The sequence below is a fragment of the Amphiprion ocellaris genome, chromosome 20 (assembly GCF_022539595.1).
Source record: "Amphiprion ocellaris isolate individual 3 ecotype Okinawa chromosome 20, ASM2253959v1, whole genome shotgun sequence".
In the NCBI taxonomy this organism is placed as follows: Eukaryota; Metazoa; Chordata; class Actinopteri; family Pomacentridae; genus Amphiprion; species Amphiprion ocellaris.
In genome coordinates, this window is record NC_072785.1 from 15,750,419 (window position 1) to 15,892,877 (window position 142,459).

General features: G+C 41.9%; 6 protein-coding genes and 2 long non-coding RNA genes across 18 annotated transcripts; 6 read left to right on the top strand and 2 right to left on the bottom strand.

The window, feature by feature from the left end:
- The first annotated feature begins 6,828 nt into the window (after positions 1 to 6,828).
- Positions 6,829 to 11,947, top strand: LOC129347694 (uncharacterized). The gene is made up of 3 exons (XR_008599911.1): positions 6,829 to 7,034; positions 8,062 to 8,161; positions 10,622 to 11,947. It is a non-coding gene; the product is annotated as an uncharacterized LOC129347694 (long non-coding RNA).
- vcpkmt (valosin containing protein lysine (K) methyltransferase) lies at positions 7,881 to 10,873 on the bottom strand. Its single transcript, XM_023293714.3, has 5 exons — positions 10,617 to 10,873; positions 9,123 to 9,236; positions 8,494 to 8,566; positions 8,236 to 8,355; positions 7,881 to 8,142 (listed from the first exon to the last, which is right to left on the bottom strand). The coding sequence occupies exons 1-5, from the start codon at positions 10,871 to 10,873 to the stop codon at positions 8,035 to 8,037; spliced, it is 672 nt and encodes a 223-aa protein (XP_023149482.1). The 3' UTR covers positions 7,881 to 8,034.
- An 833-nt stretch (positions 11,948 to 12,780) lies between the features above and the next one.
- On the top strand, positions 12,781 to 20,597 carry msh4 (mutS homolog 4). Its single transcript, XM_035940727.2, has 20 exons — positions 12,781 to 13,144; positions 14,292 to 14,426; positions 14,536 to 14,699; positions 14,804 to 14,914; positions 15,121 to 15,236; positions 15,323 to 15,496; positions 15,612 to 15,784; positions 15,886 to 15,953; positions 16,129 to 16,203; positions 16,356 to 16,420; positions 16,515 to 16,684; positions 16,776 to 16,912; positions 17,083 to 17,186; positions 17,681 to 17,805; positions 18,452 to 18,652; positions 18,757 to 18,875; positions 18,962 to 19,090; positions 19,313 to 19,487; positions 19,570 to 19,658; positions 19,935 to 20,597. The coding sequence occupies exons 1-20, from the start codon at positions 12,910 to 12,912 to the stop codon at positions 20,130 to 20,132; spliced, it is 2,763 nt and encodes a 920-aa protein (XP_035796620.2). The 5' UTR covers positions 12,781 to 12,909; the 3' UTR covers positions 20,133 to 20,597.
- Positions 20,598 to 21,630: 1,033 nt separating this feature from the next.
- ktn1 (kinectin 1) lies at positions 21,631 to 41,549 on the top strand. 7 transcript variants are annotated; one of them, XM_023293694.3, is made up of 36 exons: positions 21,631 to 21,791; positions 26,832 to 27,532; positions 27,785 to 27,946; positions 28,061 to 28,177; positions 28,259 to 28,389; positions 28,530 to 28,634; positions 28,771 to 28,911; positions 29,051 to 29,157; positions 29,395 to 29,539; positions 30,218 to 30,314; positions 30,442 to 30,626; positions 30,923 to 31,012; positions 31,105 to 31,142; positions 31,245 to 31,335; positions 31,640 to 31,708; positions 31,815 to 31,852; positions 31,964 to 32,054; positions 32,245 to 32,313; positions 32,403 to 32,440; positions 32,861 to 32,951; positions 33,071 to 33,183; positions 33,268 to 33,364; positions 33,639 to 33,679; positions 33,792 to 33,882; positions 35,681 to 35,767; positions 37,310 to 37,399; positions 37,530 to 37,616; positions 37,704 to 37,793; positions 37,878 to 37,970; positions 38,075 to 38,143; positions 38,242 to 38,325; positions 38,778 to 38,861; positions 39,937 to 40,020; positions 40,116 to 40,211; positions 40,299 to 40,409; positions 40,530 to 41,549. In XM_023293694.3, exons 2-36 carry the CDS (start codon positions 26,833 to 26,835, stop codon positions 40,557 to 40,559), a joined length of 3,852 nt encoding a protein of 1,283 aa, XP_023149462.1. In that variant the 5' UTR covers positions 21,631 to 21,791; position 26,832; the 3' UTR covers positions 40,560 to 41,549. The 7 variants fall into 7 exon arrangements, with proteins under 7 accessions (XP_023149462.1, XP_023149465.1, XP_023149464.1 ...); XM_023293697.3 differs by having other exon boundaries at positions 33,642 to 33,679; XM_023293696.3 differs by having other exon boundaries at positions 28,064 to 28,177.
- Positions 41,550 to 44,861: 3,312 nt separating this feature from the next.
- Positions 44,862 to 57,758, top strand: peli2 (pellino E3 ubiquitin protein ligase family member 2). The gene is made up of 6 exons (XM_023293710.3): positions 44,862 to 45,166; positions 50,557 to 50,686; positions 52,944 to 53,045; positions 54,044 to 54,241; positions 54,461 to 54,649; positions 54,793 to 57,758. Exons 1-6 carry the CDS (start codon positions 45,090 to 45,092, stop codon positions 55,369 to 55,371), a joined length of 1,275 nt encoding a protein of 424 aa, XP_023149478.1. The 5' UTR covers positions 44,862 to 45,089; the 3' UTR covers positions 55,372 to 57,758.
- An 8,351-nt stretch (positions 57,759 to 66,109) lies between these two features.
- Positions 66,110 to 94,819, top strand: tmem260 (transmembrane protein 260). Of its 5 annotated transcripts, none has more exons than XM_055006232.1 (16): positions 66,110 to 66,243; positions 72,195 to 72,226; positions 73,780 to 73,931; positions 82,363 to 82,540; positions 82,656 to 82,769; positions 83,218 to 83,397; positions 83,533 to 83,573; positions 85,096 to 85,182; positions 86,269 to 86,377; positions 88,429 to 88,601; positions 89,811 to 89,982; positions 90,598 to 90,737; positions 91,340 to 91,516; positions 92,495 to 92,548; positions 92,818 to 92,902; positions 93,046 to 94,819. In XM_055006232.1, the coding sequence occupies exons 3-16, from the start codon at positions 73,831 to 73,833 to the stop codon at positions 93,304 to 93,306; spliced, it is 1,872 nt and encodes a 623-aa protein (XP_054862207.1). In that variant the 5' UTR covers positions 66,110 to 66,243; positions 72,195 to 72,226; positions 73,780 to 73,830; the 3' UTR covers positions 93,307 to 94,819. The 5 variants fall into 5 exon arrangements, with proteins under 5 accessions (XP_054862207.1, XP_035796618.2, XP_023149470.2 ...); XM_023293702.3 differs by lacking the exon at positions 66,110 to 66,243 and adding an exon at positions 67,717 to 68,151; XM_023293703.3 differs by lacking the exon at positions 66,110 to 66,243 and adding an exon at positions 67,718 to 67,912.
- Positions 94,820 to 114,424: 19,605 nt separating this feature from the next.
- On the bottom strand, positions 114,425 to 120,139 carry otx2b (orthodenticle homeobox 2b). The gene is made up of 4 exons (XM_023293708.3): positions 119,797 to 120,139; positions 117,361 to 117,568; positions 116,646 to 116,797; positions 114,425 to 115,992 (listed from the first exon to the last, which is right to left on the bottom strand). Exons 2-4 carry the CDS (start codon positions 117,455 to 117,457, stop codon positions 115,369 to 115,371), a joined length of 873 nt encoding a protein of 290 aa, XP_023149476.1. The 5' UTR covers positions 117,458 to 117,568; positions 119,797 to 120,139; the 3' UTR covers positions 114,425 to 115,368.
- A 137-nt stretch (positions 120,140 to 120,276) lies between these two features.
- LOC111584539 (uncharacterized) lies at positions 120,277 to 124,612 on the top strand. Its single transcript, XR_002747717.3, has 3 exons — positions 120,277 to 121,231; positions 121,956 to 122,014; positions 124,263 to 124,612. It is a non-coding gene; the product is annotated as an uncharacterized LOC111584539 (long non-coding RNA).
- Positions 124,613 to 142,459: the final 17,847 nt, after the last annotated feature.

Genomic DNA, 142,459 nt, shown 5'->3' on the forward strand with positions numbered 1-142,459 from the left:
ACAGTGTTAAAATTCTCCTGGGGTTTGAGTGCTATTGGCCAGTTTCTTTATGAAGGGTTATATGTCCACCCTCAGTTGCTGGCCTCAGTTCCCTTGCCAGTAAATGGGAAAATGTACAAAACAGGAAGTCCAACTGCTGGTCTTTCTGGAACAACAGCAGAGCCACATGATAGTTTGCATGAGAGTCGGAGGGGCAGCGGAGATATACAGCTGAATTGTGAATTCTTTTTGAATGTTGCATGTTGGTTGTGAGCCATAGTTGAGTAGATGCTGAGCTGTCAGCTGTGACTTCCTGAGTTTGCTTTTGCTTGGGACTAGCATGAAAATGTGAGCCTCAGTTGCTTTTATTCAGTGAGACAGTAAAGTCTGTGTAATCAGTGGAAGGCTGTTTTTGAGAAGTAGAAAATGTTGTACAACACTTATGATGTTCTGTGATCAAGTTAAACTATAGTTTGCCTGTAGGAAGCAGAGATTACCTGAGAAGAGAACACTTTTCTGACCTTTTCTCTCATGACTGTTAACATAATTGCTGTATCCTTTTAAAATAATGTCTAAAACAAATTTACTATAACAACCAGTGTGAACTAAATGTAGTCTTTCAAAAGTGAATGTGATCTCAGTCCAAAACACTAAAATGTCAGCACCTCAAGCAGAGAAGACACATCATTTAATTTGAGTATTAGTCCCCTTTATTAATCTGCTAAAATAATGACCTCATTCATTTCTGGCTGCAGTTGAACAGTCATTTCTTCCTAGTTTGGTGTCACACAAGGACATTTTAGTAATGTGCTCGTTTAGAAATTCAACTAAATTTGTCAGTTAAACTTTGAGGCACTGGAGGAATGTTTTAATTTCAATTAAAGCTGATTACCAAGAGGGGTTTTACTCCTGACAAAGACAGGATTGATGGTCACAAATGGTCTGACTAATGTGTTTAAGGCTACTAAAGATTAGACAGTATTATACCTCAGATTTCCTTGATTTTTTCCACAGAGCATTAATGAAGGACACTGAGTTTTTTTCCACTTGGTTCACACATCCATGTAAACACTGGTACAGGCGTTTCATCGTGGTGGCATCGGTTCTGTGGAAAATCTGGTGCTTTAGCAAGTTGCTGAAGAGGCCTCAGGATGTTTGCTTTAGCACCACAGAGGTTTCCGTCAAACAGGTCAGGTGACAGAGACAGATATGACTGCTGCTGGAGAAGATGTTTCACACAACCCACATACATAATGTAGCAGTGATTTAAATGCTCCATTAAAAGAGGCATTCATTTATCTGCTGCAAACACTGCAAATCAAGAAAGCACAAAAGCTTCGGAGGGTATTTGTAAATACTTGCTCTCAGTAAGAGCTTGATCAAGGGCCTCCATTAGACACCGACGGCAGCTTAATTGGGCTATAATGGCCACTTTGGTTCCCACCACTTCATTACAACCATATGATCCTCACAGCTTTATTGGCAACACTGGTTCCCCTGGGGCAAGGACAGAGACTGCAAGCAAGTTTTAATGACCTGTCCTCTGTAAAGATGAGACCTCCTGGACCTTGTGTCAACTCCCTCTGCGCTCAGCTGGAATTCCTTACACTTCCTGAGAGGAAAGGTTAGAATTGGGTTTCAGGTCATAGAAGGAAGCCCAGTAATAGGTGTTATGTGTAATGAACCTCATTCTTCTTGTTTATTAAGTGTTGGGCTGGTCAGATTTTTCAAAGTTTGACCAAATATGATTGTGTTCTGTCAGCATCTCGCCAATGAAAAACGAGGATATTGCGCACTTGTTTCGCATAGCTCACTGGTGTCATAATTCGCAAAATAAGACGGGCTTAAACTCTTCCACTGGTTTGCACAAGAATGCGTATGACAGATTTGTCTTAGGCGGCCAGAATGCCTGTTTGTTGAGGCCGTTTCTATGACAGCGGCCTGATGAGAGCTCTGCCAGTGAGGACTGGTGTTTTTGGTATCACATAGGTGGCTGAGTGTGCTGCTAGTTTCCAGTCAGTTCCTCTAGTCTACATGGAAAGAGGAAGAGTGGGGAGAAATTGAAAGAGACCCCACTCTCTGTTCTGCAATACTGGAACGCGTATTTGTCACGTTGTCGCCGTGACGGCCAGCCCTTCCTCAGTCACAAAAATTTAAAACAGCTCAGGAATAGCTGTTGTGGGTGGTATTATAGCTGTACTCCTCCCATGCCTACAAACCTACCCCCAATTATGTTTGCGGTTTTCAGGGGTGTGGTTTGTCTTCCTCACGTCTCCACTTCCTCTTAACTCCAGCTGCAGAGTAACGTTTGTGCAGGTAGCACTAATATAATGCTCATTTCTGACTGTGGGCCTTGAATTGCTGGCTTAAAGTTGGCCAACAGTTCTTCAGCCACACCCAGCGAGATAATCTCAGTAGGATTTGCAATGCATACAGACACAGATATACTTGAGCACCGTTACTAAAGCAGTTTATTTATCTGCCAAATGGTAGGAGGGAACACCTACTTTAAGCCACAATTCACACAGCCCGCTCAGTGGCTGCTTCTCCTCAAGGACAGTAAAAAAGCCTCTTTGGTTACGAAACCTCTCTCTCTCTCTGTGTCCCCTAGTAAATACTTGTGTCTTCTGTACTAAAGAGTGCTGTTAATAATGAACTTGCAGAGAGCTCAGCTTAAAAACAGGTCCGGAAGTGGCTGAAAGTTGTTGTAGGTTTCCTGCTGCGGTTAACATTGAATACCACGGTAGATGTTACCGTTACATTGCTGCTCTCTCTTCTTCCAGTACCGAAGGGTGTAACCTGAGTTTGTTGTGACTGCAGGTGTTTAAGAGCAAGTTTTTAGCCATAAACAATCTTTTTAAAAAATGTTTAACAGGGGCTATGCTGTGGTATAGTCCAGCTAAATGAGGTTGAAAATATGAGGCTGTGAAGTCCAAGGTGCACTCTGGGCTTTGGTCCAAAACACATTCCATTCATATCTGCAACTGAAGGTTACTTGCTGTGGTGAAATTGCAAATTCAGAGAAGCAGAAAATTATGATTAAGTGTTGGAAGTCCACCTGACATAACCCATTTGTTTGTTAATAGATTGTCAAAGTGCTCATACAAGCATTAACTACCTAATTTAAGCCACAAAGCGTACAGTTTCACTGGCCTATAATAATCATGTTTGCTTTTCCACCATCCAATCTAATTCCCATTACATTTGTAAGCCTCAGGGCTCATATGTATATTCCATTATGTGAAAATCTGAAATGTGTCCGCACAGTCTGCTCAAGAATTGACAGATGTTAAACGCAGCTGTGTGAGAGTGGGAGCTGACATTGTGTTCTGCAGCTTGAATTCGGGTGTGAGCAGTGTTACAGTATGAGAAAAGGAGGGTAGGCATTATAAATGGTGCTGCAGCTTGAGGTCTCCTGAGTCTTTTGGCTGCAAGAAACAGTAATCCAAGCGCATGTGTTTCTGAGGCAAAATAAAATCAATTGGATGTTTTTGAGATAACGTCTTTGCTCAGTGTATTTGCTCAAGGCCTGTTCATACAGTACACAGAACACTGACCTTTGTCATTTGTTATTTAACTTTACACAACCTCCACAACCCTCACAGAAACACTAAAGGATGACTTTAACCTCACAGTGTACAGTAATGTAGACAGGAGTCATTCACCCAGCGGCCCACAAGACTCATTCACAGCCTCTACTCGCTGACTGACAGGAGGATGAAGATCCATGCAAAGCAACCTCAAAGGCTTCCTTCAGTTGCTTTCCACCACGCTGTCACACTTTATGACTGACTACATCTGTGTATCTGACAAGATCGCTGTAATTACAGCAGAGTCAGTGTTTCGAGTGACAGTGCATCTGGATTAAACAACAGTTTGGGCTTGGAGGGAACTCTCAGATCTGCTGCTGCTGCTGCTGCTGCTGCTGCTCACTCACACACACAGTCCAGATTCAGACTACTGAGAGGTAATGACTCAGGGAAACATTACATACACAATCACACACTGCTCCCCTCCCCTCTACAACTCTCCCCTGTGTGCTGGGCCGCCACACATCCTAATAACGACAAATACATCATTGCACTAGAATGCTGTGAGGACAGGAGTCACAGGAACGGAAGTCTTCTCAAAACCTTTGGTATTTCAAGCAAGGGGTCAACAAACTCTTACATTATAATGATGCAACATAGGAGTCAGTCCCTTATTGAGCAACACTGTGGCTTCGCTACATCATTAATATTCCCCACAAAGACTCACAAGAGTAGATCATGTTTGTGTTTTTGTGACTGTCAAATGTCATTACTCAAAGCAGTTACAAGAAAAATGCTGATATTGCTGCACTAAAGGGAATGGACGGAGAGGAAAGCCTGCACAATATTCTCACAGAGCCGGATTTGTGTCCCCTCTCAACTGCAGCACAGCTGTCTTAACAGCACCCCCACCCTCCTCCTGTTCCCCTGCAGGGGTGGGGTAGGGGGGAGTCAGCATTGTGTTTCTATAAGCTAGTTGTCCCGTCGGGCTTTGCTTTGTTGGCACGGTACCACCTCTTGCCCTCAAATGCACTGAACGAGAAGTGCCGCAAATTATTAGCATTGTTGTGTCTCATCATTCCAGATGGGGACAGAGAGAGAGAGGAAAGATAACACGAGTCACATGCTCTGTTTTGGAAGGGAGGCCTGGCCTGTTGTGTCTTTGTGGAGCATAAAGTTCAGTGGGCTCACTTTACCAGAGAGAAGGGAGGCTCTGTGTGAGTGGGTGCAGAGTGAGTTGGGGTGGGGTGGGGTGGGCTTTGCAGAATCAGAGGAGTCACACATTCTTTTGCAGCCTTTCTTCTATTTATAATCAGCCCAGTTTAATGTCTATTCTTGAGCCACTCCCTAATAGTTAGTGAGAAAATGAGTCTTCCTTTCTGGAGCAGTGTCTCTTGGCCCCAGGCAGCGTGATGATGGTGACACAAAGGATCCTCTGTGTCACTTGGCTGTGATGCAGCAGAGTGGAGCGCACCACCACAGGCCGCTGGAGTCAGACTCTCCTCCACCCATCTGGTTTGGAGGGGCGCTGCACTGCTAACTCACGTTACCTTCTTTTAAAAGAACCTTGGGGCTGCGTGTGGAGTCCATACAGATGTTGACTGGACTGGGGCTGAATTACACGTGATCTTATACAGAGCAATAAACACATAAAAGAGACAGAGTCTAATAAATAGACTGTGGCAGCAGTGCATCTTAGACTTACATTCAGTTAACCCTGAGGAATTTAACTGTGTTAATGCAGGTTTTCCACTCAGATAAGAGTTCCTACTTACAGCACCATCTGTTGGCAGAAAATGCCCCCATTCTGTCTTGCAGCATCCACTACACAAGCACATGTTGATGGTTACTATAATCAACTGTAATGTGTATATGATAACAGATTACAGAGACACCGCTGCTTCACTGTGGGCTGTCCTCATTTGCTGTGAGCCTCCCTGTATTCCCCTGTAGTGCTAGCCTAATTAGGCAGCCACAAGACGACTACACCGTTTTAATGATTTTTGGTTAACATTTAAGGAGAAGAGCGCACCAGAGAGACAGGAAAATATATTCTAAGTTAGTTTACTGGGAGAGCTATGGGTGGGCTGGGGGAGGAATTGTTGACACAGAACAGTGGAGCTCCCTTCTACTCCTCTAATCTCCCCTGTAAACCCTCTGGGTGCTGTCCCAGCCACACTGGGGGACACGGACTTAATACCAGCTGTGAGCCAAATTAATTAGCTGAACATGTCCTGGTCACAGCCAAAGAGGACCTCAGCGGTGGGCTAATTCTGACTCTAACAGTCCAGCTGCTCAAGGCACAAGCGAGAGGGCAGAGGAGGGCCACAGGGAGTGATTATCTTAAATGATCCGATATTATTTATAGTAACTGTAACAAAAAAAGGGCAATTAATCTCACTGTGTTCCATTTGTTACAATAATTGTCACTGACCAAGATGTACTGTACAACTGCAAGGCTAGAGATTGCTAAACTCTGATTCAACCCAACCACACCTATGTCTTTCTCCATTATATTTAAACATTTCACAATCACAGCTGGGATATTGGTTAATAATCAGTCTGTCAACTGTGATAGGATAGACTGTATTTGTACATGTATGTGTTTCCAGATTGCTTGATTTAGTGCTAATGCTATGAGCAAAGCTGAAGCCTCTGCTAAAATTTGAATTATGATGAAATACCTAAACAAAAGCTAATCATTAAATTCAGGAACATTAAAGATCCCAGATTGTTTTGCAGTTGATATAAACTTAGCGATGTAACAAAAAAAAGCTGTTAAGATTTAAAGATGTTTACTTTTGCCATTTCTTAAAGCCCCCACAACTAGATTGCAATCTAGCTTTGCAAACCAGTAAGAATTTGACCAAAGTGCCATGTAACACCTCACTGATCAACAGTTAGCAGCTTAAACTGTTACAGTCAACCACAGATACAGACAGCATGTTTGTTCTGAACGGGGCGGCAACAGCAGCAGCTTACTGGTGTTCAGAGCAAAACAACCTGTTTAAAACATCCCTAAAACCAGGGGCTGTACAGTCATAGCGGCATAATATGGGAACTTTAATATACTGAGAAATTGTGACTTCCTGACACATTTAAAATGCAACAGATTACAGGTTAACTTTACGCCCTGGACCCCAACAGAGCATTACTGGTATGATAACGAGAATCACTTCAGTAATCCATAATCAATCTTACTTCCTATTCTTCTATAAAGCGATTTGAGTTGTGACCTTCAGCGTAAACCCCACCCTGTCAACTTCAGCGTTAATATTTTCATTTGGTCAACGTGTTGGAGGCCACCCTGCTCATTACACTACAGCTCTACTGTGTAAACACAGAGCAGCATGAAAGGCCTTGAGGGGCCCCTGCATGCCTGTGGGAGTATGGGGCGTACTTCATGGCTTTATGCTTGAAAAAGAGCCATAATCTTCCACCTAATCTGGGGCTTTGAGTGGAATTCCCCTCACATGGACAGCAAGAGCGGGCATACACCGTGTTGGCTCTGGTTTTAAAAACAGGGTAAGTTAACATATGTATTGAAAACTTTAGTCATGATTTATTTTCTCACCTCACTTGATGTAGGAAGTTAACAACATTGTCTACACAACTTAAGTCACCATTTAGTCGTGGAATAAGTGGCTCGGCCCTCAAACAACATTCTAATTGCAGTTCTATTGCACAGACTAAATGTTTACACACTTAAAATACTTTTTGGGTTTTTGGAGTTTAAGAAAGTGTTGCCCCCTAGTGCTCCGAATGGGTAATGTCTGAATTTACATCACATTAAGAAGAAAAGTTACAGAGGAAACCACTTTGAAAACTACTTAGCGCTGTCAGCAGGTGCTCATTTCTGCAGGAGGACCTTTCGGGATGACAAAGAAATAATTTAAAAAACGTTTAAAAACAATTCATTTGTATGCATTGGCATAATGCAGTAAAAAGCCATTAAACACTGCATGTTCAATAATGCACAGCAGGAAAAATGGCAGTGTTCAAGAGCAGAGATGTAGTTAGTTTCATGTCTGCAGCTTCTTGTGGATCACTGAGGTATAACTCTGGACTTTCACATCTGCCTAACTGTAACTTTGCATAAACGTTAGAAAACACTTTCAATACTAATTCTCAACTTCAACATCTAAATGAAAACCAAGAGACTACACGTAAGCCCTTTCTGTGTTACTGTTTCTGACCCCTTAAGCTTAAACAACTTTCAAATTTCATTAAAGACAAGCCAGTCATGTCTGTGCTTGCACACGTCTGCCATCTAGCTTCACAGCTTTACAACTACACAGACTACTGAAACAGCTCAGAGTATGAAAAATAATTTTCACAAAAACTTTTAAAAACATGCTTACTCTGATAAAATATCAGTGATATATTTATTTCCACATTAGAAAATACTTCCCTTTAAAAATACAAATGACAATGAATACTTTACACAGGCTTTCAACTTTCTATTTCACAATCCGATTTTCATGTGGTACTGGGATGTACACTGAAAAGAAATTTTCACCACAAACTATAATGCTTTTCTTTTGATGTGCAGAATGTGGATGTCTGGACTGCTAAACTCCGAGTCCTGTTTGTCTGAAGGGATCCTCTCACAGTTGAAGTTTTGTTGCAGCAACTAAAAAGATAAAGCAAAAGTGAGTCAGATCATTCCAGTGACAAATATCTTAATTTCATAATGACAAAGAGAACAAAGTGATTGAATTCTAACCTCAAAAAAACGCCTTTCCACTTCTGGGTTGACACCCTCAGTGCGCTGCTCATAGCAGCAGATAATGCAGGTTTCTGGTCCACAAAGCAGCTTCAAGCTCTCCACCAGTGGAACAATTGACTGTGTGGAAATAAGAGGTGACTCACAGTGAGAAACACTGCTCAACAGTCAGTGTTTGTTCTGTTTTAGAATGACAGTTATATTGCAATCTTGCAAAGGGTTACATTGGATTGAAAAGAGAGAAGTAAAGCAAAATACCTGCTCATAATAGATGCAATCTGCCATGAGGACATAACGTGGGGGAGGCAAGAACTCAGACACATCCTCACCCCTTTAGCAAGAGTGGAAATCACACAGTTAGCATGTGGTTAAGATGCTGCTAGGGTATAATTTTGAATTACAATTCAGCAATTAGATCCATGTGTACCTGTGTTAGACATTGTATCAAGTGCAATAGGAAAATTGTTTGATGGTTTCATATACATGCATTGGATCCAAACAACCATTGAAGTATCCAAAAAGACACAATGTAATTGCATGAACAAATCTAAAGCATTCTCCCTCCAGGGCTTATAAAGAGCCTATTACATCCTTTTCCTTATTTAATGTGTATCAAGGTGAGATAATTCCTTTATTCCTAGTTAGCTAGTTTTATTTATGTGTGTACATTTATTTATTGCTATGTGTTTTTCATTGCTCTGTTGACATTAAAATATTCACTGTAAACCTTAATAGACATAGACTGAAGTAGTTAAATCAAAAATAAGATAATTTTTTTCTCCTGGCTGATAAGTCCTTAGAAAATATCAATAATTACTACCTGACAGTAAATAATATGCCATCCAGCCATATCAGCAATAAATAAAATAGGAAATGTAAGTACAAACCATTTCAGTACCTTGGCAGTTATGGATCCACGGCCGATAAGTGCCTGGTTATCTTGGATGTTCACCCTCAGAAGGGTCTGCAAGTCTTCCAGGTCTGTCACTGTAACTTGTGCTCTGTAGGAATTGATTTTAAAAAAGTATATATTTATATGTTTTGATGACTCAAACTAGTGTTGTGTCACAAAGTGCAAGTTAAAGCTGTATTACCCAGTTTATATACAATTGTCAGCTCCTTTTATCTGGATCAAAAGTCATAACGGAGAAAACCGAATAACTTTATGTCCATGGTAACAGCAAAGTTACGTATTTATTTTCTGATTACTAGGGCTGCAACCAAGGATTATTTTTGTTGCTAGAATGGTAATCTGACAATTATTACCTGGAGCCATCGATTAGTTATTTATTTATTTATTTTTTTGTAAGTTATTTAAGGTTATTGTAGTTTTATGAAACTGTTATTTCTGTTAATTTAAAGTATTTCTGGCAATCCTACTGCAAAAACTGATGGTGCGTTTTATATTAAAGCAGTTTACATACATCTACAGCGGCTTTAATGTGCATTGAACAGTCATAACATGCAAACTAATACAAAACTTTATGTCTGTGGTGAGAGAAAGTGTATGTGAATATTCAGATCAAAGAAATGTTTGCAGTTTACAATGTAATCAGGCATGACACTGAGGATGATTACAGCCAATACTACAATATTGTTTGTTATGCTTAGGCAGGTCCCTGGTTTGCGTCCTGGACCCGGGATCTTTCTGCATGGAGTTTGCCTGTTCTCCCTGTGCATGCATGGATTTCTCTGGGTACTCCAGCTTCCTTCCACAGTCCAAAAACATGCTGAGGTTAATTGATAATTCTAAATTGTCCGTAGGTGTGAATGTGAGTGTGATTGTTTGTCTCTATAAGCAGCCCTGTGACAGACTGGTGACCTGTCCAGAGTGTCCCCTGCCTTTAGTCTAAGTCAGCTGGAATAGACTCCAGCCCCCCAGCGACCCTAATGAGGATTAAGCAGTGTTTAGATAATGGATGGATGAATGGACGTTTAGGCAGTATGTCCTTGGTATTTCTAAAATTCTGTAATTAACATGACTTATGGATGGGTTTTATACATATAAAAAAAATAAATGATCTCTTGTGCAATTTTTCTATGAGCTATAATGTTTAAAATGTGACCTTCATGAATGAAGTTGAGTCTTTCAAAGTCATTATAATCACTTGACCCTTTAAAGCTATTTTAACCACTGTAAACAACAGGGTTGGTTATAATGTAGGTCACAGAGAATGTAAAATGATGCAGAGAAATATGACCTAAAGATAAAACGCAGAAGAGAGTATTTCTTTATGACTTTTTGATCCAGATGAAAGCAGTTGTATACAGACGAGGTAATATAGTCAATATGGCGCCCAAACACAGAAACAACAGTGCTGTGTGAGCAAAATACAAGAATATTAATAGTAAAAAGTAAGAATAACATAATGTCATCTCACCCTAGTGTTGCAGCCATCAGACCCACTGCTCCTGTCCCAGCTCCCAACTCCAGCACTGTGCTGCCCGACCAGACGTTCACTCCTGAGGACGGCTCATAAAACTGTCTCGTCTCTAAATATTTCGCCAGAACTATAGCTGCATCCCAAACCACACAGCCAACATCTCCCAAGTAGCACTGCTTCACTTTCAAGGCACAACCGTCGTTTCTCTCAATTTCTCTCACAAAATATTGACTCTCGTCTGCATCAGCCGCCATGTTGGACTCAGCCGGAACCACAAGAGGACTTTGGGTTTTCAGAATAAAAGCATCACCGCCTTTTACTGACTGAACATCACAACAGCAAATTCCTCTACAATTATCTATGTGATGTTTTCCTTCTTGTTATACTTAACTTTATTTTATTGAAAATAATATTAAAAACCAGTGGTATTGTTGGGACCTTAACAAGAAAGCTATATTTTAACCTGACGGAAGTTATTTCAGAACAAAAAAAATCTGTAAATTTATGGAATGTTCTCATTGTGTTTTACTTTTTTATTTTCTTTTTTTTTACACAAAAATATCAATAAAAAGTCCAAAATAGACAGTGAGTTTGCACGTCTAATGTAAAAATTACAAAAATGTGGAACTTTTAAATAATCATAAAATGTGAGATACTGTGTGTTGGATGTGGAAGGTCATCCCACATTAATATAACATATAGCAAAGATCAACGCAATATAATTTGAAATTTACAATAAAAATAAAATCAGAACGATCACAAAGAAGACTACAAAAAAACTTCACATAAAAGCTTTGAGGAGAGACTTTTAATACTGACACCAAAAAGTGGCATCTGTGGTGTGCTGAGCTGAATCAAGTCAACAATCTCAACAATGGCTTTGACAGAGAATGTTTTACGGGCCTCCACTTTCACAAGTACTAGACACCTACCCAGGCACTGTTCGAATAAAATCATGAATTAGAGTTTAAAATCTGCTACAGACTAAAAATATGATATTCTGAGAATAAAAGTATCATTCCTCAAAATAGCACTTAAATCAATAGACACTGTAAAAGCATGCTTTCATGACCGCTGCTTCCTTTTTTGTTTCAGGTTTGTGGTTCCTATTTACTGTTGTTGGTTCCTCTTCTGTTCTAAACAGCCCTTTGGGTTAAATGACATTTTCCTTGATGAATAAAAGTGAAGCTCAGAAACCAGTAATGAACCAAGTTGTACATTGCTTATATTCCCTTGAATAGCTGTTGAATTTTTAAAATAGTCATTTGCAACTAATGTATTTTTGTATTATTATACTAGCATGACATAAATAAAGTTCATTTACTGAATCTTTAGTGCATCCTTATTTATGGTGAGGCTCACTATAAATGGAAAATACACTTTATTTACTCTGTATATCAGCAGTTATTTTTCTTTTGATGTCTGCATTATGTTTGCTGTCTTTATTTCCTAATAAGTAGTATGTTTGATTTCCAAGTTGTTGAAAATGCGTGTGTTATTATTGCATTGACCAATAACGTGCACTATACATTCCTTTGTGAAGGTTAACTTAAGGATAAATGTAAGATACACTGTTAAAAGAAGAGAAAATCTGTGGTTTTACTTTTTCATTGTATTTTACAGATTTTTTTTCAGTGTTTTTTTTTTTTTAACAAAATTGCACAGTGTATTTGCATGGCTAAAGTAAAATGACACTGATAATCCTGAATGTTTAAATAATCAATGTTTTTATTTTTTTGAGAAAGCTGTTTTCTACAGCCCATGATCTGTAAAACATAATTTCCAGGAATGGCATCAAGTCAATTTGATTTATTAGAAATTGTCACAACATAGGGGCCTCAATCACTCTCTGGCAGATGGAAAACTGCATTATATGAGTTTAATTAGTCTTTTTAAGCTATTCAAACTAGTTTGAACAAAAGTGTTGGATAATGCAGAGACATGAGGATAATTCACTTTTAACTATTTCTTTTACCGTTTTCTTTTCACAGTGTACTCTCACCACAGACACAGGTAGTATTGGAGGCCTACACAGTCAAGAAATAGATTAGTAAATCAACAAACTGCTTTATTTTCCTGCTTTGAGCTAAAGTTATTTCAATGATTATTTATCAGACATGCGCAGATGTTCGATGCTAACGAGGGAGTACATGACCTCGCGCGGTTGTTCAGTAGAAGTTATTGCTAGCTACCCGTGTAGCTTAATTTGTATTTCACAAAGGCTCTTCTTTGCTGTTTATAGAACTAAAGGAACTTAATTTTACAGTTGTAGAAATTATTTTGCCACTTTATGCCCATTATCCTGCCTTTGCGAGGTTTTAAAATGTTTAGCAGCAGCACGGAGGAGGTGTCCGGCGGGGAGGCCTCAGAATGCGGACAGACGTGGGGTTTGACCTCGGCGGACAGAAACGGACTGAACGAAACTACCTCATATGGTCCCGCATCAGTTTCATCCTCTCAGCAAAGTTTAAATGGAGACAGTTCGAGGTCCAGTCACGGTCCATCTCTACCGAGAATAGCCTCAGGTGATGTTTGGGTAGCCGGGACAGTTTAAGCTAACACTAGCAACTTTGGTTTGTGGAAAATGATGTGAGGGTCTTGGCACATTGATGGCCCAGCTGCTCAGTTTTCAGATTTAAACCTGATCATTGCCGTAATTTCAAGTTATTTTAAAGCAAAATACATAGAAAATGTAAGACACTGTTCTAGGCAAAGTTAGGTCATCCCACACTGTGCTTTCTCTGCTCAATGTAAAAGAAAAAGAAAAAAAAGTGGGTGGAGATATTTCAAGTGATTTTTATCCAATATGTGTTTCTTCATTAAATCATATTCAGATGTAGTGCCTCTACTGTGGATTAACTTTGGTAAATAGTACAGTTTTATGCCTACTTAAGACTTAAAATGCTGATTAACGTCTTGATTGAGAGATTCAAATGAAGCATCAGTAGTATTGGGATAATGAAACAGCCACATTAGTGTTTACACAGCATTTATCCAGTTACACATGTATATCCCAGGGAGTGTAGGCTAATTAGAATAGTGGTTATCACTATTTGGCTTGGAATTAGTCTTATCTATGATGATTTGCAGAGCTCTAATCATATGTAAAGATGGCCATTGAAAATACTTGTTGTTTTGGTGACTGACCATTTAAATCATCTAGGAGAAGAGATGCAGAAGCGAGGAGATACAAAGTTCACCCATAAAATCCTCTTTTACAAAACCCCAAAATAAATAACTACCAATCAGCTGTCTGTGTTGCAGACAAAGCCCACTGAAAATGTTGTCTATATCAACTTACAATGAAACAAGAAAATGTGCTGACATTGCTTTTTGGGTGCCTGCATACTTTTTATAGTTGCTTTAATGAGTAGAGAGGCCATGCTCTATATGTAGTTATAGGGGAAGCATCCTTACACATAATAATAACACAGCTGCAAGTATCCCGCCGTGAGACTGTAAAATGGAAAAATCTCCTGACCACATCGCTGGTAAAGACCACAAAACTGAGGCTCCTAGCAGTGTATTTCCCGAGAATCTTAAATCTCTGAATTTGTTTTGATAGTGGATCATAGAACAGCAGCAAAGCCCCAAGAATACATTTAGTCCCTCTGCGGGATATTAATATTGTAATATATGACACCTCTCGTTATATTTTGTCTTGACATACAGTAGGTCAGTTTCACAACAGCTTCTGGATAGGGAGGACAACTTCATCGCTCGTCTCGACTTCAGACAGCTCCTCTTTCCGCAATCGTGGAGGAACACCTGGACTCCGACGGACCCCAGGATCTGCTGGGGCAACAGGTTCACACCCTGCACATAGTTAACACTGTCTGGCCGCACTGGTATTTTAACCCTCCATATATAATCCTTTAAGTAAGATGTTCTTCTTTCAAACTGATCTATTTTTCAGGCACAAGTTGCTCATCTGGATCCACAACCACTAGTGCCTCTGTGATTGTGGCAGTGGTTGAAGGCCGTGGTTTGGCCAGGGGAGAGATAGGCATGGCCAGTGTGAACCTGAAATGTCCAGAGCTTGTACTCTCTCAGTTTGCAGACACAGGGACGTATGCCAAGGTAACCCATCCATGACCTACTGGCCAACAATAATTACTCAGCAATCAGAAGAGACTGTGAAATACAGGAAGTTTGTGTATCAGCCAAATATTATTCTCTTAAAGGTCATAACCAAGATTCACATCTTGGTCCCAGTGGAAATACTGATGCCAGACACAGCCAGTGAGAAGGGAAAAGGGACAAAACTGTTCAAACTTATCAGTGAGAATTTCCCGGTACGAATGCAGAATAGGTGATAAAAGCAAAACACCTAATATTTTCAAATAAATAACCCTTTAAAGGCAGAGAGCAGCTTACTCATGCCCATTCACTCACTCACTCACTTGTGGTTAGCACCACTGTAAACTGTGCTGTTATGTCCCACCTATAAACATGTGTTAGAATGAGGTAATAATTGCATTTTATCATGCTTTTTTGTCAGTGTGTAGCTTTCACTGCAATCCAACGCAAGTATTTTAATGAGAGAAAAGGACTGGAGTACATTCAGCAGCTGTGTGCCCCAGAATTTGGCACCGTCCTCATGGAAGTGCAGGCTAAGTACGCCACTGAGTACAGCAATATATAGATACAGATACACTGGAGTACTGTACTTTTTTCATTATCTGATGTCATAATTTGTGTAGGTATTATTGCCTAGCAGCTGCAGCTGCTTTGCTGAAATACTTGGAGTTCCTCCAGAACTCTGTCTACGCTGCCAAATCTCTTAAAGTGAGCTTTAAAGGGAGTGAACAGACAGCCATGATTGACTCAACATCTGCCACTAACTTAGAGTTGGTGGTCAATAATAGAGACCACAGGTAAGAGGGAAAGCAGTGCCAGAAACATTGTGTTTTTAAACATTGTGTTTAAGTAGTGCTTGTGGTGTTATAGATTAATTCAGTCTTTGATTTATTCTTGTTTTTCTTCATATAGAAGTGAGCATACCCTTTTAGGAGTACTCAACCACACAAAAACACCTGGTGGTGCTAGAAGGTTGCGCTCCAATATTCTGGAGCCTCTGGTTGATGTGGACACCATCAACATACGCTTGGACTCCATACAAGAGCTGCTGCAGGATGAGGAGCTCTTCTATGGCCTGAAGAATGGTTAGGAACAAGCACAAAACAGTTTTTAATAACAGTTTTGCATACTGGAGATGAGAGCATGACACAGCACTATTGACTATTTGCTCTTTTGGCCTCATCAGCTATAGGTCATTTCCTTGACATAGACCAGCTGCTGTCTGTCCTTGTCCAAATCCCAAAGCAGGAAACAGTGCGTACCGTACTTTCAGTACTCATGCCTTTATAAGATGAATTCATTGTGATGGAATGTCTTGATATTAATTGGAATCATGTGTGTGTTTTAAAATGCTATTTTAAAATACAGTTGGGGGACATTGTTCTGCCTTTTTTGTGCACATTTCAGTAATGTTATTTTATTTCTAAAGATTCAAGTTGCTGAAGCAAAGATTACACATGTCATTCAGCTGAAGCACACTCTGGACCTTGTGCCACGTTTAAGGGTCTGTATGTTGGTATACTGAAATAAATTCAAAATAATCCAACAGCCATGGATAAAAATAATTACACCTTTGTTAAAAAGTATTACAATAATTGCTACTTAGATGTAAAATAAATACTATATCCTTGGTAAAGCATTGCACTTTTTCGACAGATGGCACTGAAGAACTGCAACACAGCTCTTCTCAAGGCATACAGTACCGCACTGGAAGATAACAGGTACTGACTCTTGTGACGATGTCAACTGAAGCAAATTTACTGCTGTGTGCTGTCTACAAACTTAATCCACTGTACACATTTGTGTCCACCTCAGGTTTGACATGATCCTAGAGCAGATCAAGACGGTGATAAATTATGACACCACGTACCTGAAAGGGAGCCTAAACATGCGCACCCAGAAGTGTTACGCTGTGCGCCCTAACATCAATGAGTTTCTTGACATTGCCCGGAGAGCTTACACTGAGATAGTGGATGACATTGCAGGTGTTTGTTCTAGATATTTAGGAAATATCTTGCAGTGTTTGCACAGTGTGTTCATATCTGAAGGTGTATTGTGTGTCATTGTGCTACACAGGGCTTGTTAACCAGTTGGGGGAGAAATACGTTTTGCCATTGCGTACTAGCTTCAGCACGACCCGAGGTTTCTTTATCCAGATGAAGCTAGAAGGAATAGTCTTACCTGAAGGGAAACTCCCCCCAGAATTCATCAAGGTAAGGGCCACTAAAGACAAATGAAACACTGAACAAACAGACTAATTAGAGATAGAAAAAAGATAACTCAGCATCACCTGTTAATGATGGAATCATAATTACCCTCAATGGAACACAAAAGGTGACAGTAAATGAACAAAAAACCGGTGTTTCAACATCTACTGCCTCAGGTAACCAAGCAAAAGAACAACTATGGCTTCACCACTGCAGACCTGATGAAGATGAATGGCCGCTGTGATGAGGCCCTGAGGGAGATCTTCCACATGTCCTATGTGTGAGGAGCCCATGATCTTGTGACTAACTAGATACACACAGTTATGTATTTGTTTACTAATGAAAGGGTTCCTTGATAGATGAATTAGGGGATTTGATGTGTTTTCTTGTAATTAATTATGTATATGTTGTCATTCTCCCTCCACAGATAAATGTGATCATGCAGAAGTCTTAAAATCTGAAGCATGTTAATTTTTAAAGCAGATATTTGAACTTGTTTTGTTGATAGAGAGAAGGATATTTCCCCATAGTGACTGACTGTTACTCTCACACACAAAAAAATTAAGTTGACAAAGACCTTAACTACCAATTATTCAACTCATTCATCAAAAATGGGTTTGTACATTTCTCCATCTAGGCAAATTTTCATCTTACTGACAGCTGATTTAGATAAATTGACTTGGGCCACCTTGTCTCCACTAGAGGGCACTGTTTGCTAGATATAACTTCTACTCTGTGCTTTGCTTCTGCATCATTTTACCTGTCTCTATGCAGGGTGATATGTCAACTGCTTAGCACCATCCATGAGCATATTCACTGCCTGTATAAGCTCTCTGATGCTGTATCCATGTTGGACATGTTGCTGTCACTGGCCAATGCATGCACCATCTCAGACTATGGTGAGTATGAATCACTTGATTACTGATCTCAAGTCTGTCAGACTTTCAAATTAACCTTGGAGAAATGTGATGTGTTGTCTGAGGGAGTGCTGTGTGCACACAAGGCAGCTCCCAGGCACTGTCACACATGACATAGAGAAACTGATCCACTGAGCTGGCAGCTCTGCTGGCCTCAGTTCTTTTTTCTGTAGGTCGTGGGCAGCACCAGCCTCATCAGCCACGTGGTGGGTGGTGAGCGCTGGCCCTCAGCTGTCTGAAACTGTCTCTCCGTAGACACGTGCTGACTGCCTGCCCCCTTCTATCCCAGCCAGCTTGTACTCAGATTACCCTTCTTACATAAGTGTGCACTGGTGTGCTGTATTTACCGAGAGAAATCTCCCCAGCAGAGGAGCTAACTGCCTTTAACCACTGCACACCTTTCTCAGAAATCCGTCTTTATGATATAGTGACACACTTCTCAACCAACCTGCAGTTTTGTGTATATGCATTAAATAATGTAAAAGACATCATATGCTGAATTAATTATAGAAATTTTACACAGCAATTATAATCAATGAGCCACAGTTATTTAGCGTTACACTACAAATGTATTTTAATGCTTTAGCACAAACCAGCTTATTATGTTTTTGTCTGCTTTGTTTGCCAGTGCGCCCAGAGTTTACAGACACACTGGCCATCAAGCAGGGTCGTCACCCCATTCTGGAGCGAATAGCTGGACAGCAGCCTGTATCAAACAATAGCTACATCTCTGAGGGCAGCAACTTTGTCATCATAACAGGACCCAACATGAGCGGCAAATCCACTTACCTCAAACAGGTGGCGCTGTGTCAGATCATGGCTCAGATAGGTCAGCAGTAAATCTTCTCATGTGAATGTTAAATGCAAAGCCACATAATGCCATACATTTATTCCCTTTGATTTTTGAGTGAAACCCCGACCTTATCATTCCAGGCTCTTTTGTCCCTGCTGAGTACGCTTCTATTCGTGTGGCCGATCAGATTTTCACCAGAATTGGAGTAGATGATGATTTTGAAACTAACTCTTCCACCTACATGTTGGAAATGAAGGAGGTATGTCATCTTTTTACTTGGGGGGAATGCTCACATTCCTAAAATAACTATTGATCTGTAATTGACTGTTTATTTCTTCCTCAAAGATTTCATACATAATCCACAACGCAAGTGACAGGTCCCTGATCATCATTGACGAGTTGGGACGTGGTACCAGTGCTGAGGAGGGCATCGGCATTTGTCACTCAGTTAGTGAGTTCCTCCTTAGCCGAAAGGTAGAACATGCACTACAATAGTTCTGTACTGCCACGCCTCTCTCTAAATTAAAAACCAGACAAATTAGATTGCTATGTCCGATATTTATCCTTTAACTATTAGTAGTCTGGTGCAATACACCTGTTAGGTCAACAGCGAAGCAGGAAAATAAATACGGGAATCGTGCATACTCAGTAGTGCATTAATCTTGAAGGTGTGTCCTGTTTCTTTGCTGTTTGCAGGCGTTCACTCTCTTTGCTACGCACTATCTTGAACTGTGCCAGCTTGAGTCTCTTTATCCCAACGTGGAGAACCAGCACATGGAGGTTCAGCATACACGCATCGGTGACGCTGGTGCTGAAAGAGTGGTGTACACATATTTGCTAAACCGAGGATGCTCTGAAGAAAGGCACTATGGTACAGAATTAGTGGATTCCAACTGCAGTTCTGTTGACATTTGTCAGGAAAATGGCTACAGAGTTTGTGTTTGCTTTTCTAGGTTTGAGAGCAGCAGAACTGACTACCCTTCCCTCAAGTTTAATCCAAGAGGCCAAGACACTTGCCTGTAAAGTTAGCCAGCAGCTATTGGTACGATTCTTAGGTATCAGATTGTGACTTTTTGTCCTCCTGTCGTGCCTCAACCTTTTTTTTGACAATATATTTTAGCTGTTGCTTTTCCAGCATTCCCACTTGCCGTGCAACAAAAAACTAATTCTAATTCCCACAAAGCCAATATAGACCCAGAGAGAGTCAAATATCATGCCACGGCCAACAAGGACAGATAGCACAACTGATAACCATGGTTTACATGAGAGAAATGCTGCATACAGACATGAAGGCCTAGAATGTATTTTATTTGTCCAGGCCAAACATCACAGAGATCCAGAAACTCAGAGGCAGAGAGCTGTGTACCACCTGGCCACCCGCCTCCTGCAGACTACCAGAAACTCCAGACTGGACCCTGACAGCCTGCGTATGTATCTGAAGGGACTGAAGAAGCAGTATGAGGCTGAGCTGCAGGCTGCAGGGCCGTCAGTATCCATTGATGCAGAGGAGGAATGACTGACTCAGTCTTACAGCCTGGAGGAACTCTGATACACTATGAAAAATGAAAAATTGTTGTCTAATAATCAATACAGGCCACACCTAATTCAAAAATTGGCCTATTTGATATGAAATTGATTTATAAGAATTCTAATGGTAATGTTATTTGGCTGTCTTTACAATATAACACCATAATAGTTAATTGCTGTAATCTGTGCAGGTGCTGGAGAAATATAGTTCTGACATCTAAAATAATTAAAAATGATTGATGATTAAGAGTTGCTGTCCGCTACAATGCATAGGCTACAGGAAGTTCTATAGTTTCTATATTAAAGTGCTTTTTGGCAGGGCTCATGCGGTTACTCAGCATAATTGACGAAGTTGATGCATTTTAATTGATGCCTGTATTTATGTATTTATTTTTTATTTCAGTTCATCATAAATGTTTTCCTTCATTATCACTCTGCAGTTATTACATCCTGATGTTTTTGGCTTCAGTCACTGGTCAATGCTACAGTGAACTGTGTTAAATGTAAACATTTCCAAAGGCCCATGACCAAAAAAAATGCAGGGTTACTTCAAAATATTGCACAGCATAAAGGTAGTTTGTACATTGTGTGCAGATTGGATGACTTACCACAGCAGCACAATGCAATGCTCAAGCAGCTGAAGGCAAACACTATTTTATGTGGAGGCAGTTTCCATCTGTTTGCCTCTCTCCTACTCTCTGTGCTCACATATCCTATATTTTATTACAGCTGAATTCCCAATACAACTGTTCACATTCCCATATTTTTCTTGCTCTGTTGTCAGGTAATGAAACAAGTAAAAAATAGTGATGGAAATGTGGTTTATTTAGGCTACACGTTAACCAAACGGCTACACTGCACCTCTAAAAAACAGATTTTATAACTGCTGTTTTCTGATGACAACTGCCGAGCTGTGAATGCAAAGGTATTTTCATAAAAGTCAAAGCCCAAGCCAGAAAACAATCACACAAAAAAGCTAAAAGGAGTTGCTCGATGCCTCTGAAATATCTGCAGTGTCCTCGCTGCACTTTTTTTTTTTAATATGCCAGTCAAACGTTTACTGTTGACTCAAGAAATAAGCCCTTGCTTTTATTTATTTCATTTATGTTGGGATTTGTATTTTAAATCTGCATTTTCGGTTATTGCGTATTTACACAGTGATATAGTCAAAATTAAACGAACTTTAATTACATTTTGCATGTTTTGAAAGAAAAAAACACATAATTTAGGTTAACGGATTATTCGGTAAAATACTCGATGTAAAGTCAGTCGGTGTTAGCAGCCCCTACTTCTACATACACATGTGCCTCTGGACTTTGGGGAAGTGTATTGACCACTCCCCTCATTTCTTTAGACTATCGTAAGATTTGTGATCCCACTATGTGTGGGGAAGGCGGGTCTTCGTGTCGTTATGTGATGCGTGTTGACCGGAGCGCTCGGTGTGGCACGAGTCTCAAAACGAGCGCTCCTCAGCAGGCCGACTATGACCCGCCCCCGCGAACCAGAAACACCCGACAGTCTGCCTGTGACGGATAGCGCAGGAGAAAGCCAGGCTGGAGCTGCTCTGGGAAGTCAGGAATCTGCAGGAGTCAACGCAGAACAACGCCATTTCACCACCAGCTGAGGGAACAGCACACTGAAGCTACAGGTACTCCGTGAGCAGCTGTTTCCGCACATTTCGTGTTTATTTCTCGTCAGAAAGCGGCTCAGGCCGGTCTTAGCACAGCTTAGCTCCTCACGCAGGCCTGGGAACGGCCCTCAGGACTTTAACGGCAGAATGGAGCAGCAGACCGGGTCAGAGATTTCAGGAGAGAGGGAGGCTGGGGCAACAGCAAGACGAGGCCCGTGAGGGTAGATGTCCACGCCTCCAGAGAGTCTGAGTGTTTGTGAGGGGCAGAAAAGTGTTCCTGCTAACATTCTCGCTGGTCAGTTTTTTTTTTTATCGCTGAAGACCTTCTCTGTACTAATTGGATTGGCCGGCTAACGTTAGTGCCTGGCTCACGTTAGTTAGCTGGTTAGCGTGTGTTATGTTAGCTAGCTCATTTATAGTGCTGAGCTGTAGCCACTCGCACACTAACTTACGAAGTGGTGACGAGCCTTTTTCCTCTATGGACTTAAGGACCAATATAACAACTACTTGTAGCCAGGTCACTTTGGAGCCTCCACAGTTAAACACTGTTGGCCAGTCATTTTGAGGAAGTTATCTTGTCGACATGTGTGCCTCTTCTTTCGCTTTCTTGCCTCACTTGATTATATCGTGTGACATATGACCTAGCTGGGCTAACTTAGCAAGGAGATTAGATAACTCGTGCTTATTCAGTGATTACAGGCTGTATTCATAGACAGCATTTGTCTTGGTGTAAGAACAGCTGCCATTACGTATCTGGTTCAGTAGACTGCACAAGGCCGACGATTTACGTTAGGCATGACCTAGCATGCTGGGACATTTAGTACTCCACATATGAACTGGCCTCGGTGAATGGTGAGGTGGCTGGATGGACCTCACCCTGTCTCGAAGACAAGTTAGGATGTTGTGACTTATTTTTGGTACCTCAAATGAGCTACAGTTACGGTGGAAAGCCACCTACATCTGTAATAAAGACATGATGGTGTCTACATGTCAAAGTGCTTCCTGATGACCTCAACATCTATCAAGTTTATTTTGTTAATCTGGCTTTAATGCAAAGTGAATTAAACACGTTACTGGAGGTCCATGGAAATCTAAAGACCCCACTGGTGTCAGTTTAATAAACTTTGAGAGGCCAGAAGGAGACCCACAAGACATAGATAGATAGATAGATAGATAGATAGATAGATAGATAGATAGATAGATAGATAGATAGATAGATTAAACCTTTATTGATCCCACAGCGGGGAAATTTACAATGTAACAGCAGCAAATGGAACAGAATAAAAAGGAGAGCAGCACACAATGCATACAGTGCACAGATATAAATATTTTCTCCTAGAAAAAAAATACAATATTTACAGCAACATTCCTATGAAATTGCACAGCATCATTATGTACATTTTTATTGCACAGTTTGTAGGAGGACATGGGCTCAGCTTTGTCTTGTTGCCAATTTCTTTGAGGTCTATTTGTAGATAAGCTCTTATCTAGGATGTTGTATTTGATTTCATTTGTACTGTGCTTTTAAATTTCCTTGTTACTGCCTGTCATGGGGCAGCAGACCATTTCAGAGGGCTATTACCTATTTGTTAATGTTTTCCAATTTAAACAGATACAGTTATTGTGTACTTAGATACTCTCTGTTTAGTTTATTACTGGAATGCTGATAGTGGAGAATCAGTTTGGTATCCTTACAGCTTTACTATTTTGACATTTCCAGTTCCTCTGTCAATTATTTGAAACTAAATTGCGTTTAATTAGCTGCGATCACTAAACTCTCTGGATTAAATGTACTGCTTTTGAATAGTAAAAGTTATTTTATAATCGATATAAGCAAATCTCTCTTTTTCGCAAATATTACCATTAAAAATGACAGTAAGATTTTCATGTGCACAGCTTTAGCGCAGGGGAAACCCTGGTTGTGTGAGACTTTCATACTGTACACAACTGTTCAAAGTTTGGGGTCACCCAGGTAATGCAATGTTTTCCATGAAAACTCGTGTTTTTATTCATGTGCTAACATAACTGCATGAGAGTTTTCTAATCATCAATTAGCCTTTCAACACAATTAGCTAACGCAGTGTAGCATTAGAACACAGGAGTGATGGTTGCTGGAAATGGGTCTCTGTTCCCCTATGTAGATATTCCATTAAAAATCAACCATTTCCAGCTAGAATAGTCATTTGCCACATTAACAATATGTAGACTGATTAATTTAATGATATCTTCAATGCAAAAAATGTTTTTCTTTCAAAAATAAGGACATTTCTAAATGACCCCAAACTTTTGAATGGTAGTGTATATTCCAATGTCAGACTTTGTATAATGTATACTAGAAAAAATGTACACTCATCTCAAGTAGCTCTAGTTTTGTGTACCGTCCTGGGCTATTGATGTGCTTTTAAGTGACTTGTCGCCAGTTTAAAGACATTAAGTGTAGAGTGTTGCATGGCCTGATTTTCAAGTGCTGTCTGTGCTGTGTTTTGAACTGGATAGTTATCAGGAGTTGCCTCTGCGTCCATGCCTGCCAAATCAGGAGGCCTGGCCAGCCAAGTGGGTAGATTCCGGGGAGCCAACAGCCCGAGAGGGCTTTGTCCTCCGGGCTCATTTTGATGCTGGGACAAGGTTCAGGCTGCACAAGGAAGCTCATGCACCTTTCACTCTGAGGCCTGAAACTGAAAGAAAACAAGCAAGCTTCAAACTTTTACACTACTCACTCCACCCATACTTCACATGCCAAGAAGTAGCGTTGCTTTAGAAGTTATTTTACGGCTTGGTCTGGTCTGACATGGGAGTTTCCTGGAGTATACAATGACTGCAGCTTTTAAACGTTTCCTGATTTGGTAGCCCCCGAAAGTTAGCAGCTGTATTTATGTCAAAACCTTCTTGTATATGCAGAACATACTGTACTATAGTGGCTTTATTTTGTAAAACTTGGAACATGGCCAAACTTGGTCATGTCCATGTTTTAGACAATCATATCATTCAGAATACTAAAATGCGTTTTAGATTTTTCTGTGCTGCTTTGATAGAAGTTTTCTATACTGATATGTGTCTGTCCATTATAAATGACACACCTTTGAATGAGATTACAGGTAATGATACTAGGATATATAGTTTTGTAAAAGGCATGTAAAGACTAAGGTTGCGATATCATGGTATGTGAATTTGCATAGTGCAGTTTAAACCATCACCTGTTCATTTGCTCATGATTAACATATTTTTTATGAGCTTGCCCCCAGCTAGTTTACCGAGGGTGGATGAATTTATACCACTTGTCACAGATGGAATACCAAATTGTCAAAGGAATTGAAATGAATGGGTTAAATGCAAAGACACTGAATCTCAACCAGCTATTAAGATGAGATGTTCAGATGTATTTGTTTGAGCCAAAGCTCTTCATAAAATGTTACATAATGAAAAGTGAAAAAAAAATAGTTTCAAAATTGTTACATAATTAGGAGCTTTTAGTTTATGCTCAGTGGAAAGGTCTGGTGCTAGAAAGGCAACATAATTTTTCAAAGTTAGATAAGTCAAATATTAAACATTGTAACAGGGCTGGTACATTTTTTTTTGTTTCCTGGAAGGTGTAGTGAGTTTACAGTGAAACCGTGCCAATATTATACTATAAGCCTGTCAGTCCTCAGGAAGCCCTGCAGTGGAAAGTTATTCTTAAATGTATTATCATTGGTAATCTGCTTAATCCAAATTACTAAAGAGGTCTGCTCTACGACACTGACTCCTACGCTGTATTGCTGCCACAGATCTTGGGTGTAGGAGTACTTCAGGTCATTCAGCATTTGTGCCACTCTGCATTGTTGGTAGCACAATGCTGCTGTCGTCACCCGAGGCTTAACTTCTGCCCATTTTCAAACACGGTAGTTTTATTTTTGTAATAAGCATAATAAATTTGCACAAGTTGTTGTTGTGTCAGTTTGCAGGACATGTATAAATCTTTAAAAAGGGATGTATTAATCCTATTAAAAATTCTTGCAGTCTCTTTGACGCTGCCTCTCACAAATCTGCAGTGCTAAGATTGTCAGATCAAACGTGTAATCCAGTTGATCAAACAGAAAAACATATATCCTGCAGAAATACAGTAGTAAGAGTTATCATGGAGAAAAATATGTCATCCCTTTATCTACGCTGATTCTACTTAAGACTGCGTCGCCTTGAGGAGTGATAGTAGTACACATAGTTCTTCACAATATGTTTGGCATTTGCTAAGTTTATGACGTCTCATGGCCTCTTGACTCTTAAAATGTTGCCTGCAGCAGAAGAAGAACCTCTTTCCCCTTGGCTTTTATCAGGCGAGCTACAGGTAAGACAGACCTCAGCGTGTGACACTTGCATGTGGGTATATTTTTGCCCCTTGCAAATCCATCCTGATATGAGTTTGGAATGTCACAAGTCATCCTTGTGGGGGCAGAAGGAGGGAAGGAACTAAATGAAACATTGAGCTACCTTCTTTAAAGCCTTGTTGCTTTTCTTATGACCTATTCTGTCTTTTAAACCAATGGAAGTGAAGTTGATTGCTTTTATTCTCATCTAAGAACTGTTCTTCTATCTGCCTCAGTCTGTGTTTGTAGTGAAAGTGCGTCCGTCTATGTGGACCTATATAAACATAAAGAGGATGTTAAGCTGTGTAGCTGGGGTAGTGTTGTCTAATTGGATCATATCACTAAGAGGACAGGGTGTCAGTGAGAGTCCTCACTTGCACCCTCTCAGCACTATTGATGTACTCACACCTCCTCAACCTCACACCCACCACGCACACATCTCTTATTTGCACCAGTTTACACATCACAGACTGGCTCTTCTAGCAGTGGTTGACCTGCAAATTAATATTCTTTCAGAGCCCAGGCAAGTGCAGCGTGACTGTTATTAGATGAAAATTAGCATCAAGCTGAATGCCCAGCTCATATTTGAGCTAGTGTTGTAGAAATCTGTCAAAATGTCAAACATACAGAAAGCATAAGATATACAGATGCATACCACAACATGAATTAAACAGACAAAGTGGCTTAAGCGAAACATTGTTTGCCTCCTTTTCTTCAGAATGGCAGTGGATATCTACGACTCTCAGTACCTGCTCATCCTGGCCCCTTCCCTGGTCATCGCCCTGATGTTCCTCTTCTTCTGGCTCTTCATGAAAGAAACCTCCTACGATGAGGTGCTGGCAAGGCAGAAACGTGACCTCAAACTGCCACCAACCAAACCAGACCCCCGTAAGAAGAACGAAAAGAAGAAGAGCAAGAAGAAGGAGAGTGCCAGTGGAGGAAGCGGTGGTGGTGGCGGCGGTGGAGAGTCGGAAGAGGATCTGCGGGATTTTGATGTGGCTGATGGAGCCAACAGCTCCACTATGGAGGTAGAGGAGGAACCTGTACCAGCTCCTACACCAGATCCTGCTCTACCGACACCCACTCCATATGTGCCTGTTTCAGTGTCACCAGAGCCACCTACTGGTCTGAGGGAAAGAAAGAAGAAGGAGAAGAAGGCTGCCAAGGCTGCAGCTGCCGCCGCGGCTGCTGCTTTAGCGGCAGCAAGTTCCCCTTCTGAGGAGCCAGAAATAAATGGCTCCAAGCCAGTCAGCCGCAAGACAGAACCACCTCTGGCTGCGAGCAAACAGTCCAGTGTATCATCTCTGCAACTTGAGACTCCTGTCCAGGTTCAGGCTGTTCAGGCTCCTATTCAAGCTCAGACGCCTTCCCAAATCTCTGGGAAGAAGAAGGAGAAAAAGAAACAGAAAGTAGAGCCTGGTCAGTAACAAAGAGTAAAGTTCAAAGTGGGTGTGCTGCTGTGTGTGTGTTGTTGGTTTTTTTTGTTGAGAAAACACTAATTAGCTGTTGTTTGGAATTAATACTTTAATTGATTTACAGTACATTTTGCTTGAAAAAAATAGAGGACAAATAAAGCCAGTAGATGAAAAATATCATTGAATTGCAAGATAATTGAATATTCTCTTGTAGACTGAGACTGACTGTGTTCTCCTCTTGCTTTTTGTTTTCCAGCAGCAGATGACCAGCAGTCAGAAGTTAAAGCAGAGCAGGCCCCAGCACCAGCAAAGAAGGAAGCTCCCATTGTGGCTGAAACCAAAGTTTTGGATGGTGCAACTCCAAGTACCACCAGCGGAAAAAAGAAGAACTCCACAAAGAAGCAGAAGACCGAGCATGGTAATAATGATATTATTACAGATGCTAATTATAGCTCACTTTTCTTTATACCCCCTGGACAATGGCTTAAACTAAAGCTTGCATTTCTAATGAGCCTTTCCCCCCCAAACCCAGTAGATGAAACCCAGATTTTGGCAGATACAGCAGCTTCTGCCAACCACCAGGCAGCCCATAATGATGATTTGCCATCCAAAGCATCTGGCAAGAAACAAAAGAATGAGACTGATAAAGGTAAGAGGTAAAGCAAGGTCTCATCTGTCTTGCCGTTTAACCCTCCCTAAATTGAGTGTTCTATTTTTTGTGATTTAACAGAGAACACAGAGGTGAAGCTGAAGGATCTGCTCTCTGGACTGTCCAGCCTGACTCTGTCAGAAGCAGAGGCTGTCAGTGTGATAGCTCTCCTTAGAGAGAAGAGCCCCAATGCCTTGGATGCCTGGCACAAAGTGAGAGACTTAATGTGATAAATTTGAATTAGGTGTTATGACAAATGGCATTTCACACTATTTGCATTTGGTAGAGTACATGGTATTTGTAGTTTGACTTGCTGGGCTTACTTTTTAATTTCCTTGTCTTTCACCACCAGTCTGCTGTGAGGCCTGATCCTGCTGCCCAGGAACGGGAGAAGCTTCTTACAACTCTGCAGGAGGAGGCCTCCATTGCCAAAGACAAAGTGAAGCAGCTCAGTCAGGTCTAGATTCCAACATTTTATCTAATGAAGTACAAAATGATGATTGGTTTATTTCCAGCTTAGTTGTTCCATTGCAGGAATATATCCAGTTGTTTCAATAAAGAGTTTTATATGCCCTCTTGTTCCCATGTTTTAGGAGCTTCAGGTTGAGAAGCAGAAGACGGGTCGGGTGGAAGCTATGATGAGAGAGCAGCGCGCAGCCATGGAGAAAGAACTGGGAAGCATGCAAGCCAAAGCACAAGGCAGCTGTCTGGAGCTTCAGACTATGCAGATAAAGGTAAAGTCTTTGATTTAATGTATTATCTGTACATTTACTACACATGATGCCATATTAAATCATCACTATATTACTAATTTTAGTTAATATGGTGGGAAAAAAATTGGAAATTAAATGAATGTGTATCATGTGCATGTAGTTTCAGCAGGTGAGGGAGCAGCTGGAAAGCCAGATCACTCGACTGCAGCAGGAGAACGGTATCCTGAGGGATGCAGTCAGCTCTGCCACCAACCAGATGGAGAACAAGTCAGTGTTGCACTACTCCTCATGCTCTCAGCTTACGTCTCATGCTCGGCTTGGTGAAACATTGATCATGATCCAATTCATATTAGAATTTAACCTCATTGATTATTCAATTTTACATTATCCTCCATTACACAATATTAAATGCCTTGTGCAAGCTATTTGCAGTTTGCTTTTTCATCAATTTCCCACATTAATGCTCCATCAACCATGTTCATATTATGTGTGTGTGCTTGATAGGAATTCAGCGGAGCTGAACAAGCTGCGTTCTGAATATGCCGGTCTGATGAAAGAGCTGGCAGACAACAACAGCAAGCTGCAGCAGGAGGAGCACCAGAGGAAGTCGCTGGAGGTCAGCTACAAGCAGAATGTGTCCCAGCTGGAGGTACGCTAATCCAGATGCGCAATGTGTTTATTTAGCCTGTGCTTCAGTTTCCCCAGCCGTGACAAAAAGGAACTGGGTTGTACAGAACCTGGGCATGTAGTGCAGCTTCGGATCTGGGTGGTGGGTGTGGCAGCACTACCAGGGAAATGGGAGGAGGGTTTTAGTGGAAGTCCTGGGGAGGGTTGTGGGAAACAGAACCTGAGCTGGGAGGATTTTGTTGGCTTTAGAGGATGGAATGTTTGAGGCTTTGTGCTGTGTATAAACAACACTTTTCCTGCTAGACGTTCAGATCAGCCTTTCCTGGTTTTTCATGGACCGTGATCATAAGATGGAAATGTTGCTGGCTTGACAGAGACAAGTCTTGGCAAAGAACTAAAGCACAATGCCAGGAGCTGAGAGTTGCACAATTTAGAAAAATCAATAAAGCAGCCCACATGTCTTGTAATTTAGGCTTACCATTCATTTCTTAAGATAGGCTCTTGACTTTATTGGAATTTTTGATTTAAAAAGTGACTTTTATTACTTTGTAGAAATTCTGACTTTATGCAGATCTTTTTCAACAAAGCTTAAGGTTTTAATGCCCACTCAAACCACCAAAATTTTATAAGCACTTGTCTCCTAGTGCAATGGGTGGAAGAAAGGTGTTGACCGACTTACATGTATTTCTCAATCCCCCAGGCCCAACTGCAGGATGCCAAGCGTCGCTGGGAAGAACTGCAAAACTTCCTCCACAATGTCAATGCTGAAAGGGAAAAACTTCAGGCTTCTAAGCAAGGTGATGAAACCTAACATCTCACCCTTAAGTTTTAAATTCTACCAAATTAAACTAACTCATCGGGTTATGTTCAGCAACTGAATGGTTGTGTGTGTGTGTGTGTGTGTGTGTGTGTGTGTGGTTACAGAGCTCCACAGTCAGCTGCTGGGAGTAGAGACGGAGATGAACAATAAGAACAAGGAGATCCAAAACCTCCACAGCAGCCTAACTGAAGCCATGGTATCCAAGGAGCGGCTGGAGCAGAGAGTGATGGAGCTTATGGAGATGTCTCAGCACAGTATGCCAGATGACTCATTGCAGGCCAGGGTTCAGGTGAGGAATGCACTGTCACACACAAAGAATAAGTATTTGACATGAATCAAGCCAAAAAAAGACTTCAAGTCAAAATTACAGCAAGAAAAATGGAATTTATTGCTGTATTTATGTAGAGCATCACCACATTAATGTGGATTGGATTGAGATACTGCTGCATCAAACTGTATTATCAATTGCTTCTTAAAATTTCCTCGTCTGCTGAAATTTTGAGTTTATATTGAGATGCTGTGTAAATTTCTCTCTGACAACAAACAGTACACTCCTAATGCTCAGTTATACAATCTGTTTAACAGGAACTTATAAATGAAAACAAAGGCTTTCAGGTCCAGAACGAAACGTTGCAAGTCCAGAATGAGAGCCTGCAGGCCCAGATCTCTTCACAGGTAAATGGGTCAACTTCACTTGCATAAGTCAGTATAAGATGCATAGCTGTGTTTGTATGTAGGCTAATGAGATTTCTCGGTTTCTCATTTAGGCCGCTCACGTCTCCCACATTGAGGAGCTACAAAAGCTGTAAGCAAGACTTTATCTTTTCAGCCACTGTGATTGCATTACAGGCGATATCATTGAGCTTTATTTAATGTATCCTCCAATCTCTTCCCCTGTTCTGCCTAGACTGGCTGAAAAGGAGTTGCAGCGGAAAAGTCTGGAGGATTCTCTAAATGCTGAGAGGAGCAGTGGGGCTAGTAGAGAAACTGACATGCAGGTAAAGACAGAAGAGCGCTTCATCTACTGCCTCTTATACCAACATGACTTTGACTCATTAGTCTGCAGGAATTTGTTGCTGTGTTGAGAATGAATATGGATTGAAGAGTATATACGCTGCCAGAAAGAGGACGTTGTCGCATTTGCAGATATTTTGGGTTCAGATGTCAAATGGATAGAAAAAAATGTTTTGGCTTTGTAAACCTAAGACTGAATTATGAGCGGTATTTAGTTTTTTAAATGATTGCATAACCTGTCAGACTCAGTATTGTCTTGGCATAATAAGCTTGTATTTTCATCTGCAGGCCTTGCACAATGATAACATGTCACTGAAGGCAGACATTCAGAATCTGCAGGCACAGATCTCTGATCAGGTTAGCGGAGTACTTTGACTGTTTTTACAAATTAGAAACCTTCTCTATGTTTGTGTGCTTTTGTTTGACACGCCCTCTCTTTCTGCCTTTGGCTCTCTCCATGCAGACTGCGTCCCAGCTGGCTCTGGACCAGTTCCAGAAGAGGTGTGTATGAAAACTTGAACATACTTTGAATACATCATCTGGTTAGGCTTTTCAACTAAAGATCCATAATTAATAACTGAATGACCTTATAAAACATTGCTTTCTATTCAGTGTCCGGGAGAAGGAGGAGAACATGAAAACTGTAGAGGGTCTGTTGGAGAAGGGGCTGATTGAGGTGGCCAACAAGGAAGAGGAGCTCAAGGTGAACATTTTCTCTCATTTGGAAAGGAACAACCAACAGTAGCAAATCTTTATAATATGCTGCCTCACACATACACCCACATTAGACTGACATCAGCATTCTTGAAGTGACTTTGCATCTCTGTTCCAGCCTTGTAATCACAATTTGTAATGGGCAAAAGTTGTTAAGTAGTTTGTTTCCCCTAACACAGGCTGTAAGAGAAGAGAATGAGGCACTGAAGCAACAAATCGAGGACTTTAAGAAAAAGACAGCAGAACAGGTGAGGTCTAAAATCACTATTGAAAAGGATTTCTAGAGTGTTTGATTTATATTGTGTCAATTTTACTCATTTTTTTCCTCTAATCAAAGGCATCATCAGAGTCAACAGTGGAAGATCTCCAGAGCAAGTAAGAGCATTTAGATATTTATGAAACTTAATAATAATAGAGAGAAAAGCTTTATTTCTGGCAGCCTCATGTTCATGACAGAGTTACACAGACAGATATAAATGTCTAATTGTAGTTTCGGTAGCTCTAAGCAGTCAGCTTTGCACATGTACTGAGATGAAGAGAAGCTGATGAAAGTCATAATTACATGTTGGGAAATCAAAGGCTACTATTTCACTTTACTGTGAGCACATCAAAACTAATTCCTCCTGGCACTCAGGAACACTCCTCAGACACACCCCTCTTAGTAATTCTTTAAACATCCCACTTCCACTGGTATTGTATCCTGTCTGTTGTTAAATGTCTTATTGTAGTGGATGTTGTGTTTGAGATGTAAATGCATTCATTGTGATGATCCCTTGTTTTTTCTGTACTTTATAGGATCCAAGAGAGGGATGTGAAGCTAAAATCAATGGAAGAGAGTCTACAGGCAGCACAAGACAACAGCTCTGCCAGAGAGAAGACAGTTGAGGTGCGAACTTTTCTGTATTGGTTTGATGAATTCAGAAGACCACAAATTTTATGTCTCATATTGTTCATGTGGCATTGTCTTTTGTTGAGCTCGTGTCTGAATCAATTTTTGTCTCACAGGCTCTGGAGCAGCAGTTGGCTGCTCTGCAGGCAGAAATGGAGCAGCTGAGACAGAAGGAGACACCAGAAGAGCCGAACAGTTCTGCTACCCAGCTCCAAGAACTCCAGGCTCAGTATGTTAACCACTCACTTGACCGTGTAGTTTTCTAGCACACCCCTTTCAAATCAGACGATTGACGAGAAAATCTGACCCACAGAGTGGCGGCAAAGGACCAGCAGATCCAGATGCTGCAGACTGAGCTGGAGGCAAGGACAAATCAGCTGAGTGAGAAGATGGAGCAGGTACACCAACAGGTGAGGAAGGACTTCAGAAAGGAAGCTTTCACAACAGTGTGCAGAGGTTACACATTTCCTGGCTTGAACCAGGAAGATTTATTCAGCCATGAAAGATGTTTTTGTTGCCAAAGTAAATACTGGAGAACAAGTGACATTTGAGCAGAGGGGTCTCTTGAGAGAGGTAAAGGGTTTTTACAGTCAGGAGAGTTGTTTTGTTCTAAGTGTCATGAAATATTTACCGGTAGTTGTCATTCACATGTAGTTTTGTCTTTTCTCTCCCCTGCTCACATAGCAGTCGCACACAGGAGTGCCAAGCCCAGAGCTTCTTACAGCGTAAGTAATGTTGCGTTCCTTCCATCTGTGTTCTTATTTTGAGGATCTTTTATCATGCATTGCATGATGTCTGATAATTTTCATAATGAGGGGTTATGCTGTTCTCTTTCAGGTTGTCGGAGAAGGACAGCCAGGTTACCAGTCTGCAGGGAGAGCTGGCTGAGCTGAGGGACTCCCTAGAGCTTCACAGGAAGAAGAACAACGTAGGTTTTCTACATTGATGACCTGAACTACAACACCACTGGCAGTTCTGGTCTAGAAATCACCACCCGCCCCTTATGTGTTACCACAAAACACTCCCCTCGTGCAGTTGCACACTGCATATATCCATACTCCCTGTTGTCCACTGCCACTTGTTTTGCTTTTTGTTCTTTTCATATGTTTTAAAACCCAAATCGAAAGCTTTCTTTAGCTAAGGTTGTGTATTCACTATGATTACACACATCAGTACCGATGTGTGTTTTGATTTGAATTGCTTAAGCTGAGCATTGCATAAGAGGGTTTCTAGCCTACTCTTGTTTTGCCTGTTTCAGCGAGCTTGTTTGTGCTTGTGGGTGATTCAGAGCATTAGAAACTCGCCTATGTTTTATTTTTAAGCGAGCTATATTTGATTTGACAAATATCTAAACATATTTATGTGTTTATTGCTGTATGCACTATGTATTTTTAGATATCATTGCCTTAATATGAATAGAAAGTACTGGAAGAATGTTATTACTGTATTACACTTGAGCTCAAAATTATTCATACCCATGCCAAATTTTGTTAAATAGTGAATTTTTATTTTGACAAATGTCTTTCCTCTAGTTGGAAATGAAATGAACACTGCAGCAGGAGGCCAGTTTTTTCTGAAAACTGTCCAATGTTTTCATCCATAATCTTAATGTAATCCAGTCTCTCATTATGCAATTTCCTTTAACAAAGTTAGCACTCCCATTGACTGAAAAACACCCTCGAAGCATTACATTCCCACCACCATGCTTGACTGTGATGATTGTGTTCTTCCCTGCGTCTCAACAACTTAACTTTTATCTCATCTGGCAACAGAAGGAATGACCAAAAGATTTCTTTGTCCAGGTGAGCTTTCATGCGTCTGTCTTTGGGGAGTCCTACTTGGTCAGTGTCCATTGAGACCAACCTTCTGTAGTGTCTCCTGGAGTTTCTGCCTTGTTGGTACAAGAATTGTACCGATTTATGAAGATGGTTTGATGGCGATCCCTTTATTGTTCTTGGCCCCTTGCGTTACCATTTTTACCACAGTTGTCAGTTTTGGCATCCTGCCACAACCTTTGAGATTTTTCAGTGTGGAACTCTTAGTACTTTTTTTTATGCTTGGAACTGTGGCCAGTGGCACTTTAAAGCACCTGGATATTATTTTGCAGCCTTTCCCCTTCTTGTGAGCACACAATGTCAACTGTAAATCAGTGACTGACCCAAATACCAAGCTCACTTCACTCTTTGGTTTTTGCCATGACTTGCAGTTGACTAGTAGAAAAACTGCATCAGCTGTTCTCAGATTATAGCATATTAGAATGCTTTAGAACTTGGTAGAAATTACCAGGAGCATTTTATATGATATTGAATTTTAATTTTCTCAAACACTTAGGTGCAATAGATAATATTTTATCATTAACAGTTCCAATTTTAACATATTTTGTCATTTGCTTTTGTCATATCCAGCCAGAAGAAAGCTATTAATCGAAAAGAATTATATCAAACTTTGGCAAGGGTGTGAATAGTTTCGAGCTTAACTGTATCTTGCATATGGTGCATGTTGCTTTGACCCCCACGCGGTGTGAGACTGGGACTCTCGAGGCTATTTTTTTTCGTACTTTTTTTTAGCGGTTGGAGCACGGGTGAAAAGCAGAGTGTGGTAATTTTAAAATGAGAAATGCGTCCGGTTTGTTCTGTTACTCTACCAGTCTGTATTTGAGGGTCACTGAATGCATTTCCCCTGAGGCTCAACTGAAAGTAGTATCTCTCTGGAACTGACCAAAACAGGAGCTTCGGGAGAAAAACTGGAGTGCAATGGAAGCTCTGTCAGCCACCGAGTCCATGCTTCAAGGAAAACTCAGCAAAACTGTCAAGGTTCGACACCTCACCTCAGTCTGCTTCACTCTAGTTCCAATCTGATGCATCCCCCCCAAAATGCTGTGTTTTGCCATAATCGACCCAGTGAGATTTCTTTTTCACCATCATCCATAACACCGCTGCATACTCATTTACCTTACTTTTGTTCCTCTCCAATCAATGTTGTTTGGCCTTAACTTTTTAATTGGCTGTGTGTCGAGCTATGCTACTCCTCTCAGGCATGTCAGACTTGATTATTTCAACAAATATCGGTTTTGTTAGTATATACATTTTTTTGGTTAAGCTTTGAAATATAAAAGATGTCTCCTTGGCCAAAGCCCAGGCTGATGCTTGGAAATGAGTGTGCAGTGACTTAGAAATTCACTAGATGTCATTAGATTGAGATTCATGGCAATCATTTTGCAGCTTTCTGTCTTCTTGTCGTGGCATGGCATGTTTTTCCCCTCTCATTCTGCTTTTGTGACTTCATACCGTCAAAATCACCAGTTAATTGAAGAAAATCTGTTCAAATTGGTTTTAATGCATTTTATTTAATGAAGTATGGTCATTCAAAATGGGATGGATTTGCGGCACTGTTATTTTGTTTCTCAATGCTCTGTACTCACAACTGAAACATCTTTGTTCTCCATTGGGAAGAACAAGTACAACTAAATGTAAAGCAAAATCCACTGTGGATTTCATGCAGTTGAGTTGCAGGTCTCTTGGTGTAGCCACTGAGCTGGCTACCTGATAGCTGTTCTATTAAGAGTTCAAGTGATGTGTGTATATTTTTGCTGTCCCCCCCTACATTAGGTAAGAGGACATGCTGAACCATCAGCACAGCAGCTGCTCATCTGCCATTTGAGTACAGTAGAAAGCACCTTGTCAGAGCTGAGCCAAGGAGTTCCTTGGCAGCTGTTGTGTACTGTCAGTGAATGCTGGTTGGTTATATTCAACTCCGCACTTGTCTCAAAGCTCCCTTGTGACAGTGTGTTAATGTGAACAGTGGTTAGAGTGCCAGCTGGCTAATGTTTGGCATACATTCTCCCTTCAGGCCTCAGAGTGACAGTGCATGATGCTGGCCTATTGTGGGAGGACTGATAGCTACCTTTTTATTTATTGAAGAGTTTCAAGGTACTTTTTACAATTTCATGAAAGCAGATTGATGTGTTTGTGGTTCCAGGAGGACTGGAGCATGTGAGATGCTCTGAATCTGAGGTTGCTGACATTTGGTGTAGGTGTGGTCTGTTGAAAAATGCTGATGTTTTCTGAGAGTAAATGGAAGTGGGAGTGAGACAGCATTTATCCTAATGCCCTAAAGTTGTTATACATCATGACATTAAATGAATCAGTCTCATCACTTTGATCGGAGCAGCCTGATGAATGAACTGATTACCGGTTTAAAGCAGGACCGATAGAATAAGAAAAATTCTGTGATGATTTCTGCTTGGATGACCACCGCACCCTGTCATCGAAGTGTCTGAACTGACAGTCAGTTCTCAATCTCTTCTTCTCTTTTTTTTTTTTTTTTGTCCTTGTACACTTCCTGTCACCCTGTAGGAAAACCAGACAGCGCTGGCAGCGTGTCAGGCTGAATGCCGAGATGTTCTGCACAGACTTCTACCCCTTGTGCCTCTGCCCTCTGAACAGGTATGGATTTTTACCTACATACTTACTGTGTTTGAAAAGTCTTTTTACTCCTTCCTAATTTCTCGTATCATGTAATGTCATGTTGTCTAATTGATGTTTGACTTCACTTGTCACCATTGTTGTCCACTAGAACCATCAGGAGTGGCTACACAGATTTGAGAAGGCAGTAGCTGAAAACTCAACTGCACAATCCAGTCCTGCATCAGGGGACTCTGAGGTAAACGGAAAGTAGAAATTGGAAGTTGAACATCATTCTTTTTTTTTTTTTAAACAAGGGTATCAATAAATACTGTCTTCCTTTTAGGGACTGGCAGAGAAACTGAAAGAAGCTGAGGAAACCCAAAGGATTCTGCAGAAAGACTGTGAGACGTACAAGAAGGTTTTGGCAGAGACGGTGAGATAAGATTCTAAAGTTACCATCTTGTCTGCATGGTGGTTTCTCTTCCAAACTGAGCTGTCATTCTCACTGCATTCACAGGAGGGCATCCTGCAGCGCCTTCAGAGCAGTGTGGAGCAGGAGGAGTCTCGCTGGAGGGTGAAGCTGGAGGTATCGCAGGGGGAGCTCAAAGAGGTATACTTTCAGGTTTAACAGTAAACAGCTCCCAGATTGAATACCAGATCACTATTGCATTTTGTGCTCTCTTCATTGTGTCATTCTTCTTTCTTTCACTATAGATGAGTCAGAAAGTCACAGCTCTGGAGCAAGAGATTGAGAGACTAACTGATGGGGCAGAGTTGGAAAATGTCAGTCTACTTCAAACACACTTCCCAAATGTACACTGCCACATTTCTTGTATGACCTGTTGACATTTTTATCTCTGCACTTCTGTTGTGCTCTGCAGCTGAGAAGAGAAAAGCAGCACTTGGAGTCTGAGTTGGAGAGGGCGGAGCGTGAGAGTGCCACCTATGTGACAGAAGTCAGAGAGGTGAGCAGAAAGTGGACTGCTTCACATAGTACTACTTGTAATTCTTCTTCCTATCATAGTGTCCAACCTCCCGTTGCAAAAGCATGAGCTCTGTTGTGAGTCAGTTATGTGTTTGTTTGTGTTTCAGTGGTTTTGTGACATCCTGCAGGCTGTTTATTCAGAGCATATGGAATTCACACAACACTGACATTAAATACTGTTGAATTACACATCCTTCACGTAGCCACCCCTTGCGTTAGCTGTCTTTCACCACTTACTGCTCTAGTAATTTGTGGTCATCCACAACAAGATCCCGTGCTGCATTCATCACTTCATGGCTCTGCATTCCATCTTTATAGATGCCTTATGGCCTGATCAACTTGTATTACTGCATAGACTGTGTACTAGTAGTGCTGTCCTGGATCAACTCCCACAGACTCCCATTAAACACATCATCTCAAACTTAATTTCAGCTCAAAGATCTGTTGACTGAATTGCAGACCAGGCTTGATGGCTCATATACAGAGGCTATCAGACAGAATGAGGAGCTGACATTGGTAAGCGTTGCTCACCCTGTAGCTAGAGCTCCTTTAAAGCCTATCCCTTATTGCAATGGCTCTACACTGACTGCCACTGCCTCAGGATGGGGTCCTCCAACTTCTGCAAAACTTTGGTTCATCATTCATAACCTTTTGTGAACTTGAAGTCTCATGGAAGAGCCATGAATGTGACTCTGCAAACTATCACAAACCAGATTATGAATGATGACTTTCACACTCAATAATACTCACAAGACTAACTTTTCCTCTTCTACACCTGCACTCCACTTCACCCTTTTCATCTGTCTAACAAATAGCTTACTAGTCAACCTTTGGTCTCCCTGCAGAGGACAAAAATGTGTCCCATTTTGTCCATCATCTATATTTTAACTCTGCTGTTCAATCTTCAGCCTTCAAACAAGCCTTGTCAGTCTGTTCTGTGTCAGTTTTTGTCTTGCATTATTGGCACTGTAGGTTTTTTCAGTGGTCACCATGAAATGCCGGTAGTTTTAAACAATATTTTGGTAGTGTTCAGACCAACAGTAGCACGATCAAAAATGTTACCTCGTCACAGATAACGGTGAGGACTGTTCAACTTTCGATTTACCACTTTGCTACATTGTCTTGCAACAATACTTCAGTTGCTTTATCCGGTAAATAATTGGTGAGTTTATCTGGCAGTCATGGAGACACAGGAAGAACTGATTGCTGCAGTAGTAACTTTCCAGGCTTGTAAAATCCTCCATCATTGTACCATAAAGCACTGTACAGCTTTACGGTATCTGATAAGTCTCACTGAATTAATGTATTACTCAGACTGGACTTCCCAGACTGTGATTCTCACTGATACCTGTAGCAACATGCCCACAGCAGCACAGTGCTATTTTCGGTTTGAACATTGCCATAGTGGGACAATTAATTGCTATGAAATGTATACAAATGTTAAACTCTTTATCAGAGGCAATGTTGGTAGGAGGATTTGAATAAATATCCCTTATGTGGATAAAATAATGAACTAGAAGCGGGTTTTACAGCTGCCATTAGGATGCTATAAAATGCTGTAAAGTGTGCTGAGTTTCTGTTTTAATTCCAGCTGAAAACCCAGCTCACTGAGACGCTGTCCAAGCTGGAGGCAGAGGAGAACGAGAGGCAAAAAGTGGCTGGTGACCTGTACAAGGTAAATATTATATTGTATATTTTATCGCAGTGCTGATAAAGGTTGAACTTGTGGCCACATTGTTAACAAGTGGAACTTTGTGGTCCTTGACACAGGCACAGCAGTCTCTTGATCTGATCCAGGGGGAGCTCTCTAATGTGACAGACAACACTGATGACCTGATAGAGAATAGCAGTCTGTCGTCACAGAGAGTAAGTGTCTGAATCAGTTTTGGGTGTCGGTTTCTTCTTAAGAAATGTGTTTCGGTAGTAATATTTGGTGCTTTGTGTTTCTGACAGGAGGAGATTGACAGAAAAGAGAAAATGACTGCAGGACTTAATCAAACAGTCAAAGAACTGCAGCAGCTACTACAAGCCGTCAGCCAGCAACTCACTAAGGGACAAGAAGGGGTAAAGGCCTACTATTTTGTTCCCATTATTTGGTATAAGACAACGTTGTAATATGATAGTCCTGTCTTTCTGAATGCAACTGTACATTTGAATGTCTAAATGTTGTGCCTTTTTCCCCAGGAGGCTGATAAAGATCTGCCCAAGGTATAGTGAGAGGAGGATAGAGCCTCATGCAGCCACCCTGACTGCACTACAGAGACCACCTTTGACCTTCGGTCTTATCACTACCACATCACATCATACTGTCACACCTAGCCACCTCCTCCCTCCATATCTTGATCGCCTCACCTGTACTGTACAAAGCCTCCAACTGAATCTGGCAGAGGCACTGGTAAATCACTCCCAGACTCACTGATGGCAACAAGGGAGCAGGTGGAGGCTACTGTTAATTCCAGACACTCCAGGCACTATACCAAAACCCACACTACGCCACTCCCACCACATTCCTCTTCTTTAGCAGCATCACCAGTTAATTTTTGTTCTAAACTTAATAATGACATCCAGCATAATTTAAACTGTGGCAACCATTCCTCTGTTTTAAAACGCCTGTATTTTTCAGTGAAATCCTTTTGAATACTGCAGTAGTTTTTGTTGTTATTTGTCTCGAGGGCAGTGATACAAATTTCCAACTTGACTAAGCAAACTTTGGGTTTTCAGTCCTTTTCTTCTTAACTTAAAGATATGTATTGTTTAAATGTTCCATTTAGGACCTGCTGAAATACACTGTTGTTGATCTGTTTGCCTCCTGACCAGAAAACTATCACAAACTGTGCATCACCGTGCATTCATAGCTCCATGCATAACTTGGCTCAGTACTGGGTGGGTGAAGGGAGATCAGAAGAGGTCTCAGTATATCAGAAGGGTCACTACGTGACTGTAACTATGGAGATGCATGGACAAATTGTACTCAAGTCTGTACTGCAGCTCCAAAGAGAATGGAGTCCGTGACCCTGGCTGTGCAAAGAGAAAGCCAGGTCAACAGTGTAGAGGTTTTTAATCCTTCTGCAACTACTCTAGGAATAAGCATCCCATATCATCTGTAATCAACACTCGCTATATTGTTGCTAAATTCATTAACACTGAAGATTTTGTTCTTTTTGTAACGGGTGATGTTAATAAAAGGGATGCTTGATAAATCTGTCAGGGGTCTTGTGTTCCTTCTTTTTCTTTTACTGCACTTCTTATTCCTCACCACTGAGGGGCAGCACGCAACCTTAGTTTAAATTTCAAATATATGATTCATAGCCTTGAAAAACCTGAACGTGTACATGGAAATTACAAAGCTTCTGCTCATGTTGCTTTTGCTGGGAGGAAAAATCAGATTGGCAATACACAATAAACATGTTTGTCATGCAGCAGTGTTATTTTAGGTAAGTGTTTTGTATGACAGTTAAGAAGCTTGACACTCTGCAGCTTCAATTATGGAACACTTGGGGTGTGACCAGTTTCGTGTGATGGTAACATGCTGTATAATCCCTCAGAACAGGACGCGCTTTTTTCAGCTTCTGCAAGAGGTTTTACAAAATATTTCCCATCAGTAAGAAGATGTGAAAGGAAATGAGAATGCAACTGATAGCTCAAATAATCCAAAGCTTACCAAGGACAACTCCTGTGCTGGTGGTAGTGTTGGAAAATATCACTCTGGTATGGCCACTTGACACCGAGGGATTTCATAGGAAGGAATATTGTAAGCCCTTAAAGAACATGAATATGAGGGCAAAGATGCACAGATTTTTAATGTTTTAGATCATCACCACCAGCTTCCTATTTTATTGAAAAGCTAAATACAGCTTCTGTGTGTCTGGACCTGACTTGACTTCTGCACAGAAAGCTCTTGCTCTCATCTTTTGCATGTTAAAAGGCCTTTAAAACAACAGGACTGTTGTGTTTGCTGGGAGCAGGGGGGTGTTCAGGTCAGGAGTGCGAGCAACATGGGATCAGCACATTCCTCACATTCTCCCACACTGTCATGCTGCAGTCAGCTGATTAGAGATCTGGCTTTTACCTTCATGGAAACCTCGCGACGAAACATGCGCCACAGCATCTTCAATCTACTTGTTAACTGGATCACGCCAGGAGTGTCTCTCACAGCTTGCTGTTGGAGGCTGCTGTGCCATATGTGCACAATCTACTGTAAAATAGCTGCTTCCTAATATACAACTATTAATGTACATGCCCTGGCTTCTCTTAACAAAACTTGAGGTGATTGAAATGCATTTTATTGTATGATGATGACTAAAGATGAAATTTGTGATGAGGAAAATTTTCTACAGCAATGACACTGTATCCAGTGTAATGTGCCGTACTGTTATTGGGAAAATCTGACATGTCATCCTTTTTTGGGGAAATTAAGGATTTTGAAATGTGGGGGAATCCAGCCATAAATCTACCTGAGGTTACACGCTTGTGCATTCTCCAGTGACTTGCATAGAGAGTGTGACTTGTAAAGCCTGCCAAAGAGCAGTGGAGAAGTTAATGGGGGCTTTGTCTTTCCTTTGTCGTCATTGCTCACACTATGAGTCTCACATGTGCAATTTAGCTTGTTTCAGTAGGCCTCTGCTCTGCATGCTTCTTGTCTGGCAACATTTGACTCCTCCTCCTAAACATAGATTTGCACTCACGCTACGCCAGCACAACTTCAGCAAAGCAGCCCACTCCCTGCATCTGCTCTCCATCAGTGTGGTATGTGCTAGAGAGCCTTTGATCCCCACCCCCCCAACTCTGCTGTGTGTGTGTGTGTGTCAGTGTGTGTGTGTGTCAGTGTGCGTGCAGAAGGGTGAGTCAGACAGACGTAGAAAAGACGGTAGTGCTCTTTTACACAGACAATGCCCAGTGGATGAATGCAAAGAGGAAAGAGACAGTGACACAAAAGAGCAGTAAACATTCATTATACCCACAGCATTAAGGCCAGCCCCTGGCCCTGTAGTTATAGTCCTAATGCAGCCTGATCCTCATGCGCAACTGCTGAAGAAGCTGAAGTTCCCTCATCTGTGCTATTAATGGACAAGTATGTGCAGCTATGAACAGGACCAACAAATGCCAACTATTTGAGAGTACAAATGGAAATTACATCAGTGTCTGTATCTTATTGAACTGAAGAGTTTGAAGTTGTAACACAGAAGGGTGGGGAGGCAAATATCTTGGTGGACCCCAGTGACCCCCTGCTACCTTTTGTTTTTGTGTCAAGTGTTATTGCACTTTGAAACTGAACACCAGTTCAAACAGAGGGCCATAATTGCAGAGGCAAAAGGGCCACTGAAGGGGCCTGAAACAGTGAGAGCACCTCCAGCCATGCAGCTTCTTGTGAAAACAAGACAGAGGCAGTAAAGTGTTGATGAGACTGCCAGACAAAAGTGGAGAAGTGGCACATTCATCAGAAAGGCGTGAGAACAACTGGACCTGTGGGATATGGGAAGAGGTGACACTGGAGGCAGAGAGGCTCCTGACATCCTCACATTAGGTGTGGACATTTAGTTACATTAGTATGTCTGAGAGTCAGTCTCAGAAGAAGCAATTAAGCAAATTACTGGGCCTTGATGTTATTATTAGACTGATTTGCATCTTCTCACATGGCCAGACAGCCGGGCGAGTGATAAGATATTACAGAATGAAATAAGCATGTACCCTTAAGGCCTGCAACCTGCAAAAGGAAAGATGAAAATAAGAAGGTAGACAACAAAATGAAATGATCAAAATGAGCAACAGTAATCTGAAAATTAAACTTCCAGGCATGCAGATAAATAGTGATGTCGTTAGGTTGCATAATCGATCACACAGCCAACTGCAATAAAGTCATAATGAAATAAACCACTCTGAAGAGCCCACAGGGCCACCAACAAAATGAGCAAATCTGATTTCACCGTCTTTTCACTGCCTGTGTGTTATCTCAGTCAGGAATTGTAGCAGGAGGGTTTTTTTTCTGCATGTTTCCCAGTATTACTGCTCCATCTTCAGTAGCCTCACTCAGAACTGTGTAAGTTTAGATATTTCCATACGAATAAAACCATGTGATCCATAGGACATTTTAGTAAAACAGAAGGGACTCCTGTAATATGCATATTAGGAAGATTGTATCAAGATAAGAATTATAATAGTGTTATTCTTGTGATACGTATGAAACTGGAAACTTTGCAAACCTGTCAGAAAAAGTATGATCCCTTTAAGAATTCCCAGATTGTACTCTTTGTTTACATAACACAAGGTGCGAACCATGGAGACTGTGGGGTGGTAAAAATAGGGACTGTTGCATTTGTGGGTCTACTGCTGTGTTTTATCATAAATCAGTTAAACGGAAATGTGTTTTTGTGGTAATTTTAATTACTTTGAGTAAGTGTATATGCAGTTTTTGGCTAGAAATGCTGGTTTGAACACAGCGCGGATAAAGAGCCCCCCCTACACAAAGTAAAGAAGCAGCGAGTGGTACATTCCGGCCCTGCTCCTCGCTGTTTTTGTATCTGCTTTAGAGCGGATTCAACCGCCAAGTAAGTTACGTTTTGCTATGTCACGCTGAGGAAGTTTGAGACCAGTTTATTTATAGAAAACTGGATTTGTGTGGGCACAGACACACAAGCTGCCGCGTATGTGATCTGAAATGAGCGCAGGTCGTTGTTTTTGACGGGAACTCTCGTTATTTCGTGCGCCGTTGGTATTACTGTACAGCTAAGTGAAGCCCGAAGCCTCATGTTTTCGTCAAGCCAAGAGGAGCACTGCGCCCCGTCCAAAGACCCAGTCAAGTACGGAGAGCTGGTGGTACTGGGGTAAGTTCAGACTTATTTTCGAGTCATTTCTCCTTCAAAAGTGAACGTGAAAGAGAGTATTTACATCCAGGCTTCAGGAGAGGACACTCGAGCAGCTAACTCAGCAGTTTCTGGAAGTTTCCTTAAAATAAGCCTGAAGTTAACGATTGAATTTACTCTTATGTAAGGCTAGCTTGTACTTGTACACAGGCGACATTAGATGTATTCAGGGAAAGAGCCCAGTTTAGAAACCGAGGAGCTCACGTTACTCCACAAATTTAGACACGTGCGCAGTCACAAATGTGTACATTGTCGTTTTGTGGACTTTGGTGGCGACGTTTCATTCCCAGATAACCGGGGGATAAAAAACCACAATCACCACATCTGCACACATCAGCCCCCATCAAATGGATTCGTCCGGGACAACTTTAGTAATGAAATGAATCTCACTCAGCAGCTCTGGCCAAAGAGCTCCTGCCCACCTTAAAGTTGGATTCATGGGGTTTTAGGAATTCGGAAGTAGTGATGGTCCCCTCCCCCAGCCCCCAGGGTTCTTCCCTTTTTTCAGTGCTATCAGTGGCTCAGGCTGCTCATGTGATATTTTTTAGGATCCAAATACTATCCTGTAGTTTATTGTTGCAGTAAACAGTCCAAAATCACACACTGTGCCCATCCCAGCACAAGAAGTTCATTTCCTAATGATCAGGTAGGGCCTTTTAAGTGTTAGTAGCATCTGCTTAGGAGTCAGGGGTATGAATTAAATCCTCTATGGTGATATATAGAGTTTTATGTATGTATACTGTGCTATAATACATTTTCTGGGAAAAAAAAGGAGCAACGTTTTTAAAGATACAGCTACCAAACAGTTTGTTCTTTTTAGTCAAAACAATATTATTTGTATCCTTGCCCACAAAGTCAAGTCCCACTAAAAGTCAGGAGACAGATGATATTGTAAGCTTTCTTAAGACATATTTGTGTGATCTTTAAATTAGAGCAGCAGTGGTCAATCGATTAGTTGTCGCTATTAAAGTAATTGCCAACTATTTTGGTAATCAATTAGTTTCAGTAATTTTTTGAGAGGAAAAGTCAAAATTCAATAAGATTGTCTGGTTTCTTTACTCCTCTATGCCAGTAAACTAAATATCCTTGGATTATGGACTAAATGAGACATTTGAGGATGTCATCTTTGGCTTAGGGAAACACTGATTTACATTTTCCACCATTTTATGACATTTTACCGACCAAACAACTAATTGACAAATCAAGAGAATTATCACTGCATTAATTCTTAATAAAGACAATCATTACTTGCGGCCCTACTCCTGGTATACTGTGTATTGTCGCATTGCCGTACAGCAGTCATTTCCAAACTTTCTCTGGTGTCTTTGCTCATTTATGAAAATAAGCTGAATATCTTTGGATTGTGGACAAAATAAGACATTTAAGGATGTCATCTTGAGCTTTGGGAAACACTGATTAACATTTTTCACCATTTTCTGACATTTTACAGAACAAACAGCAAATAATTGAAAGAGGAAATAATCGACATATTAATTCTCAATAAAAATAATCGTTGGTTGCTATATATTGTCACATTGCCCTGTGGTCGTCATTTCCAAACTCTTTGTGGATACAGTTTTCTTTCATAGGCTATTTAGTCAAGATACCTTTTTATAAGATAGTGATTGCAATGTGAACACTTACTTATTTCTATCTCTGTATTCCTTTGGTTATATCAGTAAATTTGGCAATACTTGACGCAGATTTTTAATATTTTATGTTAAAATACCATTCGAATCTTGATGTGTGAACTGAAGCCAGTAATTTTTTACTGGACTGGTATAAAGCCCACAGTAGCCAAACAAAATGTATCAGTGGCACAGAGTATTGAAAACTGAACTGCTTGATTATTCACGTGGTTAATAAACTGGTAAAAATTGCCATTCCAATTTTATGAAAACCAGAATGACATCTTGAGATTACTTGTTTCCTCGACCAACATTCAAATATGCACTCATTTTATGGTTATATAAAACATGGAGAAAAAGAAAATCATAACTGATAATCAAGATTATTTAGCATTTTTGCAGCAAATATGGCTTAAATTATCAATCACAGTGGTTGTTGGAATAGATGCAGCTAAATTTTTTAGATGGATCTTGATCACAACTTTTCAAACTTTAATTTATTAAAGCAAATTTCTTGTATTGTGTTTACAGCACTTAGTGTATGTTTTTAATTATTTTGTGGAAAACCAGATCTTGTTGAGAGAAACGCACCTATTCTTCTTCAACAGTTTAGACGCTGATGCGCGAACTATCAAATTGGCACATGTATTGCAAAATTTCAGACACTACCCATGTGTAATGTGATTTAAAAAAATCGAGCAGTTATTGTGGCAGTAGTGTATACATGTCTCATCTTGTCACGGACTAAAGCTGGTGTGGCTTTTTCCATGTTTATGTCAGACGTTATTTCAAAACCACGACAGTGTTTTTCCAGGATTCGTTCAGCAGAAATTGCATCATTCTAAACTATTTTATTTACATTGAACTGTCCTAGTTTACATCTGCCTCAGACGGTGGAAAACACATGCTGTTATCAGTGACTGGACTTTGGCCAGTACTTCAACACACTTGAAAGTTAATAAAACTCATAATCAACATTTATGGGGTTTTGTGCTGTGTGAATTTAATTTCTACAGCTTTTGTTTAAAGCACGTGAAATGAGATGCTAATGAATGGTATACGCAGAGAGTAGAGTGTGGTTTTGTCTCCTGCTCTCCACCCATACACTCAGTCATACTGCTTTTTGTAAAGGACAAAAAGTGCTGACTGCTTATTACCCCAGGCTGAGCATGTGGCATGTTTGAAGCTGATACTTTTGTTCTACCCCTTGACATAAAGACACATATGTGAATCAGATGTGACGGGTGTATAATCGCTGCCATGACATCACATCCCATTGATAAAACCGATGGTAGACAAGATAGCTGACAGCATGGAACAAAGCTTGTTTGAGCAGCAGTTCCCTCAGTGGTTTGTTGCCATGACCGTGGTGGCTCTTATTACTTGCATGGCTGCCCCATCTCTGCCAGGGCGGATTGACTTGGTGCTGGTCAGTGAAAGGAGGAAGGGTGAGGGGGGCTGCATGGGTATCCTGGGACTGAAAGGATGGATTGATCAGGACTCAGCGTTTGCCTCTCCTCAGCTTCCTCTGTCCATTATGGCTGGGAGACTAGGCCTATTGATTGAACTTTTCACAGCTCACCATAAAGAACTGCTCGGGAAAGGAAGTGTACAAATCAACGTCAGGACATCTTTGGTACAGACTGTTAAGATGTGATGCCTCTTTTTTTTTTTTTTTAAGAAATATCATTCATATGAGAAGAAGGGCTTTCCTTATCTGTCTATTGATGATATGCTACTGCTATACAGTTTAGATTGACTAGTCTGAAGCACTTTAAGGCTATAGCAGTGTCATCTGATCTTTGTGCCATCTTCTGTGACCCCTACAGACCACCCTTGCCTCCCTGTCATGTTAATGAATGTTACAACTACTCAGCATATCTCCTCCTCATTCTGTGAACACTAGCCTTTCATGTTAGCATAAGAGGTAGGAGGTGCTGTTGGCTCCTTACTGCAACCCTGGAGGATAGGTGATATGCCAGTCTTCTAATCCCGGCTCCTAAGTATTGGAAGGTAAATCCGCTGTCTGTCTGGCACAGGTCAAAAGGGAAAGCGATCACAATTAGCTGGAGCACAGCTTTAAAGAGCCTGTCCTAGCTAATGTGACGGTGGCAGTTCCTGGATGACAGAATATTGTTTCTTAATGTAATGATGAATAATTGAAAGCCTGCACAGCATTTCTTACAGAGCTAGGATTATTTTCTGCAGTTACAATTCATCATGGGGAAAATGCTAAGCTGCATGTCATCTGATTGTGTGCTTTATGTGAGACATTCAGGTGCAGGTAGCCAGCTGATAGGCCCCCTCAGCTGAATAGATATCTGAACAATATGTAGGCCTCTCTGGTCTTTATTTAGGTGGGGAGTTTCTAGGACATGTCTAGTGAAACTGGAGTATAGAGTAGTCACACTGTGAAATTAGCTTGAAAAATGTGTTCATCAATAACTCTCTTACATATGGATTTTCTTAGGAATTTAGACAACATCATCAATACATTTACAATATCTGATTTATAAACACTGTAGGAACAAACTGAGCCTTTTCTTTTATTTTTGTCTGCCTTCCAGCTAATGGCTTTACAGAATACTCGAAACATTTTTCAGCACTAACACAGTTCCCTGCCTGCAATCATTTTGTTATTTTGCTCTTCATTTCTATCAGTGCATGAGTTACAGTTTGTCCACAGAATCATCCAGTGCCTCTCTAGCTCTCTGTGGGTGGCTTGTCCACCAGGCCAGCTTTGTGCACTGTGCTGACTGGGACCATGTGTTTCCTTGCCTGACCAGCCGTGTGGAGACATGAGACAGGTGGACTAGCTTGGGAGGGAGGTAGGGAGGAGCAGAAGGAGGCTCTGTTGCTTTTGTGTTGAAACAAAGAGCAGAAATGTCAGATTAGGTAGTGGTTGGTAGAATCCGTTCCCTCAGGTGCGCTGGTATGCAAACTCGAGGCTTTAAATATGAATATTTCTGTGGTTCATAGTGTGTCTTCAGCACACTGTGGTTACATGTGAATGTGTGACAGAAGGTCTGTGTGTTGGATGGGAGTAGAGCATGGGGTGTCCCAGCTGTAGGAACCAGCTGGTGGATAGAGAGAGGACCAGTCCTACCGGAAGGGACTTCTCCATTCACAAGGAGCAGCCTAGGCTAGGTGCCTCACAGCAGACTGGAGGGCAGAAGTGGAATCTGGTATTAAGTGATTTGGACAATGTATGCTTGTCTGGTTGCGCAGAGGCTTTGAAATTCAGATCGTACAGCTTTCTGTATCGGTATATAAAATTCTGCTGTTAGAAAAACTGTTTCAGTGATGCGAGCCAGTTCTCCACCCAGACCGTGTTCCCAAAGTGGTAGCAAACCTGACGTGCATCTTAAAATGTGCTCCTGCCTGGGACACAGAGCAAAAGAACAGCTGTAGTTTACACAGAGCTAGCTCACCAAAATCACCAGCACCAGAGAGCATTATGTAATAAGAGACATTATCCAAGGTAACGCTTAGATTACTAATAGCTTGTATTAGATTGCCAGTGATGTAATGCGTGGCAAAGCTCCTTTTCAAAACACATGAATGTTTCTAATTCCCCATGTTTACTTGTTACATGATTATAAGAATTTCTCCTGTAAATCTCATTAGACATATCTTTGTGCTGCTACGAAAACTTTGCGTTTTTCATACAGAAAAATTAACTGTGAATTTGCTGTCTCTCCACCTCACCCCCTTCTGTGACAGGTACAATGGCTCTCTGCCCAATGGAGATCGGGGTAGACGGAAAAGCAGATTTGCGCTATACAGGAGGACCAAAGCCAATGGTGTTAAGCCAAGCACTGTGCACATCCTCAACACACCCCAGGCCAGCAAGGTACAGAACAAAGGATGAATTAGCGATTTAATGAACAGATTCTCACTGGGACTGAAAAACAGTCTGTTCGTCTTTTGATGTGTGTTTTAGACAAATGTGTAAAGCAGCATGCTGAGACAGAGGGAAATGAACATTTGTTTCTATGTACATAGATTGATTTGAATGTGGGAAGTTGATCTGCGTTAGATTCATATTATTCACAAAAGAATGAAGGGAGTGGAATCACAGCTAAAGGAAGAAAAAAGTGATGAAGAACTCACTTTTTTCAGAGCAGCAGAATGGCGTTAGTGATTTCAGTAGCTTGTGGAGCGTGCAGTATAACACTTTACATTATTGTTGGCAGACCTTAATGTTGACCTTTCCACTACAATGACTGCAGTTCCTAGCTGGGCCTCATCACTTCTCTTTGCTCCAGAGCGCCTGCCAGAAAATGCCATATCCAGTATAACATGTTTGCCTTCCTGCATTCCTGCCTCTGGGTCCCAGGCAAAACTGCTAAACAAGACAGAGGAGCTGCTTACCTCTGCACCATTTAGAGGCCAATATTTCAGACATTTATTGGGAGTTTAGCTCCCTGGCTGAAGGCCCTCCGGTTCAGGTTACTATCACCTTGTGGAACTTGACTCCAGATATCTGCTTGGAGGTTTTTCTGTGACAGAGGCCTTTTCATGGTGGAGTGTGTGCATTCCTAGTTTGAACTGCAGTGCACAATGAAATAAATGTTTGTGCTGCTTCACACAGCAAGCTGTTGGTCAGACAGTTTGAAAAATCGTTGGACATGGCTGTTTTTTACTGCACAGAGCAACGAGTGCCATTTAAAGAATTATTCACAGGCTGTTTCAGCGATGGGAACTGCTGTGACCTTTTTCCCCTTTCACCACCATGTCCCTCTCTGCCACCCTGTTACCAGGCCTGGGATGGAGGGAGGTGAACTCAGGAGGAAGCTGTCGCAGTAGGCCAACCCTCCACTCCCAGTTGCACATGATCAAAAATAGCCATTCCTTAAGCGACAAGCAGGCTAGTGAACTTGATTTGAAGAGAGGAAGATTGAATATTTAAATCACCAAAATGAAATGAGCCTTTTTTACACCAGTCCCCAACCCACTCTTGCTCCCTCACAGTGCACCATACGAATGAGCTGAGTGCGCCGTGGCTAGCAGGGAAAGCTCACGTGTCTGTGCACACGCTGGTGTTCATGACAGATAATGAGGAGCTCCCATGATGCCACTGCCAGCTATTCCGATTCCAAACATTTTAATATCGACTCCTTCAACTCAAGGAGGTGGGGGGGGGTATTTTGCGGGGGGTGGTGTTTATAAAAAAATATTTTTTCTGTTAGGCGTGTGTGTGAACTTCTTTTAGCCATTGAACAGGTGGGCCACCATTTGTTTGTAGCAGCGCTGTCGAGACAAGACTGCATGTGATGATGACATTTGTCCCCGTCTGTCTCTGATATTACAGCAGAGTGTGGCAGCTCTGATGACCCACTTTCTCTCTCCCACTTTCCCTCTTACACGTGACGAAGAGGAGGGGGATGTTTGGGAAATGGAATTTGCAGATTAGAGCAGGATGATAGTGGCATGTGGTAAAGCGTTGATGAGAGCTGGGCCTGGGCTTTAACAGAGCCTTCCTCTCTACACTGACTGAGGATGTTCAGCTGGTAGATGAGCCTGTGTTAACTGAGGCCAGTGGGCAGTTTTATGGTCACTGTCATGGGAGTGTGACTTTACACGCTCTTCTCTGTTCCTCTTCCAGAAATTCCTACCGCAGATCTTGGGTTTTAGGTAACATGATGAAGAAATTATGCAATAAGACAGATTAGCTTTGTGTGAGCTGTTAAAAAAAAAAAAAAAAAAAAAGAAAAGAAACAGAGTAACAATCCTGTTCAGTTATTTTTGTTGAAAATAACATGGCCAAAATCAGGACATGCGTATTTTTTTCCCACATGACTCATCAATTGAGTACCATGTGTTTTAATAATGGGGTTTATTTGGCACTGGTCTTTAATTTAACCTCACCAACAAGGCAGCCACTTTTGAATGTAGTTCCTGTTTGTGAACCTTTGGCACTCTCAGATCCGGTGTTAAAACCACAAACCAAGACATCAAAGGTTTTCTCCTGACTTTGCTAAAATAATAAAACGCTGCTTTGTTGTTGCGTGCCTGTACTTCAACCGTTAAAGATATGCTTTTGTTGTGTTCAATTATGGGCTCACAGCTTATGATATGTTATTAATAAGCTGTTTGTTGCATTTCAGGCCGTGAACTGTAAAGGCCAACACAGCATCTCCTACACACTGTCCAGAAACCAGACGGTAGTGGTGGAGTACAGCCATGATAAAGACACAGACATGTTTCAGGTAAAGAAAAATCTGTTCACTGCCAGCTGTTTGAATGACCCGTTAGACCTATACATTTGATGAATACTGCTACAAACAATAACATTCATTACTGATCCAGAACTGAAGGGGATGCTTGTTTTAGTGCACTTCATAGTCAAAACAGCAATGGGAAAGAAAATGATTAAAACCTCATATTTGAGGAGCTTTAACTGGTAAATATTTGCATTTTTTTCTTGAAAAATGACTGGAAAATGATGAGATAATCAAGATAGGTGACGTTTTATTCTCTGTTGATACACTAATGGTTTAATTGATTGAACTTTAGCGGTTAATAAAGAATACCAGCAGCTAATGCCTTCAAAGTCTGTGCACATTGCTTTCTCTTCCTAAACCTTACGGTAGACCAGGGAGTGCATGTGCCCATGTATGCACTGTCAACTGTTCTGTCTGTAGCATTAATCTGAATGCTCAGCAGGGTGATGATGAAGGGGGGAAGTTAGCAGTGCAGACACGTGTTTCACATTCAGCCCAGCATTGTGTCCCTGTGTGTTTTAACAACACTGGAATAACAGAGACAGTTAAGATAGGGAAACCATTCAAAAACGGTCTTCAGGGCAGGAATCTGGGGAAAAAATGAGGAAATGAAAGAGGAAATGCTTATTTTTACCTCTGTTTGTTCAGCTTGAGAACTGTCTTTTAGTGTTGGAGTTTGTGGTCTTCTTAAAACAAAGCTTATTAATACATATACATATTAAAAGTGTACTAACTGCTAACTAAAATGTGTAAAGTCTCTGCATTTTTGACCACACACAGAGCAACATGATTTTGATTTTGTGCACTGTCATTAAAATGTCAAGCTGCCACAAACTGGTGAAAGCTCAGCTTCCAGTGTGTCGAACAGTTCAAATGTCTGCGGGGAATTAATAAGTCTCTTCATCTATACCAGTGTGTTGACAAGAGATTGCAAGAAACTGATTAACAATATTATAATGATTAATTACTACATTGTTTTGTAGATTGGGCGTTCCACTGAGAGTCCTATAGACTTTGTGGTCACTGACACAATAGCAGGAGGCCAAGAAGGAGAGGAGACTCCAATCACACAGAGCACCATTTCCCGTTTTGCCTGCCGAGTTGTCTGTGAGCGTAACCCGCCCTACACCGCTCGCATCTATGCAGCTGGGTTTGACTCTTCCAAAAACATCTTCCTTGGGGTAATTACTAGTTAGTGTACCATGGTGGTTATACAGTATCTCTTTTTATACTGCTTTTTGAAATGTGAGATTATATGTCTAGGTTCTAATGCTTTTATCTATAATTTGTAACCAGATAAAGGAATGAACTTTTTTTTTCATATGCAGCGTTATGTAAAAAGTGGAATGCCACACAGAACATCAGTTTGCGTCATCATCTGTGCTCTGTCTCCCCTTCAGGAAAAAGCTGCTAAATGGAAAAACCCTGATGGTCACATGGACGGCCTGACAACCAATGGTGTGCTGGTAATGCACCCTAAGGGTGGGTTCACGGAAGAGTCGAAGCCCGGCGTGTGGAGAGAGATCTCTGTTTGTGGGGATGTTTACACGCTGAGAGAGACTCGCTCAGCACAGACCCCCGGCAAACTGGTCAGTATCTTCAGATATCACTGCGGTATGATAGAAGCACTGCAGAGCATTAAGCAGACGTTTCATTGACAAATAGAATGTGGCAATTTTTTTATCTTGGATATGTGGAACTAAATCTGTGTCGCCTATATCACCCTCCTCAGGTGGAGAATGAGAGTAATATCCTGCAGGACGGCTCCCTGGTGGATCTATGTGGAGCTACTTTGCTGTGGCGCACTGCAGAAGGCCTCTTCCACACTCCCACCCAAAAGCACCTAGAGGCTCTCAGGCAGGAGATCAACGCAGCACGGCCCCAGTGCCCCGTCGGTCTCAACACCCTTGCCTTCCCCAGCATGCAACGCAGCCGCGCCCTCTCATCCCTGGAGGACAAGCAGCCGTGGGTCTACTTGGCGTGTGGCCATGTACATGGATACCACAACTGGGGCCACCGGTCAGAGCAGGAGCCCAACACTCAGCGAGAGTGTCCCATGTGCCGGGTGGTGGGGCCCTACGTTCCACTGTGGTTAGGCTGTGAACCGGCCTTCTACGTGGACACAGGTGCGCCCACACATGCCTTTGTGCCATGTGGACACGTTTGCTCGGAGAAGTCGGTCAAGTACTGGGCAGAGATCCCTCTGCCCCACGGCACCCATGCCTTCCACGCCGCCTGCCCCTTCTGTGCCACCCAGCTCAGCCTCACTCAGGGCTGTTCCAAGCTAATCTTCCAGGGCCCAGTGGACTGAGCTGGAGGGTCCTGCTCTGGCAGAGGAGATTAAACAGGAAGGCCAACATGCTGTGAAACTGTTCAGATTATTTTGTGCTTTCTTTTGTTCATGTAAGCCAGCTGTGGAAAGGAGCAAGTCTTTTCTCTTTTCTTCTGGTCATATACTGTGGATTCTGCACAACAGAGAGCCATTACAGATTGTTCAGGGCCTTTTGTGGCTGTTTGAATGGCCGCTGTGGGATACAGAGATGTGGAGCGCATTGGACCACAAATGCATGGCTCCTCCAGAATGAAATACTGTTTTAGCTGTCCTGCCAACCGACCACTTTAGACAAGGCTCCAGCACTGGGCTGTTTAAACTACAATGCCTGCTGGTTTTCCATCAGATGGCTGTAAAAATAAGGTTGCAGAAGGAATGGACTGATTTTACTCATGAGTCAGACTGAACCAAACAACAGTGAGCAGGTGTAGTCAGGTCTGCTGGGAAACAAAAAGGGGGCAGGGTTTATAGTTGAGTGCCTGGTGGGGCTGAGACAAAGTTTTTACGGAGCCAGACAGCTGGACTGTTGGCTGGGAGAAAAGCCAGGAGAAACTTGGGGGTTTAATGGCTAACTAGTTAAATGGTCCCCAATGGCCTCTTGGCCCGTAACCTATAATGGCATCCAAATCATGTAGCTCTCTGGAGGTGGCTTCCATTTGCAGAACAAACTTTGAGGGAGGGGAAAAAGACTTTTCATGTACAGAAATCTAATCCAGTGCCTCAAATCCCATTGAATTATGGGAATATTTTTCATAGATGACAGAAGATATTTTGTTGAAGGTAAAGAGAGAGATAGTTTTGCATACAGAAGACACAAGGAGATGACAACCCCCGTGGATTTAGACTCGAGGTATTTTACTACACTGAGGCCCTTGTACTGTTTTGTAATGCAAATGTTAATATATTTTTCTCCTGCATATATAATGTGTGTACGAATGCTTGAGTGTATGCGTGCGTGAGTGATTGTGTGTGTGGGTTGGACTGTGTGGGTGCCCTTGGGCTGTTTAAATCGCCCTGCATCATTTCACCCCCAATCCCCTTTCTATGATCTCACCCACCACCCAAAACGCTACCAGAGAGAACACAGGAATTAAAACAAGGTCGCAGGGTTTTTACAATGAATGTACTGAAACACATTGACTCTCTTCGCTTGGTGGTGCTCCACTTAGACAGCTCGCTTTCTCAATGGCTGCGCTGTTGCGGGTGAGGCCTGTTTGCAGTTAAAAGCAGCATTGAAACTGTAAAAACCACATGCATCAGCTACACCTGCTTGCTAGCTAGCTGCGTCCCTGCCCCACACACATGTACTGTATTCAATCTACACTGTTGTTAGCTTTATCCCGTGCTGGGTCTGATCCAATGATTTGTACGCTGTCAAACCTGGGCACAGTCTCAGCAGCATCCAGAGATTATACCAAATATATGGAGGAGCTGTTTTCTCGCCACATGCAAGATGTAACGGCCACTCTTTCTCCAATCCAAAGTGTTTCTGTAAACAATCCCAAACCCAAACTGCTGCTATGGTGGAATGTTGACAGCTCTGGATTACAGTCAGGGCTGTTCAGTCGCTCCACGAGAACAATGATATTATCACACTCCATGCCAAATTTGGTAAGTTCTATTGTGTGTGGATGAGTCAAGTTGTTCAAAACAAAGTAGCAGATGAATTGAAACTAAAGAATCTGGGACGAATCTGTGCATTCTTCTGTGATGTTCGCTCACCAGACTGTGCCCATATGTAGAGTATAGTCAAAGGCTTCAATTCTGCCTCTAACTTGTCGAATATAGTAGTGAGGATTAAAATTATGAGATATTGAGGGTGACGTTCTCTTTATAGCGTTTAAATGTTCTTCCAGGCTGTATTGTGATTTATAAAACTCAAAACGCAAAATCCACCTTGATTAAGGGCTCCCAGACGCCACAGAAAAATGATGTGGTTTTAACAGCAGCGGTGGACTCCTGGGATATTTTTCTTTTTGGTTCCTTCCTAAGAGAAACATACTTAGCATTCTTAAAAATGTCAGCAGCATTACACTTCTCTCCTACCACAGAGCATTTCTAAATCGCTGGACTTCTGCACATTTTATGTAACTGCCATGCAGGGTTGAGCCACATACTGTAGAGTAGCATTCCCTCCTAACACTTTCAGCTCAAACACTGTGCCCATTGCTTAAGACCGTGTTCTGTAACAGCTGCAGAGTAGCTGCCTCAAACATTCCTCCTCGGTAAACATGGGTGGGGCCCGCAGTTCACCCAAGGGCTTGTTCTATGAGTTTGTCTCCTACAGGAACTCTGTACACAAGCCATAGAACGCACTGATGCTCCCAATGCCTCCTTTGCAAAGAATAAAATATTTTTTAAAAATACGCTACACTGAGTTGGATTTCTCTCTTTGACCGTCAGTTCATATCTCATACTTGTGGGTAATGTTCGGGGATCCACTGATTTAAAGAGTGTATGCACTTGATGAGGATTTGTTGGCTTTTCTTGCTTTGAACTCCAGATGTCTCAGCTGTGTTCACACAACCAACATAGCAGCAATGTTTAATCACAGTTACATATGTGTTTCATCATTCCTCTGTATGAGCATTTCCCTGCTATCTTGGTTGCCAAAATGGCTCTGAGTTTTGATAACTCTATCAGTTTGGGGTTTTTTTAGATAAGGAAAGAATTTTCTTGAAGTCTGTTTTACTCACATTTTCTGTTCTATCTTATCAGCCTCATCTTAATATTTACCATAGAGAATGACTGCATGAGAAACACCCCTTGTCTTCAGTGTAGTTTCCCTCTGAAGCCACAGGAGGGCACTATTTCCTCAACAATAGAGCTGTTGGCACTCTGCCCATCAAGCCGCTGAGCCTGCGGCATCCAATGGCTAAAAAAAGGGGCCAAAGAAATGAAAGTTTGATGTTTATTATGAAAAAGACTCCGTATAAATACATCACAACTACATGTGAAACAGGAGAAATTGAATTATCTAAATTGGCATGCCTATAGATGACTGGAAATCTCTTGTACGTGCAATTAGGCGTCCAGAGGAGATGTATGTAGTCTATATATTTAACATTTTTACTGATTAATCTTTTACATTACATATGTCTTTGCATTTACAGTCAAATTAATTACAGTGTTCTTTTATTTCCTATCTAAATCCTGCCATGGTGCGTACAAATTTCCTGGAAGATATGCACATATGCACAGTTGTGAGCAATTTTTAGCTTTTATTTTTATGTGCATGCAGAAAAAAATATTGTATGACGATGATGACATTTTCCATCATTCGCATGTGACTTCATCTTCTCTATAATAAGGGCGCATGAAAGGGATTTAAATACATAACATGTCAGTTAGGCACTGGGAGAGGAATGGAGCTGTGGGATGCCATGCTTCCTAATTAACATTTCTGCAGTAGATGTGAAATGGGTTCATATGTCTGCACACTTGCCTGTTTTTCTGAATGACAGAAGAGACACTGAAGGTGACAGCATGCTAATTTTGAGATCACTTGGTGGCTCCCCTGCCTTAAGCAGGGCAGGGTTATGCAAATAAAGTGGAATGATACTTTTTTTTTTTTGAACCAGTTACCTGGATGAGAACGTAAGGTTCATGTACAGCACTGATGCTGCTCTTTATAATAAATTTACAGAAACCATGTTTCTCCCATCATCACCTTTAGAATCCTAATTAACTTCTGTCACAACCACAGAATGTAACTTCATTGGATCATATTTGAGATGCATAATAATGGTAATAACAATTTCCTGTTTGAATAAATAACAAACATAATGGCTGACCAACTCAAAGCTCATTTTTACAGGATAAAATTATGTGTCTTAATCAGAATATATCTAGAAAATGGCATATGAGACACACACTACCGTTCAAAAGTTTGGGATCACTTAGAAATGTCCTTATTTTTTATAGAAAAGCATTTTTTTTCAATGAAGATAACATTAAATAAATCATAAATACAGTGTAGACTTTGTTAAAGTGGTAAATGACTATTCTAGCTGGAAACAGCTGATTTTTAATGGAATATCTACATAGGGGTACAGAGGAACATTTCCAGCAACCATCACTCCTGTGTTCTAATGCTACATTGTGTTAGCTAATGGTGCTGAAAGGCTAATTGATGATTAGAAAACCATTGTGCAGTTATGTTAGCACATGAATAAAAGTGTGAGTTTTCATGGAGAACATGAAAATGTCTGGGTGACCCCGATCTTTTGAACAGTGGTGTATGTGTGACCTTAGGCCTGAATATTTGCTTGTAGAAAAAGTGATGTATTGAGAAATTATTACTCGATTACTATATACTAAATTAAATTTTTAATTTAATACTTCATTCAAAGTGTACAACAAAAAGAGCTAAATTAAAATAACCAAAAACAAAGCAGGAAAAGCAGAAATATTATGTCTTTTACTTTCTGCAGACTCAATCAAAAATGCTGTAGCATCAGTGTTATAGATATTTTTCGTAAAATTGGGAAACCTCACTCCATAATGACAGAAAATATTTTTTAAATAGTCTTAAAAGGCTGAGTCGTACATTGTTTGGGGAGTGAACTGACCTTCATGCATGAAATTAGTGGAGTGTCCCTTTAAGGAGAAGTGTAAGAGGAGGAAACTGTTACTTGCATAGTGATAGTAGTGAAAAAGCTGTTGTTAGAAATGCAGTGACTTCAAAATGTTAGTGGTGCATTAGTCAAGCTGAGCCACAGGTTTTTATATAGCACACGTAAAAAAACAGACATAGAACCAAAGTGCTTTCCAATAGAGAAATGGGATTAACTTCACAAATTTAGCGGACTAATTTAAATAGTAACCTTACAATAATAAACATTATACAAAATTACCCATTACAACAGTTGGACGACTGCAACCATTTCAACACAAAATGGAAAACAGTGATAGGTTTGAATGAAATGAGCACCAGCTGTCTGTCACCCAGCTGTCAAATAGCAGCAGATTCCCTCCATCTAGCTCCAGCCTGGGTTTTATGTGTTTTCTTTGTGGCCCGTCTGCCCTGAGACCTGACATGTGAAATGCCACAGGTGGCTGCAGGCTGTGCGCCAAGCTACCAGCAGGACACCTTAGCTGGCAAGTTGAAGGCTGTGATATTTACCTCAATTACCCAGCATGCAACTGAAGCAAATTATATGCAGATCATCATCTGTAAATAAGAGATAGTGCTCTTCCCCTCATGTAAATGAAGTACCAGCACATACAACCCTCAGAAGCAAACACAAGACACATTTGTCTCCCTGGTTTTTTAATAGTAAACTTGGCAGTTGTCTTTTTTTAAAATCTGCTGGTAAATTGGGCTGCCACAGCAAGGTGGCATATAGTGGATGCTGTTGTTAATTCTTCACTATTTCTATCTTGTGAGGTTAGTTGCTCTTTGTTAAGGAGACTGATACCTGGCTTTATCCAGGCCCAAGGTCAAACACCTCACACTGGACCCTCACTTTTGATTCCTGCAATTTCAATTGTCAAACAAAATCATCAACCTTTTTGTTTTTTTGGATTTTCCTGCTTTAGCTTGCAGCCAGCTCTGTAGCAGCACACAATTCAAAGCTGTATGCAGTGCAGTTTGAAGAGGATTATGATTATATCAGGCCTATTTACTATTTCATGTGGCTCTTGATGATACTTTGTACTCAGCCTACTCAGCTTATTACTTTCTCAATGAATAACAAATGAGTTGTCAAATAAAAGGCAAATAAACACAGGCTAAAGAGAAGCTGATACAAATATTTTATTAGAACATATGCGTTGAAAATAGGTTTGGAAAATCAAGCATTAAATTCAAACATTAAACTGGGGCAGAGTTTGCCTCTTTGAGCACCTCTCGCCCTTTTTTCTCTCTTTCTTATGGAGGCACATGTGGCGTCTTGCCTACTCATCCAAACAAGAGGACAAATTACTTTAATTATGGAGTAATTGCAGAGTCTTGTGTTAATTAAATCTTTATCAGTTCAAGTAAGTGGATTGCTCCCACATGGAAACCATGCAGCGACGTGCTGTCTTGCTCTCCCCCCTCCTGCTCTGTCTAAATTTTCAGTCTGAGACCATCTTTTATTCACAGTCTCACCCGACTCTCCATCTCCCTCACCCCTGGGTCTCACACTGAAATGATTGGGATTAGCATGATTTGGGGAAGGGGGCTGTTTGACCAACTCTGTCAGTAGCCAGCTGTTTCTTTAAAATACCATAACAAACATGATAGCGGCGACGTGAGGGAGTGTCCTCCGCTGGAAAATGAGATACAAGATTTATCTTAGGTTCCTGGTGTTTGACAAAATTGAATCCTCTCATTTTAATTGCTCTCGACTAGGTGTGCTGCTGCAGGCGATGGAAACAGGAGCTCTGTGTGCTGTCCCTTGTTCTCTACAGACTATTATGCTCCATTGTGCAAAATGCCGATTATGATTTGCTTTATCCTTGTCATCTATCTTATTTAGGATCATTTAGGTAGCCACATGTTACAAAGGAACAGCAGTCTGCCCTGTTATTATGTGCGTTTGAGTCCCCTGCTTCTTGTAATGAGAACAGGATCACAGAGGAGAATTAATCTTTGAAGACTTACTCTCTGGTTCAAGTCCTCACTACACGTACATTTTAGACAAAATGGTGTTGTTATGTTCACTTCTATTAACCCAACATTTGAGGAATATTAACGCTTGGCATGTCTTGCAGCTTTCACTTCTGGTCAGTGTGCTTCATGAATTTCCTGAGTTAAAGGAGAGGGTCATAGTTTACCATAATATGAAGTCAAGAACTAAGTGAAGAATTAGGTAATACCACATTATTTCTCTAACCATACTACAATATTCGTTCATGTGTTAGTGGTGCCAGTAAAACAACATGATTTTGTTTCATAGCCTGCTATAGCTCGTCTGATACTGGATTTTTGAAGATTGTATTGATACTGATAATTTTTACGGTTTGTACAGAGAAAATTTTCAGGGATGGTCAGAAATGACACAAGGACCAACTGGTCAGATTTTGGCAGTGATGCGGCTTATAGTCTGGATTCACAGATTTGTTCAAGATTTCTGTATCATTGCGAGATAGCGGCATGCCGTCACTGTAACTATGACAACAAGTGAACACTACATCAGCTGCTTGTTAATGATCACATGATTGCGATCCTAATACAAATTGACCACTGCGGACTTATCAGGACTTATCCGTCGGAAATGATACAAGGAACAACTGATTAAATTGTCAATTCCCGCCACCCACTACATATTTAGGTCACGTAATTCGGTATCCATACATAACGTACACATGCATAACACACACGTGCGCAGCACAAGGCCATTTTGTTTGTGGATACATCTATATTAAATGGCTATATTCTATGGTGCTGTGATTTCTGCCACAATTTTTTAAAAAGATTTTATCTGTCGGAAATCATACAACAACTGAGCAGCCTTTGCAGACTACTGTGCTCTCTGAATGTTTTTCCTGTTGGATATGCTGTCTGATAGTAATTATTTTAAAGACCCCTTCCAGATGGTGAAAATCTTTTAAAAAATAGATCTTGTTCATGTTTTTAATTTGGTAGAAGAGATGTCATGAGCAAAATAAGCAGTCAGTGCCATGATTGTTTCCTCCCTGAAACTGTAGTGCACCAAATCTTTTGACAGTCCTAAAAACACTTTCATACATGACAAATCTAAAGAAACAATCCTGTCAACTTGGAGACTGCAGCTTTCTGTGTCATTATCCTTTTTCAGAATCAGCTCCTGGCTCATAGATCATGACTGAATTACAACAACCATTGTGTAGCGTGGGGTAGCTTTACATTGTATGAGCAGAGTCATAGCTGAGCTGGTGTGCTTGACCTGCAGCAAGCGGGGAGAGGGGGAGTGTAGCAAGGCAAGATCTGCATAAAAGTGCACCTTTAAGTGGAAGCAATGGTATAACGTTAGATTTTATTTTAACCACATAACCTGAACCACAAAACATGCCAGTAGTTTTTAAAAGGTGTGCCGTCTTCGTACAAATCTGCAAAATTACAAGATTTGACTTTGTGTTTTACCAGAAACACAGAAAAACATTTGAATTTTCCAATAGTTCCTGAACTAATCACACATGATATGCTGTTCTGTAATGGAAAATGAACTAAATTTCAGCTTAAAATCATTATAGTTCATCATTTTTACGTGTTAAATATGAACAGTGTGCACCAAATTCTGTAAAGAAAAAAAATGAAATCTGCACTTGAGAAGCCAACAATCCTGTGACAAAAATTCAGAGACTCTGGCTGAACTGCATGTTGTGTTTACATTAAGCAGATACGAGACAAATATGGAAATAAATTAGAGCAATATGGAAGAACATAAAACATATTTAATCGATTAGATACATGCAGAATGGATTAAAAATGGTGTACAGATTAACAAGTTGTTGGGCATGGTAAAATATATTTTCAGACCTGAAGTACATAGTAGTGTGAAAGAATGTAGAGTTTGTAGAGGTTGTAAAAATGTAAGTAACTATGGCATGTGGTGCAGCTAGTTCCTCCAGTACTAGTAACACCTGTGGGAAAAATGTTGCACACAGATTGTAATGTTTTTAAAAATTTCTGTAAGATAAAAAATCAAAGACATGTAGCTTTTATTTTGGTTTTTTTAATGATTTATGGCGTTTTTACTGTTATACTGCATGGGACAATTCTGAGCTCTCTCTACTTTTAGTCATGGTTTTTTTCCACAGATATTCGGACTTTATATTGCAGTGAAAAATGAGCCCACAGTGAGTTAAAATATGATAGAAGCAAAACATTTAGGAACTGCTTGGAGTTTAGATGGTTCAGGTCAGAAGGGGAAAAATGTAAATATGTAACTTTGATACACATAGGTGAGTTGTTAAATCAATTACAGTACCAGAGAGTGACTTTAAACAAAAGCGAGTTGAATTCATTTTCTTCAAGAATTGTGACACATTCAAAGCGATATTAGTGGAAAATAACTCTTTAGTTCTCTCGCACATAGTGAGACTGCTTCTAAATCATTTCAAACAGTCGGGCATTTTGTGTTGTGATTTCTTGTGACTTATGGAGCAACACATACACACTGATACTGATATAGCTGAAAAAAACAGCATCACCTTGTATATTAGCCTGGATGATTTGTCAGTCTAGTTCTACTGCCTAGCCTTTAAAATATGTGTTGTATTTTTGTTCTTGTTGAAAAACTGCTAGACTTTCATGATCATACTAAACAAAAGAAACATTTGGCAGGTCATTGGTACATTTTAATCTACCACAACTGGAAGAAAGGCAGGATTTGTGAGGGCGTATTTATAGCAGGACAATCTTTTCAGTTGATTTGTTTCTAATGATGAACCTATGAAATTCTTCTTGACCATATAAAAAACTCCAATTCTACATCTGTTATGTTGACAAAGGAGCTTCTTCAGACCTGAACCCCAACGCACATAAGGGCCTGAAGCCTTTATTTTTGACCTCACTGATGAAACAAATACACGTGCTGAGCTGTGAGCAATGGTCACCTTAACCTAAGAAGGCATAAGCATTTTGTTTCAGTAAAAATATGTAAACATAGAAGTTGTCTATCATAAAAAGATGATTAAAATATTAACAAATGATAACCTTTGAGCTCAGGTTCTCTCCCATTGTCAATCTGAACCAAGAGAAAGTCAGCTCAACGTGGTTGCTCTTTTTGCAAGTCCAAATGCTGCCCCATTTTGATCTTTTAGTGTCTACAGTATGTATATTTTGGCTTGTGGACACTGTCAGTGTGCAACTGTTTAGCAAAGAGAATGTTTATGGGGCGATGAATGGGTGTAATATGGCTGTGAAGCAGATTCAAAAGGGCTTAACTGGATTACACCTCATTTCAAGGATGCTTAAGGTAAGATTAAAACAGATATGTGGTAAGTGAGGAAAATACAAAATCAAATAGATGGAATTTCACTCAGTGGTCTCATAAGCCACTTGCTCATGCATGGCTGTCCTGTTTCTATTTGTAAGGCGCTGAGTTAAAAAATCAGCAACAAAAATGTGAGAAATTGCGTAGATTGCTATTGTAAAAAAAGGGACTCAGCAAAGGAAACACACGCGCATTTCAAACAACAGTTTTGCTCCACTGGACCATCACAATTCACCATTAATGCCCTTTCTTATCTTATGCTACAAATCCCTAGAGCTGGAACATTAGAACTCTCTAATCACACACACTGGCACACGCTGAGTGTGTGTACAGGCACTCTAGCTGCACTCACACACAAACACATATGAAATCACACACCTCGCATACAATCTGAAAAGATAATGAATTTAATACCACTGCTATTACAGTCAACTAATGTTTGTTAATAGCCTGGTGCCATATGGAACGAGGGCCTCAACCATGTGGGTAATTCCTCTCTTTTGACAAGCTGTCAATAAAAATGGATGCATGGGATGGAGGAGGGAGGATGTGCCTAATCCAGCAGACTCTCTAATGATTCCTCTGTGCTTCGAATAGGAGCTCCAGGCCTCTATGAATGTGCTTACAGCTGTTTTATCTGTCCCATCAGAGCTCGAATATGTGTCCACATTAGCACTCCACCGGGCATTTGCGCACATGTTGAACAGTGTGTCCGGGCCCAGGCTGGTTTTCAGTGTGGCGGAGGGTAATGGAAGCGGTGGTTTTAGCGAGAAGACTTTATGACGTGCCTGATTACCTCCTCCCCCGCCTCACCCATCCACCTCCCCAAATTCACTCCATCTCCCACCCACATCCCTCTGCCAGCACTGCAGCCCAGCGGATAACCAAGCTTGGATTAGCAGTGACATCACACTGAAGAGATGGCTGAGCCCCAATGTGAGGAAGGGTGAGTACTTTGGTTTGTGTGTGTCAGATTGGTGTGAGCGTTGTGTGTGTGTGTGTGTTCAAGACTGATTAGACGGCGAGGGTGGTGGTGAGAGGGAAGGGAGGATTAGCGAGCCATCTGAGAGTTGGTTAGGTGCTGACACCACTCCACCTCACCAAGGGCTCAATTTACTGAGGGATCAGACTCATTTATGGTGGGCTGGGATTATTATCAGTTCAATAGGGCAATTTCTTTATTACAGTCACCCCTCAACCTGTGAAATATGGACACTTGTGAGACATTTACGGGTTCATGAATCTTGTTTCAGGTATAATCCAGTACTTTTCTGTACAGTTAATTGTGTATTAGCAGCAGGTATAGTAGCAGCTCTACTCTGTTTTAATGAAGTAATGTAAGTAATCAGAGAGGGGATTAAAGAAGGCTACAATGACTATACCATGGAGCTTTTCTAAGGCTCCAAATTGGATAAGACAGACTGTGTTTGAGTTTGGATTTACCTGGAATGTCAACACTCAGCTGGCCCTCGGTATTGAACCCCTTGTAATGCATTGACCACAGAGTCCACTGAGAAAACATCAACAACAGCAGAGCAATAGTGAAAAGAATGAAGCACACATTTAGGTTCAAGCCTTGAACAAACTGCAAAGAAGGTGAGGGCTGTGCCTGTAAATCAGGTTTGATAACTTCAGTGAGACCTACAGTGCTGCACTAGACTACTTTACAGTATAGTTTGCAGACATATATGCATGAATACCTAACCATGATTCATAGAATAGTTCATTTTTGTTAAGTGCACGTTGAACCTTGGAAATAGCTCTTGGCACAAATAACCTCACAAAAAGGTCCATTATGTAGCTGTTCTAGGCCTTTTGATTAGATTGGATCAGCAGATTAGACCAGCAGATGAAAAAACACATGTAGCATATCCAGGTCCATTATGCTCTGAAAAAATAACTTTGAAAGCACACGTATTGGAATTAATATTAACATTAAAAAAACACAATCTTTGAACAAAATAAACAGGCTTAAGTATTTAGTATTTTAAGTGTTGCAGTGCTTGTGAAGAGGTGAGTACAAATGAGGGAAGAAATCTCAGCCGAACATTCCTGAATCAGAGTGAGTAAATCAGTAAATAGTCATTAAACAGACAATGTGGGATAAGAAACACTCCTTTTCACATACACATGTTAATTATTATATGTTCCTGCCACTATATCGTTCAAAACAACTTCCCGTAGTGACAACTTTCAGAAATGGGTTAACACAAAACATGCTTCCAATTAGCTTCCTTTATTGACAATATGTTTGTATAATAGCCCATTTTCTTTTTGATTAATATTTTGTTTAAAGCACAAACCCGCTGTTCTATATTATTATTTTCTTTTTTATTTTTGTTTTCTTGAATGTAAAAAGACAGTTTTTTGTACCTATTTTGTTTGTATTTGGCACGAATAATAAAAAAAAAAAAAAAAAAAAAAAAAAAAACTTTCGGAAATGGAGGGTCTGGTAATATCGCGAGATTTATTCCGTAGGCGTGGATCACGTTGTTACTTCCCGGGAAAAGAAACGCTTCAACTCAGCCGACATTCAAGTCTGTACAAACCGTAAAAATGTTTTTACTTGGTAACATATAAACGTCACCCCGGCTCAGTATGACACCGATTTTCAGGTAACTGGTAGCTTTTTGAAAATAGTTTTATGTACAGTCCTGAGTCCCCGGAATGTTTGGATGCTAACGCTAGCTCGCGAGTTAAGCGACGTACCAGAGGAAACTGTCGCTATTTTAACCAAAAGAAAAAATGTCTGCGGAACACAAGGCAAGCTGGATACTGACAGGCACCACGGTCGCTTGTGTTACCGCTCTGTATGTGCCCTGTGTGCAGAGGACTGTCCCCGGTGGAGACTCAGGTGGGTGCTAACATGCTAGCTAATGCTCATCTGGTCATGTGGCTTTGTTGTGTTGCCTAGCAGCCAATCGCATGGCGCCTTGTTGAAGTCGCTGCTGCAGCTGCACTGGTGCTGTCCGTGGTGCTGCAGCTGTAGGTCATAGACAGTCTGTATAAATATATTCGTGTATATAATCATAAATAATATATTATGTGAATTATATGCAGGCTGTATTGCAAGTACAACATCTGTAAAAACTAATGTGGGTCCCCGTGACAGAGACAAAACTTGCTTGAAAGAACATATCTAAACGCCAAAACAGTAGTTTGGAGTTACACACACTGAAAAAATTACAGTGGTCTCCTTAGTGAGCTTTACCATTGTCAACCACTAAGAACTTTAAATGAAAGTCGTTTATTCTGTGACCATGATTGAACATTGAAGGTAAAATTGAATGTGGAGTAACTATAATTCTGGTGAAGATAAAATAATAGCTATGAGAGATTCTTTGTACCCTGTGCAATCATAATGATGACCAAACCATACTAAATTTTCCTTGAGATTTAAGTTTAATAAATCACATAAACTTTGCTAAATTGCAGATGATTCATTAAATGTGGGTAATATTTATGTTGTTTTTATTATGTTTGTGGTCTAAATTAAGTCTAATTTTGTTCAAGTTTGATTAGATTTACTCAAATTAAATGAAGACAAATTTCTTGCTTTGGCAACTGAGTTTGTTTGGCTAATTTTTTAAAGGTCTTGAACAGGTAACTCTGGAGTCTTAGCTTTGTTTTCTGTGTCGATAATAGGGGTCATCTTGTATGGTTTTGTTTGTTTGTTTGTTTTTTAGGACATTACAGATGATTATTAATCAAGCATACAGAAAACAATTTGGAGATGATATACATTTGCAGGAAAAATGAAGTCCTTTGGGCCAAAAATATGAATACCACAACCTACAATACAAAATATTGTTAAAATGCCTTTATTTATGTTTTTTCATCCATTTAATAAAGAGACAACATTAATCTTTTAGTGTTGATTGACTACTGCTCATGGCATTAGCCATCAGCTTGTCCTGTGGGCAGGACTTTGTTCAAGACCAGAGAGTGGTGACTACAGATTGAGGTAGCTGTATCAGAACCAAAGTAGTGAATTAACTGATTAATTAATATTTTTTTGTTGAGAATCGGTTTAAAAAAAACATACACACACTACACAACAATGCTTATAATTGGGTAAATGAGGATCTGATAATTGGCCAGCTCGATAACCTGTTCACCCCTAGTAGATAATACCTTTGGTTGGAATTCAGTGTTATCTGTGACTTTTAATGCGATTTATTTTTCTTTAATCACATGCAGTGTCTTCATTCACTAAGGATCCTGCAGAGCTTGTAAATGGATGTGATATTTTAGTGATAACTCACGTACTTCATGTACAAATATGTGGTATAGCACATTAGCTTGAGTGTAACATATTAATTTTAGTATATAATTTAGTATTACGACATGCAAAGATGCAGTTTATGCAATGATAGTCATTAGCACAGTGCTACCTTTACCCACTTGACCCACACTTATTTTCCTGTACCTTAACAAAAGCAAAACATCTGTCATTCATGAAGTTGCATTTTTACACTTTTTAGCAAGGTTTATTTTTTCTTTTTACGTTTGTTTTCAGATGCCACACAAATTGAAACGGTAGAGCATTATTTCTTTCGCTGACTGTACCTACTTGTTGGGCAATATAGACACTATTTGTAATGACAAAACACTGTTGACAGCCATTGGCTCACAAAATCATTTGGCTTGTACGTTTAAATACGATATTATGTGTATATGCATAAATTCAATTTGCACTCTTCTGGAGTTCAGCTTCACAGTGGACCTGAATGCATTTCACTCAGTACCTTCCTATGCCGTAGGCCAGTGTGTTTTCCAACATTCTTGTAATGCAGTTTATGAAGGAATGCCTTGCACAATTACAAACAGTGTTTAGAAGTGATAGCAAGGTTACAAACTTGTAAATGTGGACTTGAGGGCATGAAGGCTCTGCTTGTTAGGGTTGCACTGCTCTGGCATACAAGCTGCAGAAGGGAATGCATTTTTGCAGAATGAAAGCATAAGAAAAGCTCGGCCAGATAGGAACGAGCAGAGATGAGGAGAGAGCAGGCAATCGGAGCGCTGAGTAGCCCTGCTGGTTGTGCTGCTGTCTAGCGAACAGGGCCTTTGAAAAAATGGCCAGCCTCTTCTCCACAGTGTTTAGGGACGGTGCAGGATGCCCGCTCTGATAGTGCCAGCTGAACACCCTTCCGAATTCTCCAGGTCTCCGTCTCTGTGTCCTAATCTCTTTAGGTGTGATGTGCCCTGGAGAGGCTTGAGCGCAGCCCCGCGGGTACGCTGTTGTCTAGGAATGTGGAGTGTGGAAATGATGGGGATTATAGGAAGACTGGTGTGGGTGCCCATGCTCCACAATCACAAAGACTCTTGGCACCCGTGCTGCTACCCCGTTGAGTCAATATTTTCCCTTTTTAGTATTGGGGCTGCAGAACTGCATCTCTGTGACACTGAGATGGATGTTTTGGCTTAGTATTAGTTTGAGTTTCTGTGTTGAATGGTGTAAAAGTGTGCCACTACTGAGGGAAAATGAGTGAAATTGAGAAACCGATGAAGGATGAGAAAGTGTGATGTAAAATGATGGCAGGTAGCTGGCGGCTCATGCCAGGTGAAATGGAGCTGTGAAAACATTTAAGCCGTGCAGGTGGAGGAGTTCTGACTTCATGGTCCATTAGGCTGATAAGAGTTAGGGCTCCTCATGTGGCAGAAATTTAGGCATCGTAATTCACTGTATCAGCAAGGTTGCAAAATATGTGAGGCAGCCAGCGCCATCTGAAATTCAGCCGTTCTGTTTTATAATGGTCGGTACTGCATCCTGGCCTGTGTTCTTGCTGTTCAAATGTTTATTTTTAACATATAAAAACACTTACAGCTGCTTGGATTTAAAATAACCTACTATGTTGTTGTTGTTGTTGTTTTTAATATTGTTTTCTTTGTTGAGAACCAGTGCGATGAACACCAGAGAGCATTTCATTTTAACCTGCTGTGTTTTTGAGAAAAAAATTAATTTGCCCTTTTAATGTGATTTATTTTTCTTCCATCACATGCAGTGTCTTCATTCACTTGGAATCCTGCACAGCTTGTAAATTAATAGACTCATTTCCCTGTCACTGCTGATGCAAGAAACAAGACCACCGTTTCATTGGATGTGTTTGATGGCAGAAATGAGTACCCATCTAGTACCAGTAGAGGGAGCTGTCTTGAACCCAAACATTTATCAATGTCATTTAATCTGAACCAAATTTCAATTTTCATGAGTGGGAGATGCAAACATTGGGTGAGAAATCAGTCTAATTTGAAACGCTCTGGGTGTATTCTGGCACAAATGGGTTTGTGCCCAGATACATTAAAGCTTCCTCAAATAGCTTTTAGGGGTTTTCTTTTCACTTTGTGCTGCGCCTCACACAGAGCTTGTCAAAAAATTGTGCAGCCGGCTCTTATTTTTACAGCTTACCTCATTCTGAGACTGTCACCAACGTAGCCTTTCTGTTTGTGCCCAACGGACTAAACGAGACACTGAGACACTGGCAGTGTGGGAGCAGCAGAGAGGCACGTAGAGGAGCAGAAGAAAGAGGAAGGGAAAGGACCCTGATGCATGCATGGGGAGGATGGGACTGGTAGCATTATTCTCAGATCAGCATATGTGTGTCTTTGTGTGACAGAGTATTGGAGAGGGAGTCTAATGGTTTGTGTGTGTGTGTTTATATCTGTGTGTATGTGCGGGAGAAGGGAGGGAGGCATCAGGGGAGAAGCGAAAGATGAAGAGAATGAGCGTGCCGCTTAGGAAATGTCACACTGGGAAGATTTGCAGGTTTTGATCCTAGCAAATTAATGCAAAACCCCAGTGCAAGTATTTGATTTGGGAAAACTTTGGGAGCAGACTTGTCTCTTAATAATAATTATTGGGTTTACATTAATTTCCTCCCCTATTCTCTTCCACAGGAGAGCTGATCACCACTGCTTGTGAGCTGGGGGTAAGTATTAGCTGTATTGTTTAATCAATTCACTCATTAACTCTTATAAGCATTAAGGAAGTTTAATTAAGCATGGGCAGAAAGCAGATTAATTTACTTTCAGTCCACAGGTTTTTTCCCCTTCTTTTCTATACACTTATTTTACTAAGTTGCAAGTAGAGAATGCTATAATTTGCAACCCGTTTTTCAAATCCAATTAAAGTCAATGGTAAGGCGATGGCTTTTGTAGGCTTTGCCTTATGTACGGTATAAGGCTTATTATATCCACCCCTCTTTTTTGTGTGTGTGTGTAAGCCGCGAAGAATGAACTAAATCGGGTTAACAGTTATAATAAGTTTTATTATTTAATAAAGTTTATTACGCCGCTGTGATCCTTTTAGGGAGGCTGTGTCGGTGTCACTATGCCAGTAATCCTGCCGTTAGTGCTGCAGTCCGTGTGGCCTGCCTGTCTGCCTTTCAGGCCTCCCCAGGGCCTCGCAGGCCATCCTTGGTCCCCGGGCTGCTGGCCCCACTTTCTGATCCCCAGAGCTCCAGAGTTCTGCTTCCCTTTGCTCCCTGTGGCCTGTTTCCCTCAGCTGTCCTGTAGCTTCATGCCTGTCCACTCCTGTCGGCCGCACAGTCCGTCTACATGCTCGTTTTAGTAGAGTTACCGATCTGTCTGATGCTACTATTGAGTTCACCACTCTGTCTTTTGTCAAACTGTCTGCTGGAGTTTTTCTTTTGTGCTTTTATTTGCTATTTCTTATTTGCTCCTTGACTTATTTTGACGTACACTCCATCCCCACCTCCTCGCTTCAATTTAAGTGAAGTTGTTTGTATGCTTGAGAATAACCGTAGAACCTTTGCTGTGTTTGAGGTGACTGGTGAGGCAGTCACATTCTCACCTTTCAGCTCTATGTTCATTTGAAGAGCTGCCCCTTCTCCCTGCCTGCATGGTTCATGTTATCAGTGCCAGGGAATGAGTCTGTGTTTAATGACTGAGCCCTTATCTGGGTGGAGGAGACTTAGCGGCTAATTGCTGTGATTGCTGAGATCCCCCAGGCGAGAATGACTGCGGCTCTGAGGTGGTTTGGAGGGCTGAGGCAGGCGAGTACCACGTGCTTTACCATGGGCTCTAGGGAGCTGCACTGTCCTTGGGAAGAGGCCAGAGGAAAAGAAGCGAGAAGAGGAGGGGGGGAAGAGAGGGAGAGGAGGGCTTTGGTATCATTGCAAAGTGAGCTTGCGGTCAGGCCAGACGGGACGTGTCTCACTCTTCTCCATTTCTGCAGCTATAAAGCATGTCACTACAGGCATCTAATGAGGGCAGAGGGGCAACTGAAATTGCCACACAGGTATGAAACGCTGCCGACAAATGTGCAGCTTTTTTACAACATTTGCCTTGCTAATGGGCTCTGTAAAAAAGTATAGATGTCACCGAACCAAAGTATAACATGCACAATTTATTCATCTCAGCCTACCGCCCCCTCCAACACATTATCAGGTTTATGTGCTGTGAATTTATCCTCTATTAAGTCTCACGATTTACATCTCTCTTTGTACCGTTGCGCTTTAAGGTGGCCCATCCTCCAGGATACCCACTCTTCACCCTCCTAGCTCGCCTGGCTATGTGTCTGCTGCCATCGCTCTCTCCAGCCCACAGTGTCAACCTGATGAGTAGCCTCTTGGGGGCTGCAGCTTGTGGTGGCCTCTGCATTACTGTCTGCAGGTAGGCAAATAAAAATATATGTATATCCCATATATGTTTCTACAGTTTCTTAATGTATTTGTGTCATTGCTTTGCTTTGATTCTAGTGATTGAGTGAAAATAGAATCAGACAGTGTGTCACTTTATTCACACAGTCGGCTTCTATAATAGATGTGATTCCAGAAGTACCTGTCTCAAACTCAGATTTCAGATGAGGAAAAGCCTGACCCCTTCGGCAGTGAAGCCGTTTTGTGACTAACACACATCAATGGAGGAAACAATAAGACATTTTTGAGTGGAGGGGGTCTTTAAACATTCCCCTACTGACTTTTTGCATCTTGATGCTGTCTGGAACACAGAGTGGTATTTTTGGGTCCAGACTGACAGGCAGTGGTGTCCCTGATCCTCTGTTCAGTATTCAGGAGCAGAGCCCAGCCGCCCTGCTCCCTCCCACCACCCTACCCTGCCTGTTTACCCATCAGCCACCCATTGCGAGTGTGCGTGTATGTGTATGTATATCACAATTATCGTGCCCTCCAAGCCCCGCTCTGACGTCCCGGTTCTCCTGCCCCCCCACTGCCCAGCATGCTCCCAATCCTGACATGGCACGATTTCTAATCTCCCCCTTCTTGCCTCCTGGGTCTGAGAGGAACAGGATCACTAACTCTGCTCCTCCCTCTCCCCCCTCTCTTCAACCACCTCTCCCCTCGCTCAGTCATAAACACAGTTTACATCTCTGCAATGCCATCTACCACCCTGCAGTTTCGCCTGCTGCTGACCCCATCATGTAAGGAGTATTTTACCCCTTCCTGCTTTGTCTGTGTGTTTATCTCGCATGGTTGGCCGGACTACCTTACATCACCCTTTTGCTGATCTTAGTAATTTTCCACATTGCATTGTTGATGGCAGCTTAGTGTCAACATTTTACCTTTTTGTCACAGTTTGTGCATACTGGGGCATTTCCAAGCATGTCATATACTTCTAATTTACTCCTTCCAGAATAGGAATTGTTAAATATGATGTAATTTCTTCCCGCTGTACACCTTGGCAGGTGCCGGGGACCCAGTGATAGTGATAGTGGAATTGTGTGTGTTCCCAGGTGCGCAGTGCTGGGCCGACTTCCTGTGTGCTTGGCCAGTGTGTGCTAAATGGCAGGCGGTCTGGAGAAGGTCAGGGTACAGGGTCAGGCCTGCTGGAGTAGGGCAGGAGCTGGGGAGGGAGTGCTCTCCAGGGGACTGGCGCTAAGCCCAGACTGCATCAGCCTTAGACACTGCCCTGCATTATTGTTACCTTAGAAGTGAATCAAAACCTGCCACCTTTAACCACTCTGCACAAGTCAAGACAAGACAGGGGAAAGAATACAGTGAGGGCAACAAAGGGGACAAGCACCGCTCATCTTTAGGATATTTTGACTGTGCATCCCTACTGCCACCCTAATTTCAATGCATTTGATGAGCCGCCATTCAGTTGGAGGATTGGACTCAGCCCTTGGCTAGACATTTACAGTTATTTTGAGACCAGAAAATATCCATGCAGTCTGGGTGATATTTGGCTCCCAGTGTGCATGTTCACTGTAGCCCTGCCTGTAATCTCTGGGGATTTAGATCCAGTTGTGGATTATGGTCAAGTAAAAAGTCATTATGTAGAGCTACAGCCACACCCACCCCCTCAACTAGGGTTGATGGGTAGCGAGGACTTCAGCCAGAGCACACATTCACACCATATAAGCTCTTAAGTGTGAATTTATGATCTATGCTTTCAATTTGAAAAAATAAGCATAAAAGGTTTTAGTCATTATCTGTTCAGGGCCTAGTTTGGGATGAGCTGTGAGGTTGTGGATCCGCTGGCACACACGACCTAGTGACGGGCTAGTGGAGAGGGGAAAGGTGAGGAGGGAGGGAGGATGGAGAGAGGGATTCTGGCTGGTCAAGACCTACCTCTTGGTTCTGGCACGGAGGGCATTGAGTGCTTTGACCATATCGAGAATATTGGCATAGATGTCATGCCACAAAGGCCAGGCCTTTCCCTCAGATGAAATGCCAAAACTGACCAGTTGATACCTGCTCATATCTGCTCTGCCCTTGCCGTGACACTAGTTCCCTGTGTCTTTTCCCCACTTAATTAAGTTTTGAAATGTCTTTTGTTGTTTTTGTCCCTTTGTGGCCCTCATAAACTTTTCCACCGTTTCTTATTTTTAGGTTCTCATCGGCTCTGAAGTAGACCCCCCCACACCACCACCACCACCACCCAAACAAATCATTGCTTTGTGTGATTATGTTCAGATGGCAAAATATATTGAAGTTAATACGGGTACTTGAAGGCAGTTTCTCTCAAATAATAAATTGTAAGACCTTGAAATTCATCTGGAATATACCCAACATGGCAAGCCTTTGATGTATCAATTTAAATTAGTCGGCCAGATTGCCGTGTTTAATGTGGGGGAATGTAAGTTGATAGGCTTGGAAGCCACTTCTCTCTCTTGCATAAGTTTAAATGTAGCACTTTAGCCTCCCTTTGATTTGTCAATTACAGTTCTCTGGGCTTGATCATATGGTTTGATGGCCAAATTGCATGTCTTGTTATGTTTTCACACCATGGCCTGACAAGCCTTTGAGGATGGTGGACGTAATGATAATTACTATCGATTGCAGTTGGAGGTTCACAGAAAGAAACATTTGGCTCATGGAATGCTAAAGGCCTCAGCCATGAGTCTCTGGAGGAATGCACCCTTCATAGCGGGATAATCCAGACAGCTCGGTATTCTGTGCTCTCTCGTTTCACAGTTTATCTGCTAAAGCTGCTCTGAATCTCTGCTACCTGTGAGGAATCTCTCTCCATTCCTGAGCTTATCCTGAGAAACCAGGAGCAGACATGTTAGCGTGCTGACAGCCATCGCAGCAGAAAAACAACCTCGTAACACTCAGCCATCAGCACTTTTGGTGTGATCACATGATTACGTAACAGGCCTGTTGAAGCACACCAAACGTGTCTGGCCTCCCTTTTCCCTGGCGGCCCTCGAAAGAAAATGCACACCTGCGAGAGGCTCCCCCGCCAAGAGCTGGCCCATGTGGCACATCTGATACCTCAGTGGACGGGAGGGTGGGCGTGGTGCCATCCCCTGCCTTGTACTGCATCCCCAGCTCCTTATAAGGACCTCCACCATATGGTCCTGATGGCGCTTTTCCTTCTTGCTCAGGTGGGTTGTTTTTCCACAGGGGTGTGGTTGTGTATATCTTGTCGAGGTCAGGTCAGGAGCAATGTGTGTGGGGGTTGTTTTTTGCAACAGTTTGTGTAGTTTTATTTCTATGCAACAGCTGAATAGAGTTGTTTTGTTGGATGATGTCTTCACCTCTCCCTGTAGGTGGCAAGACGGCCCCTCCTTCTCACATCTGCTATGCACGGATAAAATCTTCATCCCAAGTGGCAATAGAGAATACACCCATCACTGTTTTCTTCTGAAAATGTAGAAGACAATTTTAAGTTTGTCTGTTTAAAAGACCCCAATCTCTGGACCTTTTGTTCCTATTCTGCACTATCTCATCCGTCATATTGTAGTCCAACAGACCTCTTTTACTCCCCCCATCCTCAGCATGACCAATGGTTCCCCCAGGACTCATCCTCTAATACAGTTAAACAGATGTCTAATGAAGATGTTATTTCCTCATTACTGGCTACGGGATGGGGATAGAGAGGAGGAGGGAGGAGGGCTAGATAGACAGCAGAATACAGTACCAGTTTAATATTCCTTTCGCCCGTGGGCCTGAGATTGTGTCTGCCTCGGACGTCAATATTACATTCCTCACCCACCACAGGCAGTCTTAATAAGGCACCAGGCACAGAGACGGATCAGACTCGGCAATTACAAGTCACCCAGAATTAGTTAATGGAATCTATACAGCAACATTTATGTATCACTGGTGTGTGCCTAATGACTTTGTTGGAAAAAGCAGCAATAAAAATGGCATTCAGTGAATTACATAAACACAGGATTTTTGTAAATTGTTTTTTTCCCCTCTTCCTGTAATTTTTGTGTGTTGGGTGGAGATTAAGATGGCATTCTGGGAGAAATTGTCATGTCAGTGGCTGCATTGTTTGTGCAGAATTGTGGTGATTAATTTTACACGCACTTGTAGCTCTGGAGCGCTCTCCTGGAGGAGGGGTGTCTGAGCGGCAGAGCTGGGACCCTTATTTACCCTCCTCTGTGCAAACAGACAGCCTCAGCTACGCACACCGGATGAGGCAGGAGAAACAAGGAAGAGCCTGGTTTGGTGATTGGCTGAAATTTAGTCCGTGGCTTTAAATGTGAAATATCCAAATACATAGTTTTGAACGTAAAATCAGTAAAAAATACAGGATTAGGGATGGACAACACTTTAATAATATTGTAGCGTTTTCTTTCCTCCATATTGATAATCTGATGATATCTTAGTGATTTGTTTTTTTTCAGAGGATAATTTCGCACAAAACATTAGGAAAATTAAAACTTATGACCGAAGTAATAATAACATTCAAAATGTCATATAATTATATCAACAATCTATTCTTTAAAAGGCAGTGTAATATGGCAGAAATCAATGTTAAAATATTCATAAGAATGTTTCTCTGATATCAACATGTAACAGAATGGTTATTTTATGCCTAATTACACATATGATAATGAAGACAATTAACAATATGTTGTAACTTATCATCTAGTTTTCATCCAGTTTGCTTGAAATTTCAAATTTAAGGAGGGTCTTCAGTGATTGAGCATCACACTTCTTTAAAGTTTGGCCCCAAACTTTCATGAATACATTTACAATGAATCATCGGAATCAAAGCAACTGATTCTGAAATATCCTTTTTCTTTGCCTCAATTACAGACCAAGACCCCCAAACCCTGAATTCTACATTTCCCAGAATGCAACTCATTACATCTTTCTTTAAGCCCTTCCTGGTTATTTCCATTTTCACACACACTTTTTGTAAAGTAGACTGTTAAACATTTGGAGCGTCAGAACCTAGGCCAAAATAACCAGTTTTTTTTTTTTTTTTTAAAACATCCTTTCTAGGATTGGGAACCTTTTCCAGAGCCACAGAAAACTTTATATACCTGTTTTTGCTCTTATGTGGTGAGAAAACTGAACTTCCTTGAGCGCAACTGAAAAACAATATAAATTTTAAAAATGACAACACGCTATGATCATTTTCTCACGGTGCTGTTCCACTGAAAGACATTATTTGATAATGCTGCACAGCCATATGCTGTATGTTGACCTGCTAATACTTGGTAGCATTTGATTTAGTTGAGTGTTTGATTTCCTGACACACCTCATCATTTAAACATTTGTATATGAATTGCTGTTTGGCTTTGAAACTTCAAGGCAGCACATCAGACACGTACCCTTGTCATATAATAGCTGCTAAGTAGCCTGCTCGGTGTCCTGGCCAGAGGGGAGCCCCAGGGTGTGAACGTTGGCCAGCTGGAAACCTCAGCCCGAGCAGGCCACCTCCTCTCTCGGGCTTTCTACCCTCTTCAGGAATGTGTGATTCTTTTCCAGCACTGCTTCCCCAAACCACCGCTCGGTTAGAGAACAGTGCAGTGCTGATCCGCGATGGCACAGCTGTGGTATTGTCTGTTCCCCGGGGTGGTGTGTGACAGTGGCTCCCTTGGCCAGCTCCATTGTGAAGCTTCATTCAGTGCAGAGTGCTGGTGTAGGCTTATTGTGTGCTGTTATTTAGCACACACGACTGATGTTGGCATGTCTCTGGCCCATACTGTAGAACTGAGTGGATAAATGAGGCAGGTCTCATTTTGACACTTCAAAGTGATTATTCTGAGCTTTTGTTGTATCCTTGAAGGGGACCTTGCTTACCAGACTCTCTTGTATTTTTATCATGTTTCATTTTTCATTTACCTTTCATCATTCTTTGAAAATGTGTTCAGTGTTGTTTTGTCTTAAATGTTTTTTTCACCAATTCCATTACTTCAGCTAAAAGTTGAATCATGGGTAATTTTCTTTTTTTAACCACTTACATTATTTCCAAGTTTGTGCTTCGTTTCAGGCTTCAAGCATAATATTTGTCACTGAGTTAATTACCCAAGTGATGACGCACACATTCTGGCGGGGTGGATCAGTTCAGGGTAGAATAGTCTCGTTGTCAGCCATGTTATTCTCCTGCCACGTCTCAACCGGGCCATTGTCACTGAGCCACAACATTTCAGCACAGCAGCATCCTGCACAGCATTGAGTTGTGATAACGGGGAACACGGACACACTGGTGTCAGAATGTGTCCTGCTTTATCCGCTCGCCCTGGGAGCAGCCAGCCTGGAGAATGAGCTGTGGAGAGGCTGAGAGGCTGACTGGGACCCAGGTGGTCCTGCACAGACAGACAGGTCATTTACGGCCTACACTGTACACACATCACTGGGCTCTTACGGACTGACAAGCTCTAACAGAGAGATTTGTCAGGCACTCAGGGAGAATAAAGAAGTTAAAAGAACAGGAGTGAGTGCGTGTTGTGTGTGTGTGTGTGCGTGCGCGCCTTTGAATATGTGACGAATGCTGGCTATCAGCTTCAGAAGCAGGAACAGACTTGGTGTAATAACCTCGTCTGTGGACCCCCGTGACTGTTCTGCACCCTGTGTTACCCCCCAGCCAACCCCCCTGCTAGGTGTATGAGCTGTGAGTTAATTGTCATGCAGGGAGGTAAAATTATGGGTGCAGGAGGTCTCTGCACCTCAACAAAAGTCCCCATCTGCCCCCCCAACACCCACCCACCACCACCCTTCTTCATCCTTCCTTCAAGTTACAACTAATTCCTGGAGCGGTGCAGCGAGAAAGACGCTGCTATCTCTTATTAAGACCCACTCCTAGACGCTCCACCCCCCGTTAAGTGCACACACACACACATATACATACTCATTCACCGAGCCTCCCTTACAGTGAACACAGAGGAAAAATAGTGGAGAGTAGGAGAGAGAAAACCCAAGAAAAAAAGGGGAAGTAGTCAGCAAGCAAGAGTTTTTTTTTCTACCCTTCTCTCGCTCTCCCTCTCCTTTTTTTCCTGATTTACCGCGCTTTCCTCAGAAAGCTCCATTGTTCCCCTAGCCTAAGTCTCATCAGGCCTTTTGTGGCTGACTATCACAGCGGCAGGCAGAGAGCTGGAAATGTATAAATGGTATCATGCCTTGTGATTAATGGCGGTGCTTATGAGTCAGGTCTGATAACGGGCCTGCTCTCTACTCAATTTCAGATACCGTTAATGGAATCTGTCTTCTGCGATTGTAATGTGAGAGCGCCTAATTTGCTATGGAGCTTGAAGCTGTCACCGGCAAGGGATTGTGGGGTCATAAGGGACCTGGCAGCCGTTTGGCCTGCAGCTTGTATCTGCGGTGCTGAATAGAGCAGCTCTCTGCCTGTCAGTTAGCTGATAGGCTGATGAGGACTCTAAGCCACTCCACACAATGGCGGAAAGGGCCATACTGCCTGACTTCCCTAATTGTCGAGCCTGCTCATATTTCAGAGCCAGCATGCTGGGGACTGGGCTGCTTTTTTTTTTTTCTTTTCTCTTCTTTCCCCTCTCTCTTCTTGAACTTTTTTCTTCCTTTTTCTATATTTCATCCTACATCCTGCACACTGTCTCACCCCTTTAACGCACACTTCTCTGCACTATTTTCCTTTTCTCTCCCTTCTCCCCATCATTTGTCGCCTCTCTCTCTCTCTCTCCCCCTCTGTCTCTCATTTTGGTAAGTGGTGGGTCTTAGCGTATGACAGATTATCCCAAGTTTGCTTCAATTACTGCAAAGGAGATGGAGACAGTACAGGAGAGGAGGAAGGGGAAAACTTTTGTGCACACATTATATTTAAGAAGCTGAGGATAAAGTGCTATCTCTACCGCTGTGGTTTCCGTGCCAGTCTGCTCGAGATCAACCGGCTGCTGGGGAGGGAGTTCTCATGATATGTGAATTACCCCAAATCACTGAGAGTGTTTTTCAAGGTCTTGTCCGAGAAGCAAACTTGGGTAAAGGGAAGATTATAATAGGTGCCCAAATTTGTCTGAGCAAAGTGGTGGCTTTTTTGACTGCAAAATTTTAATGTTTTGTGAAGCTGCTGACTTTGTTTTTTTTGCTTTTCTGTGTCGGTGCAGTGTAACTCGGATCAAATAAAATGTCAAAAAAAGCAATTAGAAGTTCTCTAGCCTTTAAAACTGGCTAAGAAAAAAAAAACACTGAATCTAGTCTATTTAAACTTGTGTTTTTAGATTCACTTTGGTGTAAAAAATGTGATTTCTTATGATTGCAGCAACCAAATAGTGATATTTGTACATTTCTTCAAAGATACGAGAGCATTTTGGTTGTATTGTAAACGCTTAAAAAAAATACACAAGATATCTCTGGGTTTGTGTATGAAATCACAGATTTTTCTAAAGCGGTGTAAAATAGAAAACCCTCTCCTCCTACACTGTCAGGTTGGCAGGTCCTGGTCCTGGAGCAGTTCTGGCTGGAGGGCTGTTTGCTGTGTCCAGACTCAGCTGGCAGTGGTCCATGGTGGCAGAGGTCTTCACCCTCAACAACCTTTTTGTTGGCCTTCTCTTCTTCTTGACCGCCAGCTTCCATTGTGCTGAAAGCGCCACGCAGAGGAGGAAGGTAACTCAGTGCAACACATCGACATGCTAACTGGAAACTTGCATCTTTACTGTCGTCATTCCTCATATGTTTAATATACTTGAAGTCACGCTGCACTGTTTAATGTCCCTGTCAGATTGCACACTGGGGCGCATTATGCAGCGGCTTGGGCCTCTGTAACCAGCACACCCTGGTGCTGTATGTATTGGTCATCATTCCCTGGGTCCTTTATCGACTCTACTCTCAGAAGGTAAGTCCTGGGGCTTCATGAAATGAGGCACACTCTGCACTTACAGACAGTAAAATAGAAATATGTCTGAATACTTCTTAAAGTACATAAATGGAAGTGGTTTCTGCAAGATGAAGAGTCTGGGAGCATTTTTTCTGATGGAAAAAATAAGAAACTGCTGTAAAAAGATGTTGCTTCTATGTCAACTACAGGGTTAGAATCACAGTTTTCTCAGCAATGAGTAGTTTAATATTAGTGTTACTATGAAAAATGGCCTATTATTAAAGAGAATGACATAGGAACTGTATGTTCCTATATAGGCACATATAGTGGGTTTCCATTAGTCTACACATCTTTATACATTGCCATCTATACTGTATGTACTTTCCAAAATACTTTGAGTGTTGGTCAGCAATACATCCACGTAGAATATAACACCGACAACATCTTTTCCATGCAATTTAAACAGGAGCTGTCTTTTCATGGCCTTTTGTCTTTGGGATTGTGTTTCCTCGCTGGTTTTCTGCCGTATATCTACCTGCCCATCTCATCCTACCTCAACACAGCCCGCTGGAGCTGGGGGGACCAGACCACCCTGTCAGGACTGCTGATCCACCTGCTAAGGAGTGAATATGGCACATTCAGTCTCGTACGTGCTGCTTATCTTAATATATAATATCTTATATATAAACTGACGCACTGTATTTACACTCACTCTGTGCTCTGTTGGCTCATCTTATCTTGCATACTAATGTTTTTAGTTGTACTGTTCTTGGTTTTGCAGGCAAAGACAGAAGGCTCTGTGAACCTGACCACAATGTTACAGTAAGTTTGTGTAAACTACTAACACAGTTAGTTTCTAAATTCATATTTTAGCTTCACAATATACATTTATTAGTCTCAGCTCTTTAAAATGACATGACATCTTCCTCGTCTGATTTATGCCACATTTTTAAAATAATGTAATTTTATTTTCAGTTAATCTATTGAATAGTTTCCAAGTAACTGATTGTTTACAACATATAGATGTCATGAAATAGCACAAAATGAGACCATTAGTCTCCCAGAACCCAAAGTAGTGAATTCATATTACCTGATGTGTGCATCCAACACTCTCAAAACCAAGATATTCAAATTACAGTGTCACAAAACAAAGACAAACAGCAAATTCACTTGTGCAAAGGTGGAAACAGTATATCGGGCATTTATCCTTGACATATAACTAAATGCAATAAGTGGTCACCAAAACTGTATTTATTTGTTCTGTTTGACTAATTGTCCACTATATTTGAGTATAGCATTTATTTTTTATGTAGACAGTGCGTTCTAAGACAGAGTAAGAAGGAACAGTAGAGTAAACCGGAGGGATTTGATCTGAGGGCACATATGGGTCTAGAGATGGAGGCCCCACCACTCTTTGCGATGGTTATGGTGGTTTACACAGGTTTAACCACAGACACACCAATCTGCTATGAGAGCCCAGAGTCATTTGTAGAGCCCATCTCTTTCCTCTCCCTAGCAGCTTTTGTTCTTCCCATTCCACTCTCTCCCATCAAAGCAGAACTGAACCTGCTTAGAGGGCCAAATCGCTGTGTTCTGTTTCTCCAGCAGTTTGAAATGATCACTCAGCTCTGGTGTTTAAGCGTGACAAGCTGTGATGACAGACACTGCAATAGAGCTGGAGAAATTGTATTTTTCCACTCTAGCACCCCCCACCACCACCACACGCACCCCTCCCACCCAATTCCCTGCCTTGCTCCCCACTACCAGCACCACCACCACCACAGTCATCGTACTCCTGGTATCTTTCTCCAGCTGACGGGATGGGGGTGCATGTGCGTCTTAAGACCCCCCACTACCAGGCACCCACCCCTTCCCATCACCCCTGCTGCTTGATGGACAGGCACACCTTCAAGATGGGGAAGAGAGGCAAACATGACAGGCATGTCACAGTGGAGACGTAAACCCGCTGGAGAAGCTGACACACACACCCACAAACACACGCTCATGAGCACATTCACACATAGTGTACATTGGGAGATATAGAGACTCAATAAGCTGTCAAATAGAGATGGGTATTAAGGAAGAGGCAGGAAACTATCTCTCTGCTCTGAGCAAGCGCTCTGTGACTGACAGGCGCTGTGAGCAGAGGATGGGGCTGCGGGGGGTGGATGACACAGTCATTCGTATCTGTCAATCCGATTGAAAGGAGGAGCGCACAGTCCAAGGAGTTTGTTTTGATAGGGCATGGAGGGCATTTAATAATTGCTGTCCTTGAGTTCAGTAGCAGGGAGGGTAATTGAGCTTGTCTTTGGTGTCCATCATAAATGTATCTCTGTGTTTGCAGGGCCCAGCTGGACCACTGCCTGGCAGAACTTTCACCTCCTGTTTTGGTGCTGGCAGGAATAGGCGTCGTCCTCTCCTCGTGGGACAGGTAGGATGAGTAAGACGCAGGCATGCAGCACACCAGACTCTGACACACACACATCTCAGCAGCCACTTCAACCAAAAATCTAATCCCCCGGAGTAAGAGACAAGGAACAAAACCACTGACAAAATGCTGATCTTAGAAAAAAAGAAGACAAAACAACACTGAGGCACCTAACTGTCAAGCTGTCAGGACGCACCACATTCAGATCGAGAGGGGTTGATGTGTATTTTGGATTTTCAAAAACATGTTTGTGTGTGCAAGTAAATCACTGCTTGTATGTATGTGTTTGTGGCAGTGTGGCAGTGTGATCCAGTAATTCATTACAGTAGTGCCTTAGCTGGGGTCTGTGGGGTGAAGCTGATAAAGCCCAGTGATGCCCTGGAGCTCTGCAGGGCACAAGCTATTCCCTGCTTCCTCCTCTCCTGAGGTGCACTTTAATAAACTTGGCTACATACACAAACAAATGAAAAAGAGCAAGGTCATTTCATAGAATGCCAAAAGGAAACTATGTAAATGCTCATTTATCTACTGTTTGCTACATTTTGTTAGTCAAAAATCAGCATTTAGTTTTTAACTATTGTGCATAATATAAAGAAAAAATAAATCGAGGGCCGCTTGACTGGCCAGCTGATGGAAACCATCGAATCAATCTCTTGGCAGGAGAATTTATTCTGGCTTAAAAGTGTCTCTTCAGGTTCAGATGATGATTTGTTATTGCCATAAGGGTAATGTGTTTTCTTTTTAGTGTATAAGTACATTTTACAGCTGTACTGTAATGAGTTTGTGATTCAGCGGTTGGCACCAGCTCATTATGACTCAGTCAGCATTAGAAAATCAATCATGCACCTCTTAGCTGGCTGGCACATACATTTTCTCTCAGGCTTGTGATCTCCATCCCTGCATTAATATTTTTACAGACTTATTCAAAACAAGTATATTTTAATAGAGTAAACAGACAAAGTAATACATTAGACTAAATATATGGAAATAGCAGTCAGGAATACAAAGCAAAATACTCAGTAAGTGAAGCTGAGTATAATACCTGTAAAATAATAATGATGTTAATAAACTGGAGGTCTCCTGTCTTAGGACTTGCTGCTCAGTGTCCTGGCTGTTGACTGCCATGCTGGTGGTCTACTCACTGTTTTTTGCTTGGAGAGCTAACCTGGACATCAGCAGACCCTTGCTGCTTGGAGTGGTGAGCTACATGACTTTTAGATATTCTTGTTTTCATTTTTCTGCAGTTGTTCAAAATGTGTGCTTTGTATCAAATTATACTCTGCATACAGGTATTATTGAGTGTTCTGATCTTATCACTATTTCTATGCACATTTTCCAACTCCAAACTATATAAACTTGAAAACTTACTGAATTTAATGCTTTTTTTAAATGGTAAATATGGGTGTACTGAGAGAGGATGTGGCCTAAAAGGATTAACACCTTATATTAAGATGTGCATAATTATTAGGCAGCTTCATTACATCAGGTTAAACAGGCCAAAAAACACTTTTACTTGATGTGGAAAACTAAAATTGCCTTTGAGATGAATAGCCTCTCTTGAAATAGCTGGACTCTCGATGTGTGACCACAAAAAAATTAAATGTTTTGTTGTGAATTTATATATTTTGTAAAAAATGCTCAGAAACTTCTCAGTTAATAGATAATATTAACTACAAGAGACGTGAGAAAAATTGGATGTGACTTTACCTTGAACCTTGCCGGATATTAAACAGAAGTGTTGCCTTGTTTCTGTCCACAAATGTCCATGGAGGACAAGATTAAATTTTCCCTAACCAGTCAGTGAAGACCAGCATATCCACCAACATGCTTGTTTTACTGAGGTTTTAACAATGGAGCAGAGTATTGCAAAAATCACTATACTGAGAATTTATGTCATCTCTCTGAAATTAATTTGTTAATCAAGGTAGTCATATCAAAATTTTCTTCTATTACTGTCATTAATAATCCATCCAATGCACAGCTTGACAACTTAACAATACCTGTTGTTCCTACTTGTACCTAGTGACTATTAGTCCTCCCTCAGTGCCTGCTGGACTGATTCCTAAAACTGAAATCACTGTTCGATTTTATGATGCCTGTTGAATTAGTGAACTGAACTGAAACCTGCCTAGAATGTGGCGAGGTACAAGGAGTGAAGCGCTCAGACACGTGGCCAACGTAAGGACGGCTGAAACACAACCGCTACAGTGAGATTCTCAAGTTGAATCTTCAGGACCAGTCCAGTTAATTCCTGAAGACAGATTTTTAAAAGGTGTGAATGGAATGGAATAGTGAATAGTGAATAATGAATGGATAGTGACTCTTGATGGAGATGGTTGTGCCTCTGGTTGGATCACTAAAGGAAACGGGTCACCACTTCCAGTGAGGCGACAACAAGGTGGAGGAGCGGTTGTGGTATGAGATACATTCATTATTGATTAGCTTGTTGGAGCTTTTTGAGTTGAAGATGGACTGAAAATCAACCACCAAACCCACTGCCAGTCTATGGAGGATACTTTCCAGAAGCGCTGAGAAGTCCATGGCATTCAGAAAGGCTATGATCTTTATGGAGGACAGTTCTCCACCACATGCATCTAAATGCTTCACTGCTTGGCTCTACAACAAGGTCATCAAAGATGAATTAATAATGACATGGCCCCCTTCCTCACCTGACTTGAATTCTGTTGCGCCCTTCTTAAACATGACATGTATGGTTAGGAAAGACAACATACTTCTTTGAACAGTGTCTGGAAGGCTATAGTTGCTGCTTCAGTAAAAGGTGTTCACTGCATGAAGAGGTCAAGAAAGTGACAGACTCCATGGTAGGAAGGCTCATGGCAGTTGTTGCAAAGGAGAATGGCTGTAATGGTCACTGAATATTTATGAAAGGCAAGAAATTATTTGTCTGTTTGTATAACTTATTCGTTAAACTAACTAGAAGTATTGTTTTTGTACTTTAGTTACCTAATAATTGTGCACACTTACATAGATTCCCAAGAGGAAAACAGACTCACTTTTCTTTTGTTAAACATTCAGATTTGAGGTTCAGAAGCATTTTGAATTGACTGAGACAATAAAAAATACAAAAATTAATACAATTTACCTAATAATTGTGAACTTTGCATACATTGATGCTGATGCTGGTAGGGATCATCAATAAACCCAACCACACACAATAAAACTATTGGAAACACTGTTGTGCATGTGTGTGTTTGTTTGTGTGCATATGTGTGCGATAACTTCCTGCAGGTTGAGCGTTTCTGGCTCCAGAGTGACGCTGCGGTGTGTGTGCTGGCAGGCCTCGGCTTGAGCCGGACTCACACTGAGCTGGAGAGGAGGCTCGGCCATGGGGGGGTGTGGAAGACCACAGGCTGGCTTCTCACTGTAGCTCTGCTGGCACATATGGTGCGCACCAATCACAGGTGAGCACTGTACTCAATAACAAACTTGCTGTTGTTGGATGTGATGAAAACATACAGTGCAGTCAATAAATAGCAGGGCAATATGGTCACATGCTTTTCATTGTTTGAGTCTGAAACACCACATTGGGTTTCAAATGAAACAATGATTATGAGATTAAAATGCTGACTTGAAGCTTTTAGATTTGTTGAGTTGCTGTTGTCAGACTCATTGTCCGTTTTGCCCTTGGCAAAGATTTTCATTCCATGTGAATGAAGAAGCTGTCAAAGTGAAGCTAAGTCAGCATTCTAAACTTGCTCTCATTGTTTCATTTCAAATCCAGTGCTGTGGAGTATAAAGTAAAAATCCTTATAGTTCCATTTCCACTCTTGTAGATTTGTAGTTAAATGCCCCTATTTTGTTCAGGCTGAGATGTAAATTCAGCTTTGTAACATCCAAATTTGCAGACAATTATAAAACTAATTGTACAACAGCAAAGATTTTGATCACAGTAGACATAATTATTGTAGCTGCATTGTGTTGCACTTCTACAGGCTATTAGTGAGTCCAGCCTCTAATAGTGTTTTTGTGTCAGGCGGCTCTTGTTTTAGAGTTTCTTTTCAGTGAAGTACGAAGTTAAATACTTCTGCTTTGTAAAGTCTAAGTGAAATAAAAACTCCCCTCTTCGAGTTCCTTCTAAAATCCTCATGTGCAAGTTTTTTCTGAGTCAACCCGATTTGTTTCTCCCCTGTGCTTCATACTGCAGGTCTGAACTCCACATGTCAGGTTTTTCTCTGCTCACTCCATGGTAGGGGCTAAAGAGAGGCACGGTTAGCACATAGATTCCACTCACAGAGCTCAGTCTGAGATGTTAGCTGTCCGAGAAGGCAGATTACACCAGCGTAGCGCTGGGGAGTGCCAGACAGCCATCACTGAGCGGCTTTGATCAAGGGGAGAGCATGGCCTGTGCTGTCAGACCCATCACACCTGTCTCTCCACAATTAGATAGGCAGCCAGAGTGCTCTGCAGAGGGGAAGGGGCGGGGGCACTGACAACTTACCCTCAGAGCACCTTGAAAGCATACCTACAAACACTCGCATATACACAGCTGTACACATCACACACATGTCTAAACAGGGGTAAGGATGTGCTCAGACACTTTTAAATGCTAGTAAACACAACTTGTGTTTTGATATTATGAAGTGTGATTGCATGTGTGCTCGTGATCCTAGGGAGTGTGATCAGAGCAGTAACAGTGTGGTGGAGAGGTTCGGCAGGGAGCTTCTGGCCTCCGTCCCAGCAGACTCGATCATCCTGACCAGAGGAGACCTGCCCGGAAACTCTCTGCGTTACTTACACTACTGCCAGGGGGTACGACCCGATGTCCGCCTGGTCGATCAGGAGGTTAGACCTTTAAGTTCTACTCTGTTTTCTGTGTTCAGTCTCGAGCTGTTCTCCTTGGAGTTTTTTTTTTTTTAAGGCGGTACACTAATTTCAGGGCCACAAATGGATCATTTAGTATTACAAAGTTGGATACAAAATACAAATAATCAGTGGTCAGAAAGACTCTGATTTAAACTGACTTTTTTTTTTAAAATACAAAAAATAAAGAGAGACTGAAGAAAATCACAATTTGTTTGGTATGTGATATTTTGTGCAAAATGACAATGTACCTTAGCTTTATGATAACTGACTGAAATGAATTTAAAACTTCATAAATTACATTTAAGTCACGTAGATTTTCTGAATTAGTTACTGGTCAGTATGTACATCATGAGTTTGCACATCTCTTTATCAGTCACAATGATAAAGGGCTTGATGCCAGCAATGTGAAGATAAAGAAGCCTCTAACTTTAGACAAAAGAAAAACTCCTTCAGTAATTTAAATGTAGTAAATGCCCCTGAAACAGTAGAGAAATATTTCACTTTAAGTGAGTTGTACACTGGTACTTCTTCAACCGCTTATCAGCAGGATATAAAGATTTGCACTTAGCTGGTGGTACTCTTTTCTCTTCCTAGATGATGACATACACTTGGTATGTGGCCAAGCTCGCACAGCACCACCCTGGGGTCCACTTTCCCGGCCGCTGGTGGGATCCGGTGCACCCTGAGGAGAAAGACACCTTCAGCCTCGAGCAGTTTCTGTCCCTCAACCCACAGTGAGACACATGAAGGGAGCAGAGAGGGAATAAAGGGATGGTCTGAATAAATAGAAGGATGTAAAATGGAGAGAGAGGGAATTGGGAGGGCAACAATGGTCCAAATGAACAAGTGGGTGATCTAATGAGCTAGAGATCAGTGGGATGGTAGACGCAGCGGTGAGTGCAGGGAGAAGATAAGCCCACAGAAATGTTGAGGCCATAAAAGGAGTTTGATGAACTACAGAAGTCGACTAATCTACTTGATTTGGTTAAACAGTCTCTGGCGGACTCATTGCTGCTCCCTGCTCTCATGATTCACTCCTCCAGGAGGAAGTGAGACCCAGAAACTGGATAGTGCCTTGTTAATGCCAAGCCCACCAGGGGGCAGTGTTTGCCAGGCCAACATGTCTGTCTCTTGGTGGGGCAACACTGACCTGTGGGATTAACCCTCAGGGTCTGTCAGTGGCACAGGCCTGAAGGGAAGATAGAAGGTGTTGGGATGTGAGGACATGTTTGTCTACTTGATGTTCCTGTGTGTCTCATCATTAACAGTTACATAGAGATAAAAACTGAGTACATGATCTAGCCTCTATCCGATTGTTTTCTCTGATACTGTGCAGGAGGGATATGTTTGCCTGCATTGGGCTGCCTGATGGAGACCTAAGCTGGGAACGTAGTTTCTCTCGCTGGCCCCTCGGTGTGTGTGATTACTTAGTACCTGTCCAGAGGCAGTTTCACCCTGAAGAGTGGGCTCATCGCACCCGCAACATCTACAACTGGAGCGAGCCTTACAACAGGTGCACATACAGACGCATACACAGAAACCAGTTAACTCTTAACTCCTTGTGTTTCTCCACCTGAACCATCCTATGAAATTAATACTCATAAATGTGTGTATGTAATTTTAAACACATTTCCATTAAATTCAGTCCGATGTATTAGATATCTTTAGAAATCTTTGTGTGATCTTGAGAATTTAGAAATTATCTAGTTTGTTCCATGTTTGCTGCATCATGAGAGTTTATGGTGACTAGTTCACACCAGAGTCGGTGAGGTTTAAGGGGTTCAAAATTAGTAAGGTGATACTTTTGGGAGGCTGCTGTAAACAAGAAAGTAGACAAATCCCCTTGCTGCCTTTTCTCTCTGTGGTCTTCAGTCTTCCGTCCACAGACTCCACAGAACTTCCATCAGTGAGGTTGTCCTCTGTTCTCCATGCTGTGATCCAGCTCTTTGTGAATTCAACCAGAGCAAGACATTAGGCCCTCAGCCATTTGAAATGAGACTGAAGATGAAAAATAATGAGTTTCTTATTGCGTTTTGTCAATAACTGTGTCAAAAGTGGAATTAGTCAAAGCTCCATATTCTGTTGCTGTTGCCAGCAGCCCTTCATTCACTCAGATATCCACGGCTGAATACTGTGACATTATTTCCCGCACCCTCACGACAAGCGTGTCCGCCGATGCCCACAGGCCAAATATTAGCTCGGAAACCCTGCTAAAATATTCTTTTGAAGAAGAGGTCAAGTGTGTACAGTCAACAAAGTGAAAAAAGGCAAATATGGTTTTACTCCATGTCTAATGTGCTAGCTGGTATTGTTGCTCAGTCATTTAGTGTTTATGCAGCAAACATTGATGTTTAGTGTATCAAAACCTGCACAGTTGAGTGGAACAATATGTTCACATAAATAATCATTTATAGTTAGTGGAGCTGTGCATAACCCAGTGCCTGAAGGTGCTTTAGATAAAAAAAAAGTTTCTTTTTTCATGTATGAACAGTTTCCACCCTGCGTCCTGGGAGCGTGTTGCTAATGAGGAGATGTGGCAAGCCAGGTATGTGCAACATTTTACAGGAGACAATCGTTTCCTCTTTGAAATGGTTGTAAACTTTAGCGTTCAAATAAAAAGCTGCGTCACGATGCATACTGGCCCGCTAGGACATCTCCATAAACCAGTCTTGTGTGGTAGAGCATCTACATGTACATTCTATTTGGTGGCGGCATCTACATAAATCACTCCATTGGAGTGGTGCGTCTGAGAATGTGGATCTGCATGGCTCATCCATCCAGCACTTAGCCCTGAGCCTGCGTGCTTTGTTTCAGGATGAAGACGGCTTTCTTTCTGTTTGACCTGGCAGAAAGGATGCAGGGAGAGGGGAAAGCTCGCCTCTTTGAGCTGTCTTACACTGTGAGTCTGACCTCAACAAACCAGCAACAACACTCTCATTTACCATAATGGGGCAGATTTAAGTGCCACAAAGTATGACATATTCAGAGGCTTTTTGGTAATATCTGTTTTTATGTTTGTCTCTTTGTCTGTCTGCTGGACAGCTGTATAAGGAGATTGTAGGGGCCCACTCAGACTACCCGCCAAACTGGGACAAGAACCTGGCACTGGCTTGCGAGAGGCTGCTCCGCTCAGGTCACCGGGGCTACAGTCCAGACAGCCTGCTGACCTGCAGCGCCCAGCACTTTAGTCTCTACTTAGAGAAGGAACCCACTGATCCCCAGGCACCCGCCATACGCTCGGCCATTACACACCTGCTCAGAGAGAGAGACAGGCTGCGCCAGAGCCGGAAGCAAACGCCATGATGAAGATCCAGACGGACTGACGTGGAGCTGGCAGACTGAGCGTGTGCCGCAAGCCCAGATGAAGTGCAGGGCTGTGGGAATTAAGTCTGAGTCAGTGTGCCTCTTCTCACGGTGGTCCTCCAGAAGGATAGAGACTGATGCAGTGGTGTTTGGTTTGGCTAAATATACTTAAACAAATCAGAGTCAGCAATCGGAATAACGAAGAATGCCAATGCATAAATACTCTACTCAAGTTATCAAACTACATCATCAACTCTGTGTAAGCGACATACTTGCACTTACTCATTTGATGAATGTTTACAGTGGACCCCGGACAGAGCTTGACTTCAGGAAGCCTTGACTGACCTCAATCTAGCTCTGCGTGCTCCCTTTAAAGCACCCATTCAGTTGCTTTATCGTTGCATCTCATTCTTTTTCCTCTCCTATTCTGCTCTCAGAGCTTTTAACGTGCTGATTATTTTGCCTCAGCCTCTGCTCCACTTCTCTTTTTCTCACATTAGGATGGCAGGGCTGAGATTGAGGGAAACCCAATTTGGGGGCAGAAATGGGGGATTAGAGCAGCTGTTTAATCTAGGACAGACTTGCGCTGTGCCATGCAGTCCTCACTCCACATCAACAGCACTGCCACCCACCCACCCCTCCATCCTTCCATCAGTCTATCTTAGATGGTCCTTTAAATGTTTAAAACTAATGGATTCGATGAGTGTTTTTTTTTCCTCTTTTCCTTCCTGACAGGAGGGCTATAATCCCTCATGGATTTAAATGAAATGTGAAATGTCACAATGCCAGGGACCCTTTTAGAGGTGTGTCTGTGTGTGTGTGCGCGCATGTGTGATTTATGTTCATATGTGTGTGTAAACATATTTAAATCTCCACTCAAGCCCTTTCCCTGACAGAGCTGTACATAAACATATTCGATAAATAGTTTGGTACACTGAAAAGCAAAAGACTTTGATCACTAGAGAAGCATAAAACTCATGCAAACTCCAGGGACATACGTAGACACATAAGACTATCAGCTCCCAACTCGGAAGAAAATGGACTTTTAGCTTTGTGAGCTTTGGAGAGAACGGGTGGCAAACAAACCACAGTGGACCAGGGATTCACACCCTCATGTCTTTGTATGTCTTTGATGCGTTCTCAGGATCTGACACCTCAGTTACACACTGTTTTTGTAAACGTTAGTGTTGATGTTAATGAGTCTTGTGCCATGAAATTTGTTATACAGAGGTCAAACCAGCATATTGCCATCAGCTTTGTAAAACACTGCTGAAGCAGCCTGCTGTTTGAGATACCACTCGAAAGTGAAGGACAGTAAGTGCATGTGTAGTTTTCTCAGAAAGTAATCTGCCCTCTCTGTTCGCAGGCCTGGTTAGCGGCTGTCAGCTGGCTGGATGATGAGGTTTGACCTGCTGTAGCACAGATGGTTCAGTTTCTCATAAAAAAAGGGAAAACTGTCACTCTGCTTTCTACAGATTAAAATATTTCAATAAAGATGCCTTTTTTAAATAGATTTTTGTGCCCTTTATTCAGACTTTAGTTTTTGGTCACGAATGTTATTTGTTTCTTGACATGACAAGCAAATTAATAATTTGTGATTAATCATGTTTTTAGTTCACTTACATATTGCCGTGTGTTTCATTGTTTATATCAGGTCTCTGCTGCCACTTGTCTCATCCCCTCCTGTTGTTTATTCTTTACTTTCTTCCTGTCCTCCCTTTTGTCATCCCTCTCTTGTCTCCCGCCCTCTCTCTGCCTCCCATCCCCTCTCACACTGTCTTTCCATAACCCCTCTGTTCCTCTCCTGTCCCCTGTTTCTGACAGTCAGTTGCCCACCCTAAATCAGCAAGCTGCCGAGGATTGTGGGAACCCATGGAATCGCCGTGACCAGGGATGCAGGCAGGGAGCCACGGCAACGCTGGAATGTGGGGCGTCTGAGGAGATAAGAGCTGTGAGCCCAGCCAGGGAGAGGGGAGGGATGCAGCGGGAGAGGAGCGAGTGGAGAGGGGGAGGAGGATGGGGCAGAGCGAGGAGGGTGAGACAGAAACGGGGAGAGCAGCAAGTCTGTGAATGGGGAGACAGAAACACAACACCACAAACAGCAAGAGAGCAAGACAGAGTGAGACAGAGAAAGAGGGGCGGGGGACTTAGGGGGGCACACACTGGAGATGGGAAGCCAGCCTTATTCCTCTTTGCATTTCATTTACATCCCTGGCCGTATCGACCAATCGGATTGGGAGCAAAGCCCAGGGCTTAGGAGGGGAATAAAAAGACAAAATGCCTTTGCTGCTCTCATCCCTCCCTGATAATACCCCTTCTGTTTTTCTTTTCTCCTTTTCTCTCGTCTATAAGTAGATACTGTCCGAAATGCCAGCGGAAAAGCGACACCTCCGCTTGCTGTGTATCTCAGATAGACCGAGCGGGAGCAGGGGCTGAAAAGACAGCTTTAGCTACTGGGCCTATCTCCACTCCTCTCTCTGGCTGGATGGAAGCTTGGAGTGGAGGGAGGCGGAGGGCTGGGGTGTGTTGGTTAGTGTTTGGGAAGAGAATAGAGGGTGTGAGAGGCATGATATACTGAGCTGGCCACAGATTTTGCAGAATCTTACACTCTGAAAAACTTTGCCTGCAGATCCCTTTCCTAAGCATGAGAAACCTGTTTCAAGGATGTTTACCAGGTGCCACCCATATGTTGAGGTTGCCAATGCCTTCCACCAAACTCCACATATTTTTAGCTTGTGATTGCTGTTATTCCACTACTGTATGCCACGTTGCGGCAACAACAACAACTGTCAGCTGGTTGATTGTGACAACTTAGTTAACTACAGATTCGCAACACATTGGAACCTCAGCCTTAAACTTCTCTTTACATATGTACAGCTGTTGTTATTTTGGCTAAATGAAATGTTTTCCTCACCTCATTAATGTGTATTGGGTAGAATTAGGCACATTAACGTCAGTCTGTGTTGACAAGGCTCCTTGATTGAGTTGTCTCAGGTTTTTGTTTGCTCCTTCTTGATTTGTGTGTTTCCCAGTGTGGTAGCCACTGTCGGTCCATCAGGTACGCTATGTTTGCAGTTTGTTGAGTTTATTTGTACAGATGTTTGCAGTGCTCTCCATTGTGTAACCCATTGTGTTACTGTTTGTGTTTGGGTTACTTTGCGTTTGTTGCACCAAAATAGCTGTTTTCAAGTGTCTTTCCTGTATTTAAAGGACTTTGCCATTGTCTTCACGGCTTTGTGTAGGTGCACATAGACTATTGTACTGCTGCTGGATCCAGCGCCGCCGCCGTTGCTGCTGATATAGAGCTTATTGAATGTGATTCTTGTTGTAGAGATGAGAGTTCATCTCGGTTGGCGTCTGTGGCAAAGATTTCAGACACAGAGAGGGTCCTTTACCTGCCTGCAGCAGATGCCTGTGAGTGATAAGGTCACCTTAGGACCCTGTGTGGACCCCCTCCACCTTCACTGCATCCTCATCCTCCTCAGCCCACACAACCTCTCCCCTATAGCAAATCGAACCAAACAATAGAGGCAGATATTGGAGGGATTAGAGGTCAGGGGGTTGGGGAATGCGACATCTCTATTTCCAGGATCAATCTTCAACCGCTTGGTAATCTCAGGCCCTGGGCCCCACATACCTCCAGTGGTCTCTTTGGCGGGCAGATGGCATTGCCAGGCTGTCTGAGCTGGTAGTCCTGCTAGGTGTGTGGTGCTGATAGGATGGTGGGGGGATGGAGTCATAACCTGGTGGTGTGGATGGATGGAGGAGCAGAGGAATAATTAACAATAGGTTCTCACCTTAATCCTCACCGATAAATGTGCAAATGCATGTGTGTGTGAGTGCACACGTGTGACATTTTAGTTATGTACATCTGCAGCATGTGTCTGTGTACTATGTGTACACGTGTCTGTAAAGTTAGTTTTAATCTGTAAATTTGTAAATGCGAAATAACTGAGTTCTTCACAGCAAACTGAATATTATCCCCAAGTTCCCGTTGTTATCTTGTGTACACACATTTGTTTATTTGATACAGCCCCTCTCCACTACAGCACTTCTGTATATCAAAGACAGCAGTGCAGAGCGTAATTGAAAATGGCTACCGTGGAGAAAGGTCTCTCTCTGCTTTGACTGAGAAGAGGCAGAAAAAGCCCCATTCTCCGCTCCCTTCTTAGATCTATTTAAATAATTGAGGAGTAAACTGACAAATTAGGCACCTTTATGGACGCCCCTGGGCTCTCTCTGGGGTCCTTCACTTTCCCCAATACAAGAGAGTGCCACTAGGCACTGGATAATATCTCTGTGTGCTTTGAGAGGGAGGGGGGGTAGTGGGCCAGGAGGGGTTTCGCCAATCAAGCGGGCCACACTTCCTCCCCCAGGTTCTAATTTTGTGCCACATTAAAGAGCTCGGCCTCCATTTAGGACACAGAGAGGCATTTTCATAATTTGCCGGGTCTCTCGACTAGCTCGGGGTGCCTTTTTTCCCTTACTCTCTTGCCTCTCTCTCTTACTCAGTATCTGAATGGAAGGCCTGGGGAGGAAGAGGGGTAATTCATTCGTCTCCTTTCAACCAACCAGCTTCAGTTCTGCATAATGTTGCTGCTAGGTGTGTATAGCAGCTAATATTTATCTCTTTAATAATTCTCAGTTAGACCTGAATATTATTTCCAATATAAAGCCAAGACTGCTTATTGTTAGCTCTACATAGAATAAGTGCCATTCATGTTTTGTTGATAGATTAAGACTGATTCCCGTGCTTATATTTAGCCTTCTGAGATGAGTTAAAGACTATGGTGGATATAATCTGTGACTGTGCAGCCATACAGCTGCGACTCTTGATAAAATCTGTGATGCAGTATACGTACAATACATAATCTAGGTTAAAGTTGTTTCGTTTGTTCCTGCTGACACCATCCATTCATGTGCTACAGCATGCGTAAGCATTGATTCATATGTGATTGGTCACATAATTCACAGTCTCAGGGGGCATTTCATCGCTGACAGACAAGCTAATCTAAAATCCCCCAATTTACAAATGAAAATCCCACCATCCAATTGAGCTAATAGAGGGACTTGAATGGGATAATAAGATGTGGTGTAATACTGTGTAAAAAGCCTGTAATGTTGTGTTGGTGTAAGAGCCTGTGTGACTGGATGTTTGACTGTTTGCAGTGATTACAGGGGCCTGCGGGCCTGGCGACGACTCCGTGGCTGGGACAGGGAGCTTCTCTCTGGGCAAGGAGATACGCCTGTCTGCCCCTTCTGCTGGAGCTACAGGGACCAGCATGTCAGGAGGGAGAGTGCTCCCTGTGAGTGCTCTCCCTCTCTCTTTCACTCTCTGTCTCTTCCTGTATGTGTCTCTCTCCCTCTCGTTCCCGGTCTTGCTGGGTCTGTACTATTGCAGTGCTTGCAGATGTGCACAAACAAGGGAGGATTAAAGCAAAACGAATCTAAACAGACAAATGGAATTAGAGTGATGGGTGTCGGTGGGCTGGTTCACAGTGATAAACATAATGATGCTCAGTATGTGTGTGTGTGTGTGAGTGTGTGTGTTCCTGTGTCTGGGGGATTATCAGTGGTTAGGTGTGTGGTGTGTATGGCTGGGTGACTGCTTCTGGGTTTCTTTGTGTGTTTGCCTATCTGTCTATGTTTTTGTAATTATGTGTGTGTATATTTACTCTGTCTCTAGTTGTGTGTTTGATAAATGAGTTATTCCATATTGCCTCACAAAAACAGGTCTCTGCGCCCTCTGCATGTCTGTGGATATGTTTCTGTGTTTTTGTCGGGGTCATAATTTTTTCTTACTGTTTAAATTTGTACTGTGCAGCTGCTACTTTCACCTGCATGTGTCTAGTACTGTGGGCATCAAAACTCTTCGCCCAGTATTGGTGTAACTAGAAAGATGATGACACACTCTTGGTGAAAGTGTGAATATGAAGCTGTAAAAATGATCCTTGCCGTTTATGTGCAGATGTGTTGTTTTCTTGTGCCAGGGGTCTGTGTGTTTATGTGCTGAGGAGGTCAGGAGTGTGGACGAACCAGCAGGGGGGCAGCGATCAACAGTCTGGGGCTCCCCTGCAGAGGGGCTCTGGGATTAGGGCTAAACCCTGCCCTGCCAGATGGGCACAACACATCCCCAACATCGCACACCAGAACCAGCACCTTTAGGACTGCTGTCGCCCTGCCCCCTCTTCCTCTGAGGAAACCATTCGCCTGACAGTGGAGGTTAATAAAATCACACTCACATGATCACACTAAATTTTGTGCTAAAGAAATTCTTAGTTTTTTATTTAATGTGGTTGAATTTCAGACCTGGTATTTGTTATGTCAGCACTGACACAGATTTTTTGTTCAGAGCAGTGATGTTATGAATATATCATTAATCATCTTTTCACAGGACGTCAGAGGAAGGCAGCAGGAGACGGCTGAGATGAGGTGCTCTTCAAAGTGTCAGGTAGTGGACAGTTTGGCCAGTCAGCAAGTTCAAGGGTATCGGAAATGAAACTTACAGGTTGTTTTGATGTGCAGTATTTCAGAGCCACAGGCAACACTGAAATGATCAAGTAAGTGTGTGTGTGGGAAAGTGTGTACGCGTGTAGATTGGTGGCTCAGGCATCAGCAGTGGGTTGATTGCTTCCTGCTTGACTTTATCACACACAGCTACTTCAAAATAGTATCGATAGTATTAAATGTAGGAGTTTATTAGAACATATTATTTTGGCTCCCGATTGTTTCTTCCTGAAAGAAATATGTCTTTAGTGGCACTTCACTTGCTGCTATTTGGGCCTAAACTGGGATTTTATTATTAAGAGAAGAATGTCTGATTGTCACCGTGGAAACCTGTGGTTGTATTCATACTGTTTCATTAGCTTTACGATTATTATTGTTAATTTTGGAATAACCTGTTTTTAAAAAGTCTGCTAGAGGCCAGTAGAGGCTGTGGGTTAAATTAATCAAGTGAGTCAGTATTTGTAAGCTTACATCCCCACAGTCTTGCTAGCAGGACTACAAATACCCTTTTAAAGAAAATGTATGTGTTAGAACACAGTGCTGTGCAGCATCAACCTGCTCTAAGTCTTTGTGATACGAGCCCACCTGGATCTATTATCCACTGGTTCCCCAGCATGACTTAGGAAATCGTCTCTGTATTACTAGAAAGCAGATTACATGAGACAAGTGTACAAACAAATAAAAGATTACAGGCTGTGAACATGTTTCAGTCTAATGCCCTTTCAACAAGCAGTGCTCAGCACAATGCGTTTCCCTCCCCAAGCTAAATTTGGATTTCCCCTCTGATGTGAAGGCCTGCTGGCCAGCTATGTCTTCCACCAAGAGCACAACCTCTGTAATGACAGTGTTCCACACGACTGGCCTGTCTCCTCTGCTGGTATTAGTTAGGCTTTGGAGTTCAAGTGACTACGGGGTTTAAACACGGATTTTTTTTTTTTAAAAAGGGGGAAGAAAGACTCGCTGTTGTTCTTGAAAAGCTGTGTTTATCCAGGATTAGAGACACCAACATGTTAATAATTGTTTCTCACAGAACTGCAAAGAAGCACTTTCCTGTAATCCCCTAATCAGGCATTACACCTCTGAGCGAAGCCACAACGCAGGCGCGTGGTGTCTATGACGCAGCACGCCTACACTGTGTAATACACCCACAGCTTCCCCAACACCACACCCACTCTGTACAAAAGCACCTGCTCTATTCTTCTCTTTTCAAATCGACTTTCCTGCACCCACCTCATCTGTTCGCTACTCAGGATCAGTCGTGACAATCATATTTTGTTTTCTCTATTTTATTTTCTTCCCTGTTTTTAATGTGAATGAATTAGATGTTCTACATACATCTTTCATTCATTCAGCCTATTTGTAAGAGTCAAGTGTTTTAACATCGGAGGTGAAAAATACATTTACTCAAGCACATTTTTTAGTAAATTTTTGGGACATTTTTGCTTGAATAGTTCCTTTTTGTGTGGCTTTATGCCTTCACTCCTCTTTTACTATATTTTATTAAATACCTATCACCATGTTTATCTGGCAGCCATAATTGCTAACTACTTTATAGCATAAAGACTTTTACAAATGGACAGCCTGCTATAAGTTTAAAAAATATTATATTGAGAATTATTTGAAATATTAAGATTACATGAAAACATAATTTAAATGTAGCTTTCATGTCTTTAATAGTAATAGCCTGATTATATACATGTAGATGTAACACTGACAGGAGGAGCGCTACTGTTTAATGTGTACTTTTACTTTTGATAACTAGGTATGGTTGCAAATATTTATACTTGTGTTAAATTTTGGATGCGTGATTTTTGTCATGCAATGTGGTATTACTAGTTTTCTTCAGTGAAGGGTCAAAATGCCTTTTTTGTCGGTGCTTAACACATTACCAACATGCTGACATATAAAATAAACTAGATAGGAGAACTCTTCCCTACAAGTACTGTAATACTTCTTGTTTCCTGGAGGTTGAATCTGGAGATTTGGGCTTTTCTCACCTCTTCATGGTCATTTCTTATTGGTCTCTCTGTGAATAGAAGCCTTCCAAAAGCCAAGGATTTTTTTCAAAACCAGTTAGAAAGTAATTTCTGTGACCTGAGTGTGTGGAACGGTGAGAAGGTGGAATGTAGCTCCTCTTGTGATGCTGTCAAGGTCACATAGTTTGATAGTTGTTGGTCAGCATGTCGCCTGTCCTCTGTAGTACAGTGGCACGAGGTCAGACATAAGGCCACTGTACATGCTGGGATAATGATGAGTCCGAGGTCGGTGATGTTGAACACTGGTTCACAACACAGTCCTGGGAATGTGAGGGGCAGTCACATGGTGGTTATCAACATGGAGGCAGTAGGTTAGCGCTAATAAGTCCATTATATCCAGAAAATACTTTAAAATGATACACCATGGTTTTTTTTCTGCGTGTTTGTTCATCGATGTTGGTTTGTCCTGGTCCATGCAGATGCCTGTTTGTCCACGTTTGCTTGTTTAAACCAGCCCCAGTCCATGCAGTGTTTCTGTCTTTTCATTTTCTCATGCAGGCTTTGTCGCTTTGAAATTTTCATTTGTGCCCATTGTTGGTGCCGAATGTTTGTTGTTTGTTGTCCCCCCCCCTCGGTCTCTGCCCCCGGTCTCCTTGCAGGGCCTGGTTGGAGAGTGCGATGAGGGGATCGGCAGGGATTAACCTGGGGAATTTAATTAGTGGAGCTGTCGTCCCTGCCCTTAACATTTCAATCTCCCTGGGCTGGCTGGCTGTGCTGGAGCTGGACCTGTGATGGCCAGCAGCTGGGGAGGGGATGGGGTGGAAGATTGGAGGGAGGCATGGGGGGGATGTAGAGTTCAGAGGCAAGACGCGTGTTTAACAGATTAGTCAAGCATCCTGGTGGAGGGAGGTGATGGAGGAAAAGAGGAAGATGGAGAGAGGCTATCTAAAAAGCATAAAGGTCATCTTTTGGCCTAAACACACCGAATAGTAAGAACATTATTTTTATAACTAAAAATCTAGACTTTAAAACATCGTAATAACCAACTGTGGCCATGAGAGGGGGCACTTCTTGTTTCTAGTCAGTTAATAGACTCAGTCATTGGCTATGATAGCTACAATTTAGATTTAACAACAGTTTTGGTTATGCTTTCAAAAAAAAATCGTGGTTTTTGGTATTTTTAAATAATTTTTGGTTTGTGGCCAAATTTTTCAGTTTTGTCTTCTCATTTGTAGCCTTTTTTCACATATGCATGCAAAAGAAGCACATTTTGAAGTATAAATTAGTTTTTGAGGTCAAAAACAAGCAGTAGACTTTACTTCCATTGCATTAATCAAAATATTAAAGCAACTGTTAACAAAATATTATATTACTGGATAACCTAACATAGCCAATATGATTTTAATATCGTATTTATTGTGTACATCTGAGCACAGCCTGTCTTGTTGGCCCAGCGGTGGTGTCATTATTAGGTATCCACTGTGAGCTTGGGGTAATCACTATTCAATTCAAAGCTACACTATTGCATTGTAATCCTGATGCTAAACTCCCCATTACCCCATCTGGGACCCAACAACAACCCACCCACCCCCCACCTGCCTCACACACACACACACACACACACACACACACACACACACACACACACACTCAAAGCAACTGTGGCTGTATGTTAGAAGTGCTGTCTGTCCCGTTAGCGCCTGCTAGGGGGGGTCATGTCCAGCAAATTAAAAAAGCTGCTGTAGGAATGTCGCCAAGTCTCACAGGAGCAACCGGCACCCGTCCCTCTCACAGCACTGACCCACTGGTCACTGGTGAATCCCCTGTTTGTATTCCACACACACACCCGACTCCGGGGAGCGGTCCCACAAGCCTCCTGTGGGACCGCTGATAATTTAAGTCAAACATTATGTCCCCGCTTGTTTGACACCCATTTAAAGCTTTTCAATCACATGTGTTTGCTACAGTCCATTGCCTAGCCTCAGAGTGCTATCCATGTCACACCCTTTGAAAGACCTAATCAATTCTGTTTGATCAAGTTCCTCGTGTCAAAACAATTGATTTCCTTCTGAATGAGACTGGTAGACTGAAAATTCAGAATAGGTTAGATTTTTTTTTTTTTTGAAGATTTGTATAAAAGTAGGTTTGTGGACTTGACTCCCCTCCCTCAGTGTGCCTCCCCCTTCTTCTTCCCAGCATGCCCCTCCTCATTCAGTGGTGACTAGTGTCAGTGTGCCTCTAATTAAGGACTCTTAGAGAGCTATGGAGCATACTCATTAATGAACTGTAGCATCCTTACTGTCCATGGAGTGAGAGAGGAGGGGAGAGAGGGGTGGATTCGGTTTGAGAGTCTGCTGGCTTCATGGATCGCAGTTCAGTTGGTGTCCAGAAGGCCAAGAAAGTTAAAAACATAGCATTTTACATTAATAACAATCAATTTTATGTGTAGCTTTCTACACAGACACTCTGTACTTTGATTTTTAGGTATTTTTTGACGTTGGGTGTTGCCTAGTTGTTGACTTATTCTTATGTGTTTACATTCCCCCCCATGTTTTTGTAATTTCTCATTAATTACTATCTGTTAGAAGTGATCAGAAATTGCTCCATGTTGCGTCCCTGCCCCGTACAACGGCAACAACAACAACAAAGAAAAATGCCAAATGCCCCCCTCCATGCCATTTGTTTATTCCATTTTCATGGAGATGCTAAACAAAACAAATGGCTGTGTTTGTCTTTATGAAAGTAGGCCAAACAACCGCTGACAAACAAGAGGGGGAGTTGTAGGTCAGGGCGCCACAAGCCATGTGTAACCGTGCCTGGTGAGAGAGCATGACACGCTGTAGTAAGCCACAATAGACACAATAACATACAAACACGCCTGCCAGAATGATGTAACATTGTCTAGACTAAACAAAAACACGTGGAAAAAATGAGTTTTTTGGACCAGGCGCGTAAGGAGTGGACAAAATAATAGAAAACTATTTAAAAGGGCTGTGAAGGATATAAACATTATTAAAGTTCTAGAAGTTTGTTAAATATGTCTAATCAGTTTTAGATGGACAATTTGAAAGTAGAACCAGATATTTATCAGAGGAATAAAGAAGTCAAATACAATAGCTGACGGTCAGTAAAATGTTAGTGTTGTTTCATTGTAGCAATGAGAACAGTTGCGATTTCATTGACAGGAGCCCCATCTGTAAGATCAACAAACAGACATAACTTGATCTTAGTAACATAAAATCAGGACATCGGATGGGTTTACGTTTTCAGAAATCGTGAACCAATACACATCATGGTACATCTGCTATATTATAAAACCCTTCTGCAGATTGTTAAACACGAGTACGAACTTAAGCACCTTCCTTATAATTTGTACACCATCAGTCTTTAAAGGAAAAGCTTTTTTAAACACAGAAACATCAGCCCATTACATGGAGTTCAGGACTTGTGTTGTCCGCATTGTAAAGAGGATGAAAAAGCTTGATGAGGTGATTTGAATTCACATTTGAGAAATGGAGCATGCGTTTTGTTCTTTTGTAATCAATTATCACACATAGAGTCACGATCATCGACTTGACAGTTCAAATCTTGTTGTTTGGCTTCTCACAACTGAAGCTCAATATAACTAGGTTGTTAAAGACCACCAGCCACTGTCTTTGCGCCTCGTCACAGTTTGAATTGTCTGTTATGTTACTTCATTTTTCCCTGCTGACCCCAGAGGTCAAGATCCTCACAGCCGGGACCGGCTCGACTTGACCCGACCTTGCTGACCTGACCCCAATACTTCTGTCGTGTCAAAGCGTTGTTCTCCACTCAACTTCATAAAAACACAGAGCAGCACAGTCACTGGGGAACTGAGCGTCCGCTGGTAGCGACTAACCATCGTGTGTTTGGACTGATGAATTTTATTGATCTGTGAAGTGATACGGGTGAACAAGTGCAGACCCAGGGTGGGAGTTTTGCCAGAATATGGAGTAGAATATGAAACCCAGTGTAGTTTGTTAGCAAAAAAGTAGGTGATCAACTTGGCATGTGGATAGAGTACTTTGTTGATCACCTAATACCACAAAAGACACATATATTGAGGTAATGTATATATATATATATATATATATATATATATATATATATATATATATATAAACTACTATACTATATTTGAAAATGCAATACAATAATAAAAGATTGTTAAAACTTAATTGGAAGATCAATTAATTTGTTGACCTGCATTTTTAAATTAGTTATCAGCTGGCTAGAGACCAACCCATATGATGTTGAATTTTCATCTGTGGAGTTCTGAAAGGGTTTTTTATAACCTTTATTAGTACTGAGACACATTTAGTCCTAAATACATGGTTGTTCACTAGAAGGCTAAGCTAAGAAATTTTGAACACTACTAATAAAATTCATAAAATAGCATCTTTCCTGCATGTTAAAACAATGAATGAAGAGCATATATTAATGGAATATATTAGATTTCATTAGCAGCAGAAGTTGACCTGGTATTACTTAGTGTATTCAAGTGTAGACCTCATTTAATTATAATAGATGCAATTGTTTTTAAGTGCCCTCCCTCCACCTCTCACACACACACACACACACACACACACACACACATCACACTCTTTGTCTGTTTGCCCCCTCGTCTGGCATAATACCTCAGGTTAGACACATGCACACACACACACACACACACACACACAACAGATGCCCCCTGATGCTCACTCACATAAAGCGGGCACGTGATCGCCGGCCCCGGGTCCACCGGCCTGCCAGCCTCATGGCATTGTGTTCCCCTCGGGCAGGCAGCCGGCCTCCCTAAATACCCTTTTGTCTTGGGTTGGATAACAAAGCAGTGGCCAAGCCGCTGGTGTGGCACGCGCACAGCCACTCATCCCCCTGGTCTGGGACCCAAACAGGTGGATAGGAGGGAAGGGCTGGTGGTGGCGAGGAGGGGGAGGAGGGGGAGGGGAGAGAGGAGGCTGCATCTGTCTCCCCCCAACACTCAACGACTCCCTGGGTCAGCCACTGCTCCATATGCTCTCAGGAGAGAGGGAGGCACGCATGTAAACCCCAGACTAACAGGTGGAGGGGGGACAGAGTGAGGGGATTAGGAGAGGTAAAACTGATCAGAGAGGGATTTTGAAAACTGTCAAATTAGCTGTATAAGAAGAAAGAGAGAGATTTGACTATCCCCGGAAGATATTCTTAACCCTTAAGCCCATGTTAAGCTTTTGGGCTACATTATGAGAAGCAGTTTTGTGTGTCGTCAGCCATATTGGCTCTCAGGCCCCGGAGCATCACGTCTTCAACAGGCAACTGTTGCTGTGTTTCTCTGGCTCTGTTCTCAAGCCAGATAATCATTGGTGCTGTGTTATTATGTGAGATATTAAGTCACGATTTATTCACTTTCTCACAGCATGAAGCCTCGACAGCATCTCATTAATGTGTTGATTGAAACTTGAGTTTTCTGAGATATTCTAATTAAACAATAACACAAGTGAAGCATCTCTGAGCTATCAGATGAGGAATTCTGAGGATTTTGTGAGGTGAGCCACAAATCAGCTCAGTAGAGGAACTGTGCTGCTCCTTGATATGAGTAGACTCCCTGCTATGGAAGATATTTGCACTATGGATATGCCGCTATTTTGATCCAAGCAGACAGCTGCTGCATCTTATCTTGTGTTTAGAACCACTTACTTTTGATATTCAGCTGCATTTCACTGCAGTTTTCGGCCTTTTCATCTCATTTGTAGCCAAGTGTTAAAATGTTAAAATGAATGTTTATCAGGAAAGGAGATCTTCACCTCTGGATAGATGGAGTACGTGCAAAATAGTGCACCTCCCAACAGAACCGTTATGAATTCTGTTAACAACGGCTTAGAGTCCAAGTGAACCAGCATGAGAGACACTGAAGGCCTGGTCGTTTTTCATGTTAGCAGTCACACACATTTTTCCTCAGATGAAATGTGAATAAGTTCTGCAAAGTCTGACATAAGTATAGCCAGAGCGAACAGTGCCATATGCGTGAGGTAAATCATCATTATCCCAGATCCTCTGAGCTCCAGTAGTAAAAAGTGAAGTGTTCGTATAAACCTTTGTCACACCAGACATTTTAGGTCATCATAACAGGATGTGCACAGTTTTAATTAATAACATTACCAAGGCTGGGTTCTATGCCCCCTGGAGCCACCATTAATTACAGTGCAGCTCTGTTTTTCTTGCTATTACAAGTGTGAATGTTTAGTGTGGAGATGCCGATAGTCTTACCTGTGAAGCTGTAAGTTTAGAGTTCTGTTACATTTTCTATTGAATTTAGCCGTAGCTTTTCAAAGTTGTCCGTTTGATTGACATCTGTGCATTTCCTTATTTTCTAGTAAAGTCGGGTATTCTAGGGTATCTGTAATGTTTTAACCTTAATATTTAAATTTGGTACATTTGGACCTTTTTTTCTCATTTTTTTGAAAAGCACTTTGGGTCATCATGTTGTTTTGAACATGTCATATATATGTTGACTTGACTACTTGTATACTAACTTCTAAGACAGTATAGTGATCTACATATTGTATAATTTACAGTCTGAATATGGGACACGGTTTCCATATTCTGCTTCTTTTCAATGGGTTTCTATCCTTCTGAATTATTGGCCTGAACATGTCTGAGATTTGTTGACCGTGTTTGTAATCAAAGAGATAAAATCGGTTCTTTCTTCAGTCAGTTGAAGTTTAACTCCAGTGAAAAGTTAAGATTCTGTGTTAGAAAGGACGCTCAGGCATGTGGATGTGGTGTTTCTAGAAGTTGAAGCATGTGTTTTGAACTTGTGTGCAGCAGAGGCGGCTGCTTTCATGTATTCGAGGCACGTTGGATGAAGGCATACACTTGCGGCCCATGAATTCAAAAGGCTTAGCTTTTGTGCGATGACACCCTGAAACAGTTCATTGATGTATAACACTCAATGAAATATTGAAATAAGCAAAGAGGAGATTCTGCCTGTGGGGCTGATTTGCCTCTCCTCCGTTTCTGCGCTGTAGTCTGACTAACTGTTGTCCATCTGAGGAGGTGGAAGGGGACGAGGGTCTCCACGCTCTAATCTGTTGGATGCAGCTAATTAATTTTTGGTTCTTCCTATAGGCCTCCTGTCTCACAAGAGAACGATGTTTGCAGGAGATTAAACGATAGTGTGAGTTAGAAAGGGAGCTCTCATCACATGCACCTGTGTTAATAGTTCTAATGAGGAGTCTCGTGGGCTCGGCGGCCTGCTGAGGAGGAGAGAAGTGGGTTTTTCACAGGTAACTACTGTATTATGTGGCTTAGTGGAAACAGGGGAGCCAAATACACTTACATGGTCTAAACGAGTGCCGAAGAGAAAAGGAGGAACTGCTGTTGCATTCTGCTACTAGTGATGGTGAATTACTCTCAGAGGAAGCGTCGCCTTTTATGAAATAATTAATTGACGTTGCTGAATTAATGGGGCCTGGTATTAAATTGAACATAATATTGTTGCTCTACTTTTTCTGTTTGTGCTATTCTGCGTAGCCTGTGGTGAGAATACTGGGAGAATGGAGGAAAAATTGGCTCCGTTCACCATGAATTCATTAAATTTGTAAGCTATTTGTGATCAAAAGGTGTGTTTGAGGCCATTAACTATTAGGTTTGATCATGGCTTGCATGTAATGTCAAATGTCAGTTTTTTTCCTGCTACTTCCCACAATTTCCATCGAAACAAAGTATTAAAACAGAGGAGAATAAGCTTCCTATGCAAATGTTGTTAAACACGGCTACTGAAGTTATTATATTCTATATTATTCCTGACTCAAATCCTCCATTTAGCTGCACTCAGTGGGTCTTTAAGTGGGTTTTACAGCAGGTTACGTCCATCAGTTGTTTAGCTCAGACCAAACACCCTGATGTTGCACTTTTTATGGACTAAATGTGCAGAAATGTTTTGAGCTAGAAGGATAATTTTTCACTTTTTACACAGAAGCTTAAAAAAAATCAAAATCTTCATATCTTGTTTCCTTTTTTCAATGATATCAGCTCTCAAGGAATCTTCATGACAGCCCCATCCATTGTAGACGGCTGTGAAATATTTGAAGACATTCTGATCAGACAACACTCTTCTTTTGGCAGCTCCCAACACATTTTTATTGCAGAAATAATAGGCAGAGATATTTATTTAATACGATACAACTGCGCTTTTGACCGCTTATTGCATATGGCTGAAATGTTTTCCTAAATGTGTATTTATGACAGCAACCCATATAAAAATGTAAAACTCCTTTGCTTGAAGCTAAATGTGCCTCCATTTCATATATTCAGCGTCCAAATTGAATGTGTGACCTTTTGGGCTGGAGCTGTATTAATGACTGTTAGTCATCACTTAGAGGTGATTAAATATTTCAGCACTTTACTTTTTTATCACTCTGCTGCGTGTGAAACTTCACCATCAGCATGATTCATAATCCACTAAAAAAAATCACCATTTCTCTTTTAGAGAGATTTTTAGAAATGGCTGGAAAAACACATTACCACTGAATTTTTACACCAAGAAGAGTTTCAATAATTGGAAAATGTCAAATTATTTTTGTATTTAATGTGTTTATTTGCACTGAATGCTTCGTCCAATTCAGGATGCAAAAAAGCATAAATTGTTGCACAAAATTCCCTTCAAATGGACAGCATCTGTCCAGTCTTAACTAGGTGAGCTTTAACTAACTAGGTATTAACTCGACCCATAAGCATAGTAATAATGTGGTTTTTTTTTTTTTTTAAACATATGCTGAGGTCTGGTAATCTTCTTATGGGTTTCAGGGTTTTTTTTTTCTTCATCTCTGAATAGCTTAACAAAATATGCCTCAGTAATGGATGGTTGTATCCTCATCCATCGCCCTCCTCCCACCTACTATTACTTGAAATAGGCCATCAAGTGGCTAATGAACTGATAAGCCCTCTGTGTCCTGTGGGGCTTATGAACATCATAAGCCAAATGTTTGGACATATTTGGTGAGACAGTTTTTAAAGAGCACTTATGTGGGCAAAGGACCCTGTTGAAAAATATTTTTTTAAGTCCCTACAGTTGCCACAGGATGAAAATGTCTCCTCACATGCGTGTGTTTTGTCACTGGACGTTATAGATGCTGCAGGCCGAGAAGGATAATAACAAGGTATTCAGAGCGTTTTTCAGGTTATCTTATAGGTTGTGCGTTACTTGCTGCTGCAGAAAGGATGTGTGGCCCTTTGCGTTTTTCAGACCTCCAGCTAGTCAAGCTGCTAGTATCATTATCAGTTTTGGATCTCCGTAAATCCGTGGATTTGTGTGAGCAGTCTGAGAAATTAAAATAACATGCTTTTTACTGCGCTTACTTCAAATCTCTTTAGACTTCATTTTTTAAAACATCTAAATCTGTTATTATGTAGGCTATACAAAAAACCCTTTTAATTTAATCTTCGACAAGATTATCAAATTCATTGATGATGTCACAAACTTAAATAATTTCAGAAAATGTTGACTAAGCCTGGATAAGCACTTTGAAGGGGATACCGCTGGATTAGCTTAAAATATTTATTTTTGTTTTTTTATCAGTTGTTGGCACAATTTACACATCATCATATTATTGATTTATTTATTTTTTTTTTAAATTCATTACATTGTTTAGCCATAAATGCACATGCATATACTATATTAATCAAGCATGCTACCATGAAACAAGTTGTAAGATTTAAAAACAATGTGGTAATTTGATTCTAAATGATTTTTTAAATTGAGAGCCATACATTTTTTTTATTTATTTTTTTTTATAATTCTAACAAACTGCCCCACATTCAATGTCTGTTTTTACAATCAGATTTCCTCAGTGATAAAATATTTTTGGGGCTTTTCTTTTTATTTAAATAACTCAAACGATTTATAGTTTGACTGATTTTAGGGGGAAAATCACCTGAAGACTTTTGCAGTAAAAATCTCCATGCCGTCATACATAACTGTGATAAAAACTGATGTCCTTCGTGATATTTTAAGATCACTTACTCTCATCTACTGGTCATAACTGCTGATCAGACCACAGCCTCGGCGTGTAATCTCCCCCCCAGTTCTTCCTGCAGCCGTTGCGGCCTGAACTTTCCGCAGGCCGATGCTTTGCAGAGGAGGACTGGTGGTGGTTGGAGCCGGACAGCAGCCAGACCAGGGGACAAGAGGCGCTGCGCAGCCCGCTGTTAGACAAAAAACCAAGAGGGATTAATGCAGCGTCTGTTGGTCCCATATGCTCCTCAGCACTGCTTTGGTCTTGATTAAAAACTCATTGTATTTATGAAGTATTGTGGAGGCCGGACGCTTAATCCTCCTCATGACTTGTGCACTTTGAAGGCTCCAAGGTTACAATAACAAGCAGGGCGCAGCTTTTGTGCTGCAGCTGATATTGGATGTATCAGTGAGAATCGATTAGACTCCAATAAGTGGACTGCAAATTTAAAGCATTCTCTGTTATATGCATTTAAATCACCCCGGTGTTTCTTTATTGTGATTGCCATTTTCATAACCAGATTTTAGTGATACAGTTTGTGTCTCTTTCCCTGGTTAATTTCTTCGAGGTTTTGGGATTGAGTTCCATTTTCAAGAATGACTGATGTCTCCTAATCAGGCGCATTTGTTCAGATACACATGATAAAAGTCTAGAATCAAGCTGATGCCCGTCCTACTTCTCATCTGAATCGCTTACTGCTGCTGCATGCTGCATTTCTCTCATGTCTCCTAGAAATAAAAGTGTTTCTTCAGCTGCCATTTGAAAGTGACCCTGCAGTCTGAAACACTTCTTTTTTTCTTTCTTCAGCAGTCTGAGAATAGACGCTTCTCATGAATATTCAGGAAGCCTAAGCTATTGTTTCCAAGTTCAATTGTTTCATTGTTTATGGCCATAACGGTGTGTAGACTATGTATGTTGCAAAAACTTGGCGTTGCATTGCACGACATTATAAGTGATTGGTGCATATTATAGCGCCAAAAAACGGCCTGCGTGATAAATGAAAAAGAACATCCGCCAGTGAGAGTGTGGAAATAAGCTGCTTTTAGTACCCTTGAATAAGTTATACGGGTTGTTGTATAATTAAGACACACACCCACCTATTTTCTGACCACGCAGGAGTGGAATCAAAGTCACTCTTCTCTTGAAGGCTTCGATTATTTCAAGCAACGCTTTTAATTAGTGCGCTCCTTTAGCGGAGACTCCAATGAAAGAGAGATTATTGGCAATGTCAAGGATGCTAATTGAATGTTGGACTTCTAACAATTAGCCCACTGCAGAGCCATGTCGACTCATTACAGATCCCATACCCGCTCTGACTTTATTGTCGTCAACTTGAGAATAACGTTGGAGCAACAAAAGTAAATAAAAAAGAAAATCGTATCCTCTTTTTAGAGCAGCCTCGACCTCTTGACTCCCTAAATTTATTTTTTAAAAGCCATCACCTCTCCTGTGAGTGGAGCAAAGCAAAGATAAATCTTTTTAGAGGGCTGATAGATGTATATAAACCCGGTGACCTTACGCAGCAGATACAAGCACATTTTTAGGTCATCCACATTTTACAGGAGAATTATGAGGTGCTTTTTGCGCACAGTGTTGCGTAAATTTGTAGCTTTTAGTGGCAGGCTTTTGCAGTTTTATTCCTTGACTTGCCACAAGCAAAAAAACCCAAACCAAAACAAAAAAAAGATGCTCAACAGTGATGTGATTTTGTTCATTTCTTCCTCTTTAGATTTATTTCCTTGCTGCATCTCCTTCCGATGTGTTGCCAGTCTGCGTAATTTTAGCAAATTAGTGCGGTTTCTTGGTAAATTAATGAAACATCAATGCGCGTTTGTGTTTTTGTAGTTACATGAAATATTAGGCTCCATATTAGAGCGCTCATTTGGGGATCAGACATGTAAACCCATGCCGTGGGGCTTTGAATGGGACCACTGCTGCCCTGCGCCCCAGAGAAACCCCCGCCGGTTAAATATTGGGATTAACATCTCTTGGAGTCCAGGATTTAAAAAAGAAAGAAAGAAAGAAACTGCTTTCTCAAACCCCACACTCTCTTTCACTGTTAGGATTGCACAACCGGAACCCAAGAAAAGCAACAATATAGGGCGTTAATTCCTTCTTCTTTTTTTTGTTTAAAGAGAAGATTTTGTTTATCACCAAATGAACGCTGAATGACTAAAAATCACAAGGCAACAGATACGAGCAATTTCACTTAAATCCATGTGAATATATGTGGTATTTATAGATGTGTTGGAAGAACTAATTATGCATGAAAACGGGGAGTTTACTCGCTATTGACAAGTATAATTATTACTCACTTAGGCGGCAATTATTGGCCTCATTAATGCGAAACTGTGGATTTTTCCCCCTTAACCCCAACACGCCCCCACACCACCACCCTAAACCCAGCTTTTTTTTTTTAAAGTGACCTAATTATTTTTGCTACAACCGCATTTTTTAACACCTGATGCCAAATGAAGAAATCCCTGCAACCCATTTCGCAAAATTACGCACAGTTGGTTTTACGCACGGTGCAAAAGAGCCGTTTTCTTTGTTAATTTCCTCCCTCCAACACACACACACACGCACGCACACACAGACCGTTTCTTGATGAAAGAGTAAGCTCACAGGACCTTTATTCATGTCTTTTCAGCGGTGAGGTCACACCATCTTTGGAGCCAGTAAAGGATCCACAATCACCGTGTGTTGAGATCAATGGAGGGGGGAGCATATGCAGAGCTCTCAAGCAGCCGAGAGTCTTTTCCAGTATGGCTAACCCTTGATTATTACTACCAGCATGTGCTTGGAAAGTCTCGTCTCTGTTTGTGATGCGGCAAATTTTAACCATTAGCATCTTTCGTTGTTTCGAAAAAAGTTAGAAATCTATTAAAATCACAGCAGAGAGTCTGATGCGAGGGGGGCTCACAAATTGCATACAATACAACAGATCACAGTTTCGAAGGCTAGCACAGATAAAAAAAACACATATGTACCATTTATATAAGACGCACACTGATTGTCTCTTAGAAACTACATATCGATTCCTTATAAACACTTTTTTTTCTTAAATAAAGTAGTGCATCCATGTCCACACGCCATCCTCATGTCTCTCTGCCAGCAGGCCGGCAAAGTTGTGTAAGAAGCTTTAAGGAGGTCTGTCCATCCCGAGCACTTCACCGGCAGAATTAACTTGAGTTTTGTTCGTGACTTTTTAGTTCCGTGGCTGTGGGTGTAGCTACTTTTCTTTCGGAGTCCACTCTGTGTTGTCCTCAACAGGTGTTTTTTACGTATAGAGGCACACACTGACAGACATGGATGAAGGGCTACAACCTGTGAATAAACGGGAAAGAATCTCTTTGCCAGTGCTAAAATAAATTAAAACCTCTCCTCTAGAAGGACCAAAGACCATCATGCCAAAAAAACTCGAGGCCTCTGAGAGCCCTGCCTCGCCGTGTCGGGCTCACATTTTAACCAGTCCGATGTGTTTTATTGAGGGATGGCAGCGCTGCGTCTCGTGTGATCGTCACTGTTTGTGCACTTTTTTTGACAGCTGATTGCTCTGTTCACAGGACCTGGAATTTCCACGAGGATGTTTGATCCTTATAATCCAAGCAATCGGCATTGAAGTTCAGCTTCCACGACGCCGCTTGGTCCTTATAATCCAAGCAGTCTGCTGTGGAGTTGAAGCCCAGGCCGGACGTCCCGTAGCCCTGGGTGGAGAGGGACGCCGGGGACTGGTTCAGATGGCTTGTGACCGCGTTTGTGCTCATCGGGCTGAGAGTCGAGCCCGGGCCTGACAACTGGTGGTGCATGGGAGTGAGGTAAGAGCCGCAGTCCATACCCCCGAAGTAGGAGGTCGACCCGGCGTAGCCCTGGCTGTAGCCCGAGGCCTGGGTGTAGGTCATGGGGTAGGACCTCTGCATGCAGGAGGAGGAGGTAGATAGGGGGTCTGAGAGAGGAGAGATGGACGCCGGACTCCAGATGGACACTGGGGCGGTGCTGGTGGAGATGGCGGGGACTGTGGTGGTGCTGGTGGGGGGCGTGAACTGGCCGCTGGCCCCGCTCTCCGAGCTCACTTCTCTGGTTGGGGAACTTTTCTTTTTGGCAGGTCGCACCTTGTTCTGGCCCCCGTTCTGCTGCTGCTGCTGCTGCTGGCGACACTTCGCTCGCCGGTTTTTAAACCAGACCTAAAAGAGGAGCATATTGGCACACGTCACTGACGAAATCCCTTAATTGTAGCGTAACCAAAACTATCCTTTTCTCAGCAATAATATAGAGCACAAATCGGTAAATATTTTCCCACTGCAAGCAGCACTTCCCATTTAATGTAAATATATTTTTAAACTGACAAAAATGTTTATTTCAATCCAACTCAAGGGGATTTTTAGGATTTTTACAATCTAATTTTAGGATACAGCGGACTCATCCATCTTATTTTGTTATACCAAAAATTTTGATAAAGGATCTGCCATTAAGTGGAATTTTCTCATCCCTTTGGCAAAAGTTTTCCAGTTATTTAAAGACCATAAAACACTATAGTTTCCATATTACTGTCAGTCACAGAGAGTTGCTTGCAGCATATGTAAAGCAATTATAATTCGACCTGTTTATTCAATATGTATCCCTGTAAATTAGCCAGACCTATATGTTTATTTTCCAAATTAGGAAATCTACACAATTCTTATTTATTCTAACAGATGTATGCAAAAATTACCTAAAGTTATTTTTTTTTACTTTGATGTTTCTCAAATAAATAATACAACGGCCCTATTATTTTTTTTTGCCATTGCTAACATACGTAATGATTATTTTTATACATGACATGCTCTGTTTAACTCACCTGTACTCGGGATTCAGGTAGATTGATCTTCAGCGCCACCTCTTCGCGCATGAATATGTCCGGATACCGAGTTTTGGCGAACAACGCCTCCAAAACGTCGAGCTGTGCGCGCGTAAAAGTAGTCCTTTCTCGCCTCTGCTTCCGTGGCGTGGCTGCAAGTACAGGAGAAATGTAAATCAACGAGGATATTTTAATTATGTATAAATCTACAAATATATAAATTAAAAAGTCATCAAAGGCAAATCTGTAACCAGCAGAATGCATTCATTTTGTGTGCGTAATTACGCACGAGTCCTTCGAGATTTAAAAGCCGGTGTCAATTTGTTGCACTTGACGTTTTTGAGTCTAACGTGCCAAAAAAATTGATGCAGTTTTTGAACAGAAATCAAAGCAAATTTCTTCTGGAGCCACGTCTAAAAATAAAGTCACACAAGAGGAGACTTCAGGATTAGTGTTCACTGCAAGCTGCATTCGCCAGAAATGGGGTACATTACTTGATTTGTCAGGTTGACCAAATAATATTTTTCCAATAATAACTTCAAACTTCAATTTTTTTAACAGCTTCTAGTAAAATTCAGTCGTCATTATGCGATCAAGAAAATTTGAAACGGATACTGTTTGCCTACTATAACATACTGATGATTATTGTAGCCCTCAGCCCTTTCAGTGCTCTGTCATTACACCTTGTTTATTTTTCAAAAAAGTTTAAACCCACCTGGATAGCCCACTGACGGATGTAAAAGATCCATTCCAGAAGTAGTTAAGCTGAGTCCATTGACTGTGTAAGGTGGTTGCTTTAGATACGACATCATGCTAATGTTCGTCTGAGGGCTGAAGTTGGAGAAAATTTTGAAAACTGATGGAGCTCCCGAGGTGTACGTGGTGTCCTCTGTCCGCCGTGTGGTCCGTCTTCTACCGGGAACCTGTTCCAAAGAAGAGGCAGAGGAAGCTGTTGGTGAAGACGTGCCTCCTTGTGAAGTGATATTAGCTCTGTTTACATGGCGCTGTGTCGAAAAAAGCCCTGTCTCCAAAGCGCATGGCGCTCCTCAAAAAGCACCAACCACATCTCCAGCTGTCCTCGTCTCTCCAACCCCCTCACCCCTCCCGCGAACACAAAACAATACACGCTCGTTATAATTGCAACAAGTCACTTGAAAATTCAATTAAAGCCATTGCTTCTTGTTTGGAGTGAAATTAAAAGTGGGAACCTAAAAGTGCAACCGGCTGAAAATACACCTCTTTCAAATGAAGCCCGAAAAAATAATTAAATACAATCGACTAACTCCGAAGCCATTTCACATCAGTTTAACTTTTTTTTCTCCTTTGGATCTGTTTGTTTGAAAAGTCTGAGCTGTACATGTGATTAGAAAATCAAACGGATGTTTAAAAAGAAAAACTGATGATACAGAAACGTGAATGTACAAATCCATCTTATTCAATAAAGTACAAACAGTCAATATAAATAATCATCTTTAATACCTAAATTAATGTTTGGCCCTGTTTAAGAAATCCTGAATAAAAATTAAAGATTTTTAATAATTTTTAGGGCAATTTATTGAGAAAAATGTATAGATTTTTTTTTTTTTAAAAGGGAGATAATTTGAAGCTTTAATTCGGTAAAAAAAAGGACATATGCTCCTCCGTTAAAAAGTAGCAGCTCTTGAAACAGAAATAAATTTGCTGTGTGCTGTTGATTGGTAAATGTGGTTGCTGTCACTTCAACTTCAGTGACCCTCACCCGTTATCCCCACTGTGCCTCTTGATTAGTTGCATTTTTTTTTCAATATCCAACGGTTTTAACCCCCTCGTCCCAATCTGTCACACTTAAAACAGACCCGTCAACCAGTTGCACACACAGCCGCTCAATAATAATTACCCAGTCCAACAATTAATTATGATAAATGTTTTTTCCCCTTCTTCCTCCTCTCCTGTTGATGAATTAAGGAGATAATCCAAGTGGCAACTAACTGGAGCTGCAGTTTGGTGTCAGTACAATCCAAAGTGCTTCAGGCTGCAAATTAAATCCGGTTTGCTGTTAAAGAAATTGTTCTTGCACGTTTGAGAATTCTAATCATATTATATATATGTTCATATATTAGTCAGAACTGATGTAGATAACCATCAGGACTTTGCAGGTGAAAAAAAAAATCAGAAATGAAATGAAATTCTCATAAATGCTCGCTTGATCGAGCTAAACACCCACTTTAGACGCATAAATACAATCTGCCACTAGAACCCTCCAACACGTGTAAAATCTATCAAATATGACATGTTGGTTTATTGTCTAATGAATAATTTATCTCTGGAGACAGGCGAGAGCTGCTTGAGAGGAAAGGCCCCGGAAGGTTTGAAGACATCAGGCCTAAATGTTCATCTTTTCGGTGCATCTTCCAGAGCCAGCAGCTCCACACTTCTCCATTTTTGTTGCATTATTTGCTCTGGTTATTTAGACCGAAGAGGAATCCGCAATGTGAGAAAATATGGCTTTTTATTAACGAGTAAAACTTCCCTTACTGGAAATGGACTGTGCGCCCTCGTCGCTGCGCTGCTGGAGTCAGTGAGAGTGTGAAATTGGTAAAATATGACCTCCAGGAATCATATAATTATAAAAAAAGGCAATTACGCACAATATCAGAAGAGCTCTCGTTTAGCTTTGAGCCTGTCTTCATGTCCATTAGGACAAACTATCAGAATGTAATTTCATCAGTTTGATCTGCAATTACCGGAAGGCTCTTGTGTGCATTTACATCATTTACGTCCTAAAGATTTCTGGTAATCTAAACAGGTTTAGTGAGGAGAAACACGTCTTCTGCTTCAATAAGAAAACGAGTTAATTTAAGGCGTTTTTTCTTGTTTTTGCAATTTGCTGCCAGTCAAACATTTATACTGGCATCTCTTTGAGTGTCTTTGTGTGTTTTATTTTAACAACAGGAGCACAGATTAAATATTTTTACCTTTTTAAATATAAAAAATTATGTATTGAGCTTTGAAAATAGGGTTTCATTTCATTTCAAGTGTGACAGGCTTCCAAATTTGGACTTTATTGGAAATAGTGTGTAATAATAATAATAATAATAATAATAATAATAATAATAATAATAATAATAATAATAATAATAATAATAATAATAATAATGAAAGTTGAACTTACCCTGCTTTTGAGGAGTGGAAAGTTCTTTGTCTACTTGGGTTTCCTCCTGGAGAAATAATTTAAAAAAAAAAAAAACTCAGCACAAAATCAGCGTCGTCCTGTCGGAGAAAATCAAATATCACAGAGCCAAGCAGCAGAAGCAGCCTTCTTCAGTAGCAGAACGACAACAGCAGCAGTGCAGATAAAAGTTAAACGCCTGCATCAGGGGTTTTGGAGCGATGCGACTGCGGCGGAGTGATGGAGGAGGCTGCATGTACGCCTTTAGGATTTGTCGGTGTGTTGTGAGTGAAGTGGTTTGAGTTAGATTTTGTACAAAGTACCAGCCAATAGGAGCCGCAGGACCGAGCTGAGGTCTGTCTCTGTCTCTCACACTGGTGGGGAGGGTTTTCTCTCTCTCTCTCTCTCTCTCTCTCTCTCTCTCTCTCTCTCTCTCTCTCTCTCTCTCTCTCTCTCTCTCTCTCTCTCTCTCTCTCTCTCTCTCTCTCTCTCTCTCTCTCTCTCTCTCTCTCTCTCTCTCTCTCTCTCTCTCTCTCTCTCTCTCTCTTCTTTTTTCTTCCAGGGAAACAAATGTCTCCAGCTACTTTTTTGACGCACAGTCCTCAGCCAATGGCAGCAAGAGGGCGACTGACAACATCCCCATCCCACCGTAGAGACACCACCGATAATAAACGAACGGTGCGCCGGTGGATGGTGAGAAGTGGAGTTTAAAGCAAGGAAAAGTCACTTTATTTCTATTTTATTGCAATTTTACATCAGACATCGCTTTCATCCAGTGGAGGATTAGACATCTTTAATATAAAGGCTGGTGCAAAGGGAATATAACCGAAAATAAAGAGTTTAGTAGAAGTATAATTGCACGTACTGTATATTAGTGGCACACTTTATAAAAAAATTAACACCCCCCCCCCCCATTCATCTTTTATTTTAACACATCTCCAAATGCTTTAAAAAATATCGGATACATCGAATTAAATTCTTTAAAAAAAGTTCAAGGAAAATATCAAAACATTCCAAACAAACAAACCAAAAAAAATAAAAAATTACTCCGGGAGGTATCCCAATATGAAAATCGTGCTGTCAAAAAGAAAAAAAAGCAGAAATAAATCAGTGAGAAGCGAGAAGAAAGGGGGAAAAAACCGGGGGACTAAAGCTCTCCATGTGAAGGCTGCACCGTCCTCTCACATTCCAGCGCGTCGCAAAAAAGGGGATTTAGAGCGACTTATTTCCTTAAAACTGTCCTCCCAACCACACAGGCAGCCAGTCTGCTGCCATCAGCCTCGTACAGGCCCAGCTGCACCCAAACCCACACGCACGATTTCCAGGTGGAGCAGCCGGTGCACTGAGAGGCACCTGCACTGTACATCCAGGATAATAACAATAAGAGAAAAGCTGAAATGAAGATGTGAAAGAAGATAAGAGACTTCTTGAAATGAAGGTAAGCTTCTTTTATGTTACATGGAATGCAGAAAATGGTGCATTTTTTGTAGTTTTTGTGTTCTGTTGTTGGAATTAAGTGGCTTGTAATAAAACAATTGTAATTATAGTGATGATAATAATAGTAATATGCTCAATATATAATTAGAATAGTATCATTTTTGGTGTTTATATCCTGATATTGGCTTTTTAGTGCAGGATTGGTGTTATTTCTTATTTAGCGGAGGACCAACAGGCTGCAAGGGACAAATAAGCCTCCCATACGTCACTTGAATTTTGAACCTGCGTGCCCATCTCAAAATAATATGCCGAGGGTTTTTGTCACGGCTTGGTAAATGTATCATCTTAAGAGGCTTTGTGGAACACCTACCCACACACACACACACACACACACACACACACGCACAGCGCGCTCTGCACGGACACACCCGCTCACTTGCACCAGATTTGAATATTGATTTAGATTTATAAACACAGACAGACCGTGGCTTTTAGGAATCGTCGTTTGCCTCCTCTCTGAGTAGAAGGCCAGAGTCAAAGGTGCGCTGACAGCTGCACTCAGCGCAGAAAAACCTCGCTGCCTGATCCACAGCCACACTGAGGGGCAACTTTACAAACTCACTCACATCTCTTTTGACAGATTTCGATCAGAAGATGCGGCTGTGTGGATCATAAAGCTGGATTTTTTTTTTTTTAATTTATTTTTTTGTTATTTTTTCCCCCAGAGCCGAGCTGATGTGATGGCACCAGAGGAAAACTTTGTCTGGGGGAGGACACATGTGAGGTATGTTTTTATTTTAATCTTTTTTAATAGCCTGATAACTCACCGAGGAGCTGCCTGAGCGATAATATTGGAGAAAGTGGTGTCATCTCATATATTAAATTTATCATATAAGGGCAACTTCACACACAGTAAGAATCAAGCTTTATGTAGTAGATTTTTTCTTGTCCTACTCTCTGCTTTATGGCATCACATAGTTTAGTTTCCTGCACTAGACTCCCTGCAAAAAATCGTCATATTTTAGCGCAAAGTTATGCAGCTGCTTTATAATATTCTACATTCACGTCCTCCCTTAGAGGCCGAGCCTAACCTATGTCTGAATCTGACATGAAAACAACAAATTTACCTGCCTTAATAAATAAATAAATCCAGGCTCTTAATGTGTGCTCATATTTAGCAGCTGCGTGGTAAATGGAAACCGAGACTTTCAAACTGCTGCGTGCAAAATTATGACGTGTGATGCCGCTATCTGCTGGATCTCACCGTTTAAATTGCTAAATAATTTATTAAAGTGTAAAGCCAGGCCCTCCGCAGGGACTTTGTATCTTAAAAGGACGTTTAAAGGGAGAAGGAGTTAAACGCCTCTGGCGAGCAGCGCTCCCACTGACTCCCGGCTAATTGACGACGACGGCTTTTATCTCCGCCTCTGCTGCTCTCAACCTGAGGGTGAGGATTTCACCAGGCCTGCTCCAACCTGTGATTTCTGCCAGTTAATGCGTGGCCATACATCCTTTCAAATACACCGCGCAGGCCTGCCTGTTTGACCCCTCGTTTGATAGCCTTGAAAGGAAAATTCGTATTTTAAGATTGGATAATTACTGGCAGACAGTCCCCTTCTCTCCCCGCTCTGCGCCTTTATCCAGGCGTGAAGGGAAATAATCAACACATTATAGAACGAATGCATGTATGCTTTTAAATTTTTACCAGCACAAACAAATCACAAAACGCTATAGAATTGGAAAATTAAGCAAAAAATAAATCACAGATGTTTGTAAATTATCCTCCATATTTAGCAGATTTATCCATCCTCTGAGCATCCAGGCAGCTTTCCTCTCTCTGCTCTGCCTCTTTCCCTCCTTGTTGGATGTTCGCATGGCTGCATATGAGGAATGTGTTGGTGGAATTCATTCTGAGCTTAAAAAGACACAGAAAAAGGGAACAAAATCCAATAAAGCATTCATATAGAAATGCTGATAATCTGTAATGTCAGGAAAAGCCTTTCCTTCTGCACTTGGGATTTAAATTTACCTCAGTCAGTGCTGATTAGATTTAAGTCAGCCTTTTATCTCCAATATTACTTCTGTTAACTTTGTCTATTTTTTCTTTTCTTTTATTTATTAAATGCACAAATTTATTGTTAATATCTCAGCCGTGTGACAAATATTCTTTTAAATCATCACCATCCATCCAGATATTATTTTCACTTCAAAATTCTTCTACAAATGCAGTTAAGTTCTAAACATCTTTATTTTGAATTCTTTGTATTTAGGATCATGCACAGTGAAGAGTCAAGTCGATGAAACAGCTGGGGTTAAAATCCATTATTTAGCATTGATACAGACAGTAATTACTGTAGATAGATATTTTTGTGTGTTTGCCTGTGAGTGTGTGGGTGACAGAGAGAGGAAGAAAGAGAGAGAGATGAGCTGAAGTAGGATAATCACAAGCTGTATTTTAATTAGCCTGGCAGGTTTGATGGATACATTGCTGCTGCTGCTGCTGCTTTGCAAAAAAAAAACAAACAAAAAAAAAAACAGTGCACTGCATAGTGAGAAAGATGTCTAAACAGAGGGCTTTCCCTGCACCGTTCCCTTATCACAAAGGAGCTAAACCTTTGTGTAATGTAACATGTAACTGACCCCAGAGGTCATCACAACACATTCAGTCTCCTCCCCAGGGATTAAAGGGCCAGAACCCCATTCAGTGTCTGTTTGGGAAGAGTTTACTGACACTGAGGCATTTTCAACAGGCTGCACTCTTGGATTTGTGTCTCTGCACTTCTTCTCAGTGTGACAAATGTAGTTTGGGATCCAAGTTAAAATGATTACACATATGTTTTCAGTCTAGTTTTTACACTTCTATAATCAAATTTAGCCCTGATTGTGGAAGATGTGTGTTTATCTCCTGCACGTTTCTCCTTAAATTCAAATGTAGTCCTTTCATAATGGTCCGGCTCTATGTGTGTGTTTTTTCCATTAATATGAAGTGTCTTTTAATTAGAGCCATAATTGTTTGTGTTTTGTTTGCGCAGGAGTTTGCCAACAAACAGATGCAATTAAATACACTGAGATCATCTACAAGGAGGGAAAGTCAAGACCGGTGGGAAGGCGACAAGGACGAATAAGGCGAGAGAAGACCTTTCTAACTCAAGGTTGACACTGATTGAATGAGCGTCACACGATCTGGATCATTTTTCCACAAAGAAACATCACTCACTGGTTTTTCTATCACATGTGCTCTTTGTAGAACTTCTCCCAACTGTTTTGTTTTTGTGTCATCACTGAAATGTTAAGTTAATTTTTGGTCACATTTCTCTTGTCATCCAATGTATTGTGCTTCATTAAAGATCAATTTGCAAATAAAGACATTTCTGTTGCTCTACTCTGCTCTCCTCATCCCTCTGCCTTCACCTCGCCATCAGTAGCCTTCTCCTGTGTGAGCTGAGGTGTCTGCATGGCGTGGTAAAACCTGCCCTGCAGACCGGACCTCTCGAGTCTTCAAAGGAGGAAGAACTCAATGTGGGGGATTTGTTCAGGCTTATTTGGTAACCTAGGATTTGAATTGGATTCTGGGAGGCATTCATAACACATTTGAAAATGTTACATTGTGTGATTTTGTGTGTAATCCCCATAATAAATTTTAGAAATGGTCACAGCACTCGCACAACTGTGACTATTCATGATTTATCAAATGGTTTTCTTGTCTTGCGTCTCGGGGGTTGAGGTGTGTGTTCTCCCGCAGGGAACGGGCCGATCTGAGCCGTCGGTTGGGGGAACTGCTGAAGAGACTGCCGCTTTAACCTTTCTCTCAATGTTGTTTTGTTTATTTGACCTGCATATGTGATAGGGTCAGCCACCGAGCTTCCAGAGGGATTCTCTTAGACCCCCAACAGCACTGGAGCATTTCAACCTCTAGTGGATTATGCCTCCCTGGGAGGAGGGTTAGTGTACATGCACACACACACACACACACACACACACACTGTAGGTACAGTTTATTAACCTCAGTGTATATTTTATCAAAGCCACAGTCTGATTACTTTACGATTTTCTTTTTTCCATTATGACTTCTAAACACTTTATTGCAGCAAACAGTATAATTTAGTACTTGTTGCAAAGTGTTATGTACTATGCAAATCTAAAGCCCTATTTAAAAGATATCTTCCAAACAAGTTTTATGGCATATTAAAATACTTTGATTAAATGAAAATTATAAAAAAATAAACCTATTCCTTCACTCCATTTAAAAGACCCTTAATCAGTAAATCAGTTCTTTTTTTAATTACCTAAAAAGTCAGTTTTTAGTATATGTTAACTGCATATCCAACCACAACTGGTTTCACTCTACTTGTGATTCATGCACTTTATATAAAAGTGGAAACACTTTTATATAAAGTCCATAGAGAACTTTTCACTAACGTCAAAATCTAACTTCTCAAAAGAAGCCACAAGCAAAACACCTTCATGTGGAGGGGTTGATTGTGCCTCTTTTCTAACAAAATGAGTGATTTGTGTTTGCAAAACCACACATTTTCAGCCTAAAACCTCAGAAGGAGTCCAGATAGAGTGAAGAGTGTTCTAAAGTGGAATAGATTCCCATATGAATATACCTCATGATATGGTTTAGTGGCTCCACTGCTTGGATTTGTTGTCTGGTGCATGTAAACTCTCCCGCCTTAGTTCGATAAGAGCGAGAGCAATGGTGTGTGTGTGTGTGTGTGTGTGTGTAGTGAGTGTATGTGTGTGTAAGTCAGTATTTGTGCCCTGTCCAAACCCCACTTTGCTTTGAATGACACTTTGGCGATGCCCCCAGCTCCCCACTTCGACTTCTCAAGCGTACCCCCTGTCAGTGCCAACTCTGCCAATTCCTCTCATGTCTTTAATATCTCTCTTTGGGCCCTTGGGTTTTGCCAGTGAAGGCTCCCCCGTGACAGTTGGACATTGCCGTCACATTTGGGAGACAACGGCGGGTGTTTGTAGCGTTCCCAGCCCCAGGCCTGTGGGGAATCTGTGATGGCTCGCCTGTCAGCCGGCCCCTCCCCTGTAATTAGGAGAGTAAACACAGCGTCTGGCTGGGCTTGGGGGAGAAGTAGGAGGGAGCGGAGGAGAGGACCGTCCGGCTCCTGTCCTACTGCTACTTGAGCTGTCCAGGGGCAGCTTCGGATTGACAGACTGCGACATGCAGCCCATCACGTCCCAGCAAAGATGTGGAGGAGAGTGCGGCCTGTCGTCGTGCTGGGAAACATCAGATTTCCATTTGTACCTTGTTGAGCATCAGTGAACCAGTGAGGAGGCTCTTCAGTGAACTGAGCCTTTTTTTGAGGAATAGAAAGAGATTCGTGACGATCTGAGGGCTGTTCAAGAAAAGAAGAGGAACATGCTGATGATTGTAAGCTGTCCTCTGAGGCATTTCTCGTACTTCTTCACCAGTTTAATGCCCAAGTAGGACTGCAGTTGGAAATATAAAACACAGCACCACTAAGCCTCCGTCTCTCCTCTCTTCACCTCTCTCCTGGTTGCTGGGGGGACTGGTCAGTGGCTGGAGGAATGTGTTGTGGGCTGGAGTTGTAGTCGTAGCTTGGGACCAGCTTTGGGGGAGCGCCATCCCACCCTACCCCAGCCACTCCGCTCTGCCCGGGCAGGGAGGTGGGCTGCGGGAATGCTGAGACCAGGAGGGGAGGAATTTCACTGGTAAACCTGCCAGAGAAATGCCCTGCAGAGAGCGATGAAGAGAGAAACCTAGATAGATAGAGAGAGGGAGAAGGAGATCTCAGCCAATTGAAACGCAGCCTGTCAGTGTCACTTCGGTTTTGTAGGATGCTTGCTGATGATGGGCCAGTTGCTGACTGAGCTGGTTGCCACTCAGACACTGTGGCACCGCATCTGACTCAGATCTTTCTCAGATGGCTTAGAGTTCAGCGGGCATAACCGAAGTCGCCCGGACAGTTTATAGTCAGTGCATTTAAAACATCTCCATTCAGTTTGAGGCTAAACCATCCATCTGTCTCAGTGTACCTCCATTACATGAGCATGATCACGTGTGCTAGTTTTTGTGAGTTTAAATCAAATGGTGTGCATCAGTGTGTGCATGTGGCGGACAGGCAGAGTACAAAGGGAGGGGTGTTTGAAGGCCCAGCGTACTTGCCAAAGTCTTTACGGCGCCCAGAGAGCCATGCTGCAGCATCATGGTCCACAGCATGGAAAGACATGGGGCAGATGGGTGCAGTGTAGCAGCACAACCTCCCCCTTCTCCTCCCAAATGTGAGGCAGCAGTGGTGGGAATGGCACAGTGTGAGAGGGAGTCTGGGTCCATGGCTGAAACAGAAAAGCTGTTGGATGGGGCATTTGGGGGCTGGGAGAGGAGTGGGGGCTGAAAGCTGTTTGGGGTGGGGTGGGGGGCGCTCTTTGGAGAAGCTGTTGGTGGGGCAGGGATCCTGCAATGGAGAGGGAAAGCCAGTCCCCCTGTCACATCCCTTTGAAATCCAAGTGCAGGGGCACGAGCCCAGGGAGGAGTGGCAGCGTGGCCCAGCGCCTGGGCAGACAGGCAGTCACCGCACTGGGCCACAGTCCAGCTCGCCTCGCCTGGCCCCTTCCCACTCGAGCCCACCCCGTCTGGCCCAGGCTTACGGGAGTCAGGCAGCCGACCCCCAGTGGACAGGCCGGAGCCCTGCGCTGCTGAGTCCCATCCCAGATCCTCCGCTGGGTTTGAAACAGCGGCGGCGTCCCCCAGGGGAGAGAGGCCCCCGCGGAGATGTGGGGGGGAGCCTCCACTGCCTCACAGCTTCTCCTGCACCCAGGCCTCTGGATGGGGGCCCAGCGTAGTCTGCTGCTGATGATAACCCCCACCTCACCACCAGGCCATTCTGCCTTCAAGGCCTGTGCAGGTCCACACATCCCCATGGCAACAGTGGCAGGGCCGTCCACACAATGTGAGTGGGCAACAAGCCAAGTGCTGCCAAATTGGGATGAGGGAGAGACATTTTGGGAGAATGCTCAATCCTGAATCTTTTCACCTTTATTTTGTCTCTGGGTAATCGTGTTTTTGGCTCCAGTGATCTAATATCAGAGACTTGGACAGCATTTGTTATTTGAACTGTGGTCAACAGCACCAAGAGACAAACACACTTTTGTGAGGTTCCCCACTGCTGCTCCATGTTTCTTAAATTCTACCTCCTCTGTTTAGGCTTTAAAATTCTATTTGCCAATTTTTATAACAGCGACGGCAGGCATTTAGAAAATTAGACCCTCAGGCAGAATGGAACTGATACATTCTGAAGCATTCGTTGTGTGTTTAAAGAGACCTTGTCACGGCAATATTAAGCCTGCGTAAACACAAGTAGTTCAATGACATTCACAGCAACCACCTAAAGTTGATTCCCCACCCCCTCTAAGCCACAGCGAAGATACTGTATAAGTGGTTGGGTGGTGTTTACTGAAAGTGGATATCTGCTGTTTGTTTTGTTGTTCTGCTTTCCGACCGTAAACACTGCATAGATTTCCTTGAGTGGTGTTTGAAACGTTTGTGTGTGTGCCATGTGTTATATTTGCTGATAACAGGATTTACTCAAATTGCGAATCACCAGTTGAGAAAGGTTAATTGTCAGTGCAAGTGGTAGAATGGGTACATGCAATAATTATTAGTCTAAGTTGCTTTATTATTTAATGATGCTAATTAGGCATTAACTGTGGGCCCCTTTTTGGATCACAACTTCAAATGCATGTCAAATTGCATTAAGTTCACTTTGACATCCATTTATCAAACTAAAGGAATGCTGTTTTGTAGATGTCCTTAGTGTGTTTATTATTATGAAACTGATCTGTTCTTGAGGTACTGATCAGAAAATTAGCTGAGGGATTTTCAGAAATGGCTCAATGCAGTGCATCCTCATTTTATTTGCTGTGAGGACAATACATTTTCTGATTGGTGTGCTGTGTTTTTTTTTTTGGGGTTACTTGTGGTTTTAATGGTTTGGTAATTTAAGCTTGCATTAAGAAGGGTATTTGATACATGCACAAAAGCAGAGATTCAAAGTGTTTTCTCAGTTGCGCTAGTTACTGCTCCACACACGAGGTTTGGTTTGTGTGCCACCCATGTGGATGAGACTGGCATGAATCTGGCATTAAGGTGAGGTGGAAAGTGACAAGGGAAAAAAAAAAAGCAAGAGATCAAGGCATGACTGCCAGTGCATGTCATTGCCCTACACTCTCATCAAATAGCCCCGTGCTGCTTATGTTGCTGCCCAGACGCAAATTAATTTGGACGCCTGGAAAGACAGCAGAGCCCAGGACTCATCTCTGCCCTTTAAAAAAGAAAAGACACCAGCGGAGAGCACTCTTCCAACAAGGGGGGCAGGGGCCGAGAGAGAGGTTTTGATGGATTTCAGCGGAGGGCAGCACAGTGTCTGGAATAAGATGGGAGGGTACAGAGGACACGGTTGAATATGCTTGTCCTGCTATGATGACAAGATGGCTCAGCTACCACTGTGCCACCGGCCTCCCCCTGCTTTCGTCCTCCCCTCCCTCCCCCTGGAACTCCCCCTCAGGACACCAGCGAAGTAGAAGGGAGTGTCGAGGGAGGACGGAGGCGGAGGGGGGAGAGAGGAGTACTGACAGTTAGCTGCCATTTAATCTTCTCCTTGGCTCGCTGCAGATTCTTTCAATACATGCCCCACTCCCTCTTCTCCCCAAATCTGTACCTGCTCATCCCTGGGCCCGCTTTACAGGGGAGCTCTTGATCAGTGAGGTGATGGAGAATGGCCCTCGTCACACACTCGAAATAGGATCGGATTGCCCGGGAGCGAAAGGTTAGAGCTACACGGAGCTTGGTAAAAAATAGAGGTGGTGGTGATGTGGGGATGCTTCAGCAACCAGACACTACCAAGAAATGAGCTCCGTTTGAGATGGACGTTCCAGGTTTTGGAGGTCTTAGAGGTGCTGGTGCAGAACAACCACCAAACTCCAGCTCATGTGTTTTCTGGATTGGCCAAGAGAGGAGGGGAGTGAGGCGGAGATCTCCACTGGCATGTCGTTGGCATGTCGTTAACCTCCCAGAGCTTCTGTGTGCTTTAAACTCCAGGTTCGTTTGTAAGGTGCCTGGGGAGAGCTGGACCCCTGCTGGAGGACGAGGTAACAAAACAGCAGCATGCCAACAAAAGAAAGGATGGATGCTGCAGCGAAGGTTTAAGTAAAAACACATGCTGGGGAACATAGCATCTCCCTGGATCCAGCATTGTATGGTTAAGTGGCTCAAATTAAGTGTTTTAAAATTCTGGAAAAGCATTTTATTTTAACCCAACTCATCAGTAAGCACATCTAATTCAAAGTAAAAACACTGTCAGTGTCATAATGAATGTATTTCTGCAGGAAACATTCTGCCATTTAGTGTTGTAGTACTTAGAGGTGATGCTAATTTTAGCTTTTATGTTCACATCAGGTTTTTATGTGATATAAAGAGTAGCTGTAGATGTCAGATAACTGTACTGAAGCATTTCCCTTTGAAAAATGAGTCAAGTATGAAAATAACAGTTATATGATAGGTATGCTAAATATGAAACTACAGTAAGCAGCCAGTTATCTCCACAACAAGACCAGAAACAGAAGGAAATAGCCAGAACACACTATATATTGTTTGCTTGAACCGTACAAAAGCAGCCTTATGAAGGCGACATGTTGCATTTTTAGGAATAAGGGAAAATAACATGACTGTTTTGTCTTCGTTTTGAGGTTCAAAGTGTGCGAGTTAATGAGATGGAGGCTGCAGCGAGAGCACAGAGGAGAAAAATGGGCAGAGAGAGTCGAAACAAGAGGTTGGTAACTCTTGCTTAGTCTTGTGATCAAACATCAGTGGTGACACTACAAACTTCTATCCCTTCTTTTCAGCATTGCTCTTTCCACCCCCTCCTTCTTTTCTACAGTAGTAATGCCCCTCACTATTTTTCTACATCTTATCCCTTTTAATTAGAAAGCAAATTCTGCAGCCTGGAGAGACCTAATCCCCTACTGCCCAACAATGCACAGAGTGGCTTTGAACAGCCGACCTGCAACCTCAATCCCCCCAACGCCTCAAATTCCCCCCCACACTGCTGGACCTTCAAGGGGGGAAGGGGCCTTCTCCTTCTCAGAACATTATTACTTAAGGATACATGTGCTGTGGTATTTGCAGAACTACATATTTGCATTTTAGGAATGTTAACAGTAATTAACAACTAAGTGACACGTGTGACAGAAAGGATACAAGTGTATGCCAACTCGGTCTATCTCCCCCCTGCGAGAGATGTAGCCGCGGCTGATTTGCATATATATTAATGTCCCTTATTGTATAGATTAGATCCCATTAGTTGTGGTGATTCTGGTAGAAGGTGCAGTCAGTAGGATGCTGAAAGTCCTGTTATGTTAAAATCATATTTAAATTGTTGGAGGGCAGGGAAAAAAAGAAGGGGTTATGGCACTGATACAAGGTTAAGGATGATTAGACTCCCTGACCATCTTGACAATAGGCTGAGATTAGATTCTAAAAGCCCAAAAAGGGAAGAAAAAAAAGGGGCCTCTCTAAAATGGAACTCCATTAGCTGTCGGTGCATTTACACTGCTTGTATCTAAAATTACCAGCTTTCATTTCTTAATAAAAGTATATCTAGATGGAGCATGCAGGCTGCTGAAATGAAATTCTGGCTTCATTCCTGGGTCTGCGTGCTTTTACATCCACTCTGGCAGCTAACATGAGGCCAAAGTGATCATTTACTGAGCTGTTTGTCAGGAGAATTATGAAGCTGTCAGTGTCTGCTCTTGTGCCATCTGCAGAAGAGAGGTCATCAGATAGCGGCGATGATGAGAGAGACGAGGAGAAAATCAGCCACACAGACTCTGACAATGGCAACAGCTTAATCTACTGATTGCTGCTCTTGATTTACAAGGAAGCCAAAACCTTGGAAAGTTAGATTTACAGTCTTTGTGCTGCACTGCCTCCAGTGGCCAAAGATTTGCGTCACCCATAATGTACTTTTTGAAATCACTACAGAGGCAGATCGAGCCGAGATCAAGCAGATGAAATGGAAGTGGTGCATTTCATGTCAGGAAGAAGATATATTTTAGTTGTTTGGGAGGATTATTAATCAAAGGAGGCAGGCAGTGAGGGGTTTTTGACACCTGCTGAGTTTCCTTCTTGGCAATCACAGTGTGATTAGATAGAGAGCCACTAATGTTCAAAAACCAAGCTTGTAAGATCCTCCTGAGTTGTTTGATGCATATTTTTAGTGAGCATTTGTTTGTACTAATCAATATTTTTAGATGAATTAACAAAGGATGAAATCACTGTCACATTACCAGTGTGTACCACATTACATCTGTAATGCAGTAATCGTGTACGTTACTGCTCCTAAACACGAGAATCACATTTCAGTTATGAATCATTTACATTTTTCACTTTATTATTGAAGAAAGTAGTTAATGCCGTGTCACCTTGGTACCATTAGATATGCGTCATTTTTCTGCAAAGTGCTTTTCATCTCCTTTCCTGTTAGCTTTGAGTTACTATTTGATGAAAGGGCATTAAAAAAAAGCTCTTTTGTTGACATGTATGTTGATATCTCAGGCGATTTTGTAAAGTAAAATAATAGAAGTAATGCAATGGATTACTTTCTACAAAGTGTATGTAAGTAAAGAAAATCATTACTCAGAAAAAATATCACCTGACTCTGCAAGTCTCCTCCACTGGTCCGTGTTTTAATGTGTTTCAGTTTGTTGTTTGCTTGCTTCACTTTCACTACATTCATCACCATCTTTTTGACCTCAGTAGGACGCTAATTTCACCAAAAAGGCTCTGATAAACACACTGTATGGTTTCTGCACAGCGGACAAACATCCAACAGCACAAACATCCAACAGCGGACAGTCAAAGTTGTCAACCAGCTGGTAAACACAGTGGAGAATTTAACAGTTACAAAGTCAGACATTTTTCTCATGACTTATTTAAACCAAAACTGTTACTTGTTCAACACTTTGTGATGTAAAATTATGTCAGTGTTGTGTTTACAGCTTGTTCTGCTGCCCCAAGGGACATGACCTTCAATGCTGACTAATGACAGAAGGATGTTTTACAATTTCAGGTCTCTCAATGCTTTTCCCGCCCTCCAGGCAGTCACAGTTCCCAATACTAGTCAAGTTACAAAAACCTGAAACAGTGTATATGTAGCATTCACTCTGGAATAGTTCATTGTTGGCCATCAGGATCCCAACATGAACAGACACCTGCCAGTCACAATCAGTCACAATCAGTCACAATCAGTCACAATCAGTCATTTCCATGTTATTGGACCTCCTCACAGTCACTCTCAACACCTGAGCCAATCACCGGCAGTCTCTCTTCCACCTGGAATCCACCCCTGTTCCTTTGTTTGAAGCCCATCAGCTTCATTCAGTCAAACACAGTGACTTGAACAACAGAATCACCCTACACCACTCATCTCTGGAAACCATTCACTTTTCACAAGCCTGGAAACCTGGATATCACAGCATCCAAGAGGACGTGAGTTCAAACTCCTGTTAAGCATGTTGGAAGTTGGTTGATATCATGCTATTGCTCATTGTAATACTCATGCTAATGCTAACAGGCCTTCAACTGCTTTTGGATTTCTGGACGCCACCCACCTGAACCAACATTGTGCTGAACATTGAATATTGGTGAGCAACTAATGGAAAATGTGATGAATGACTGATGATGATGATAATTATGAAGACTGTCTGCTGAACAGGTTAGATTTGAACTGATGGCGAGCTACCCTGGACCAAACTGGAAAACCGTCTGACAAGTTTCACCCCTTCACCCACCCCACTCATTGGCAGGTCTAAAGCCCAACAGCTTCATGCCCTCCAGAATGGTGTGGTAGGACTTGTTGGAAAATGAGTGTGTGACTGAATGAAGCTGATGGGCTTCAAACAAAGGAACAGGGGTGGATTCCAGGTGGAAGAGAGACTGCCGGTGATTGGCTCAGGCGTTGAGACTGACTGTGACTGATTGTGACTGATTGTGACTGGCAGGTGTCTGTTCATGTTGGGATCCTGATGGCCAACAATGAACTATTCCAGAGTGAATGCTACATATAGGAAGGTTATTTTTCACACTGTTACTGTGTCAGAGTTACAGTATCGGTATGTTGTAATGCAGTTATTAGTGCAATTAAATTTCTAAAAAGTTTGAATCATGATTTCAGTGAGTCAGAAACAGTTTGGGCTATAAAGTTCAGGATTTTTATTTTATCTGCAAATAAAACATATAATAAAGTCAATATATGGTGCATGTCATGGGTATACGCATGAGTGCAACACAATGAAATACAACACTTAGAAATAGTGCAAAAACATCTAATTACGTCAGATACAAGAATATACCATGAAAGATAAAGAGCTTTGCTACACATGGCTGCTCATTAACTTGTGATACTGTTCTGTTTTTAAGCAGCTTTGGTCAGATATTACTGCAAACTTGTCTTTATAATTTACACTACCAGTCATAAATTTGGACACACCTTCTCATTCATTGTTTTTTTTTTTATTGAGCTATTTTATACATTGTAGATTAATACTGAAGACATCAAAACTACAAAAGAATACATGTGGAAATATGTCGTAAACATAAAAGTGTTAATCTTCAGTATTAATCTACAATGTAGAAAATAATACAAATAAATAAAAAGCATTGAATGAGAAGGTGTGTTCAAACTTTTGACTGGTAGTGTTGATATCAACTTTGTCTGGTAAGTTGTATACTAGGAGTGAAAATGGACATTACACTACCAAAGAGTGTAATGTCCTTCCTATCAGCCAAACAGATCACATCAATGGAAGCAACACAAACCAAACAGTTTCAGCATGAAGAGGAGCTGTAATGAGTTTTATGGACTTGCTAAAAATGGAGCAGGTTTCTCTAATTCTTCAACACAGGCCTGATGGACTTGATGCTTCCTAGAACTTTAATGGATCTTATGACCAAGCTAAAATAGATTCTATATTACTGAATTTCTGTTGTACTGTATGTCCCATTGTTGTTTTTTGTCTTTTTTTAATTCTATCCACTGTACTTTTCTGCTATTAAAAGTTATTTAAAAAAATATGTAACAGTGATGGCAGACAGACAAAATCAGATTTAGTTGCTTTAACAAATTGTCCCACAAGTTTGCGGCGTCCTTCACAAGTTACTTCACACAGATCCCAGGTGAAAAGCTTAAGATGTGAGTAAAGTATACATGATGAGTACAGCCAACATCATAGGCTCCAACATACATATTACAGTCGTGTAGTCTTTTAAGACAATTTACTGACTTGACTTCTCGTGTTATGATATTGTGCTAATAGGTTAATGGAATAAAGTTAGTTTCAAATAATTTGAGAGGTGCTGAGCTTATCATATTGCTGTTTCTGTATCAAAATTTTGGCTTTCAGTTTGTCTAAATATGTACATTAATGGCATTTATAGACAACCTACAGTGCAAAATGCCAAACACATGGATGAGCCAGAACTCCACACACTTTACTTGTGTGAGTCGATATAAGTCGGAGAGGAACTGTGAAGAAGAACATTTTGATTCAAAGATGAAAGAAAATCGCTGTCATGAATGAACAAATTGGCTCTGTGTGCTGTACTTGGTGATTTGCGGACTACATTCTTCATGGCTGCGTTTCCTCTTCATTTTCAGTCTTTCAGCTCCGTCACCTCTCCTCTCTCACTGTAATAATATTGTCTTAAATTAATTCAAACAGAGTTTTATTGACACAGTGAATGATGTTTCAAAGGAAACACCGATTACAGGAAATAACTTCATTTAGCTTCCATATTAATCATTGCTCAGCTAATTAACATTGATAGAGATGCCCTGAGCAGGGGTGTGTGTGTGTGTGTGGAGGGGTGGGGGGTGCTGGGAGACGAGGGCATTCTCCCACTTCCATTTACTTAAAGCTCAGAGGATCTTTTTTGCATCCTGTCTCAATTAGTTACTCATGCTGTCACTCTGTCTGTCACATCATGGTGTGTCACACTGAAACAACTGTGGAGTGGGCTGCCTGGATGAACAAACAAGTCTGAGCGAGAGAGCGTGGGTCACACTCTTTGCCTAAGGCCACCATATTCCTTTCCTACTCAAGGGTTCAATTTTCAGAAAGCTACTTGGGTATTATTCTAATCCCTACACAGCTTTTTTCTCCCCCCCAAGGCCAAAGACTCAGGTTACCATTTTGGACACTTGATCGGGAGCTGTGCTAAAGTTTGAAGCGGCACTTCATGGTTTAGTTTGTTACAACACTGTGTGTGGCATAAGAAGCCAACAATGGCAGATTTGAGGTGTTCCGACTCCTCTACTGACTCCGCTGTCAAAACAGATGATTGCATCAGAACTACAGTGCCGCCAATTAATACGTGACTGTTTAGGAGAAGACTGAGCTGCCAATCTTTATCTGACTGAGGAGGCGCCAACTTATTAATTAAACATCATCCCTTAATTTGCTATAACAACACATTAGCATGACAAAATCAATGGCTTTGATTTGGTATTCATGTATTTCTGTGAACATATTTGCTGCTCTCTCGGGCCTGTCTATGCTCTGAGGTGATGTTTCTTGAGGCTGCTGCAGATGGAGGGGGGCCAGTGGAGGTTACGGAGAGGACTGCTGGGAGTTGTGGGGACGGCCGCTTCTATGGGATGTTTTTCTCTTGTACAGTTTTGTTGTCTAAATGTTTTACAAACTTAATTGGCATCCCCTGGGGAAGGCTGCCAGCTGTCTGCCTGATGGCGAGGGTTTCTAATTTGGTGCATGGCGAAGGTTAGCTGACGGGGTAGCTAGCGGAGCGGAGCAGGGCGTACAACATGCCGCATGCTGCACATGGCCTGATCAAGCCCAGGGTTTGCTTGTTTTTCCCTCGTTTATTCAACAACAGACATTGCTTCACCAGGAAAGTGTGTAACAGCTGCTATCTAACAAGCAGAGTGCAAAGAGTGCTGGTCCGTGATGCTGGAGAGAGAGCTGGCTAACCACTGGTGAAGCTGGCAACAAGCTGGGTGCATAAAGGCAATCATGGCCTGGTGCATCATCTAACATGGAGATGGCTCTTTATTCCCATCTGAGAGCTTCTTTTTCCCCCCTTCTCAGTCACAGTTAAAGTAGGATTTAAAAGTTATTTATAATGTTTCATGAAGGTCTCGGAGCTCTCGCCTTCTCCCAACAGCACATATCGTAAACTGATTTTTACCTTTAACTCATTGACTTTCTTCTCCTCCTCTCAGGTGAAGCTCTAAGTCGTCTCCTTAACTCCAGCCAACTCTTTAAATTTGCCAATCTGACGCCACAGAGGGATTTCAAAGGGTAAGATACCAATTTAAAAAGACAAACTAAGCTTGATTTCTGCTTTGTGCACTAATTAATATCAAAGAGTTGAAAAGGGAGCTTGAGAGCATTAAAGGTTTAGTTAAGGACTGATGGTGGATAAGAAAATGCTGACACTGTGACACACTTTAACCAAGACGTTTCATTTTTAAAACTTAAAACTAAACATTGCTTCTCGTACTCTATATTAAAATTTGTATGTGCCGCATACGCTCTGGTGACATAAAAATGTCATAAGCTATAATAATTATTTAGTTCGAAAACATATAAAATGAAATGTTGATGATCCATAATTTAAGATTTTGTCACTTTTCTGTTGCTTGACTCTCAGAGTTCAACGCACGAGTAACGCACCAATTTGACAACGTGTACACAGCACTGAGAGGCAAAGTAATTGTGTTAATGCAGCAAATAGAAAAAAAAACAACTGAATACATAAATTCTGTAAAGAACAGACTACAGCAGAAGTGTTTGCAGAGGACACTAACAAGTGATGAACATGACACATTTGTTGTTGGCATTGTGATTCTTGAGCTACAAAGGAAAATGGGCTAAAATGTCAGGTTTTTTTTATGTGCTTTAAAAATTCTGAATGCAACAGTTACATGTGATTCCAGATATTGGTTAACCCTACAGTATTTTGTTGCATTTAGTCAATCCGCAGCATTTTTCCTAAATATTTCTCATGCATTCTCAGGTATTACTTTCTTGTGTTGCATGGTGTTGAGCTCTGAAGGCCACTGAACACATCCCCCAAGGACTACATTTAAAGACTGTCCAGTTTGAAAATCAATATCCAGACAGCATAGATGATTTTTTTTTTTTTAAATGGAAGATCTCCGTGTCTTTTTTGCACACAGATCCATCCGCTGCCTGGCTTAGCTAACATAGGTGAGCCCTGCTGTAGTGGCCTTCATGTCAGGGTGGGCTGGGGCTTGCTGGGGCTAACCCCTGCCAGCGAGCTCCGTCTGTAGGACATGTTGACTCTGTGCACATTATCACCAATGCATGGTGCTGCATAGTCACACAGGATAATTGGCCCGCAGTGGTGTCACGGCAGCAGGAAATGTAAAAGTTGCTGGTTGTTCAAGGGTAAACAGGACTCGTCTCCCTGACAAGGTGGTGACAACTGGATGATTTTATAAACATACACTTTTTTAAAATATGAGTCTGACAATGTTTTGAATGCAATGTTTGCTCTGGGAAATGTTATTTAAAGATATTCTGCTTCTGTGTTCCACCAACTCTTCTTTGCAAATGCTGTGCTGTCCAGGTGAACAGAAACAAAGACTATCCTCTTCTGTAAAATGTGTTCATGTGAACCAGAGTGCAGTTTTGCTTGTGTGACGAGTCCAGCAGATATTTCTTGAGCACTCCATCAGAAGATGACTAACAGCTGCAACCTCTCTATTAGAGATGGGATACTAAAATCTTGGCTCAAGGCCTGTCAGTTTTTTTCATCCACTTTTTTTTTTTTTCAAACAAGAGGCCGGATGTGGAGGATGTAGAGGATCAAGGGATCTAAAGCTTAGTAAGAGCGTTGCATTCGTGATGCATGTGTCTAGTGGCCAGGACTGGAGCGAACATATGCTGAGGTCTTTATTGGCATTCTAGGGGAGATTGGAGGGACAATCAATTAGCCATGAAGCTGTGCGTCCCCAGGGGATCATGGGATATCCAAATCACTTAGTGGCCATACACACACCAAGATGCTAATTCACTGGGCTTGGCTTCATGGGCAAATGCCACTGAGTGGATACTACCAGTTTTATATGACTAAAAGATGACTGATGCATCAGCAGGTGGATGAATTGAACATGCAGAAGGTGTGCATCTGAACCTGGGTGGTTCAGATGCACACCTGGGGTCAGTGTGGCTGCTCTTGACTGTAATTGGCCTTATAATAGTCTAATTGATAAGTGTTGTGAGTGGGACAGGGAGGGGGCAAAGGGTTGCACTGCACCCCTGGCTGCGGTGCAGACTTGAGAGGAGCATGCGGGGGCACTGCTGATTATTCAACATGTTTCTCTAATCCCAGCCCTTGTGGTAGGAACCTGTGAAAGAGCCTGGTCTTTGTGCCGGGGGGCTAATCGTGTTTTGGAAACGCCGATCGAGGCTAATCTTCTGGCCTGCCTCTAATGTGGAGCCGCTGATATCCTCTGCTGCGATAAATTAAGCTACTTATTAATCTAATTATGGTACATTCATCCCCACAAACTTTCATGTGACTTGGAAAGCCCCCCCTCCTCACCATTAACTCCTGCACCCCTCCATTCCCCCCCTCTCCAAACTCAGATCTTGAGACTGACTGCCCTCTCTCTCTCTCAGACGGCCTGGCCCTGGCCGGCCCAATTAGGAACCCTCAGGATCTTGCCTCTAATGAGCCTCCAGGCTCCAGTCAGCCTCTCCACACAGACTGGGGTCAGTCTTACTCATTCTCCACCTGCACCCTCACCCAGCCCACAACCCCCGCCGAAATCTCCACCTGCTCCATTCTGTACTTCTTTATCCACTTTTACTTTACACACCGTGGAGGGTCTCAGCTGTTATATTTGAACTTATGGTTGTGCTCGTTTGCTCCTCATATGTGAAAACCTTAACTTCTGTAGCTTTTTTGCTCCATCCAATCTCAGTTTTTTGCCCTTTAGTGGACCTCCTTTGCATTTCGACTCATCCTAAAGTGAACTTCTTAGCTGCCTTCCTTCCTGAGAATGGGGCCTTCTCCAGGCTCTGTGATCCTTAACTCTTTGCTTCCCATAGTGCCGCTCTCAGCTCTGGCCTGATGTTTCTCCCACTGCGCTTGCTGGTCTTTTCACAGGGTGCCATGGCTCCGTTAGGTGGGAATCTTGAAGAGCTGGGAAGCTCGCTGTGGGGAAGTGAGAGCAGGATGACAGGGCCTTTCCCTCCATGGACAGTGACCCTGAAGGGAGATGAAAGAAGTTCACGTCTGCACTTTAGCGGCTCAAACAGGGCTGCAATCATCCGTGAAGGCTCTCTAACCCATCCCACCCCCGCTGTCTCTCTTGTGCACCTCTCCCCTTCCCCACTTTCTTTGATTTTAGGTGAGGTGGAGAAGAGTGTCAGAGTACCCTGGTGCTTGGACCCCTCTTTTTCCTCGGCCCCTCCTCACGTCTTTCTCATGCTTTTGCTCTTTTTTTTCTTGTCCCTGAGGCTGGTGGGAACTGTTTCCTTTTCAGTCTCTCTCAAAGCACACTTTGAGCTGTGTGAACTTCGTCTTTGTACAGAAAGACTGTTTGTTCATACCAATTCCAACACCTCTCTGTCTTCTCCGAGAATACAAACAAAATTCTCTTTAATCAGATTCTCAGTCATGCATGGCACTTCACTTCATTGCTGCTCTCACATGACCCCACATAACTCACCTTCCACAGGTATAATCTGTGTGGCATTAACCTTCTGGCGCTCCCTTACTCGAGTGATGCTGTGGATGTGTTCTTTCCTCAAAGCTGAGTCGAGGGGTGAGACGACAGGGAGGCGCTCGCTGTCATTTGTTCTTAGAAACAAAGGTTCTATGCTGCTATCAAACTCCCATTAGATATGGAGAATTGAGTGTGCGGTCTTCACCACGTACCAAACAGCGAGGTGATAACACAACGCAGAGGCAGGCCAGGACGCTAATTGCATGCCGAATATTTATAGTCCAGACAATTAGCTGTTGCCTTTTATATGCAAAATAACAACAGCAGCAGTGGCAACAGAGAGAGGGATGGGGATGTGTGGGGGGGTAAGTAATTAAGATGCTCAAAACAGGACAGGGACATGCAGTCTGTTGTGCTCTGATTTGTTGCTAACAAACACAATAATTAGCCTGTTATTGCGGGATAATGAAGTTGCCAGTGTCCTTTTCCCTCTGCCAAGTGCCATCCTGAACAAGGACATTCCCACTACTGCTGCTTTAACTGCAGACCGGTCCCTGAGGACGAGGTTGTTGAGGGGTTCAGAGGTCACAGAGTATGTCATGGATATTGGTCAAGGAAGCGTAGCAGAATCAGCTTTTACAACATTTACAATACAGGTATGTGCACTTTTCATGTAGTGACAATAGTGATGAATGAACAGCCTGGATTCAAAACTAGGTGAACATTCGTGTCCATATGTGGTCACAAGCCAAAGAAAAGTGCAATAAACTTGCTTGCTGTTGTATTTCAAGGCAATCTTGAGGCCAGATGAATTCAGTTAAGTACAAATTTACAGCAAGCCTCCATTTCTATGAACATCTCTGCTCAGTCAGTGTGTATCTTCTTAACACATATGGCTGTGTATGTCTCTGACCGCAGGTTCACTGAATCAACAATGCTGTCTGGCAGGATTAGGTGCAGCTCGAGCTGATTTGATATTTGTGGCTGATAGTGCTTGTAAGTACGCCTTTGTTCCCTTCCATTGTGGCCGAGATTAAGGCAAACCTCCTCTTCATCATCCTGCTTCGGTGTAGTAATAACCTAGATAAAGCTACTCTTTGATTGAATCATTTCTGCGTGTGTTCAGGACCTCCTCTCTCTCTCTCACTCCCTGTCAGCTGTCGCTCGTGCATCAGACGCTTCATTCCTGCTCTTTCTTTCCCTTCGTAACTCTGCCACTGTCATTCATCTCTGTTTTTATTGTCTAACTTTTCATCTATAATACCTGTCAGTCACCGCGAGGCGCTAATGAGAATGTTTGTGTATGTTGATTTCCACTAATGATGACTTGAATATGACGGAATATTGCTTTTTGTTTGTGAATGTTCACATTGTATCTAAGACCATGCAAAGACCTTGAACACAAACTTTTAATAGAGTCTCCTAACTGCATAAGACCTCTGATATGTTAGTTGATTCTAACTAATTTGTTCAGTTAT

Bases quoted from the DNA above. Each gene is read 5' to 3' on its own strand.
- vcpkmt (XM_023293714.3), bottom strand. From the start codon at position 10,873: ATGGCGGCTGATGCAGACGAGAGTCAATATTTTGTGAGAGAAATTGAG. The intron at 9,237-10,616 runs GTGAGATGACAT...CAATTCCTACAG, and splicing joins CTGATGGCTGCAACACTAGG to AGCACAAGTTACAGTGACAG. The intron at 8,143-8,235 runs GTTAGAATTCAA...TTATCTTTTTAG, and splicing joins TGGAAAGGCGTTTTTTTGAG to TTGCTGCAACAAAACTTCAA.
- msh4 (XM_035940727.2), top strand. From the start codon at position 12,910: ATGCCCATTATCCTGCCTTTGCGAGGTTTTAAAATGTTTAGCAGCAGC. The intron at 15,237-15,322 runs GTACGCCACTGA...TAATTTGTGTAG, and splicing joins CTCATGGAAGTGCAGGCTAA to GTATTATTGCCTAGCAGCTG. The intron at 17,806-18,451 runs GTGAGTATGAAT...TTTGTTTGCCAG, and splicing joins ATGCACCATCTCAGACTATG to TGCGCCCAGAGTTTACAGAC.
- ktn1 (XM_023293694.3), top strand. From the start codon at position 26,833: ATGGCAGTGGATATCTACGACTCTCAGTACCTGCTCATCCTGGCCCCT. The intron at 33,184-33,267 runs GTATGTTAACCA...TCTGACCCACAG, and splicing joins CTCCAAGAACTCCAGGCTCA to AGTGGCGGCAAAGGACCAGC. The intron at 38,862-39,936 runs GTAAGCGTTGCT...TTTTAATTCCAG, and splicing joins AGAATGAGGAGCTGACATTG to CTGAAAACCCAGCTCACTGA.
- peli2 (XM_023293710.3), top strand. From the start codon at position 45,090: ATGTTTTCGTCAAGCCAAGAGGAGCACTGCGCCCCGTCCAAAGACCCA. The intron at 50,687-52,943 runs GTACAGAACAAA...GTTGCATTTCAG, and splicing joins ACACACCCCAGGCCAGCAAG to GCCGTGAACTGTAAAGGCCA. The intron at 54,242-54,460 runs GTAATTACTAGT...TCTCCCCTTCAG, and splicing joins CCAAAAACATCTTCCTTGGG to GAAAAAGCTGCTAAATGGAA.
- tmem260 (XM_023293702.3), top strand. From the start codon at position 68,043: ATGTCTGCGGAACACAAGGCAAGCTGGATACTGACAGGCACCACGGTC. The intron at 73,932-82,362 runs GTAGGCAAATAA...CTACACTGTCAG, and splicing joins CTCTGCATTACTGTCTGCAG to GTTGGCAGGTCCTGGTCCTG. The intron at 82,770-83,217 runs GTAAGTCCTGGG...CAATTTAAACAG, and splicing joins ATCGACTCTACTCTCAGAAG to GAGCTGTCTTTTCATGGCCT.
- otx2b (XM_023293708.3), bottom strand. From the start codon at position 117,457: ATGATGTCGTATCTAAAGCAACCACCTTACACAGTCAATGGACTCAGC. The intron at 116,798-117,360 runs GTGGGTTTAAAC...CTGTACTTGCAG, and splicing joins TCCGTCAGTGGGCTATCCAG to CCACGCCACGGAAGCAGAGG. The intron at 115,993-116,645 runs GTGAGTTAAACA...CTCCTCTTTTAG, and splicing joins TACCTGAATCCCGAGTACAG to GTCTGGTTTAAAAACCGGCG.